At 45.6% G+C, this 144,179-nt stretch overlaps 1 protein-coding gene and 1 pseudogene across 1 annotated transcript; one reads left to right on the top strand and one right to left on the bottom strand.

Annotated features, from left to right (window-relative positions):
• The first annotated feature begins 52,667 nt into the window (after positions 1–52,667).
• On the top strand, positions 52,668–128,454 carry LOC147979716 (uncharacterized; annotated as a pseudogene).
• A 4,273-nt stretch (positions 128,455–132,727) lies between these two features.
• Positions 132,728–136,332, bottom strand: LOC147979715 (uncharacterized). Its single transcript, XM_087547130.1, has 4 exons — positions 136,053–136,332; positions 135,373–135,981; positions 133,323–133,688; positions 132,728–133,231 (listed from the first exon to the last, which is right to left on the bottom strand). The coding sequence occupies exons 1-4, from the start codon at positions 136,164–136,166 to the stop codon at positions 133,136–133,138; spliced, it is 1,185 nt and encodes a 394-aa protein (XP_087403256.1). The 5' UTR covers positions 136,167–136,332; the 3' UTR covers positions 132,728–133,135.
• Between the last annotated feature and the right edge of the window lie 7,847 nt (positions 136,333–144,179).

The raw sequence follows: 144,179 nt of genomic DNA, 5'->3' as shown, positions 1-144,179 counted from the left end.
TCCGATAACCCATTAACAGCCCCGACCAATTGGGATTTTCCACGTGTAAAATCATCATTGGCTGGAGGAAACACGTGCAGGCTCACCGTCGGGACAGATGTCATCCGCTCATTGGACCGAAGGCGTCTATGATACGGCGACACGTGGCATGGCCCAACAGAGGCCCATTCCCGTGAAAAGGCCGGCCCGTTTGACTTGGTCAAAAGGTGGCGGGCCGGCCCACGGAAAGCCTGTTAACGGCCTGTTCGCATATAGCCCATTTACAGCCCGCTAACCCAGGGCCCATTACGCCCTATCCGAATTAGGCCCAGTAGCGTCATCTAGGCCGTCCAATATGATTCAACCCATTTTAACTTCCGACCCATGTGTGGCTCGTGACTTCTTTCAGCCCATATGAGGACCTTTGTAACTCTTGGCCCATTAACGGCCCGTGGTGAAACTGGCCCGTAATGAACAGCATATCACTTTATACCCATTAATGGCCCGTTATTCCATTGGGTCGTTTCCAGCCCAAGTTATCTTTCGGCCTTCTCAGGGCCCATTGATTCTTGGGCTCATTTGCAGCATTCAGTTACATACGGCCCGTTACTGTCATTTTCTACTTGTGGGCCAAATTCAGCCCGTCGTTACAGTCGGCCCGTTTGTGGACCGTTAATACGTTGGGCCGTTTTCATGTCAAAAAAACCCGTTGGGCTATTTTCATAGAGTTATCAAATATGGCCTATTAATGGCCCGTTATGGTCCATGAATAGTACGGCCCATGATTGGCGAAATGATGATATGCCCCGTAGAAGGCCCATGGATCCTACGGCCCGTATGAGGCCCATGGATAGTACGTGTTGTAGAAGGCCCATGGATTGTACGGCTCGTAGAAGGCCCATGGACCCTACGGCCCGTAGAAGGCCCATGGACCCTAAGGCCCGTATAGAAGGCCGATGGATCCTACGGCCGGACGAAGGCCCATGGATCATACGGCCTGCAGGAGGCCCATGGTTACAATAGTCCGTGTGTTGCCATGATTATTTTGGCCTAGTTACCAAAAATAGGCTATTGTGGCCACTAGAAAAAAACAGAAAAAGAACTGCAGTGACTACAAGCAAACAACTAAACAAGACAATAAGGAAATAAATAAGCAAGCAATTAACACTAGCCTATTACCGCTATTACACATATTACATCCACTGGGCATCAAAGTTCACCACCAGTGCAAATATAGGGAACAAAACAGCACATTACATACACTGGCCGTCAAAATTGGCCACCAGTGCAAATAAACGTGGCAACAAAACAAGAGCATAACTGAAACAACTTCAGAAGAGCTCAAGAAACGTTATCCTGGGTATCCACCATGCTGGCAATAAGCTTAGCAAGCTGATTAGCTTTGTCCTGTTTGGCGCTAAAATCCTCCAATGCTTGCTGTTGCACCAGAAAGTATGCATCTGAATGCTCCAGGGGCTTCCGCAGTCCTTCCGCTTCTTGTCGAAGCACAACTGATCGATGTCTTTCAGCTTGTAGTTGAGACTCAAGAAACCGAACTGATTCAGACAGTGAGTTTGAATACCTTGTGCAAGCGGTAGTGGCCAGTAACTCGAACACTAAACCAAGACAGGACTTTGGGGTTGTCTCACTGTCTTCAAGATAGTCTTCCTTAGCTGTTTTATCAGCTTTGTTGGGGACCAACAAGGATGTGTCACTATCCTGAACCTTATCTGCATTACTTCCTTTACCATTGCTTAATAAGGCACTCTTCCCCAATATTCTGTCAGCATTCTAAAAGAAGAAACAAGCAGACACATAACAAGTTTAGCATGTACTAGTATATGGAACTCATTTCGGTGAACCAGTTCATTAGTAAGGTGGACAGGATTAAACTACCAAGTCTTCTATTGCCAAGTACTAGTACATAATAAAAGCATCAAACAAACATATATTTATGTCCTATGGTCACTGCATTGTCTTGCCAAATCAAAATAGAGACACGGTTCAAATCATATCAGTTCAAGACAAAGCAGCAGTGAAAGAATACAAAGCGTGGGAAACTACACGACACAACAAGATTTCAGATGGGTACCACGGGTCTACACGTACAACAACACTATTGGCTCTATTGTGATGCTAGTAATGTGCATGATATGAAAGTTAACTGTATACACAATTGAAATTGAAATCGACAGAGCTACTGATAAGAGCAAACCTGTTAAAGAAACATGCGTGAACATACCTGCTGTGCCATTGGAGTTTCAGTTGGATCCTTCAATTTAAAAATAAGTTTGTATGAGTAAATACAATGATACAAGAGCAAAGCAATCATAGTTAGAAAGGCACGCCTAAGCGAGCGCTTAAGCGCGCCTAGGCTCTAGGCGTTGGCAAAACGCATTGCGCATAACTACGCATAATCTATGCATAACTGCGCATAAGCATGCGCTTTGGTCAGTAAAGCGCAAGACGGTGGCAAAACACACAATTAACGCCTAGAGCTTTTTAGAACTATGATAGCAATGGAATCTTAAATTAGAACAGTTGTTCTTTAGGTTTAGGCACTTGTTCTACATGAACAGAGTACAGTAAGATGCAAGAATACAATACTTAAAATAGAAAATGAGCTCATAGACCTTACCACATTCTTGGTTCGGGACCAGTACAGAACAAGATGTTCCCAGTCATCGTCCAGTAAATGTGTCTCAGGAGAATGTAAGGGAATTTGATGAGTTTCTTTGCCGGTGAAGTACGTTTTCTTCAGGTAATTCCGATACTGCCACCAAGCATTCTTGAAGATAGCAGAGGTATTAGCACAGGTTACCTCATCCCGAGTTTCCAAATCGGTCTTTCTCTATAGAGAAAAATGGGAAAATTTGCTGTATTATAACCATCATGGAGGTAGGATGTATGGGACGAAGCAAAGTAATTGCCATGAATAACATTACTTACACATAACTCCTGGACAAACACCTGCAACTGGCATTTTCCTTCATCTTCAGTATAATATTTCCAAGATGGGAAGATACGCACATACGATTTAACAACATCAAATGCGATAGATGCTAAACTACGACTAGCTGGTTGTGCTTCCTCCACGGGAATAGGCGTACTAACTGGTGGAGTTGGGGTTCGCCGTGATAGTACAGGCCCTTTGGGCACTGGAGCTGCCTTACTAACTGCTCTTGTTTGGGAGCTCTGTGGTGGAGATGGTGCCGTATCAACAGGAACTGGGTTACTGTCGGCTGGGGTTGGGGTTAGATTGGGTGAAGCTGGTTCTCTGTCCATCGCAGTAGGGGTACAATCTGCGAGAGTTTGGGTTATGTGTGGTAGGGTTGGTTCTTGTGCATGTACAACCGGGGTGCTATTCCACCAAGAGGTAGCACTGTTTTATTTGAAGATCGTGTTTTTAGTCCGCTAGATACTGGCATCACCCGCTCCAATTCAAATGGCTGATAAACAGGAAACATAGTTGAATGTACATACATTGTATGAGAGACAGATGCAATAGATAGTGTGGAAAAAAGAGGGCATGAAATAGTTGACATGTATATTGTTTAACTAAAACGGATAACATGACATAATTTCACATATATGATGTCTATCTAAACTGGATAACATAGCATAACATAATTCAAAGATATGATGAATAACTAAACAAGATCGCATGACATAATTCACCTACATGTTATCTAAGTAATCAGGATCACATCATTTAATTCACGTATGTGATTTATATGCTAAACAGAGGGCATTCGATATGATGTCTGAACTAAAAACATGGTGTTGAATATTGTGTATATGATGTCTAAACTATGCAATGCAAGACACCGTATGCATGATATGAGCATTATAACCGTGCCAAGTTAGAGCATACACCTCAGTGGGGGAATAGGAGTGGCCATCTGTCTCTGAATCCATCTCTAAGGAGCTATCAGGACCCAACAAGAGATCTGCTTTGACAGGTAGCACTGTCTGCTCTGAAGGCCTTGTTTTCACTCCAGATTTTTCCATCTCCCACCCAAATGGCTGATTCACAGGAAGAGTAGTTTAATGTACAAACATTGTCGACAAATGGAAATGTAATGAAGAAAAGGATGGGCAATATATCATTCAAATATATGATGCCTGGTTAAACAGGATGGCATTCCACATTTCACATATATTATGGCTGGCTAAAAGACATGAGACTGCATAATTCCCATATATGATATAGAAACTAAACAGGTGGCATTACAGAACATGTCTAAACTAAGCAGATGACATATATGATGTCAAAAGTAGGCACTGCAAGGAAACATATGCATGATATGACTAACATCATCATGCCAAGGTAGAGAAAACACCTTGGGGGGTAAATAGGAGTGGTCAGCGGCGTCTGAATCCGCCTCAGAACAGATATCTTCCTCTGGATTACAATCTGGAGAGGGGTGGGGAGGGTTTGCCATTGAACCTGCCATGGAGCAATGTCTGCATGACATTGTATTGCCGCGCAAAACTCTTCTCTTTTTCTCTACATGTTCAACATGACTGTGTACAATATCTGACATGCATACGAAAAAATATGGTAGGATTATGTAAGGAGAGCATGCAGAAATTTAGAGTGATGGTAACAACCAGTGGATCGACATTTTTCCGTTGAACCAAAATAGCCCTAATGGATCGACGTGAATGTATAGTAATAAGTGATGCAACAAGTGTACAACCTCTTTGCCATAGCCGTGTCGACCTCATCATCATTGGGTTGGTCGCTGAAGCAGTTGAGGTAGAGGTGCCTGTCGGAGGTGTGGAGGAAGATCTGAGGAATCTGTAGACGGCGTCCAGGGCACTACTTTGTTGTGATGGATTGTTTTGTCGTTGGAGCAACTCCGGTGAGCCGTAAGACGTCAAGGCTGAAGCAGCACAAGACAGACATCGTCAATCTCAAGTGGGATTCTAATAGCATCTCCAATAGATGATGTAAAATGGATGTAAAATGAACATCACCAAAAACCACCTGACTACAACAGATGAGGTAAAAACCGTTGACTCTAAACTTAACTGTCGAAACTGAAATTTACCGTGGAATCTGAACGCTACTGTCGAAACTGAACGCAATGGTAGCAGAGAGACACTTGACATGTAGTTTAGGGAGGGCCTGCAATTCATCTTCAACCTGCACTCCCCTGAGCCGCCGGCCACCACCGGCCGAACCGCCGGCCCCAGCGCCGCCTCACCGCCCCGAAACAACTCGCCACCACCGCCCCGGCCAGCCCTCTAGGCCCCCCGCCCCCACCCTGAACCCTGAAATAGATAGTGGGGTACCTCTTCGGCAAGCCCCCGTCCCTGCTGCGGGTGGTTCTTCCTTAACTCCAGCGAGCCCCCCAACCCCTGAAAATCGACTGACCCAAAAGTCGATTCAGTCGACTGAAGTGTGGCTTAATCGGAGCAGAGCAGCAGCACGAGCGAGGGGGAGAGCAGCAGCAGCAGCTGGGCGAGCGAGCGATCGACCAAGAGCCGGAGCAGCAACAGCAGCAGCAGTGCGAGCGAGCGAGAGCTGAAGCAGCAGCAGCAGATCCGGCTGGTATGGATGCCGCCGCCAAAAGGGCCTCGCACTGGGGGAGAGCCGCCGTGGAGATGTCGCCCGTGGCGCCGGCTTCAAGGTAGCCGCTCCATGTTGGTGCGGGATGGAGCACCGTCGGCGCCGGGAGGTCGAGTTAAGGAGAAGGTGCGATGCGATGGGCGTACAACCTCTTTGGTGTAGCCGAGTAGGCCTCGGCTTCGTCCGAGGAGTCGGTGAGGATGTTGCGGTTCCGGTGGAGCAGGTTAAGGTGGCGCTGTGGGGATGGAGCAGCCGCGATAGACGAGGCGATCGTCAGAGCAGCTCCTTGGAGGTGGAGGACGGGGCGGCTGAACCGGCGGGACGGCGAGATGGACGACGGATCCTCATCCGGGGAGGTGGACGAGGGACGTTGAGCTGTTGCGGTGGACGACATCGTCGGGGAAGAGGCTCCGGCTGGGCAGTGGTGACATGGTGGACGGAGGAGGGTGGGGTTTCGCGCCTGGAGCGGAGAGGTTATGGTGGCCTGGGATTTCGAATGGCGAAAAGGGGGCGATGGGAGGGGGTGAAGCATGACTTAGGGACGCGCTTGTCCAAAATGTAGGGTGTGTTACAAAAGTACCCCCTCCCCCACCGATTTGAACTAGCAGCCCTTTCGGCTCAGGGCTAGAAGGGGGATTTCGCATGTAGGGATTTGGCAGCTGGAGGGAGTTTTCACGCGCGTTGTAATTTCGGGATAGCAAGGCGCGGGTTGTGAAGGCGCCAGTTTTGGGAGCAGGATATCTGAATTTTCGGGATATAACAAGACACGGGTTGAATTTTAGGGACAAGCCTAACGTGTAGTAATATTGTACTTGTACGTACCAAATCAATTTGCACTTCCCTCAACCAAAAAGAAAACAAAAAAATAAAACTATTCACACCACACAAAGAGAGAGTCTTGCCCCGTTTTACTACAAATGCTATTCAAAGCTACTCCCTCCTTCCATTTATATAGGTCCTAATGCGTTTTTCGATGCTAACTTTGACCAAATATTAGAGCAATGATATATGACATGCAACTTACACAAAGCACACTGTTAAATTCGTCTGTGAAAGGTTCTTTCAATGATATAATTTTCACATTGTGCATGTCATGTACTATTAATCTTGTCAATAGTCAAAGGCGGTCTTAAAAATCTCATTACGCCCTATATAGATGGAAGGAGGGAGTATGAATCCATGTTATGTCTGATTAAATTTTTTCGCTTGCTATATAATGCATGTAGCCTACTCATACCAACATTTTAGTGCATTCCAAATGTCTATACTGCCGTTGCAATTCGAACTAAATTTGAATTCGTTTCTCTATTTCAATAAGAATCTACAATCACGATTGTTGCCAACTTCAACCATCGTAGTTTCCTTGCTATCCGCCAGATATAAATCGGACGGCCTATAATGCAGGATGGCAGGCACACCATCATCAACAACTCTGTTTTTTATAAGAGTAGAGATAAAATATATTAAATGTAGTATAACATGTTCATAACCACACCATGTGTATCACCGTTATATATATTCACACATGCGTCAGTTTGAAACACTATGATAAATTCTTCAAATATCCGAATTCGTTTTTATAATGAAGTATATATGATCTCTATTCGTCTTTTACACCCACACAACCCTCTTATCTTTGTAGCTAGCTCTAACTTTCTCTTGTGCATGCACACGCCCGCATCCCTCTCACCCTCCCTCAGCATTCTCTAGCTCCATCGCGCAAATTCGTCTTTTCACTTTAGGTCGTTCACCCACGGTGTGTGTAGACCCCCCAGCTCCTTCTTTACGGAACACATCGATCAATATGCCTCTCTAGCCAGGTGTTCCTAGCACAAACACAAGCTTCCCCTCTTCTCTTGTTGCCGTCCATGCCTCACTCCCACCACTCTTTTCATCGTTCTCGTACTCGCACACTCCTCCCTCCTCGATATAGTATGCCTCTCGTACCACCTCCTACATGCATCCCTCTCTCTCTATCCTTCTCCTCGTGCCTCATTTGCTTCTAACACACACATGCATCTATACCGATTGATCTCCCAACATATACCTAGATCGACTTTAACTAACCCCCCCCATCGATCGACGTACCTCACAAGTTATGTCTCTCCTTTCTCTAACAAAGGGCGATTGATCTTCCTATGTAGTTACATCTGCTTACCACAGCCACATCGTCCCCCCTCATCATTCGTGCATGCCTGCCGACCCATCTCTCACACGCACGTGCATAGACAACAAGCAGCCATCTCCTCTCTTATTGATATTGCGGGCGTGCCCTCCGTTTGTCTAGCAAGCCTATCCCACCATTTGTTAGAAGCAACTCCACTACCACCCCCTCCAACACTCTAGCTCTGTCTCTCCCCCAACCTTATTCCTCTCCTGCACATATGCATGGATGCCGATCGATCTCCCTTAATACATGAGGCAGATCGATCTCCTTAATACATGAGGTAGGCCTCTCTCCTCCTCCACACATATACCAGCCATTGTACCTCTATAGTTAATTGGGCCTCCCTCTTCCCCCACCACACACCGATAGTCGAGCGTTGCAGGTAGGTATCCATGCCACAGAGACAAACTGCACATGTCCCATCTCACGTTCCAATAGGCCAGCTACTCTATATCTTTGACGTGGGCACACACAAATTCGATGGCACTCTTTATTGATCGCGCGCGCGCACACACACATCATCCCTCTCTTCAATTCTATGGACACCTCAAGCTGATGATACCTCCACTCTCTTCTCATGGATCGCCCCCTCTATATATATGTTATATCCAGGACTCTATTTCACACACATTGCATATGTTACATTTTTTTGATTGACCCCCCCCCCCCCAAAAAAAACTCTCAAGAACCCACACACTATATCTCTCTAGGTTTGTATCTCTCTCACACAACCCCGCGTAGGTGGTGTACATATACAAGAAGAGAATAGGTGCACCATGCACGTACTCACGCTTCGTGCCCAGCCACACCCGCGCGGGTACACGGTGGAGCTCATTTCTTTACGGAATGGCATCCCACGTGCTAATTTGAACGCCTGTAGTGGTTGTTTACCTAGGGAGGTCGTGTACCACGCGTGCACGAAACAAAGTTCGACTTGACGCGTTGCCGCGTTATTTTTAAATAAAGTTATAGCGCTCAATGGCACGTACACAGAATATAAAATGATTTTTATGGAGAAAAAGGTAGTCCGCTCACTATATACAATGGAGCCTACCTTCCTGGTTTGTTGCTCTTCAGAGTATCTCACACAAGGCTGTGGTTGCCTCTCTGTCTCTCTCTCACCGTTGGTCACTGATCCGGCCGCATCCCGTCCGCCGGGGGAAAGGGAGTGCGGTGGCCTCTCTCTCTCTCTCTCACCGTTGGACACTGATCCAGCCGCATCCCGTCCGCCGGGGGAAAGGGAGGAAGTGCATCATTTCTCCGTTCGACGGTGCCGAGGCAACACGTCCCGATCTGAGGTACACGCTATTCTCTCTGACCAAGCTCTGGCGCGGCAGGGCCTACTCCACCTGCTCGCAGATTCCGCCCGCCGCCGCTCACCTAGTTACATCCTGACGACCTCCAGGTATCCCCTCGGGCCTTGCTCCATTGCCCGTCTTCCCACGTCGCTGCATGTGGATCTTCCATAGTTCTTTACCCAAAACATAGCTCGTCCGACGTACTTTCCTTATTGCATTCTCGTCCTCACACCGTTTTAGACAAACACAACCGTGTTGTTATCTTCCCTTAGGACAAGGAATATGCTTCTTTTTTGTCGTCGCATGTGTCATCAACTATTATTGGCCAGTAATTGTTTCCTTTCTACCTCTTTTTTTGCAAATAGGGCTATCCATTTCACCTCGTTGCTATTGCGACCTTTTTGTGAACTGCACAAATCACTTTTTTCTTAAGAGTGTTTTGTCCAGTTGTACTAAAATGTCACACGGGCAACGTCTCTACATTTCAGTGCGACTGCACAAAGGGAGATTGGTTTTGCTCTATCCTCCTCATCCAACTGCGAGCCTAATCTTCTCCAACTAGTTAGTCTTAAGAGAGACTGCAAAGGTGACCAGCTTCTATTTGTGTGTTTATTGTTTCATCAGCAGTCCTCTATTATCGTAATCACACTGAATATCTTTGGAACAGGGACGCTCAGCTCTATTTTAGTGGAACTGCACAAAATGATCGGAATGTTGCATGCTCCAGACAGCTACTTTTTTCCCAACATGCCTTGTTGATTTAGACAGAGCTGGGGGGACGTTGCTGCCAATGAAAGCATGGATCAATTTTAAATTAACACCTTCTCACAACTCTGTCTTCAGTTGTGATGTAATTATTAGCTCTGATCTGCTAATAATTGACATGCATTAGCAAGGAAGTTAGTTTTTTATTGTTTCTGAAAGAGCATCGATGGCAAGACATGCGAAACAAAAGCTGAAAGCTCACACCATTGTACAATTTCATGTCGCTGGAAAATTATATGTATAGTACGTCAATAATGTAAACAAATGATGGAAGCTTGATAGCATTGCCAGAAGCCTCTTCATCATCCGGGTCCATGTGCCATGCACAAAATTATACTCCTTTGTTCCTAAATATTTGTCTTTTTACAAATTTCAAACGGGCATATTTTAGAGTGTAGATTCACTCATTTTGCTTCGTATGTGTACTTCCTCCATTCCTAAATATTCTATTCGTCTTTCTAGAGATTTCAACAAGTGACTACATACGGAGCAAAATGAGTGAATCTACACTCTAAAATATGTCTATATACATTCGTATGTGCCAGTCCATTTGAAATCTCTAAAAAGACAAATATTTGAGTAGTCACTCGTTGAAATCTCTAGAAAGACAAATACTCTGGAGTATATTTAAGAACCGAGGGGGTAGTGCACAACCGCATGGGAGACTCATCCCGGTCGTTGCGCCGCATTAATAGTGAGTAATGAGCAGTCAAATCATAAGCCCCACCTTTCCCACTGTAAGTTGCTCTGAAGAAGCAACCATCAATACGCTCTTCTTTGAATCCGCTCATACTACTCCATCCGTCACTATTTATACAGCGCGCTTCAGAAAAAAGAAAAAAATCTGTGGGACCAAGGCGACTAGCGATCAGCCTGAAAAATAGCATTGGTAGTTATAGCACGGCGTCTATTACTAGAGGGAATAATGCGTACACACATGCATGCAGTGCTTTCACCCCGGGTACACACATGCATGCACTTACTCCACTCCGTAGTAGTATAGTACATGGAGAGAAAATTATGGACTTGATTCCGGTTACCACACCCTAATTAATTGAGCATTAAACCAAACGCGTCTAAAGTCTCTGTGATGGTGGAAATGCATTGAGAGAAATGCATCATAATGAAGCGCGCCCTGTAAACTGTGACGGAGGGAGGAGTAGTATGAAGGTGCAAAACCAAGTACGCGTATGGCCAATCGGTCAACACACCTCCTCTTGGCATATCACTGACATGTGGGACAGGAGTGTGAGCATACCGATCTCAATTGACGGCAAAGAGCCAACCAGCCGTTCCTTGAGAGAGATGAGGAGCGAGAACACAAAGACGGGCTCGCACGGAGGCCAAGATATATTCGAGCATGGTTGGTTGATCGATATCATTCATTACATGTTGGGCTGCCATTTTCCGCCCTTCTCTGGAATAAATGTGTACTTTATCAGAGATAAAAAAATAAGAGTACAGACGCTCCACCATGCGGTTCTAGTAGTAGTACTACTCGTACTACTGTGCTTGGCTCTTCGCCTCTTCGTGAAGTCGAACAATGATGGTACTCCGCATGTTGGGTACTACAGTGTATGCCTCTAACAATCTGACACCGAATGGACTGATGCATGTCCACCGAGGGTAGGTTGCATTAGTCAAAAGGCGTAAGCGAGCTTCACCTTGTCCTGCAAGCTTCTCCTCGTTCTGCGAGTTGACGTGACACACCAAAAAGTAGTGCTAGTCCATACTCCCTCCTTTCCGGTTAATATGGCTTAATCTTTTTTGCGGGGAAATGAGAGAGCTTTATTCATATATAAGCATTCTTAGGACGATCAGCCAAGACACTGGTCACTAGGAAGCGAGGTACCCCACAAAAAAAGAAGTAGGAAGCGAGGTGTTTCATCAAGCCAGCTCTCGGCCACATTCAAAGTGCAGCAAGCACGGTTCGCACGAAGATGTGCCGCAAGGTTTGCTGACCTATTTACATGCTGAATAACAAAAAAAGAGGAAATATTACCAAGTGCTACTAGTTTTAACAGGATATGAGCCAGAATTAAGCGAGAATTGTGGCGAGTGTTCCATGCAATCAACTTCCATTATCACATGCGAGAACCCTCGAAGAGCACCAAATGTGTTGAAGATTGCTTTATCACATTTTAAAATTATAATAAGAGTGCAGACGCTCCTCCATCCGGTTCCTAGTACCTTTATAGACTATAGTAGTAGTACTAGTAAACTTTGCGCTTGGCTGTTCGCCTATTTGGGAAGTCGAACAATAATAGCACTAGTAGTATAGCGTATGTTTCCGGCAATCTGACACCGAATTAACTGTTGCACGTCCACCGCCTGAGCGAGGGAGAGCTTGCATTAGTCAAAAGTTTCTCCTTGTCCTGCGAGCCACCGCGCGCAAGCTTCTCCCGTCCTGCAACTTTCTCCTTGTTCGGCAAGTTGACGGGACACAACAAAGTAATGCTAGTCCATACTGCCTCCTCTCCGGTTAATATGGCTTAATTTCAAACGAGATAAATACACTGTCTGTCACTGTATATTTGTAAAAATACGGTCAGTGGACTTCATAATACGCTCATTGCGCTCAATATATATATTTTCCGGTGTTTATATGGTCACTAGCTCACCCTGACTGAGTATGTCTGTGCATGCACGTGTAGGTTGAGCACTTGAGCGTGACCGTGTGTGTTCCGTTGTGTGCTCGGACATGCATGCATTAGGGCGTCGCGCGCGTTTTTGCGTCCATGTGTACGTGTGAATGTTGCATACACGTAGGGGGAGTACGTGTAGGGGCCACTAAGGAGCAGTCAAATCACACAGTAAGTTAATCGGAAGAAGCAACCATCATTTCACTCTTGAATGACACATACGCAATATAAAATGGTTGATATGGAGAGAAAAAGAAAACCACTATATATACACTAGCAAGAGCCTAAGCTACAAGCCTGCTTGCTTAGGTTGCTCTCTTCACAAGCATAAAACGATGGGCCTGATCCCGCAGCTGGGGGAAGGGAACAATGTTCTGCGTAGACGCGGTCGATATCGGCGAGGGAGAAAACCCACAGTCGGTGCGTCCCAATCGGGGGTCACCGCGGTATGGGCCGATGTCGCGTCCCAACCGCCCTTCTAGCTACAGCCCGACGTTCCACGTAGTCCATCTTCCTTTTGGAGCCGGCTTGCTCCACTGCCGTAGCTCCATCTCCATGTCGATCTTTCTCTACTTCTACCGGCTTCTACTTGTGATGAGTTTATGTCTCATGAACTAGTGCCAGTACTATTATTCTAATCACACTTCTTCAATATCTTTGCCATCAGGGATGCTCAGGTCGATTTTAGTGGAACTGCACAAAAGCACCGTATGATCCGAGGGTGCCAACCGTCTTTCCTTCGACAGGTTCTACCTGGCCAGGAAATTAAATCATGTTTAGGTCGTAGTGACCCCATCAGTAGTTTTTCTTTCGTACACGCTCTCACAACTTTTTTCTTTAGTTGTGAAGTAAATATTGGCTATGATCTGTGAATCATTGAGATGCATCAACATGCTTGTTAGTTTTCCTTTGTATTTGATGGAATGTTGTAACGGGGCAACCTTGGAATAGGAATGAAAATGGAGTGGAAAGTTTCCATTTTTCCAGAGAAAAAATGGAAACGGAGAGAAAGCAACGTTTCATTTCGCTGGATCGCGCCATTGAGCAAAACCAACGTTTAAATCACGTATGGCGTGTTCGTGTCTCACCCTCCTCCACGGCTCGACCCCACACGCTCGCTCGGCATGCCACTCACCACAAACCGAGTATACGATAACTTTCCCACCTGCTTGTCGATGGATCGCGCCATGGAGTACTAGCACTACTGGAAGAGATTGACGAGTTGGTGGAGGACAGCTAGCTGTAGCACGGACTCTCAAGAACTTTTTACATGCATGTTGTAGCCGGCTATTGCGACCTTTGAACGCGGAGCAGCCGCGTGCACCCGGAAGCGACGTGGGCAACGCTCTCTCGGTCGGCGCGCCGCTTCAATGCCGACGCCAGTGAGAGGTCGCGTCCGCTCTGGCCGGGCATGAATGCGGCACTGACCGTTTCGGGCAGGAAGCACGCGCGGGTGATGAAGGGGGTTCGGGTTGGTCAGGACCGACCATGGCAGCGGTCCGGACATGCGCAAACAAGAGATGATGTACGTTAATATTGCTGCGTATATAATTAACAACGTAAATAATGTGCCAGTTGGACAAATATGATTGGAGATGGAGATGGAAATGGAATTTTACGTAAACACGGATATGCATGTCTATGTCTATGTGTGTATGCGCGACGACTCTCGCGACCTGGAAGCCGGGGCGTGTTTTTGATCGAGTTTTCTTTCTTGGTACGTTAGAAAATCAGTTTGTACATTAAATAAAGAGTTTCGTTTCATACTTAAACAATTTAAAACGATTGTTATGGAGAGAATAAGAAAACCACTCCACTATATATTAGTCGTATACAGGAGAGTACTATATGGGCGCAACTTCATTGACTTAGTGCACCTGCCTTTGGATTCATGATAGGTGGGCCCAAAATGTGGCTGGCTCACCTATCATACAGCCAAAAGCAGGTGCAGTGAAGGCACTGGAGCTCAGTCCATACTACAGCTGGGGTTTGCACTCTCCACACGCTCGCCGCACTACATATATGTTACACGCTAGAGGCTCAGCGTTCATTTGCTAGGGTTTGCTATATTCATAGTCTCTCACCCTCTCTTCACCAGATCTAAATAAGACTGCGTTGGCCTCTTGTCTCTCTCTCCCCCCTCACAGCCGGTGAAGGAGGCGTTTGTATCCCATCGCACTGGGAAGGGGAGGAGGTGCAGCGTTCACTCTATCGCCTTCGGCGAGGGAGGCAATCCACTGCCGGCTATGCTGTTCTCTTTCACCCAGCGCCTGTGTGGGAGGGCCACTGACCCCTTCTTCCTCGCTGCCGTACGTAGTGTGGGCAGATCCGGCCTCCCGCCGCACGCCTTGCCACATCCTGACGACCCTAAGGTATAAGTTTATTTGAAACCATCGTTGCTCTAGTTGCATGTGGATCTTTTTCAATCTATAGTCGAATCTAGGTCTTGGTTCAAAGAGGAAAGAAGGGTGTGGTGGGCTGGAGCAAGAATCTAGGACGTGGTTCAATGAGGAAAGGAGGGGCGGAAAGTAGTATAGACTGGATATCCAACCGCTTTGTAGGTCGAAAAGGGAAAAAGGGGGTAACCCAGTACACACATCTGTAAGGAACTGATCTCTTTGTTGAAAAGGGAAAGAAACTGGGGGTCGGGTAGTTTGTGCAGGACTAGATTTGCTGCCCTCACGTAGGAAGAAGGTTCAAAGAGAACAAATATGGGACCAGCGCATATATGTTGCTTGGCTACATGCTCTGCATCACCCATTTATACGTGTGGACGCACATGGTGCTGGCATGTCCCATACAACTATTTTGCTGTTGTTAATCTAAGAATGCCGCCGGAAAATTGAAGCAATGCCACTGTTAAAAGTAAATTACATTTTTTAACGAATGTTGTTTCAAGAGAATGTCTTTGTTAATATGAATCAATGCAACCGTTTTAGAAATGCTACTGTCCTACTTTATTTTCCATCCAAGATAAGTTAGATGCTTCTTTCTATCACCGTTTGTTTCATCCTCCTTTATCGGCAAGTAATTGTTTCTTTTTTGCCTCTGTTAAAATAGGGGTATCGATTCAACTTGTTGCTATTGCGACATGTTGCTTCGCTACTCGAAACACTTATGTTTTAAGAGTGTTTTGTGCGGTTCAACTTGAATGTCACACCGGTGACTTTGCTTAATTTTGGTGGAACTACACAAAAGGAGATCGCGATTTGTTTCCTGTCTTCGTGGCGAGTTGTTTCAAATCTTGGTCTCAACCACATGATGTGCAGTGTGCTTTGAGATGTTGTGCTACTTGTTTTGGTACTGTTTTAAATAAATGTTGAATTGAAGCTATTGTATTGTTGTCTTTTCCCATTAAGTAGTGAACAAAAATGGGATCAACCCAGACATGATGCTTGTTGCTTTGTTACAACAAATTCAGCATCACCCCCTTTATAAGCCAGTAATTGATGCCACTCTCAGAATTAACTACTGAATCTTATTTCAAAACTGCAACACTTGTTAGGGATTGGCGGGATTACCATTTTTGTGCCTGCATGTTTCATCCTCCTTTATTAGCCAGTAATTGATTCCTTTTTTGCCTCTGTTTAAACAGGGATATCTATTCAACTTGTTGCTATTGCGACATTTTGCTTCGCTACATGAAACACTTTGCTTGATTTCAGTGCAATTGCACAAAACGAGATTGGATTTCCTATTCATGTTGGCAGATTCATATTTTATCTTGTCCGTCTCATGAAAGGTCAGTACAGGTCTTCATCCACATGATTGTGCAGTGTGCTTTGAGATGTTGTGCTACTTGTATTGGTACTGTTTTAAATAAATGTTGAATTGAAGCTATTGTATTGCTGTCTTTTCCCATTAAGTAGTGAACAAAAATGGGACCAACCCAGACATGATGATTGTTGCTTTGTTACAACAAACTCTGCATCACCCCCTTTATAAGTAGATGGAAGCACATACTGTTGTTGTGCCCACTCTCCCTGGAAATGTTTATGCTTTTCGTTAATCTAATGCCACTGGTAAAATTAAGCAATGCCACTCTCAGAATTAATTAACTATTGAATCTTAGTTCAAAACTGCAACACTTGTTAGGAATGGTACTATCCTGCTTTGTAGTTCTTTCTACATGTTTAACCAAGGTATTGTTAAGATAATGTCTCTGTTAAAATGAATCAGTTGCATTGTTTTAGGAATGGTACTTTTCTGCTTTGTCGTTCTTTATACATGTTGAAACAAGGCATTGTTAAGATAATGTCTCAGTCAATATGAATGAATCACACTGATGGAGAATTGCTACTCTCCTGCTTTGTTTCCCATTAAGATAAAGTAGATCCGTAGATGCTTTTCTTCTGGGAGTACAAGTCATCAACCGTTATTTCTCAGTAATTGTTTCCCTTATACCTATTGTTGCTTACAGGGATATCAAAATTAAAGCTCGGTTTTATTCCGACTTCGATTTTAGTTGAACCGCACAAAAGGAGCCAATGTGTAAGGCAAACTGCTGCATTACTGGGTCCAGTTGGTCGTTCCACTTTGCAGAAAGGAGCAGTCACTGTTTGCGCTACATTATAGAAGGAATGACTGAGAAGCTTTACAGAGTATTATTAGATACCCGGTGACATGACTAGTCTGCAGAGACCATTGGCAATTTAACAACACATGGAGTGCCCTGGGCAAAAAGTGCCCAAACAAGTGCAAGAAGCTACGACAGGACTCCACGATCATAGGCATTACATATTTTGAATGGGAAAAGCTTGTCAAAGTTTAATCATTGATGTTAGCAAGAAGACGTTAGTTTAATATATTGGGATTGGAAAACCTTGTCAAAATTTGCTCATTGATGTTAGCCAGAAGACATGCATTTGATATTTTTGAGTGGGACGCCCTTGCTGTGAGCAGCGTCGAGTGTTTTTTCCTATTCCCGTGTTCAGTTCAGAAGTAAATAGTTACTCTGCTGAGATATTCCTGTGTTAAGAGTTTGTTCTGAATATTGTCTATGTAATGCCAGGCCTTGTGTTTGATTGCAAAGTTGAGCTTGGAATGTTGTGGCATGCGGCATCACAAGCTGTTCACCGTGCCTCCTGAGAATAATGCTTCGTATTGTTTTGCATGTCGATCTAATGCCAGTGATTTGCTTGTTAAGAAGATCATCCTCTTTTGTTGTTTCCGTGCTTAAGAAGTTCATCGTCTGATGTTTCATTCATAGCCTATACGACAAGTCGGGTAGGTTAGACGTGAAACCATATGATCTTCCAACCAACTCATGATATTAGGCCGTGATTGGATCGTCGTTTTCCAACCAAAACCACTTGTATAACTGACGCTTGTAAATTAAAGCAGACGGTCTCGGGCGAAGGCGCTTGGTTGGTCGATTTCGACTAGTAAAATATCGGAAGTACTTCACACACGATAAAAACACTGAACGACACTCGGACGATTGCTAATCCAGCCTTTAGCTATTGTTTCAGCCTTGCCCATTGATGGCATGATACGCATGTCGTGCATGTATCATCTGGTAATGTCGTCCATATAGCAGTGCTTGTAAAATATACACTGGTCTCTCAAATTACACGCGTAAACCGCTGGTTTTACTTACAGACCTCGGGCCCTCGGTTTCATTACGCCTGTATTTTACGCGTTGTTTTTGATTACGAGTAAATTACACTTGTATGTTAATACAGGTTTGAAATAAACCAGAGGTCCCAAGTGCGGCCTTACCGTTTCATGTCGTCTTAGTTTCTCGAAGGTGCTCATAGGTGTCTGATGAACCTGGCTTCCTGAATGAGCAGCGGCCGCTGTATCAGACCATCTGTAGGGCCCGCGAGGCCCTCTCCGTTGTCCTTCGAGTTGTTGCGCTCGCCGTGGCGCTGAGCATTGTTAACATCGTCAACGAACATGAGGATTCAGGAGATGACTTTATTTTGACTGGATAACACTAGGGACCCACTAGGGCCAAGCCGTACGTACGCAAGTGCCTCCTTATTATGTACAACTATTTTTTTTCTTTCTCGTGGTTTCCTGACATCACGGTCCCACACCATTGTCAACCTATGTACTCAATATAAACGAGAGAATTGCACAAGGTGCGGCTCATAGCTGGGACCAAGCAGCTCGAGCAGTATTTGTGTTTTTGAGGCGTGAGCACTGCAGAGTTTTTCTTGGCGATGATTTCATTGTTGTTCAGAGGAGAGCAGGGTATTAACTGGGCGGGCTGTGGCCCGTCTAGCCCAGGCCAGATATCCAGCCCAGATACTAATTTTTTTCAAGATGAAAATGGCTAGCCCAGCTATACGTATTTTTGAGGAATACCCAGGCAAGGTCAACTTGTTATTCTCCGCCCCGCTGGGCTGCAAATCTTTCCTAGGAGGGATGTAGTAGGCTTAACAGGAAAATGGGCTTTAAAAATAATAAATGGGATGTAATTATAAAAACTAGGCAGTAACTATTAAAAAATGCACCAAACACGAAATTAGTTTATAAAATATTATTTATGGATTTTGAAAATCTTAAATTTTCATTGTTGCGCGCGCAATGTTTCGTTGGATTTTTACGTAATATGAATTTATATTTAATCTGACTAGAAATTTCGGGATAAAAATATTTCGGATCCCATCAAAATGTGGGAAATTTTATTGAATTCTGTCTTCAACAGTTGGTTGAAATTATTAATCATTGTCCTAGCTAGAAAATGGGCTGTACTTTTAACAAACTGTAAATGGGCTGTTGTAAATTCCATTAGAATTCAAAAATGGGTTGTACATTCTTACAAAACGCAAATGAGCTACAAGTTCTCTGCCACACACTTGTGGGCCTACTAAGTGTCGCGTCCCCTAAAAAAAATAAGTTGACGCGTATGCAAGGCTTTGTCAACTTATTATAGTCAACACACGGTTCTAGCAGCAGTGTCCGTTGGATGTCTATCCAACGGATGCCATGCTTCTTCTTCAATCTCGGATATTCTTAGCTTCAGCCTCCCAAAAAATTATTCCTCCCCCTGACATCTGGGGCGCACCGTTTCGGAGGTTGACCTGTGGGCCTACTAAGTTGGAGCGTACCAAGGGCTTTGTCAACTTAATCAATATAAATGATTCTAGCTTCAGTGACCGTACGATGTCCATCCAACGGCCGTAGTGCTTCTTCAACCTTTGGTCTTCTTGGTCCAGCCGCCCAAAGTAGCGCCGGTCGTGCCACCTGCTCCTGCCTCCTGTTGCCGGCTGTGCTACCGCGGAGGCCTCACCGCCCCCATACTACTCCCACCACTGGCCAGGCCATCCCTCCACTCACCCACACCCCATGTTATTCTGCGGCGACTACAGCCTCACACCGCAGCCGAACCAGTGAACCCTCGTACTCCTCTCCGCGCGGGCTTCCGCTGCCGCGTCTTCCCCGGCTCCGCGGCATCCCCTTCCTAGGCCTCGCCGTCGTCCACCACCCTGGTGCTCTCGGCGCAGCGTGGTCAATGTGGTCAACGACCAACTTCCATCGGAAGAGTATTGTACGTGGAGAGGCTGACAGCTGGGTCCACGGCGGCCGCAAGGAAGTGCCTCCTTATTGCGCGCAAAATAATTATTCCTCCACCTGACAGCGGGGACCCACCGGACGGGCCACCTTATTTCCCGAAAAAACGTTTCCCCCCTGACTGCTGGGACCCACTGGACGGGCCACCGTATTTCGTGAAAAAACGTTCCCCCCGCTGTCAGCTCGGACCCACCGGAAGTGCCTCCTTATTACGCACAAAAAAATGAATACTCCTCCTGCTAGCTGGGACCCTCCTTGGTGGGAGGCTGACTTGTGGGCCTACTAAGTTGAGGGGATGGAGGGCTTTGTCAACTTAGTCAATATGAACGATTCTAGCTCCAGTGACCGTACAATGTCCATCCAACGGCCGTAGTGCTTCTTCAACCTGTGGTCTTCTTGCTCCAGCCGCCCAAAGCAGCATCGGTCGTGTCGCCTGCTCCTGCCTCCCGTGGTCGGCTATGCTGCCGCAGAGGCCTCACCGCCCCCTACTATTCCCACCGCTGGCCAGGCCCTGCGGCGACGGCAGCCTCACATCGCAGCCGAACGAGTGAACCCTCATACTCCTCTCCGCGTGGGCATCCACTGCCACGTCTTCACCGGCTCCGCGTCGTCCCCTTCCTAGGCCTCGCCGTCGTCCATCGCCCTAGTGCTCTCGGCGCGGTGTGGTCAACGTGGTCAAGGAACGACTTCCATCGGACATGGACTTTACGTGGAGAGGCTGACAGCTGGGTCCACAGCGGCAGCAAGGAAGTGCCTCCTTATTACACGGAAAATAATGATTCCTACACCTGGCAGCAGGGACCCACCGGACGGGCCATCGTATTTCGCGAAAAAAACGTTTCCCCCCTAACTGCTGGGACCCACCAGCTACACCTTCGCACGCAAGGAAGTGTGTCCGGGCAAAAAAAACGATTCGCCCCCCTGACTGCTGGGACCCACCAGCTACATCTTCGCACGCAAGGAAGTGCGTCCGGCCAAAAAAACCAAAACGATTCGCCCCCCTGACTGCTGGGACCCACCAGCTACATCTTCGCAGGCAAGGAAATGCCTGACAGTCGGGACCCACCTGGTCGAAGCATACATAGCGTTGTCATTCTAGTCGCGAACGTGTACGTACATATATACTGGTCGATGTAGAGGCGTGCACGTGTCGTAGTAGAGGTGCGCACGTAGCATGTACACGATGTACAGTGGCCAGGGTGCAAGAAAGAAAATACGGCCACGTACGTACATATGGGCAGGGTCTCGAACGCCTACTCGTGCATACGTACGGTGAGGGCTCGTGTACATGGCTGGGTCGGAACGGAGAAACAGCGTCGTCGTCGTGTTCATGGGGAGGCAACGGAATGCGTCGTGTTCATGGGGAGGCAACGGAATGCGTCGTGTTCATGGGGAGGGGTGTGGCGTACCGCAAAACGGAGGAAACGGAACTCCTACGGTCGAAATGGGGGCCCTGTTGATCGGGAGGAGTGTGGAATACCACAAAACGGAGGAAACAGACCTCCTACGATCGAAACGGGGGTCCTGTTGATTGGGAGGGGTGTGGCATACCGCAAAACGGAGGAAACAGACTTCCTACGGTCGAAACAGGGGTCCTGTTGATCGGGAGGGGTGTGGCGTACCGCAAAACGGAGGAAACGGACCTCCTACGGTCGAAACAGGGGTCCTGTTGATCGGGAGGGGTGTGGCATACCACAAAACGGATGAAACGGACCTCCTACGGTTGAAACGGGGGTCCTGTTGATCGGGAGGGGTGTAGCGTACCGCAAAACGGACGAAACGGACCTCCTACGGTCGAAACGGGGGTCCTCTTCATCGGGAGGGGTGTGGCGTACCGCAAAACGGGACTCCACGGGATACTGTTCATCTCCACCGTCGACCTCCTCCAGCCTCCACGGGCTCCTGTTCATCCAGCCTCCACCGCGCGCTACTCCACCGGCTACTGTTCAACCACCCCTCCACTGTCTACTATTCATCCAGCCCTCCACACCACGGGGTCCTGTTCAACCACCCCTCCACGGGCACCCCTCCACCGTCTACTGTTCATCCAGCCCTCCACACCATGGGGTCATGTTCATCCAGAGGCAACGCCACCGCTCACTGTTCATCCAACCCCCCCCCCCGTAATGCTCACTGTTCATCCAATCGATCAGCTTCAGTTAGCAGCAGTAGCGAAGGAATCGCTCGATCGGGTTCAGTTAACAGCCATCGATCGATCGCTCGGGTTCAGTAACGCGTAGCCTGCAGTGCAATCGCTCGGGTTCAGTTAGAGCCCAACGCCTTGCTCGGGTTCAGTTAGAGCCAACGCCTCGCACCCACGCGCGTACGTGTACGAGAGAAACGCGCATCGCTCGGCCCCCGACCTCCCACCGTAACCGGGAACTCCCCGAAATTTTCCTCGCCCTCGCTTCTACCACGGATTTTTCCGTCATGGACGGCCCAAAGAATGTCATGCAGCTCCGTCTCCGGCCCGCCCAGGACAAAAAGCCCATTTCCTGTCATGATTTTTTGTCATAGAAGTAGGAGCCCACCACATCTATGATGATAGCGGGTTTTGTCACAATTATCGTGATAGAAGTGTCATATGTATGATAGAAAAAAATTTCGTTCGGCCCAAAATGTCATGGATGTGTCTTTTTTTTGTAGTGCAGGGATACTCACCACATCGTCTCCCAGCCAGCTGGGTCGGGCCGAGGACCCCCATGATGGTTCACTAATGGGCTTCTTCGGGCAGCCCATTATGTATACAAGGAAGACTCCATAAAACTTGGTGCACAAGACTATGACTTCCATTATCATAGGCCTCCGGTACATTATATAAGCCAAGGCTAGGCTAGTCGATAGATCATATTCGAGATCATTAGAATCATAAAATCGCACGATAGATGCCTGTACTATGTACTATCACCCATATCAATACGATCAAAAGCAGGATGTACGGTATTATCTCTTCGAGAGAGCCCGAACCTGGGTAAAATCATATGTCCATGTTATCATCTCTCCAATATGCCTAACTTATGACCCCTACCTCAAGATATGCAGGATTTAGCACTGACATTGGTGGTCCATGTAGGTCCCCACTGACAGTCGCCGTGATGTGATCTATGCGTTGAAACTGAGTTGCATCGTTGACATCGTCATCTTAATCTTTAGCTTGACTAGTCACCTCGGCTGGATCGAGGACTATGCTCCACGTTGGATTGTCAAGATCAGACGGGTGCTTTAACCAACTTCAACTCTGATCCCTACCAAGACCATGGAGGAATTCGTCCATGGAGCTTGGGGGCTCAACGTCAACTTTGCCCTCACGTGATCATATAGTTTTTTTGGACAGCAGATTCGTCCTTGCCGTTCCCGCCTCCTCTAGTATCTCTTTGATGATTGCTTCGGTGAAATTGTGCAGAACTGAGTCTAGAACAACCTTGTAAAATTTTATCATGTTCCGATGGAGGAATCTCCGTCAATCTACAATATACCAGAGCCCTGTCGAATCTGGACTAGAGTCTGGACGAGTTTGGGGCGAGCAGACCAACATCCATCTCGGACATCATTTGGAAAATCCAACCTTCATTGGCTACAGAATTCATATATCGACCACCACTCGAAATTTCATCTTGACCCGACCGTTCAAACTTCGAAAAACATTTGATGAGTGCATTAATTTTTGGATCTGTTTTCAACGCGAAAAGGAATCCGATCCGAGTTCATATTTTTCATGAACGGGTTATGGGATGTACTTTTTCAAGAATTGTTTTCTAGAGTATTGTGTTATGTTCTCAAGTCTACAAATTTTAACCCATTTCCGATGTAACTTCACCATCACGCCGGTGTCAAACCGGCCCGATCATGTTGCTCCACGGCTGCTAACCTGCGACAACATCGGTTGCACCGTCACTTTATCGAGCTAACGAAAACCATCTCGGATCATCACCTCGGCGAGTCGACCAAGAGTTTGGCATCATGAAGGCCAAATAATCATCAAGATAACACCGTTGCCCCATGGATTGTACAGGTCGAGCGCTCTAGCATCGCCGCACAGTCACTTCATCAAGTCGGTGTCCACCACGCCGACCTATCTCGCCACCTTCGCTGGCATGGGGGCTACAACTTCACCTTACCAACCTGCTCTGTCACCTCGGCTGGACCGGGGTTTTGCCTTCTCTTCATCAACATACTCCGGGACTTCGGTGTCACCAGCCGACCAACTTCGTCACGAAAGATGTGAAGGAAATATGCCCTAGAGGCAATAATAAAGTTATTATTTATTTCCTTATTTCATGATAAATGTTTATTATTCATGCTATAATTGTATTAACCGGAAACATAATACATGTGTGAATACATAGACAAACAGAGTGTCACTAGTATGCCTCTACTTGACTAGATCGTTAATCAAGGATGGTTATGTTTCCTAACCATAGACAAAGAGTTGTTATTTGATTAACGGGATCACATCATTAGGTGAATGATCTGATTGACATGACCCATTCCATTAGCTTAGCACCCGATCGTTTAGTATGTTGCTATTGCTTTCTTCATGACTTATACATGTTCCTATGACTATGAGATTATGCAACTCCCATTTGCCGGAGGAACACTTTGTGTGCTACCAAACGTCACAACGTAAATGGGTGATTATAAAGGAGCTCTACAGGTGTCTCCAAAGGTAAGTGTTGGGTTGGCGTATTTCGAGATTAGGATTTGTCACTCCGATTGTCGGAGAGGTATCTCTGGGCCCTCTCGGTAATGCACATCACTTAAGCCTTGCAAGCATTGCAACTAATGAGTTAGTTGCGAGATGATGTATTACAGAACGAGTAAAGAGACTTGCCGCCAACGAGATTGAACTAGGTATTGGAATACCGACGATCGAATCTCGGGCAAGTAACATACCGATGACAAAGGGAACGACGTATGTTGTTATGCGGTCTGACCGATAAAGATCTTCGTAGAATATGTAGGAGCCAATATGGGCATCCAAGTCCCGCTATTGGTTATTGACCAGAGACGTGTCTCAGTCATGTCTACATTGTTCTCGAACCCGTAGGGTCCGCACGCTTAAGGTTACGATGACTGTTATATTATGAGTTTATGCATTTTGATGTACCGAAGGTTGTTCGGAGTCCCGGATGTGATCACGGACATGACGAGGAGTCTCGAAATGGTCGAGACAGAAAGATTGATATATTGGAAGCCTATGTTTGGATATCGGAAGTGTTCCGGGTGAAATCGGGATTTTACCGGAGTACCGGGAGGTTACCGGAACCCCCCGGGAGCTAAATGGGCCATGATGGGCCTTAGTGGAAAAGAGAAGAGGCAGCCCTACATGGGCCGCGCGCCCCTCCCCTCCCTTGGTCCGAATTGGACAAGGAGAGGGGGCCGGCCCCTCTCTCTCTTTTCCCCCCTCCACAAGTCCTATTCCAACTAGGATTGGGGGGGGGGAATCCTACTCCCAGAGGGAGTAGGACTCTCCTGGCGCGCCCTATGTGGCCGGCCAGCCTCCCCCCTTTTGGTCCTTTATATACTGAGGCAGAGGTACCCTAGAAACACACAAGTTGATCCACGTGATCTATTCCTTAGCCGTGTGCGGCGCCCCCAGCCACCATAGTCCTCGATAATATTGTAGCGGTGCTTAGGCGAAGCCCTGCAGCAGTAGTACGTCAAGATCGTCACCACGCCGTCGTGCTGACGGAACTCTTCCCCGACACTTTGCTGGATCGGAGTCCAGGGATCGTCATCGAGCTGAACGTGTGCTAGAACTCGGAGGTGCCGTAGTTTCGGTGCTTGATCGGTCGGATCGTGAAGACGTACGACTACATCAACCAAACGCTTCCGTTGTCGATCTACTAGGTATGTAGATCATACTCCCCCTCTCGTTGCTATGCATCACCATGATCTTGCGTGTGCGTAGGAAATTTTGTGAAATTACTATGAAACCCAACAAGATGGACTAAGGGTTCGCCCCATCACAAGCCTGGACCGTGTCATCAATGTTGAGCACATTAGCCAGCTAAGTCCACTACTACAGGATGGTGCTAACACAACACTATGATCAAAGACCCTTCGAGAAACTGTGTGCGATGCAATAATCGCAAACGGTGGTGTATCAAAACCGTCAAAAATGTATAAAACGTTTGCGATGACGGAAGCATCAAACATGGTTCAGATTTTAGTTGCGTGTGCGATGAAGGGCATACGGTTCGGTTCAATTAACTGTTTGCGATGAGGAGGAACAAAAGAAACGGGCACCTAGATGAAGGCGTGTGTGATACACAACATACGGTTCACTCGGATGAACTGTTTGTGATTAGGCAACACAAAAGAAACTGGCAGCCAGATGAAGGTGTGTGTGATATACAGCATACGGTTCACTCGGATGAACTGTTTGTGATTAGGCAACACAAAAGAAACAGTCAGCCAGATCAAGGTGTGTGCGATATACACAAGCGTTCACTCGGCCCTTGACGTCAGTGTGTGCTACCTCTTGAGCACAACGTTCGTTTTCCCTTGAAGAGGAAAGGGTGATGCAGCAAAGTAGCGTAAGTATTTCCCTCAGTTTTTGAGAACCAAGGTATCAATCGAGTAGGAGGCTACACGCTAGTCCCTCGCACCTGCACAAAACAAATAAATCCTCGCAACAAACGCGATAAGGGGTTGTCAATCCCTACACGGTCACTTACAAGAGTGAGATATGATAAGATAATATTTTTGGTATTTTTATGATAAAGATGCAAAGTAAAATAAGAGGCAATGAAAATAACTAAGTATTGGAAGATTAATATGATGAAGATAGACCCGGGGGCCATAGGTTTCACTAGTGGATTCTCTCAAGAGCATAAGTATTTTACGATGGGTGAACAAATTACTATTGAGCAGTTGACAGAATTGAGCATAGTTATGAGAATATCTAGGTATGATCATGTATATAGGCATCACATCCGAGACAAGTAGACCAACTCCTGCCTGCATCTACTACTATTACTCCACACATCGACCGCTATCCAGCATGCATCTAGAGTATTAAGTTCATAAGAATAGAGTAACGCCTTAAGCAAGATGACATGATGTAGAGGGATAAACTCATGCAATATGATGAAAACCCCATCTTGTTATCCTCGATGGCAACAATACAATACATGCCTTGCTGCCCCTACTGTCACTGGGAAAGGACACCGCAAGATTGAACCCAAAGCTAAGCACTTCTCCCATTGCAAGAAAGATCAATCTAGTAGGCCAAACCAAACTGATAATTCGAAGAGACTTGCAAAGATAACCAATCATACATAAAAGAATTCAGAGAAGATTCAAATATTGTTCATAGATAAACTTGATCATAAACCCACAATTCATTGGTCTCAACAAACACACCGCAAAAAGAAGATTACATCGAATAGATCTCCACAAGAGAGGGGGAGAATTTCGTATTGAGATCCAAAAAGAGAGAAGAAGACATCTAGCTAATAACTACGGACCCGAAGGTCTGAGGTAAACTACTCACACTTCATCGGAGAGGCTATGGTGTTGATGTAGAAGCCCTCCATGATCGATACCCCCTCCGGCGGAGCTCCGAAACAGGCCCCAAGATGGGATCTCGTGGATACAGAAAGTTACGGCGGTGGAATTAGGGTTTTGGCTCCGTATCTGATCGTTTGGGGGTACGTAGGTATATATAGGAGGAAGAAGTACGTCGGTGGAGCAACAGGGGGCCCACGAGAGTGGAGGGCGCGCCTGGGGGGGTAGGCGCGCCCCCCTACCTCGTGGCCTCCCTGTTGGTTGCTTGACGTAGGGTCCAAGTCTCTTGGATCTTGTTCGTTCCAAAAATCACGTTCCCGAAGTTTTCATTCCGTTTGGACTGCGTTTGATATTCCTTTTCTTCGAAACCCTAAAATAGGCAAAAAAACAGCAATTCTAGGCTGGGCCTCCGTTTAGTAGGTTAGTCCCAAAAATAATATAAAAGTGGATAATAAAGCCCAATAATGTCCAAAACAGAAGATAATATAGCATGGAGCAATCAAAAATTATAGATACGTTGGAGACGTATCAAGCATCCACTACTAGGGAAAAGCCTAGCAGCAGCGCGGGTTTTAGGCCTATCAGTAGCGTGGGGCGATGCGCTACTGATAAGGCGCTACAGCTAACGTATAGCAGTAGCGTGCCTTTGCCCACGCTACTACTAAATCGACTTAGTAGTAGCGACTTCCCGGAGGAGCGCTACTGATAATTAGTAGTAGCGCTTCTCCCTGCCCGCGCTGCTACTATTATTTCGTATTTTATTTCTTTTTTATTTCATGTTGTATTCGTACACCTTTACACAAGTTTTCATACAACAGGAATTTAGAAATTGTTTTTACATCGTAATGAGTTATTACATCACGGGGTGAAAGAACCGTGGACTAGTTTCAAGTGGATGGACATCCACTTGAAACTAATCCGCGGCTCTTTCACCCAATGATATAATAAATATCATCATCATATCATTAACAACTTATCATCATAATACATCATTGTCATATAACACCTCCTCAAGATCATTGTTTTCATCAATGAGACATCACATAGCAAATTGGTCACTAGTCGTAATCACAAGTACTCCTCATCATCAACTCTAACACATTGTATCACATAATAAACATATTGTACCTCATAGGACCTACTACGTTCTCTTAGGACCTACTATATTCTCTAAGGTAAAATAGCAAAAAACAAGATAGCCCCTGACTCTCCATTATGGAGAATGGACATTATCCTATCTCCAATTCTTGCCTTTCGCTTAATGTTACTTCCAAGAACCTCCTTGCGAATGTCCAAACATTTTTTCCATTCTTTGATTAGCATGTGTTCACCGGTTTTAGAAATCTGATATGCACAGGTGAGCTCCTTAGATTGACCTGGCTGTATGTTCAGAACTACAAGGCGACCATCGGGATTTTCTATTGAAAAACATAGTAATAACTTCGTAGTTAGCAATGATGTACTAGTTTTAGAAGTATGCAAAAGATGCACTGATGTCGTAATAGTGAAAAATCTTACCAGGGTATCTCCATAGAAGTTACCGTGGTTCAACACGTGCACTAGTGGCACATATTCACCATAATTTGGAGGAGTTCGATAATAGGTATTGTAATTCTCAAGATAAGTATAATAAGCAATCAGATGACTTTTCTCCTTATAAGTTAATTCGGAGCCATCAGTGTAGTGGGTTTTGTCTACCATCTTCTGCACATTCTTTGAAGATTCAAAATAAGCTGTCAATGGAAATAAGCTGTCAACTATTTTGAAATAAACAATATAAATTAGTTAATAACTATGTTTGAGAAACTCACATTGCGGTAGAATCGGAAGTGTATCAACAAGGACCCAAATGTCCATATTGTCTTGCTCGATGTCAGGATCACCAAGATCCATGGTGACAATCATACCCTCATAAAAACCATACATTTTGCAAAGTGCTTCCCAATTCTGGCAACCAAAATGGGTTACGCTCTGAGAATTGTACAGATTTACTTCAAAATCGATATCATGATGGGTCCTTAGGTGTATTTTCTTTGTTTGAAAATTTTCATGGTCTTCAAAACCCATCCTCTCCAAGACATAGCGTCTTGCATGGCATGGGATAAGCTAGTCGAATTGTAAAAGATGAAAATTAGACGTTGAAATAGTTGAAGTCATGCTTAATTACGAAAAAAACACTTGTCGTTGTTGCGTACCGTTTCAACATCGAAGGTCTCCTCGAGCTTAATGCTGAAGCGCCGATCTTCGTCCAGCTCAACGAACCTGTCGCACATACCTCGATCGTCGTGGCACCAGCTGCACTCCCCCGGGAGACTGTCGTTGTCCAAGTACGACATTTCCTACGTTCATAATTCAAAGATTAAACTTTTACAATTTAATATATGTACTAAAAAACCTAAATTAGATCATTATTTTTCGAGAAAGTCCAGGCCACTCGATATTTCCTACATATTCTAGCACAAGTCATGCCAGAATTCACGGAAAAATCTGGCATGACCTGAAATTTGCCGGAACGGAAATTAATCAACACTCCGGCAAAACATAGGCCACTCGGAGGTGTAAACTGAACATGAACGGCCACTTGGGCAACCACATATCCTATTTGAGCAACACAAGATATACATGGATATTTGGCTGGTCTCACCTCGATGTCGGAGGGGGTCGGTGACGGGGACGACGGCGGGGATGATGGAGGGGCTCCTTGATTTCTGCAAAAGCAAAAACTGTATAATTTATCACTAATACATCCCGAATAATTGCTTAAACTAAAAAATAACAACAAATATGACATGTTCAACTAGTTTTATTAATTCAACTAGTTCTTACTAAATATAAACTTACTATAAATAGAAAAAAACTAGTTCTTTCTAAAAGTAAAGTAGTTCAACTAGTTATATTAATTATCTTACTAAAAATACATTAGTTCTATTAATTCAACTAGTTCAACTAGTTTATTAATTTACTTACTAAGCTAGATCAACTACAACTAAAGTAGTTCAACTAGTTCATTAATTTACTTACTAATTATTTTTAAACACTTACTAAAAACAGTAAAAATAAACTACATTATACAATAGTTAACTAGTACCATCACTACTACTAATTAACATCTACTACTGCTAAAAATCATTATCTATGAACCCTAAATTAACATCTACTACTACTACTAAAAAACATCTAGTACTAACTAAGCAGAGAGAACGAAGGTGGGGGAGGCGTGGGGGGCTTATAGAGAGGGGAGAGACGGTGGCGGGGAGGTGCTCGGCGACAGAGAGGTAGGGGCGGCGAGGGCGGGCTTGGGATCGGGAGGCGGCGGCGGGGTTGGGGGAGGCGGCGACGATGGTGAGGTCGAGAGCGGCGGTGAGGTCGAGAGCGGAGGGGGTGGGGGAGGCAGCAGCGACGGTGAGGTCGAGAGCGGTGGCGGTGAGGTTGACGGCGGCCTCGGGCGGCGGCGGTGAGGGCAGGCTCGGGCGGCAGCGACAGAGGAGTAGGGGAACAATGGGGGGAAGGAGGACTTAGCGAAATTTTGAGCGGGCGGGTGGTTAAGTCGAACTAGCAGTAGCGCACTTCAGGAAACGCGCTATAGCTAAAGTAGCTATAGCGCGTTTTCAGGAAAAATGCTACTGCTAAGTCTAAGCACGCATCAAAAATATACGTTGGTCATCATTGATCTTTTTGTGTAGAATCTAAATAGTCAACATATTTAAGGTGGTAAACACCTTGTTCGCTTAGCAGTATGGGACTAAACTTAATTAGGTGCAACACTTAGCAGCAGCGAGTTTTGCAGAAACACGCTGCTACTAAGTACTTTAGCAGCAGCGCGTCCAGGGAAGGGCGCTACTACTATATCTAGCCTGGGGGCAAATCCGTGGCAATTATAGTAGTAGCGCTTGTTTCACCTAGAGCGCTACTGCTATCTAGTTATTAGTAGCGCAGTTCCTTTAAGCTCGCTACTGCTAGTTAGCAGTAGCGCCTGTTTTTAAACCGCGTAGCTGCTAAGATGCTGTGTATAACGTTTTCCCTAGTAGTGATCCCCAAGCTTAATTCCTGCTCGTCCTCGAGTAGGTAAATGATAAAAACAGAATTTTTGATGTGGAATGCTACTTGGCATAATTTCAATGTAATTCTTCTTAATTGTGGCATGAATATTAAGATCTGAAAGATTCAAGACAAAAGTTTAATATTGACATAGAAATAATAATACTTCAAGCATACTAACTAAGCAATTATGTCTTCTCAAAATAACATGGCCAAAGAAAGTTCATCCATACAAAATCATATAGTTTAGTCATGCTCCATTTTCATCACACAAGAATGCCCTCATCATGCACAACCCCGATGACAAGCCAAGCAATTGTTTCATACTTTAGTAATCTCAAACTTTATAAACCTTCACGCAATACATGAGCGTGAGCCATGGATATAGCACTATGGGTGGAATAGAGTATAATGATGGGGGTTATGTGGAGAAGACAAAAAAGGAGAAAGTCTCACATCAATGAGGCTAATCAATGGGCTATGGAGATGCCCATTGATTGATGTTAATGCAAGGAGTAGGGATTGCCATGCAACGAATGCACTAGAGCTATAAATGTATGAAAGCTCAACAAAAGAAACTAGTGGGTGTGCATCCAACTTGCTTGCTCACGAAGACCTAGGGCACTTGAGGAGGCCCATTGTTGGAATATACAAGCCAAGTTCTATAATGAAAAATTCCCACTAGTATATGAAAGTGACAAAACAAGAGACTCTCTATCATGAAGATCATGGTGCTACTTTGAAGCACAAGTGTGGAAAAAAAGATAGTAGCATTGTCCCTTTTCATTTTTTTTGGGCCTTCCTTTTTTTATTTGGCCTTTTTTTATATTGGGACAACGCTCTATTAAATGATGATCATCACACTTCTATTTATTTACAACTCAATGATTACAACTCGATACTAGAACAAGGTATGACTCTATATGAATGCCTTTGGCAGTGTACCGGGATATGCAATCAATCAAGTGAGACATGTATGAAAGAATTATGAACGGTGGCTTTGCCACAAATACGATGTCAACTACATGATCATGCAAAGCAATATGACAATGATGAATGTGTCATGATAAACAGGATGGTGGAAAGTTGCATGGCAATATATCTCGGAATGGCTATGGAAATGCCATAATTGGTAGGTATGGTGGCTGTTTTGAGGAAGATATAAGGAGGTTTATGTGTGAAAGAGCGTATCATATCACGGGGTTTGGATGCACCGGCGAAGTTTGCACCAACTCTCAATGTGAGAAAGGGCAATGCACGTGAAAGCACAAGTGCTCCCTAGGTGGTTTTGATAATTGATGACAACATATGTCTTGTTGGACTAACATTTCTATCTAGCATGTTTCAGATAAGTTCAACAATGGAGTGGCATGGACTAAAGGTTGTGGGAACTCCTTCAAGATGCTAAGGACAAAGGATTGGCTAAAGCTTAAAGCGCAAGACTCTTCATTTTACATTTTAGTGATCCAAGATCACATTGAGTCCATAGGAAAAGCCAATACTATCAAGGAGGGATGAGGTGTTGCTTAATGAGCCTCTTGCTTCATGTGCTTAATGATATGCTCCAAAATCCTCAGCTACTTTCCCACTTCCACATATGACCTAAACCTTAAGCCAAACTCGGTCCTACCGATTCTTCCTATCCGGCGCCACCGAGTTTCACTTGTCATAAGCCACTGCCAAACCCTAATCAGTTCGGTCTCACCGATGGGATCTCGGTCTCACCGAGATGGGCTTGCAAACTCTCTGTTACCCATTGCAATATTCTCGGTCCCACCGAGATATGCAATCGGTCCCACCGGGTTTGCTTGGCCAAATCTCAGTTTCACTTATTACCCAAATCGGTCCCACCGAGTTTGAGTAATCGGTCAAACCGAGTTTTGGATTTACCCTAACCCTAGCACATCGGTCCCACCGAGTTGATCCAGTCGGTCCCACCGAAATCTCTAACGGTCACTAGGTTTACCTTTTCGGTCCGACCGAGTTTGTTGATTCGGTCCCACCGAGATTGGAAAACTGTGTGTAACAGTTGGATTTTGTGTGGAGGCTATATATACCCCTCCACCTCCTCTTCATTCGTGAAGAGAGCCATCAGAACACATACACAATTCCAACACATATGTTCTGAGAGAGAACCACCTACTCATGTGTTGAGGCCAAGATATTCCATTCCTACCATATGAATCTTGATCTCTAGCCTTCCCCAAGTTGCTTTCCACTCAAATCTTCTTTCCACCAAATCCAAATCCTATGAGAGAGAGTTGAGTGTTGGGGAGACTATCATTTGAAGCACAAGAGCAAGGAGTTCATTACCTACACACCATTTGTTACTTCTTGGAGAGTGGTGTCTCCTAGATTGGCTAGGTGTCACTTGGGAACCTCCGACAAGATTGTGGAGTTGAACCAAGGAGTTTTTAAGGGCAAGGAGATCGCCTACTTCGTGAAGATCTACCGCTAGTGAGGCAAGTCCTGTGTGGGCGATGGCCATGGTGTGATAGACAAGGTTGCTTCTTCGTGGACCCTTTGTGGGTGGTTGCTTCTTCGTGGACCCTTCGTGGGTGGAGCCCTTTGTGGACTCACGCAACCGTTACCCTTTGTGGGTGGAGCCCTCCGTGGACTCGCGCAACCGTTACCCTTTGTGGGTTGAAGTCTCCATCAACGTGGATGTAGGATAGCACCACCTATCCGAACCACGGGAAAAACCTCCGTGTCTCCAATTGCGTTTGAATTCTCCAAACCCTTCCCTTTACATTCTTGCAAGTTGCATGCTTTACATTCCGCTGCTCATATACTCTTTGCATGCTTGCTTGATATGTATTGTGTATGTTGAAATTGTGCCTAAACTCCACATAAACCGAAAAAGCTTAAAAATTGCAACTTTAGCATTAAGTGTCTAATCACCCCCCTCTAGACACATCTACTTCTAGATCCTACAGCACGATACCGAAGAGGCTAGCAATGATGGAAGGGTTAGAGTGCGTATAATCCATGGACTCAACATTAGTCATAAAGAACTCACATACTTATTGCAAAAGTCTACAAGTTATCAAAAACCAAGCACTACGTGCATGCTCCTAGGGGGATAGATTGGTAGGAAAAGACCATCGCTCGTCCCCGACCGCCACTCATAAGGAAGACAATCAAAGAACACCTCATGTTTCAAATTTGTTACATAACGTTTTCCATACGTGCATGCTACGGGACTTGCAAACTTCAACACAAGTATTTCACAATTTCACAGCTACTCAACTAGCACAACTTTAATATTACTACCTCCATATCTCAAAACAATCATCAAGCATCAAACTTCTCTTAGTATTCAAAACACTCATAAGAAAGTTTTGTATAATCTTGAATACCTAGCATATTAGGATTATTTAAGCAAATTACCATGCTATTTAAGACTCTCAAAATAATCTAAGTGAAGCATGATAGATCAATAGTTTCTATAAAACAAATCCACCACCGTGCTCTAAAGATATAACTGAAGTACTAGAGCAAAACTATATAACTCAAAAGATATAAGTGAAGCACATAGAGTATTCTATTAATTTCCGAATCATGTGTGTCTCTCTCAAAAGGTGTGTACAGCAAAGATGATTGTGGTAAACTAAAAGGCAAAGGCTCAAATCATACAAGACACTCCAAGAAAAACACATATCATGTGGTGAATAAAAATATAGTTCCAAGTCAAGTTACCGATGGAAGTAGACGAAAGAGGGGATGCCTTCCGGGGCATCCCCATGCTTTGGCTTTTTGGTGTCCTTAGATTATCTTGGGAGTGCCATGGGCATCCCCAAGCTTAGGCTCTTGCCACTACTTGTTCCATAATCCATCAAATCCTTACCCAAAACTTGAAAACTTCACAACACAAAACTTAAAATAGAAAATCGCGTGAGCTCCGTTAGCGAAAGAAAACAAAAGACCACTTCAAGGTACTGTAATGAACTCATTATTTATTTATATTGGTGTTAAACCTACTGTATTCCAACTTATCTATGGTTTATAAACTATTTTACTAGCCATAGTTTCATCAAAATAAGCAAACAACACACGAAAAACAGAATCTGTCAAAAACAGAACAGTCTGTAGTAATCTGTAGCTAGCGCAAGATCTGGAACCCCAAAAATTCTAAAATAAATTTCTGGATGTGAGGAATTCTAAAATAAAATTCTAAAGTTTCTGTTTTTCACAGCAAGATTAACAAGACTTTCCCCAAGTCTTCCCAACGGTTCTACTTGGCACAAACACTAATTAAACACAAAAAAACACAACCAAAACAGAGGATAGATAAATTATTTATTACTAAATAGGAGCAAAAAGCAAGGAATAAAAACAAAATTGGGTTGCCTGCCAACCAGCGCTATCGTTTAACGCCCCTAGCTAGGCATAAAAAGTAAGGATAGATCTAGGTATTGCCATCTTTGGTAGGTAATCCATAAGTGGCTCTCATAATAGATTCATAAGCTAATTTAATTTTCATTCTAGGAAAGTGTTCCATGCCTTTCCTTAACGGAAATTGGAATCTAATATTTCCTTCCTTCATATCAATAATTGCACCAATCGTTCTAAGGAAAGGTCTACCAAGAATAAAAGGACATGAAGGATTGCAATCTATGTCAAGAACAATAAAATCTACGGGCACATAGTTCCTATTTGCAACAATAAGAACATCATTAATTCTTCCCATAGGTTTCTTAATAGTGGAATCCGCAAGGTGCAAGTTTAAAGAGGAATCATCAAAATCACATAAACCTAACAAATCACACAAAGTCTTTCGAATCGTGGAAACACTAGCACCCAAATCACACAAAGCATAGCATTCATGATGTTTAATTTTAATTTTAATAGTAGGTTCCCACTCATCATAAAGTTTTCTAGGGATAGAAACTTCCAACTCAAGTTTTTCTTCATAAGATTGCATCAAAGCATCAACGATATGTTTGGTAAAAGCTTTATTTTGACTTTAAGCATGAGGAGAATTTAGCACGGATTGCAACAAGGAAATACAATCTATCAAAGAGCAATTATCATAATTAAATTCCTTGAAATCCAAAATAGTAGGTTCATTAACATCTAGAGTTTTGATCTCTTCAATCCCACTTTTATCAAATTTAGCATCAAGATCTAAAAACTCCGAATTTTTGGAACGCCTTCTAGGTAAAGGTGGATCATATTCAGTCCCATCATTATCAAGATTCATATTGAAAAACAAAGATTTAATAGGGGACACATCAATAACTTTTAGATCTTCATCTTTATTATCATGGAAACTAGAAGAACACGCTCTTATAAGGGAATCTTTCTTAGCACGCATCCTAGCGGTTCTTTCTTTGCACTCATCAATGGAAATTCTCATGGCTTTGAGAGACTCATTGATATCATGCTTAGGTGGAATAGATCTAAGTTTCAAAGAATCACTATCAAGAGAAATTCTATCAACGTTCCTAGCCAACTCATCAATCTAAAGCAATTTTTCTTCAATCAAAGCATTGAAATTCTTTTGCGATGTAATAAATTATTTAATATTAGATTCAAAATCAGAGGGCATCTTATTATAATTTCCATAAGAATTGTTGTATGAATTACCATAATTATTAGAGGAATTGCTAGGATAAGGCCTAGGATTAAAGTTTCCTCTATACGCGTTGCTACCAAAATTGTTCCTACCAACAAAATTCACATCCATAGATTGATTATTATTCTCAATCAAAGTAGACAAAGGCATATCATTAGGATCAGAAGAAACACTTTTGTTAACAAATAATTTCATAAGTTCATCCATCTTTCCACTCAAAACATTAATTTCTTCTATCGCATGCACTTTCTTATTAGTAGATCTTTCAGTGTGCCATTGAGAATAATTAACCATAATATTATCTAGGAGTTTAGTAGCTTCTCCTAAAGTGATTTCCATAAAAGTGCCTCCCGCGGCTGAATCTAAAAGATTTCTAGAAGCAAAATTCGATCCAACATAAATTTTTTGTATAATCATCCATAAATTCAAACCATGTGTTGGGCAATTACGTGTCATTAATTTCATCCTCTCCAAAGCTTGTGCAACATGTTCATGATCAAGTTGCTTAACATTCATAATATCGTTTCTAAGAGAGATGATCTTAGTGGGAGGAAAATACTTAGAGATAAAAGCATCTTTGCACTTATTCCACGAATCAATACTATTTTTAGGCAAAGACGAAAACCAAGCTTTAGCACGATCTCTAAGCGAAAAAGGAAATAGCTTCAATTTAACAATATCATTGTCCACATCTTTCTTCTTTTTCATATCACACAAATCAAAGAAGCTATTTAGATGGGTAGCGGCATCTTCACTAGGAAGGCCGGAAAACGGATCTTTCATGACAAGATTCAGCAAGGCAACATTAATTTCACAAGATTCAGCATCGGTAAGAGGAGCAATCTGAGTGCTAATAAAATCATTGTTGTTGGTATTGGTAAAGTCACACAATTTAGTGTTATCTTGAGCCATCGTGACAAGCAAGCAATCCAACGCACAAGCAAACGAGGAACGGGCAAAAAGAGGCAAATAGGGAAAGAGAGGGAGGATAGAGAGAGATGGCGAATAAAACGGCAAGGGTGAAGTGGGGGAGAGGAAAACGAGAGGCAAATGCCAAATAATGTAATGCGGGAGATAAGGGTTTGTGATGGGTACTTGGTATGTTGACTTTTGCGTAGACCTCCCCGGCAACGGCGCCAGAAATCCTTCTTGCTACCTCTTGAGCACTGCGTTGGTTTTCCCTTGAAGAGGAAAGGGTGATGCAACAAAGTAGCGTAAGTATTTCCCTCAGTTTGTGAGAACCAAGGTATCAATCCAGTAGGAGGCTACGCGCTAGTCCCTCGCACCTGCACAAAACAAATAAATCCTCGCAAGCAACGTGATAAGGGGATGTCAATCCTTACACGGTCACTTACGAGAGTGAGATCTGATAGATATGATTAGATAATATTTTTGGTATTTTTATGATAAAGATGCAAACTAAAATAAAAGGCAATGAAAATAACTAAGTATTGTCAGATTAATATGATGAAGATAGACCCGGGGGCCATAGGTTTCACTAGTGGCTTCTCTCAAGAGCATAAGTATTTTACGATGGGTGAACAAATTACTGTTGAGCAGTTGACAGAATTGAGCATAGTTATGAGAATATCTAGGTATGATCATGTATATAGGCATCACGTCCGAGACAAGTAGACCGACTCCTGCCTGCATCTACTACTATTACTCCACACATCGACCGCTATCCAGCATGCATCTAGAGTATTAAGTTCATAAGAACAGAGTAACACCTTAAGCAAGATGACATGATGTAGAGGGATAAACTCATGCAATATGATGAAAACCCCATCCTGTTATCCTCGATGGCAACAATACAATACGTGCCTTGCTGCCCATACTATCACTGGGAAAGGACACCGCAAGATTGAACCCAAAGCTAAGCACTTCTCCCATTGCAAGAAAGATCAATCTAGTAGGCCAAACCAAACTGATAATTCGAAGAGACTTGCAAAGATAACCAATCATACATAAAAGAATTCAGAGAAGATTCAAATATTGTTCATAGATAAACTTGATCATAAACCCACAATTCATCGATCTCAACAAACACACCGCAAAAAGAAGATTACATCGAATAGATCTCCACAAGAGAGGGGGAGAACTTTGTATTGAGATCCAAAAAGAGAGAAGAAGCCATCTATCTAATAACTATGGACCCGAAGGTCTGAGGTAAACTACTCATACTTCATCGGAGAGGCTATGGTGTTGATGTAGAAGCCCTCCGTGATCGATGCCCCCTCCGGCGGAGCTCCGGAACAGGCCCCAAGATGGGATCTCATGGATAGAGAAAGTTACGGCGATGGAATTAGGGTTTTGGCTCCGTATCTGATCGTTTGGGGGTACGTAGGTATATATAGGAGGAAGAAGTACGTCGGTGGAGCAAGAGGGGGCCCACGAGGGTGGAGGGCGCGCCGGGGGGGGGGGGGTAGGCGCGCCCCCCTACCTTGTGGCCTCCCTGTTGGTTGCTTGACGTAGGGTCCAAGTCTCCTAGATCTTGTTCGTTCCAAAAATCATGTTCCCGAATGTTTCATTCCGTTTGGACTCGTTTGATATTCCTTTTCTTTGAAACCCTAAAATAGGCACAAAAAACAACAATTCTGGGCTGGGCCTCCGGTTAGTAGGTTAGTCCCAAAATAATATAAAAGTGGATAATGAAGCCCAATAATGTCCAAAACAGAAGATAATATAGCATGGAGCAATCAAAAATTATAGATACGTTGGAGACGTATCGGTGTGTGACCTCTGTGGCAGTCGTTCGCTCCCAGGCGCCTCTTGGTGTATCGTGGCAACCGTCCATCGCATCTTCGCCTTTCCCTCTCGATTTGGAACTACTGTCGCATGCTCTTCCTCCCCCCATTTGCCTTCACCCTTCCTTCTGCCATTGTTCGATCATCTTCTCCATGGAGGGAACAGGCCGGAAACGACCCTGTTATTCTTGCCCCGATCTGAAAGATGATGTGGTGGAGGAACTCATTGATCGGTGCAACGTCATCACCTCAGCTAGCATGGCAGGTTCGTTCAAGACCATTCTCGACTCATCTAATAACATCAATACAAAGAACCCAAGGGTCCAGGAGCGGTTTGATCTCCCCTATCTTATTTGCCGTGACCCAGCTGACTGGCGTGGGGATGAGGGAAGCCTCGCCTTGTGCAAGTTGATACCGCTTTATAATGATACATATGATGTTAATATGCCATCGCTTGAGGGCAAGGCTTGGGCAGGCGCAAATGGAGATTGGGTTGTTTATATTGGGTACAACTGCGAGTGGGAACTTGTGAATGTGTACACTCGTCACCGGGTTCCACTTCCAAAAATCTCAGACGACTGCTCAGAGGTTGAGTACACCCGTATTCTACGTGAGTTCAAATACGATCTTGGTGACCATCGTCTACAGAAGATAGCAATTTGTCGAGTTCCCAACCGCTCTTGGGATTACACGAACTATGAAGTTGTTGCTATCTTCGACAAGCTTGTTGCCGTCCTTACTTCCACACCTCGATGGATATTGCCCAAAAATCAATTTCTGTACATGGATGAGTACTGTGATGCAATTCAATACGAGGGTCTTGTGTTTCCTGCCACCACTTGTGGCACTGTTTTTGCATGAAATCCTGATGCTTTAGATACGTTTGTCTTCCACCATAATTATAATTGTTTCATCCACATGCATGTGGGTTAGCTAGTTTCCCTTTACTAATTAACCTTCTTGTGTTTCCAAGGTCCTGCGAACATTCCACCACCTATACTTGAAAATTTTTATAACCAAGGGGGAGATGATGATGCTGATGATCACGAGCATGAGGACAAGCAGGATCCATATACTCAGTGGTGCCTGGCAACTTATTTCGATGGATCACCTCTTCTTGTCTGTATACAGGGCACTACAGATGTTACTAAGGACACAGGTGTTGTCTCGCATGGTCACACTCTTCGGATCTATTCCAACATCCATTGCAGGGTATTCGGGATGGATACTAGTGTACTAGCGCCAACACCTTTTCCCCGGTTCAGTATTGAAAGTCTTGGAGGAAACTCGCTCTTCCTTGGACAAAACTATCCAATGATGGTGGAAGGCGATCCAGTTGTTGTTGACACAATGTTACTAGCATTTATGAGAAGCAACTGTATCTATAGCTCGGACATTGCTATACTTCCCTAACGTCCCAATATGGGTCCTAACATAGGCCACTTCAGCCTGGATGAGCAGTCCTGCGTTGGTCTCGAGATTTACAGTAGCTGGCCCTTCCAAGAGAATCACTTCTGGTTCAAAGCAAGTGTTTCCAACGCCGACGAGTTGTTGAGCTGAAGTTCATTTCATCGCTTTGTTATTTTTTGTGTGAGAAAAAATTTACTAGAATGTTTTGTTGGAAATGATCTATAATCCAACGTGTATCCTCGTTGTCATTGTGGGTTGATGACTTATTGTATGTAATCAATGGTACATTTGCATATGCGTCCATCAACTCACGCCTGCTAGTGGTGTCCATATGAACAGTGCTAGTGATTTTAGTTGCAAAAATTAGATAGTGCTAGTGATTTTTAGCTGCATATTTTGACAAATCACAGTGTTACAAGGTTGACAAATGGCAATGTTACTAGATAAACAAATGTCAATCTTTCCAGTTTGACAAATGGCAACATACCCAAAATGATAGATATGCAAATCTTACCCAATTGTTTGTACATGGTTGCGCACGGGTCATGCAAAACAACTGTTTGCGTTGAAGGGATGCAAAAATCCTGCTCGTCACATTTTCCCTTGACTTCCTGGGGAAGTTGTCGGTTTGCATACGGGTGTTCTAACTAAAACGTTTGTGATGAGTGTTTTATATTTAAAAAACATTGACGTTTTTTTCAAAATAAAATCGTTTGATAAGTTTGTGCATTAAGAGAGAAAAATGCAAGTTCATTCAAACCATATCTTTCATTCAGTCACACTCCAAATTTATATTCATATGATCGAGAATTCGAGATACAGTATTAAACCCCAAAAAAATTGTTTCCTGCGGCGCCGTGCCACGCCGTCGTTGTCGTCCTCCGGGACGCCATTGTTGAAGTCTTCAAGGCAGCACACAATGTTCTTCACTTCTAAATCAAACATCATGTCGTCGCGCGATCGATGGGCGGGGCGCGGGAGGACGGCAACTGGCGCCGCTGAGAGGTTGCGATCGACGACATTTCCCATGCCGCTGAGGGGGGCGCATGGGCACGGGCACGGGTGCGGCGGGTGCAGCCAAATGCACGGGGCCGGCACCACGGTGGGTGGAGGGGGGCGCACGGGCACTGGCACTGGCGCTGGCATGTACACGAGCTCGCACGGGTGCGCGGAGACCTCGCTGACGCCCGCGGCATCCAGCTCTGCGATAGTGCTCGGCGACCAGCCCGTCAATGCTACGGGGATGGTCGCTGGCGCGGGCGCGGGGACGGGAGCGGGGGCAGCAACCGCCGCGGCCAGCTCATTCTGGGCCATGTCCATGAGGCCCCATTCCTCCTTATTTTCTATCTCCTCTGGCTCGGAGTCAACTTCACCAAACTTGAAGACTAGTGGCAAATGATCATTCTGCGCCATGGCGTTGGTAGAGGTCTGCCAGGGGGAGGGGAATGGGAGGCGAATAGTAAGGCCGTCCGTACTAAACAGTGGCTTGGGCGCCATTAATGGGGAGGAAGGAGGGCGGCCATGGAAGTCAAAGGGCTTGCTTCCCAATGAGCCTGCGCAGTGTACAATTCGCACGCTTCCCAGTGAGCCTGCGCATTAGAGGACAGCTTGCACGCCTCTCGGTCAGCCTGCGCACTGGACTGCGCTCGCACGCCTCCCGTCCAGTCAGGGTCAAGCAGCTGTTCGCACGACACCTCCTACAGCCATTGAAACCAAGACATGTGGCGTCACATGAATGGTTAACAGAACGCACACAGTTTGAATTATACAAACGTTTGAGATATTAAAGTGGCAGCTGTTTTTTTTAAATGCATTTGTTGGTTGTCATTATTCGAGTGTGCCATCTCTCAAAATGGACATGAAAAATGCCACAGCATGTTGGGTGTCATTCCATGATAGCATGCCAAGTTTCATGAATTTCAGATGAGTTTTGGATTTACTAGAATTTAAAAACCACACATCTCAATGTTTTGTCGGCAATCAACGGTGCCCTGGTGTTTGAAATTCATTCTCATTTCTTACATGGGACCTAAGCATGCACCCAAGGACACAGATTTGATTTTTCAACCAATCTATATGCACTGGAGCATGTGCATGTAGTCCAAATTTGAATTATGCACATAAATGCATTGAAAACTCAGTTAATGCATAAAAATGTCCAAACCAACCCCGAAAAATCCCAAAAATTTACACAACACTCCTGCTGTTCTATGTTGAAACAAGAAAAAATTTAAAACAAATAGGAGGCAATCGATATCGTTTCGTCCCCAAAGGTGGGACGTTCCCTACCGAAACCATCATGCTTGTTGTGAGAAGCTCTGGTTTGTGAGAAGCATATACCCGAACCTGCCCCAAATGGGACAAATTTTTTACCACGGCATGTTGATGCCGCTCCATGATAGCATGCCAAGTTTCATGAATTTCAGACGAGTTTTTGATTACAAGAATTTAAAAACCAGGCATCTCAATGTTTTGCCAGAAATCAACAGTGCCCTGGTGCTTGAATTTCATTCCCATCTCTTGCATGGGACCTAGAAATTCACCCAAGGACACAGATTAGATTTTTCAACCAACTTTAGTGCATTGCAGCATGTGCTTGTAGTTCAAATTTGAATTATGCACATAAAATGCCTAGAAAACCCAGTTAATGCATAAAAATTACCAAACGAACCCCAAAAAATCACAAAAGTTGACACAACACTCCTGCTGCTCTATGTTGACACTAGAAATTTTTTGAAAGCAATAGGAGGCAATGGATATCATTTCGTCCCCAAAGGTGAGACGTTCCCTATCGAAACCATCATGCTTGTTGTGAGAAGCTTATAGCCGAATCTTCCGCAAATGGGACAAAAAATTTACCACGACATGTTGATACCGCTCCATGATAGCATGCCAAGTTTCATGAATTTCAGACGAGTTTTGGATTTACTAATATTTAAAAACAAGGCATCTCAATGTTTTGCCGGCAATCAACAGTGCCCTGGTGTTTGACTTTCATTCCCATCTCTTTCATGGGACCTAGAAATTCACCCAAGGACTTAGATTAGATTTTCAACCAACTTTAGTGCATTGGAGCATGCGCTTGTAGTTCAAATTTGAATTATGCTCATAAAATGCCTAGAAAACCCAGTTAATGCATAAAAATGTCCAAACGAACCCTAAAAAATCACAAAAATTGACACAACACTCCTATTGTTCTATGTTGACCCTAGAAAAAAATTGAAAGAAATAAGAGGCAATGGATATTGTTTCGTCCCCAAAGGTGGGACGTTCCCTATCGAAACCATCATGCTTGTTGTGAGAAACTCTGGTTTGTGAGAATCTTATACCCGAACCTTCCCCAAATGGGACAAATTTTTTACCACAACATGTTGATGTCGCTCAATGATAGCATGCCAAGTTTCATGAATTTCAGATGAGTTTTGGATTTACTAGAATTTAAAAACCAGGCATCTCAAAGTTTTGCCGGCAATCAAAAGTGCCCTGGTGTTTGAATTTCATTCCCATCTCTTGCATGGGACCTAGAAATTCACCCGAGGACACACATGTGATTTTTCAACCAACTTTAGTGCATTGCAGCATGTGCTTCTAGTTCAAATTTGAATTATGCACATAAAATGCCTAGAAAACCCTGTTAATGTATAAAAAAGGCCAAACGAACCCCGAAAAATTCCAAGATTAAACACAACACTCATGTTGTTCTATGTTGACACTAGAAAATTTTTGAAAGCAAAAAGAGGCAACAGATATCGTCCCGTCCCAAAAGGTGGTACGTTCCCTATCGAAACCAGCATGCTTGTTGTGAGAAGCTCCAGTTTGTGAGAAGCTTATACCCAAACCTGCCCCAAATGGGACAAAATTTTCACCACAGTGTGTTGATGACGCTCCATGATAGCATGCCAAGTTTCATGAATTTCAGACAAGTTTTGGATTTACTAGAATTTAAAAACCAGGTATCTCAACATTTTGTCGGCAATCAATAGTGCCCTGGTGTTTGAAATTCATTCACGTCACTTGCATGGAACCTAAGCATGCACCCAAGGACACACATGTGATTTTTCAATCAACTTTGGTGCATTGGAGCATGTGCTTGTAGTTCAAATTTCAATTATGCACATAAAATGCCTAGAAAACCCAGTTAATGTATAAAAAGGCCAAACGAACCCCGAAAAATTCGTTCTCATTTCTCGCATGGGACCTAAGCATGCACCCAAGGACACAGATTTGATTTTTCAACCAATTTATATGCATTTGAGCATGTGCATGTACGTAGTTCAAATTTGAATTATGCACATAGATGCATTGAAAACCCAGTTAATGCATAAAAATGTCCAAACAACCCCCGAAAAATCCCAAAAATTTTCACAACACTCCTGTTGTTCAATGTTGACACGAGAAATTTTTTGAAAGCAATAAGAGGCAATGGATATCATTTTGTCCCCAAAGGTGGGACGTACGTTCCATACCGAAACCGTCATGCTTGTTGTGAGAAGCTCTAGTTTGTGTGAAGCATAAACTAGAACCTGCCCCAAATGTGACAAAAATTTTACCGCGGCATGTTGATGCCGCTCCATGATAGCATGCCAAGTTTCATGAATTTCAGATGAGTTTTGGATTTACTAGAATTTAAAAACCAGGCATCTCAATATTTTGCCGGCAATCAACGGTGCCCTGGTGTTTGAAATTCATTCCCATTTCTTGCATGGGACCTAAGCATGCACCCAAGGACACAGATTAGTTTTTTCAACCAACTTGAGTGCATTGGAGCATGTGCTGTTAGTTCAAATTTGAATTATGCACATAAAATGCCTAGAAAACCCAATTAATGCATAAAAATGTCCAAACGTACCTCGAAAAATGGCAAAAATTGACACAACACTCCTGTTGTTCTATGTTGACACTAGAAAATTTTTGAAAGCAATAAGAGGCAATGGATATCATTTCGTCCCCAAAGGTGGGACGTTCCCTATTGAAACCATCATGCTTGTTGTGAGAAGTTATGGTTTGTGATAAACTTATACTTGAACCTTCCCCAAATGGGATAATTTTTTTACCACGGCATCTTGATGCCGCTCCATGATAGCATGCCAAGTTTCATGAATTTCAGATGAGTTTTGGATTTACTGGAACTTAAAAACCAGGCATCTCAACGGTTTGCCGGCAATCAACAATGCACTGGTGTTTGAATTTCATTCCCATCTCTTGCATGGGACTTAGAAATTCACCCAAGGACACATGTGATTTTTTGAACCAACTTTAGTGCATTGGAGCATGTGCTTGTATTTCAAATTTGAATTATGCACATAAAATGCCTAGAAAACCCAGTCAATGTATAAAAAAGGCCGAACGAACCCCGAAAAATTCCAAGATTAAACAGAACACTCCTGTTGTTCTATGTAGACACTAGAATTTTTTTGAAAGCAATTAGCGGCAACGAATATTGTCCCGTCCCCAAAGGTGGTACGTTCCCTATCGAAACCATCATGCTTCTTGTGAGAAGCTCTGGTTTGTGAGAAACTTATACCCAAACCTGCCCCAAATGGGAAAAAATTTCACCACGGCATGTTGATGCCGCTCCATGATAGCATGCGAAGTTTCATGACAACATTTTGCCAGCAATCAACAGTGCTTTGGTGTTTGAAATTCAATCATGTCTCTTGCATGGGACCTAAGCATGCACCCAAGGACACACATGTGATTTTTCAAACATCTTTGGTGCATTGGAGCATGTGCTTGTAGTTCAAATTTGAATTATGACATAAAATGCCTAGAAAACCCAGTTAATGTATAAAAAGGCCAAACGAACCCCGAAAAATTCCAAGATTAAACACAACACTCCTGTTGTTCTATGTTGACACTAGAAATTTTTTGAAAGCAATTAGAGGCAACGGATATCGTCCAGTCCCCAAAGGTGGTACGTTCCCTCTCGAAACCATCATGCTTGTTGTGAGAAGCTCTGGTTTGTGAGAAGCTTATACCCAAACCTGCCCCAAATGGGACAAAATTTTCACCACAGCTTGTTGATGCCGCTCCATGATAGCATGCCAAGTTTCATGAATTTCAGATGAGTTTTGGATTTACTAGAATTTAAAAACCAAGTATCTCAATGTTTCACCGGCAATCAACAATGCCCTGGTATTTGAAATTCATTCCCGTCTCTTGCATGGGACCTAAGCATGCACCCAAGGACACACATGTGGTTTTTCAACCAACTTTGGTGCATTGGAGCATGTGCTTGTAGTTAAAATTTTAATCATGCACATAAAATGCCTAGAAAACCCAGTTAATCTACAAAAAAGGCCAAATGAACCCCGAAAAATACATTCCCATTTCTTGCATGGGACCTAAGCATGCACCCAAGGACACATATTTGATTTTTGAACCAATTTATATGCAGTGGAGCATGTGCATGTACGTAGTTCAAATTTGAATTATGCACATAAATGCATTGAAAACTCAGTTAATGCATAAAAATGTCCAAATGAACCCCGAAAAAATCCCAAAAATTGACACAACACTCATGTTGTTCTATGTTGACACGAGAAATTTTATGAAAGTAATAAGAGGCAATGGATATCGTTTCGTCCCCAAAGGTGGGACGTACTTTCCGTACCAAAACCATTAGGCTTGTTGTGAGAAGTTCTGGTTTGTGAGAACCATATACCCAAACCTGCCCCAAATGCTACAATTTTTTTTACCATGGCATGTTGACGCCGCTCCATGATAGAATGCCAAGTTTCATGAATTTCGGACGAGTTTTGGATGTACTGGAATTTAAAAACCAGGTATCTCAATGTTTTGTCGGCACTCATCGGTGCCCTGGTGTTTGAAATTCATTCCCATTTCTTGCATGGCACCTAAGCATGCACCCAAGGACACAGATTTGATTTTTCAACCAATTTATATGCACTAGAGCATGTGCATGTAGTTCAAATTTCAATTATGCACATAAATGCATTGAAAACTCAGTTAATGCGTAAAAATGTCCAAACGAACACCGAAAAATCACAAAAATTGACATAGCACTCCTGTTGTTCTATGTTGACACGAGAAAAAATTTGAAAGCAATAAAAGGCAATGGATATCGTTTCGTCCCCAAAGGTAGGACGTTCCCTATCGAAACCATTATGCTTTTGTGAGAAGCTCTGGTTTGTGAGAAGCTTATACCCGAACCTGCCCCAAAAGGGACAAATTTTTTACCACGGCATGTTGACGCCGCTCCATGATAGAATGCCAAGTTTCATGAATTTTGGACGAGTTTTGGATGTAGTGGAATTTAAAAACCAGGCATCTCAATGTTTTGTCGGCACTCATCGGTGCCTTGGTGTTTGAAATTCATTCCCATTTCTTGCATGGCACCTAAGCATGCACCCAAGGACACAGATTTGATTTTTCAACCAATTTATATGCACTAGAGCATGTGCATGTAGTTCAAATTTGAATTATGCACATAAATGCATTGAAAACTCAGTTAATGCGTAAAAATGTCCAAATGAACACCGAAAAATCACAAAAATTGACAAAGCACTCCTGTTGTTCTATGTTGACACGAGACAAAATTTGAAAGCAATAAAAGGCAATGGATATCGTTTCGCCCCCAAAGGTAGGACGTTCCCTATCGAAACCATTATGCTTTTGTGAGAAGCTCTGGTTTGTGAGAAGCTTATGCCCGAACCTGCCCCAAATGGGACAATTTTTTTACCACGACATGTTGACACCGCTCCATGATAGCATGCCAAGTTTCATGACTTTCAGACGAGTTTTTGATTACAAGAATTTAAAAACCAGGCATCTCAATGTTTTGCCAGAAATCAACAGTGCCCTGGTGCTTGAATTTCATTCCCATCTCTTGCATGGGACCTAGAAATTCACCCAAGGACACAGATTAGATTTTTCAACCAACTTTAGTGCATTGCAGCATGTGCTTGTAGTTCAAATTTGAAGTATGCACATAAAATGCCTAGAAAACCCAGTTAATGCATAAAAATTACCAAACGAACCCCAAAAAATCACAAAAGTTGACACAACACTCCTGCTGCTCTATGTTGACACTAGAAATTTTTTGAAAGCAATAGGAGGCAATGGATATCATTTCATCCCCAAAGGTGAGACGTTCCCTATCGAAACCATCATGCTTGTTGTGAGAAGCTTATAGCCGAACCTTCCGCAAATGGGACAAAAAATTTACCATGACATGTTGATACCGCTCCATGATAGCATGCCAAGTTTCATGAATTTCAGATGAGTTTTGGATTTACTGGAACTTAAAAACCAGGCATCTCAACGGTTTGCCGGCAATCAACAATGCCCTGGTGTTTGAATTTCATTCCCATCTCTTGCATGGGACTTAGAAATTCACCCAAGGACACATGTGATTTTTTGAACCAACTTTAGTGCATTGGAGCATGTGCTTGTAGTTCAAATTTGAATTATGCACATAAAATGCCTAGAAAACCAAGTTAATGAAGGAAATATGCCCTAGAGGCAATAATAAAGTTATTATTTACTTCCTTATATCATGATAAATGTTTATTATTCATGCTAGAATTGTATTAACCGGAAACATAATACATGTGTGAATACATAGACAAACAGATTGTCACTAGTATGCCTCTACTTGACTAGCTCGTTGATCGAAGATGGTTATGTTTCATAACCATAGACATGAGTTGTCATTTGATTAACGGGATCACATCATTAGGAGAATGATGTGATTGACATGACCCAGTCTGTTAGCTTAGCACCCGATCGTTTAGTATTCTGCTATTGCTTTCTTCATGACTTATACATGTTCCTGTGACTATGAGATTATGCAACTCCCGTTTACCGGAGGAACACTTTGTGTGCTACCACATGTCACAACGTAACTGGGTGATTATAAAGGTGCTCTACAGGTGTCTCCAAAGGTACTTGTTGGGTTGGCGTATTTCGAGATTACGATTTGTCACTCCGATTGTTGGAGAGGTATCTCTGGGCCCTCTCGGTAATGCACATCACTTAAGCCTTGCAAGCATTGGAACTAGTGAGTTAGTTGCAGGATGATGTATTACGGAATGAGTAAAGAAACTTGCTGGTAACGAGATTGAACTACGTATTGCGATACCGACGATCGAATCTCGGGCAAGTAACATACCGATGACAAAGGGAACAACGTATGTTGTTGTGCGGTTTGACCGATAAAGATCTTCATAGAATATGTGGGAGCCAATATGAGCATCCAGGTTCCGTTGTTGGTTATTGATCGGAGACATGTCTCGGTCATGTCTACATAGTTCTTGAACCCGTAGGGTCCGCACGCTTAACATTTCGATGATAGTTATATTATGAGTTTATATGTTTTGATCTACCGAAGGTTTTTCAGAGTCCCGGATGTGATCACGGACATGACGAGGAGTCTCGAAATAGTCGAGACATGAAGATTGATATATTGGAAGCCTATGTTTGGATATTGGAAGTGTTCCGAGTGAAATCGGGATTTTACCGGAGTACCGGGAGGTTACCGGACCCCCCGGGGACTTAATGGGCTTTAGTGGGCCTAGGTGGAAGAGACGAGAGGCGGCTAGGGCTGGGCAGCGCGCCCCTCCCCCCCCCAGTCCGAATAGGACAAGGAGAGGGGGGCGGCGCCCCCCTTCCTTCTTCTCCTCCACTCTTTCCCCCTCCCAAGTCCTAATCCAACTAGGAAAGGGCGGGAGTCCTACTCCCGGTGGGAGTAGGACTCCTCCTAGCGCGTCCCCTCCCTGGCCGGCTGCACCCCCCTTGTTCCTTTATATACGGGGGCAGGGGGCACCCATAGACACAATAATTGATCGTTTGATCTTTTAGCCGTGTGCGGTGCCCCCCTCCACCATAGTCCACCTTGATATTACTGTAGCGATGCTTAGGCGAAACCCTGCGTCGGTAGATCATCAACATCGTCACCATGCCGTCGTGCTAAAGAAACTCTCCCTCAACACTCGGCTGGATCGGAGTTCGAGGGACGTCATCGGGCTGAATGTGTGCTGAACTCGGAGGTGCCGTACGTTTGGTACTTGATCGGTCGGATCGTGAAGACGTACGACTACATCAACCGCGTTGTGCTAACACTTCCGCTTTCGGTCTACGAGGGTACATGGACAACACTCTCCCCTCTCGTTGTTATGCATCACCATGATCTTGCGTGTGCGTAGGAATTTTTTTGAAATTACTACGTTCCCCAATAGTGGCATCCGAGCCTGGTTTTATGCGTAGATGTCACATGCACGAGTAGAACACAAGTGAGTTGTGGGAGATATAAGTCATACTGCTTACCAGCATGTCATACTTTGGTTCGGCGGTATTGTTGGATGAAGCGGCCCGGACCGACATTACGCGTACGCTTACGCGAGACTGGTTCTACCAACGTGCTTTGCACACAAGTGGCTGGCGGGTGTCAGTTTCTCCAACTTTAGTTGAACCGAGTGTGGCTACGCCTGGTCCTTGAGAAAGTTAAAACAGCACCAACTTGACAAACTATCGTTGTGGTTTTGATGCGTAGGTAAGAACGGTTTTTGCTAAGCCCGTAGCAGCCACGTAAAATTTGCAACGACAAAGTAGAGGACGTCTAACTTGTTTTTGAAGGGCATGTTGTGATGTGATACGGTCAAGACATGATGCTAAATTTTATTGTATGAGATGATCATGTTTTGTAACCGAGTTATCGGCAACTGGCAGGAGCCATATGGTTGTCGCTTTATTGTATGCAATGCAATCACCCTGTAATGCTTTACTTTATCACTAAGCGGTAGTGATAGTCATGGAAGCATAAGATTGGCGAGACGACAACGATGCTACGATGGAGATCAAGGTGTCGCGCCAGTGACAATGGTGATTATGACGGTGCTTTGGAGATGGAGATCACAAGCACAAGATGATGATGGCCATATCATATCACTTATTGATTTCATGTGATGTTTATCGTTTATGCATCTTATCTTGCTTTGATTGACGGTAGCATTATAAGATGATCTCTCACTAAATTTCAAGATAAAAAGTGTTCTCCTGAGTATGCACCGTTGCCAAAGTTCGCCGTGCCCAGACACCACGTGATGATCGGGTGTGATAAGCTCTACGTCCATCTACAATGGGTGCAAGCCAGTTTTGCACTCGCAGAATACTCAGGTTAAACTTGACGAGCCTAGCATATGCAGATATGGCCTCGGAACACTGAGACCGAAAGGTCGAGCGTGAATCATATAGTAGATATGATCAACATAGTGATGTTCACCATTGAAAACTACTCCATTTCACGTGATGATCGGTTATGGTTTAGTTGATTTGGATCATGTGATCACTTAGAAGATTAGAGGGATGTCTTTCTAAGTGGGAGTTCTTAAGTAATATGATTAATTGAACTTAAATTATCATGAACTTAGTACCTGATAGTATCTTGCTTGTCTATGTTTGATTGTAGATAGATGGCCCGTGCTATTGTTCCGTTCAATTTTAATGTGTTCCTTGAGAAAGCAAAGTTGAAAGATGACGGTAGCAATTACACAGACTGGGTCCGTAACTTGAGGATTATCCTCATTGCTGCATAGAAGAGTTACATCCTGGAAGCACCGCTGGGTGTACCACCTGCGCCAGCAACTGCAGATATTGTGAATGTCTGGCAGTCGCGTGTTGATGACTACTCGATAGTTCGGTGTGCCATGCTTTACGGCTTAGAACCGGGACTTCAATGACGTTTTGAACATCATGGAGCATATGAGATGTTCCAGGAGTTGAAATTAATATTTCAAAAGAATGCCTGGATTGAGAGATATGAAGTCTCCAATAAGTTTTATAGCTGCAAGATGGAGGAGAATAGTTCTGTCAGTGAGCATATACTCAAGATGTCTGGGTACTGCAATCACTTGATTCAACTCGGAGTTAATCTTCCGAATGATAGCGTCATTGAAAGAATTCTCCAATCACTTCCACCAAGCTACAAGAGCTTCGTGATGAACTATAATATGCAAGGGATGGATAATACAATTCTCGAGCTCTTCGCAATGCTAAAGGCAGCGGAGTTAGAAATCAAGAAGGAGCATCAAGTGTTGATGGTCAGTAAGACCACCAGTTTCAAGAAGGGCAAAGGGAAGAAGAAGGGGAACTTCAAGAAGAACAGCAAGCACGTTGCTGCTCAGGAGAAGAAACCCAAGTCTGGACCTAAGCCTGAAACTGAGTGCTTCTACTGCAAGCAGACTGGTCACTGGAAGCGGAACTGCCCCAAGTATTTGGCGGATAAGAAGGATGGCAAGGTGAACAAAGGTATATGTGATATACATGTTATTGATGTGTACCTTACTAGAGCTCGCAGTAGCACCTGGGTATTTGATACTGGTTCTGTTGCTAATATTTCCAACTCGAAACAGGGACTACAGATTAAGCGAACATTGGCAAAGGACGAGGTGACGATGCGCGTGGGAAATGGTTCCAAAGTCGATGTGATTGCGGTCGGCACGCTACCTCTACATCTACCTTCGGGATTAGTATTAGACCTAAATAATTGTTATTTGGTGCCAGTGTTGAGCATGAACATTATATCTGGATCATGTTTGATGCGAGACGGTTATTCATTTAAATCAGAGAATAATGGTTGTTCTATTTATATGAGTAATATCTTTTATGGTCATTGAGGGACTCCTGGATTAGGGGGTGTCCGGATGGCCGGACTATACCTTCGGCCGGACTCCTGGACTATGAAGATATAAGATTAAAGACTTCGTCCCGTGTCCGGAAGGGACTTTCCTTGGCGTGGAAGGCAAGCTTGGCGATACGTATATGTAGATCTCCTACCATTGTAACCGACTCTGTGTAACCCTAGCCCTCTCCGGTGTCTATATAAACCGGAGAGTTTTAGTCCGTAGGACAAAGAACAATCATACCATAGGCTAGCTTCTAGGGTTTAGCCTCTCTGATCTCGTGGTAGATCTACTCTTGTACTACCCATATCATCAATATTAATCTAGCAGGACGTAGGGTTTTACCTCCATCAAGAGGGCCCGAACCTGGGTAAAACATCGTGTCCCCTGCCTCCTATTACCATCCGACCTAGACGCACAGTTCGGGACCCCCTACCCAAGATCCGCCGGTTTTGACACCGACGTTGGTGCTTTCATTGAGAGTTCCTCTGTGCCGTCGCCATCAGGAAGGATGCCTCATCCCGTCTTTAAAGACGGCACCGTTGCTAAGGGAGCTTTGGCTGTCGGCCAAACTCTCTGGCTAGGCGGTTTCCTTATGACCGCATGTTCGGCTGTTGCGCTGACGATGACCTCTCGGGTCATCGAAAGCAATCTACACTTCATCTCGGAATTCGCCGAGCAGCTAGATCTAATGGAGCTCTCTTCCCTAAACGAGCTCTTGGATCGCATCGCCGCCCTGGGAGTCGCTATGGATTACGACCAGATTGGGCCTAAACCCGATTTGAGAGAGATTAACTCTCCCCAGGTCACCCATCACGTTGCCGTGGTAGAGGGACAGTGCGGCGACCCTTCATCTATCTTAAGGACTAGCTATGTCCGGATTCCCGATCCCTCCAATCCGGATACCCGCGGAGGGGAGGATATCACTCAAGACCTGAACTTAAAGTCAGGCGACAGACTAGATTCATTGGGCCGCATCCAAGAATCCCAACGTCCGAGTTCAGAAACTCCTTGGCCCCTGGGTCTCAGATTGGGTGAGGTTTCGGACTTGATTCCACCCACCCACCCGTACATAAGCGATCTATCCCAAATTAGGCAAGAGCCCGCAGAAACAGTACATCATTACTGGGCCAGATTCCTCCTGGTTATGAATAGGATAAAGGACTGCTGCGAGGAAGATGCAATTTCATTCTTCTACAATAATTGCACGGACAAGGGAATCCTCAACGCCATAAGTCGCCGTGATATTACACGCTTTGCTGACTTGGCGTCCATAGTACGAAAGTACTGTGTGATGGAAAGCGCCTGGAAAAACGAAACAAAATTTTGGGACAATCCGGCCTTGAATACAAACCCGGTCTGAAATAAAAGGGTGCATCATCGTCAGACACCCGGGTTCAATACCAAAAAGCAAAAGCCCTCTACAGGGCACGGAACCGTACTGGAAGGATGGCTTGATGGACCCTGTAAAATTCACAGTGCAGAGGGCGCCACACCAACTCACAGCCTTAGAGCATGTTGGATACTCCGGCAAGTGGCAAAAATTGGCGAAGATCTTCTAATTCCAGAAGCCACAGAAAGCCACCCCAGAGAAACCAGTACGGTATTAACAGTCTTCGAGACTTTCACATCAAATAATATGCGAAAAAGAACACCCCGCGGCCTTGCCGAAGTCTACCAAGTAGCAACGATAAACCCATGGAGTGACATGGCTATTACTTTTAACGCCAGTGACGAACCTAAATTCCGAATAGTCCGAGCACCAGCCGCATTGGTCCTCAGTCCAATAGTGGACGGCTTTTGTCTTACCAAGGTACTCATGGCGCACCGAACACTTCGAGTGGACGGATGCAGCCACGGCCGGACTCGACGAAATAAAAGCCATCTTGGCAACAAACCCAGTCCTGGCCGCGCCAAACATTGGCGAACCAATGCTATTATACATTGCAGCAACCCATCAGGTCGTAAGCGCAGTGCTCGTCATCGAACGAGAAACGGACGGACACAAATTCCCCCTTCAAAAGCCGGTCTATTATGTGTCCACTATCCTTACTCTGTGCAAGTCACGGTACCCGCATTATCAAAAGATTGCGTACGCGGTATTTATGGCATCCCGGAAGCTGCGACACTACTTTCAAGAGTGTTCAATAACAGTAGCCTCGGAAGTGCCACTTAACGATATTATAAACAACCGCGACGCGACGGGACGGATTGCAAAATGGGCCATTGAGCTCCTCCCGTTTGACATAACTTACAAGCCACGGCGAGCTATCAAGTCACAAGTTTTGGCCGACTTCGTCGCAGAATGGACGGAGGCCGAACTCCCTAAAGAGTACGGCACATGTTCAAACTGGGTAATGCACTTCGATGGCTCCAAAATGTTGGCCGGTCTAGGGGCTGGCGTCGTTTTGACGTCCCCCACAGGAGACACGGTTCAATATGTACTCTAGATAATGTACACAGACTCCAACAACGCAGCCGAATATGAGGCCCTTTCACATGGTCTCCGGATGGCAGTATCCATGGGCATTCAACGCCTAGAGGTGCGCGGGGACTCGAACCTCGCAATATCACAAATAAATGGAGACTTTGATGCCAAGGATCCAAAAATGGCAGCTTATCACAACGCCATCCTAAAAATGTCAGCTCGGTTCGAAGGGCTCGAATTTCACCATATAGCCCGGGAAAATAATCAGGCGGCAGATGTCCTGGCACGCATCGGTGCAAAACGTGATGTAGTCCCCCCCCCAACATCTTCTTGGAAAGACTGTTCAAGCCGTCCGTAGTGTGGGAAGGGGAACCTGGCAATAGCAGCCCGGACCCAACCGCACTGCCCGACACCGAACACTCTGACACAATTGGAGGCTCTGCCAATGAAATAACACCTTCAGCCCACGTAATAATGGCCATCATCGCCCTGTGGACAGAACCATTCCTCGCCTACCTTACCAGACAGGAACTCCCTGAGGACCAAAATGAGGCACGCTGCATACTGCGGCGATCTAAAGCCTATAAAATCCATGAGGGAGAGCTTTATAAGAAAAGCTCTACCGGAGTCCTTCAAAGGTGCATCTCCGAAGAGGAAGGGCGGAACCTCCTGGCTGAAATTCATGCCGGACTCGGCGGACATCACAATGCAGCTCGGTCCCTTGTAAGCAAGGCCTTCCGTACAGGCTTTTATTGGCCGACGGCCCGGGCAGACGCCCAGGACTTAGTCCAACGATGCGTCGGTTGCCAGCTTTTTGCAAACCAAAGCCATATGCCACCCACCGCCCTCCAAACTATCCCCATCACTTAGCCCTTCGCGGTCTGGGGGCTTGACATGGTTGGACCCCTTAAAGGTGGAACCCACAAGAAAAAATACTTACTGGTCATGGTGGATAAGTTCACCAAATGGATAGAGGCCAAGCCTGTCAAGACAGCCGAATCCGGACCGGTGATAGACTTTATATCCGGGGTTGTACACCGTTATGGCGTCCCCCACAACACCATCACTGATAATGGCACGAACTTTACGGCCGATGAGGTAAAACTCTGGTGCAAAAACATGGGCATCAAGCTCGATTATGCTTCCGTCTATTACCCACAAACCAACGGCCAGGTCGAACGTGCAAATGGTCTTATCATGAGCGGCATCAAACCCAGATTAGTGCGGTCCCTTCAGGAATCTAATACACACTGGGTAGAGGAGCTCGACTCCGTACTCTGGGGGCTACGGACCACGCCGAATCGCACCACCGGATACACACCATTCTTCATGGTGTACGGCGCAGAGGCAGTTTTGCTCTGCGACATAATTCATGACTCACCTCGAGTGCGCATGTACGAAGAAAGAGAAACCGAGCTCGATCGGCAAGACAGTTTGGACGCCTTGGAGGAAGAGCGAGACGTGGCAAAAGCCCGCTCGCATTCTATCAACAGCAGGCTCGAAGATACCAAAGCAGAGAAGTACGGGCCAAAAATTACAACGTTGGCGAATTAGTTCTACGCCTGCCGAACAAGAAAAAGGACAAACTCAAGCCCAAGTGGGAAGGTCCCTTCATAATTGACCAAGTCCTGACTGGTGGAGCGTACCACCTGCGAGATGCATCGGATAACCGACTCGAGCCGAACCCATGGAACGCAGCCCGTCTATGAAGATTCTATGCCTAGCGCCGGACTCTGTGTTCGTCTCCTTCCTCTGTCCATTTTTTACATACTTTCTGTCTTCAGTTCTCTCCTTCTCCTCTCTCTTTCTCTTATAGCCTTTAAAGGCTCATAAAATGACGCGCTATCCGCGCTCATTAAACCTGGGGGCTTCTTTAAATAGAAGCTTATTTATACGGGCTTCATGCCCAACACATGTGTCACACTTCCGCATTTACCTTTTATTCGCCATTATATGCATCGATATGACTTAAGTTTTGGCCAAGCTGGGTTGCCTGGCTCCTGTGCTTACCCCTACGTTCCCGATTGTTCAGCTAGGTGGTAAAGGGAGCACCTCTGTGATTGTTACTGCCGGGTCAGCCGGATGTGTACCTCAGACCGGGTGAAGCCGAAAGCTTGCATTCTTAAGGGAATATTCGGTCGATGAACTTAAGATGATGAACTTAAGATGATCTTTTTTATTATTATCTACGCCCCCAGATGTTTTTCCTGCGCCTCTTTTCGCAGAATGGACATGCACTTTAGGGCATGCCTCCCAGGGAAAGGAACTCCTAACGGAACTATTCTCCCTGGAAGATGTTTCTTACTAACCATGTAATATAACATAACTAGTTGGGCACTTGTCTGTTCAAGCACTAATGACCCCTACGCCTGGTCTCCATGCATACCCCGGTTCTTATATAACCGCGAGGGTATTCGGACACACTCCGGACCGTCAGGTCCCGAGGTTGAAGCGAAAAGGTCGGCCATGACAAACGATCTACAATCCGGCTAGAAGGCATTACACATGTCAATTAAAATTACATAGTCAATCTGACTGATTGTGTTCCTCTTCAATACCATCTAATAGGCTGTCTAGTTTACAGTCCTGTTGTGAATACTTTGCGGCCAACTCTACTTGGCCGTATACTAAGCTCACAGGGATCTCCTTCCCATCGGGCCCTACGGGTTTGACCTCGGCCATGTGGTTTGGATCAGCCTTCGTGTACCGCATCTACACCATGGCCCAGGCCTCCCTGGTGCCTTGATGGCAGGACGACATCTTCCACAATCGGAAGCGCCGCCGCGCTCCCTTCAGCTTCTCTACAAGCTCTCCAAGGCCTTCGGGCATGGAGACGGATGACCACAAGGCCGGGGCGACGCCTTGCATCACCTGCCGAACTCGCTCATGCAGTTGTGAGAGCTCGGGAAGAAGGTCACCTGTAGAAGCGGGCATTTCCTCTGCAGGACGACCTGTTAGCATACCTACCGACATTACTCTGTTAGTCGACTTCCTCGCCGAACTCTTTTTTCAAAGTTCGTTTAAGCACTTACTATATATGCCGCGTCGAAGCCTCTGATTCTCCTTCATGGAGTCCAACAGCTGGGCACGAACGTCCTTCAGTTCAATGCCCAGCTTGGTGTTGGCATCTTGGAGATTGTTCTTCTCCCGCCTCACGTTTGTCAGCACGCTCTCACCAGCCTTCAACTGGCGTCGGAGTTGTTGCACTTTCGGATTTAATCTGGCGCCATCTGCAATTTCGTTTGTCAGATTTGCACCCACGCCGCACCTCGCAAAGTACTTATCTTTCGAAGCGTATATTACCAGAGGGGGTCTCCTTGGGCTCCCCTACCGCGGCTAGTGTGTCCTCAAGTTGGGCTTTGCACTCTTCCAGCTCCTGGGACAGCAGGGTATTCTTTTCTGCAAGAACCTGCATACAAGATGATCCTTAAATCAGTTATTCTAACTGTTTCAAGTCTCGGGGGCTACTGGTACATATATATAATTACCAAAATTTTCTTACCCCTATGTCTTTCACATACTGCTTCGTGGCTCTGGCTAGACCATTTTGAGTGGCACGGAGGTACGCGTCTCCCGAATTGAAGGCATCCAATGCCTCTTGGGAGAAACAAGCGTTGCGAAGAACTGTCCGGCGACGCCTGTGGTTCATGGCACTCTCCACCTCGGAATTGGTGGCAGACAGCCTGTCCGCATCCTCTGTTGGAGGAGCGTCTAGTGCGCTCCTCGTGTTCGCCTCCACTTCCGGACCAGGCTTTGGAGCCTGGCTGGTGGAGGCGCGATTGGCAGCCTCTCCGGATATAGTCCGGCGAGGTCTCTTCGTCCTGAAGAGAGCACGAGTGTTAATATGCCTCGTAGGAAAAACACCTGGGAATAAGGCGGCGTGCTATACCTTTGCGCCGGTGCCTCAGTCCGGACCGCACTTCTTTTCAGCTCGCGGGGCCTTGCCGCCCCTCGTTGGCTAGTCGCCGCAGGCTCAGCCTCCCGTCTTAAGGACCTCCCCTGCAAAACACGGTTGTCATACGACAAACGAAAACACGTGAGGACAGATCCCTTTTCAAAGTGCTGGGACTCCGGTCTCAGTTACCTGCGAGGCTGGGAGTAGCCCTGGATAATCGGCCGTAATGGCCACCAAGGCGTTGTCCTTGCTCAATTGATGAAACACTCTATCAATCAGCTCCACAGATAAGTCCGGATCCTCTTGAGAGGCCGGGTCGAGGGACCGTCCCGGATCCTCGGGTTGTGGAGGAGGGTTGTTTATTTGTTTAACAGCCTGGCGCAGTTCCTGCGTTTAAGTCGTTAGACTGAAAATTTGACAATGGGAATATAAAACGAATGGGCAAGTAAAAGTGTCCACTTACCCAAGTTGGGGGATTGTACATAGAAAATCCACCCCGTGGGTTGACTCGGAGAAATTCCTCCTCTTCTCCCTTGTACAAAGCGGACAAGGTCTTTATTAGAGCGGCAGCTGAATCCGGCTCCTTATGGCCGTAGCGGGTGGCGTTATCCTCCCCGTTGAAGTCCCACATGGGGCGGCCTCTATACTGAAGCGGCTGCACCCCTCGCATGATGCATGCGGCCATGACCCCGATCATGGTCAGTCCGGAATGAGCTAACAATCTTATCCGGCCCATCAGGTAAATACGTCCCTATCACTTTCCCTCTGAGGGCTCCATGGACGCTAGCTTAGGCGCTTCTTTAGGGGAGCACTGTCGAACTCAGGGAGGCCGATCCGGACAAGATCCAGCAGCGGGACGTCCTCTATATAAAACCATTCCGAAGGCCAGTCCTCGGACGCCTTCTTTGGGGTTCTGGATAGATATCCGGTCCCGGCGATGCGCCACACTTCGGCTCCGCCCTCTTGATATATCGACCCCTCCTTAGAGCGGGGCACAAGGCAGAATAGCCTTTTCCACAGCGCGAAATGAGCCTCGCTGCCCAAAAACAGCTTGCAAAGGGCTACGAAGCCCGCGATATGCAATATGGAGGCAGGCATGAGGTTGTGCAGCTGGAGGCCATAGAACTCCAGAAGCCCCCGGAGAAACGGATGAATTGGAAATCCGAGCCCTCTTATTAAGTAAGGGGCAAGGCATACCCGCTCTCCTTTGGAGGGATTGGGGGCGCTCTCCGCTTGCTCTCCGCCATTATAGGTGGCAAGTCCGGCTCGAACCAGGACCATATAGGCCGGGGGGAAATCCCTTGGTCTGGAGCTTTACTAGCTCGCTATGCGGGATGGAGCACCTCTTCCAATCTCCAGGCTGAGGGCTGGAAGGGCGAGAGGAGGAGCTGTGGCGGCCGGCCATGATAGAATGGACCTCTGTCGGATACGCTCTGATGAATACTCGCGGAAGGGAGAAGGTGTGGTTTGGATCTAAATCCTCGTCCCCTTAAATAGGCGGCTCATTCACGCGGCTAGGGGTGTAAATATAAAAAACACCCTGACTTTTCGTATTCGTTTAACACGTGGAAAACGGCCATTATTGGGCGTAGAAGCTAAGGAGCACTACATTTACAAGAAACCGGACACTATTCAACAGGTACACGGAATTTGGAGGAGAACCCGCCTTGCAATGCCGAAGACAATCTGCGCGTCGGACTCGTCGTCATTGAAGCCTGGTTCAGGGGCTACTGAGGGAGTCCTGGATTAGGGGGTGTCCGGATGGACGGACTATACCTTCGGCCGGACTCCTAGACTATGAAGATACAAGATTGAAGACTTCGTCCCATGTCCGGAAGGGACTTTCCTTGGCGTCGAAGGCAAGCTTGTAGATACGGATATGTAGATCTCCTACCATTGTAACCGACTCTATGTAACCCTAGCCCTCTCCGGTGTCTATATAAATCGGAGAGTTTTAGTCCGTAGGACGAAGAACAATCATACCATAGGCTAGCTTCTAGGGTTTAGCCTCTCTGATCTCGTGGTAGATCTACTCTTGTACTACCCATATCATCAATATTAATCAAGCAGGACATAGGGTTTTACCTCCATCAAGAGGGCCCGAACCTGGGTAAAACATCGTGTCCCCTGCCTCCTGTTACCATCCGACCTAGACGCACAGTTCGGGACCCCCTACCCGAGATCCGCCGGTTTTGACACCGACAGTCATGCACCCTTGAAGAGTGTTCTATTTTTGATGAATCTCGATAGTAGTGATACACATATTCATAATGTTGAAGCCAAAAGATGCAGAGTTGATAATGATAGTGCAACTTATTTGTGGCACTGCCGTTTAGGTCATATCGGTGTAAAGCGCATGAAGAAACTCCATACTGATGGACTTTTGGAACCACTTGATTATGAATCACTTGGTATTTGCGAACCGTGCCTCATGGGCAAGATGACTAAAACGCCGTTCTCCGGAACTATGGAGGGAGCAATAGATTAGTAGGAAATCATACATACACATGTATGTGGTCTGATGAATGTTGAGGCTCGTGGCGGAAATCGTTATTTTCTCACCTTCACAGATGATTTGCGCAGATATGGGTATATCTACTTAATGAAGCATAAGTCTGAAACATTTGAAAAGTTCAAAGAATTTCAGAGTGAAGTTGAAAATCATCGTAACAAGAAAATAAAGTTTCTACGATCTGATCGTGGAGGGGAATATTTGAGTTACGAGTTTGGTCTACATTTGAAACAATGCGGAATAGTTTCGCAACTCACGCCACCTGGAACACCACAGCATAATGGTGTGTCCGAACGTCGTAATTGTACTTTACTAGATATGGTGCGATCTATGATGTCTCTTACAGATTTACCGCTATCATTTTGGGGTTATGCTTTAGAGACGGCCGCATTCACGTTAAATAGGGAACCATCGAAATCCGTTGAGACGACGCCTTATGAACTGTGTTTTGGCAAGAAAACAAAGTTGTTGTTTCTGAAAGTTTGGGGCTGCGATGCTTATGTGAAAAAGCTTCAACCTGATAAGCTCGAACCCAAATCGGAGAAATGTGTCTTCATGGGATACCCAAAGGAGACAGTTGGGGAAACCTTCTATCACAGATCCGAAGGCAAGACATTCGTTGCTAAGAATGGATCCTTTCTAGAGAAGAAGTTTCTCTCAGAAGAAGTGAGTGGGAGGAAAGTGGAACTTGATGAGGTAACTATACCTGCTCCTCTATTGGAAAGTAGTTCATCACAGAAACCGGCTTCTGTGATGCCTACACCAATTAGTGAGGAAGTTAATGATGATGATCATGGAACTTCAGATCAAGTTACTACTGAACCTCGTAGATCAACTAGAGTAAGATCCACACCAGAGTGGTACGGTAATCCTGTTCTGGAAGTCATGCTACTAGATCATGATGAACCTACAAACTATGAAGAAGCGATGGTGAGCCCAGATTCCGCAAAATGGCTTGAGGCCATGAAATCTGAGATGGGATCCATGTATGAGAGAAAAGTGTGGACTTTGGTTGACTTGCCCGATGATCGGCAAGCAATTGAGAATAAATGGATCTCCAAGAAGAAGACTGACACTGACAGTAATGTTACTCTCTATAAAGCTCGACTTGTTGCGAAAGTGTGACGCCCCGAGACCGATGCTCGAGAACACTTCCATATGTTCCGGGTTTCGCCGTGTGTTTCATTTGTGCCTGCCCTTTTATTTTTTCTTTGCATCATGTCATCATGCCATCATCTCATAAATCTTTTGCAACTCAACTAAATAAATGGCATGGATCTTTGATCCATTTAAACCGAGGGAATTCACATGGTGATTCTCTTTACAACATATCCTCCCAATATTAGGGAGCTATTTTAAATATTTCTTTAATTGCGATATCACCATAACACACTTGCAAATTATCTCAATGCCTTTGTTATCTTAATTCTTGGTCTCCAACCTTGCCATATATTCTTTCATCATATTCCGGAGCTCCACCAAAAATCCAAACATTTTTTGGACCTTCCCAACCCTCACTTCCTATTCAAATCATTTGAATTTAAATCAAATGAGTTTGAATTTAAATCTTTCAGTCATAGCCTTTTTCTATTTTCTCGGAAAAAGCACATTTTGTGAGTCCAGGAAAATTATCCGCGCATCCAACTTCGTCCCCTAACCTCTCTTTCTTTTCTTCCTTATCTCTGTTTTTTTCTCTTTAGAGTGAGAGAGAGAGGGTGCCCCACAGGCCATTTAGGCCCAGCTGCACCTCAGGCCAGCCGCAGCCCACTTGGGACTCCCTAGGCCCACTCTCGCACCGACCTACCTAGGCTACCCGCACCGAGGCCAGCCCGCACGGCCTGTAACCCTAGGCCTCGATCCCACTTCTCCCTCTCCCTCGTTTCCTTCCTCTCGCGCCACCAGGGAGAGAGCGCTCGCTCTCGATCCCCTCCTCTTTCCACGTCGTCTCTCTCCTCAAACCCCCCTTGTCCTCGTCCCGAGCCACCACCAACCACCACGAGCAGCCAAGACCCGCCATGGTCGCGCCCCCTGCTGCTGAGGCCCTGCGCCCGCAGACGTCGACCTCGGGCGCCCCAAGTCCCGCGCGACGTGCCCAGTCTCCAGGGTCGCGCCTCCTCGCCGCCCGAACCTGTCATCCTCAACCCCGCCTCTCTTGCTCGTCGACCGCGCCGCCGGAGCCCAGCATCGCGCCAAGCATCGCCGGCGCCCCCAAGTCCACGTCGCCGATATCCTGTCGTGGCCTCCTCCTCGCTTCAAGTCCACGCCGTCAAGCTCCAGCACCAGGACCCTCCGTGCTCTTTCCCGTTCCACCCCGCACCTGCTTGCCAGCAGATGCTCCGCCGCCGTCCAGGATCCATAGCAACGCCTTGCTGCTCCCTGCCTCACCCCACGTTCGCTGGCGTCTTCAACCACCCGAGGCCCTCCTCCGTTCCATTGCTGGCCCCTGTTGTCATTGTCAAGACCCTCCAAATCAGGGAGTACCATGGCCGCCACCGAGACACTTGGATTCACCAAGTCCGGCAAGTACCACGACTTACTGAACACGAACGACCACCACTCCGAATGCCAAGTACTACTACAAACCCGAAGAATTCGGATGCATCAAGTCCCCGAGGAGACCCGTTTTTCCTCAAGTTCGACTACCCGTATCATCAAGTACCACTACGGCCGAAGACCTCGGACACGACAAGTACTCCTTCGAGCTATCAATACCGCAAACGCCAAGTTCCACGATGACCCAAGTACCGCGAGAACGTTTGTACCTCTATCGTCGCCGTGGATCCGACAAGTACCCCTACAACAAGTGTACCTCTACCGTCGTCTTCGGAATCGCTAAGAACGTCAAGCACCCCTTCGAGATGACGAGACCGATAAGTTCAAATGACCCCAAGTACCTCTCCGAAAACGAGACGTATACCGCTACCGTCGCAAGAATCGAGACCGACAAGTCCGAAGATGCTAGTACCACTACTACCCACTGCGCCCGTGTATGACTTCTTCCACTACGAACGTCCCGAGAACGTCTACTTCCCCTACACCGCATCGAACTCGAACCGCTCCGATAATGCACGCTACAAAGGTATAACCCCAAGACGACGCCCGTGAACGAATGTTGTGTGATGTATGAGATGCTCGTGGTTGCACCATGTCTGAGTTGTTCTTTGCGAGTTCCTCGTTGCCTTGCCGTCGGCTTGTGGGAACCCGGTATCCGGGATCACCCCACCGTCCTTGCATGGCACGCTCCTGTCGCTTTTCCTTTTGCACCGGTATCTCCATGAGCTACCGGAACTGATATGTTGTCATGGCATCCTTTTCAGATTCGTTGCCGTGGCACCCCTTTTCGTTTCTGCCACGATGACAAAATTCTTCATAATGCCCTTGTCAACTTTTAATAAAAATTGCATAAACTTGTTCATGCCATCCGCATCATGATAACAACAATTAAAATTTTTAAATTGTTGTTGCAATAAATTACTAAGGCATATGGGGATTTACCGGAATTGTTGTTTGATGTTTCCGGCCCCATTTAAATTGCTTAGATTGTGTAGTTTACTTTTGCTTCATCTCTTGCCATGTTTAACAACATTTAATATTGTTGGGTACATAAATGGGAGAGAACTAAATAATTGTTGTGGTGTTTCGTCAATATGCAACTCGTTGCATATTGAGCTCCACTTAACTTGTAGAGTTGTTTGTGCACTTTGCCATGCCATGCATATTTAAACCGGACATGCATCATATTTGGTTGTGCATCATGCCATGCTTATGTGGTGGTTGTTTTACTATGTTGTTTGCTTCTTTCCGGGTTGCTTCTCGCCTTAGCTTCGGTTTCGTTCCAGAGTTGTGAGTTTTGGTTCGACTATGTTCGTTTGTCTCCTTCATGGACTCGTTCTTCTTCCTTGCGGGATCTCAGGCAAGATGACCATACCCTCGAAATCACTTCTATCTTTGCTTGCTAGTTGCTCGCTCTATTGCTATGCCTATGCTGCGATACCTACCACATGCTTATCATGCCTCCCATATTGCCATGTCAAACCTCTAACCCACCTTGTCCTAGCAAACCGTTGTTTGGCTATGTTACCGCTTTGCTCAGCCCCTCTTATAGCGTTGCTAGTTGCAGGTGAAGATTGGAGTTTGTTCCTTGTTGGAACATGGATATTTTGTTGGGATATCACAATATCTCTTATTTAATTAACACATCTATATACTTGGTAAAGGGTGGAAGGCTCGGCCTTATGCCTGGTGTTTTGTTCCACTCTTGCCGCCCTAGTTTCCGTCATACCGGTGTTATGTTCCTTGATTTTGCGTTCCTTACACGGTTGGGTTATAATGGGAACCCCTTGACAGTTCGCCTTGAATAAAACTCCTCCATCAAGGCCCAACATTGGTTTTACCATTCGCCACCTAGCCTTTTCTTTTCCCTTGGGTTTCCGAAGCCCAAGGGTCATCTTTATTAAACCCCCGGGCTAGTGCTCCTCTGAGTGTTGGTCCAACCTGTCAGCTGCCAGTGGCCACCAGGGGCAACTCTGGGCTGGCCTACCGGAACCTTGGACAATCCGGTGTGCCCTGAGAAGGAGATATGTGCAGCTCCTATCGGTATTTGTCGGCACATTCGGGTGGCTTTGCTGGTCTTGTTTTACCATTGTCGAAATGTCTTGTAACCGGGATTCCGAGTTTGATCGGGTCTTCCTGGGAGAAGGAATATCCTTTGTTGACCATGAGATCTTGTGATGGGCTAAGTTGGGACACCCCTGCAGGGATTTGAACTTTCGAAAGCCGTGCCCATGGTTATGGGCAGATGGGAATTTGTTAATGTCCGGTTGTAGAAAACCTGAAGTTTAACTTAATTAAAATGGATCAACCGCGTGTGTAGCCGTGATGGTCTCTTTCCGGCGGAGTCCGGGAAGTGAACACGGTGTTGGAGTTATGCTTGATGTAGGTTGTTCTAGGATCACTTTTTGATCATAGTTTCTCGACCGTGCTTTGCCTTTCTCTTCTCGCTCTCTTTTGCGTAAGTTAGCCACCATATATGCTAGTGCTTGCCGCAGCTCCATCTCATACCTTTTACCTTACCCATAAGCTTAAATAGTCTTGATCGCGAGGGTGTGAGATTGCTGAGTCCCCGTGACTCACATATACTTCCAAAACCAGTTTGCAGGTGCCGATGATATCGTGCAGGTGACGCAACCGAGCTCAAGGAGGAGCTCGATGAAGATTCGTGTTCGTTATGTTGTTTTCGTTTCTAGTTGATCAGTAGTGGAGCCCAGTTGGGACGATCGTGGATCTGTATAGCATTTGGGGTAGTCTTCTTTTATTTTGGTTCCGTGGTCGGACCTTGATTGTATCTAGATGATGTAATGCTTTATTCATGTATTGTGTGAAGTGGCGATTGTAAGCCAACTATGTATCTCTTTCCTTATTCAGTACATGGGATGTGTAAAGATTACCCCTCTTGCGACATGTCTACAATGCGGTTATGCCTCTAAGTCGTGCTCCGACACGTGGGAGATATAGCCGCATCGTGGGCGTTACAAGTTGGTATCAGAGCCTTCCCCGACTTAGGAGCCCCCTGCTTGATTGAATCGCTGGCGTTGTTGAGTCTAGAAAAATGTTTTGAGTCTTTAGGATTATATATATCGGAGAGTAGGATTCTTTTACTCCTCAGTCCCTTCGTCGCTTTGGTGAGGCATCCTGATGTAGAGTTTTGACTCTTCTCTTTGCAAATTTCACTAAAAAATTTAGGATCATGCGGGTATCTTGGAATCGTTCCGATGGATTTGTGACGAGAACATTGTTCTTGGTGCCTCCTGACATTTAAGGGTTGTGGCAGTGTCCCGGGGAGTTGAGCTCTGAGGTGTTGTTGTCACAATTTTATCATTGCAATTTTGGAATACCTGAGTTTCGCCGACATCGAAAATCTCTTTTATGCAGTTGTTGGTGAGATAACCTCGACGCCACCTAGTACTGGGGTGGGAGTTCGGGCGTATTACCATAACTTGTATAACGGATGCTTTTCGAAGGTTGAGGTAAATGATTTCCGAAGGTTTCTTGGTTATGTGTTGAAGGATGGATACAGCTGGATGTAGGATTTGTGTAGTTTTGGGTGAGATATTATGCTTCCCCTGTATCCCCAACACCTGATTGCATAACCGGAAATTTTCGGGAGTTTATAAGTGGGAATTCAAGTAGCTCTTAGGATATCTTTCCGACAGATGTATGATATGAAATTGGGGTTCGACGTCTAGTGGTCCACCTATCCACGGTTGGTTTTACAGTGGTCTCGTTGTGTCTTAAAGAGTCCTTGGCTATGCTGAATCGGGGACGCTTCATATGTCATGTGCACTGCCTTGTACATGATGGTGCTGTACGATCGAGCCTGTGTGGGCCCCACCACGAAAACTTCGGATGAAATTTCTATCATATGTTTGTTCCGGCTTATTTTGCAAGACAATCCTTTGTTTTTTTTTCATTGTGGTATTCGAGTTGCTTCGAAGTCAAATGTTGATTCCATACCTTTCCTAAATGGTGTTCTCATATTTCTATGTGAATACTAATCCTTTGTGATAATTGAGATTCTCATGTCAATCCTTTTCAACCAGCGTGTTTCTCTTCAAGCGGGTCCGATCATTTCAACATCTGCAAGATCAATTTATCAGTTCTTCTCAACGGTGCTCATTTCTTCCGTCTCAAGTTGCCTTTGTTTTTCCCACCCTCCCAACCCTTTTTTCTTCGAGGACTAAGATTTCTTAATCAAGTATCCATCTTATTGATGTGAAGTCTTTCCATTCCTTTCCGTCAATGTTCTTATCCGGTGATTCTCAGGAAGATTGTAACGAAGCTTCAAGTTCAATATTCTTCATTTTTTTTCCTTCTCCGGTGGATTCAATGCAAGCTTTCGGTGTTGATCATATATTTTCATTGTTTCACATGCTTTCCATGTTCGAAGTCCTTACCGAAGACTCTCTTAACTGTTCACCTCTCTTTATTCATTTGTTCTGGAGTGCTGAAGATATCTCAGAAGATGTTATCTCATTCAATCCGTTCAAGCTATTTCGAGGTTGTTATCTTATTCAAGCCATTTAATTCTACCGGCGCAATCTTCCTTTAAATCGTTCAAACGGTGTATCTTTTGAGTGGGCCCTAACACTACAAAAAAAGACACATCCGTGACATTTTGGGCTGAACGAAAAATTTTCTATCATACATATGACACTTCTATGACGATAATTATGACAAAACCCGGTATCATCATAGATGTGGTGGGCTCCTACTTCTATGACAAAAAATCATCACAGAAAATGGGCTTTTCGTCCTGGGCGGGCCGGAGACACAGCTGCATGACATTCTTTTGGCCGTCCATGACAGAAAAAACCATGGTAGAAGCGAGGGGGAGGAAATTTTCGGGGAGTTCCCGGTTACGGTGGGAGGTCGGGGGCCGAGCGATGCACGTTTCTCTCGTACACGTACGCGCGTGTGTGCGAGGCGTTGGCTCTAACTGAACCCGAGCGAGGCGTTGGGCTCTAACTGAACCCGAGCGATTGCACTGCAGGCTACGCGTTACTAAACCCGAGCGATCGATCGATGGCTGTTAACTGAACCCGATCAAGCGATTCCTTCGCTACTGCTGCTAACTGAAGCCGATCGATGGGATGAACAGTGAGCGTTGCGGGCGGTTTGGATGAGCAGTGAGCGGTGGCGTTGCCTCTGGATGAACAGGACCATGTGGTGTGGTGGAGGGCTGGATGAACAGTATACGGTGGAGGGGTGCCCGTGGAGGGGTGGATGAACAGGACCCCGTGGTGTGGAGGGCTGGATGAACAGTAGACGGTGGAGGGGTGGTTGAACAGGACCCCATGGTGTGGAGGGCTGGATGAACAGTAGACGGTGGAGGGGTGCCCGTGGAGGGGTGGTTGAACAGGAACCCGTGGTGTGGAGGGCTGGATGAACAGTAGATGGTGGAGGGGTGGTTGAACAGTAGCCGGTGGAGTAGCGCGCGGTGGAGGCTGGATGAACAGGAGCCCGTGGATGAACAGTCACAGGTGGAGGCTGGAGGAGGTCGATGGTGGATGAACAGTAGCTCGTGGAGGCTGGAGGGGGTCGACGGTGGAGATGAACAGTATCCCGTGGAGTCCCGTTTTGCAGTACGCCACACCCCTCCTGATGAACAGGACCCCTGTTTCGATCGTAGCGCTCCAACACAAGTCTGTTTCCTCCGTTTTGTGGTACGCCACACCCCTCCCGATCAACATGACCCCCGTTTCGACCGTAGGAGGTCCGTTTCCTCCGTTTTGTGGTACGCCAGACCCCTCCCGATGAACAGGATCCCGTTTCGAACGTGGCCGGTCGAACACAAGGCCGTTTCCTCCGTTCTGCGGTACGCCAGGCCTTGTTTCCATCACCTGTTCCGTCCAAGCCCTCCCGATGAACATGACGCATTTCGTTGCCTCCCCATGAACACGACTCATTCCGTTGCCTCCCCATGAACACGACGTCGACGCTGTTTCTCCGTTCCGACCCAGCCATGTACACGAGCCCTCGCCGTACGTATGCGTGAGTAGGCATTCGAGACCCCGCCCGTATGTACACATACGTGGCCGTATTTTCTTTCTTGCACCCTGGCCGTTGTACGTACGTATACATGCTACGTGCGCGCCTCTACTACGACACGTGCGCGCCTCTACATCGACCAGTATGTACGTACACGTTCGCGACCAGAATGACAACGCTACGTACGCTTCGACCAGGTGGGTCCCGATTGTCAAGCACTTCCTTGCCTGCGAAGATGTAGCTGGTCGGTCCCAGCAGTCAGGGGGCGAATCATTTTGTTTTTTGCCCAGACGCACATCCTTGCATGCGAAGATGTAGCTGGTGGGTCCTAGTAGTTGGGGCCTGGTGGGTCCCAGCAGTCAGGGGGGCGAATCGTTTCTTTTTCGGACGCACTTCCTTGCGTGCGAAGATGTAGCTCGTGGGTCCCAGCAGTCAGGGGGCGAATCATTTTTTCGCGAAATACGGTGGCCCGTCCGGTGGGTCCCCGCTATCAGGTGGAGGAATAATTATTTTGCGTGTAATAAGGAGGCACTTCCTTGCGGCTGCCGTGGACCCAGCTGTCAGCCTCTCCACGTACAGTACTCTTCTGATTGAACTCGGTCGTTGACCACGTTGACCACGCCGTACCGAGAGCAGCAGGGCGGTGGTCTGGACGACGGCGAGGCCTAGGAAGGGGACAACGCGGAGCCGGGGAAGACATAGCAGTGGAAGCCCGCGCGGAAAGGAGTACGAGGGTTCATTGGTTCGGCTGCAGTGTGAGGCTGCCGTCGCCGCAGAATAACAGGGGGTGTGGGTGAGTAGAGGGATGGCCTGGCCAACGGTGGGAGTAGTACGGGGCGGTGAGGCCTTCGCGGCATCACAGCCGACCACGGGAGGCAAGAGCACGCGACACGACCGGCGCTGCTTTGGGCGGCTGGAGTAAGAAGACCAGAGGTTGAAGGAGCACTACGGCCGTTGGATGGACATTGTACGATCACTGCAGCTAGAATCATTTATATTGACTAAGTTGACAAAGCCCTTGGTACGCGTTAACTTAGTAGGCCCACAACTCGGATTTGGTAGAGAACATATAGCCCATTTGCGATTTGTAAGAATGTACATCCCATTTTCTAATTCTAATGGAATTTACTACAGCCCATTTACAGTTTGTTAAAAGTACATCCCAACTTCTAGCTAGGACAACGATTAATAATTTCAAACAACCGCTCAAAACAGAATTCAAAAAAAATTCCCACATTTTGATGGGATCCGAAATATTTGTATCTGAAATTTCTAGTCAGGTTAAATATAATTTCAAAATAAAGTTGTATTACGTTAAAATCCAACAAAATATTGCGCGTGCAACAAGTAATGAAATTAAAAGTTTCAAACTCCAAAAATAATATATTTTCAAACTAATTACATGTTTGGTGCATAGTAACTGTCCAGTTATTATAATTACATCCCATTTATTATTTCTTAAAGTCCATTTTCTTGTTAAGCCTAATGCATACCTCCTAGGAAAGTTTGCAGCCCAGCGGAGCGGAGAATAACAAGTTGACCCGGATATTGTGTACAACTGTCGGCCCAGTTGCATTGCTGATGTTGAAAAAAAAGCTATTTTTTATACACACATTAAAAAAATTGTATAGATAAGGAACATTTTTTATACACACATTTAACAATTTTTAAATACATGATTAACACTTTTTAAAACATATTTTTTAGTCAACAGTGGGCCCACAACGAGCGGAGGAGGTCACAATACACATATTTTTTAAATACATGATTAACACTTTTGCAAAAACAATTAGCCCACAGCGAGCCAATTAGCTCCAATCGGCCCATAGTGGGCCGACAGGGGCCAGTCGGCCAGCTGTAGGCTAACTGGAATCCAATCGGCCTGCTGTGGGCCGACTAGGCCCAGTTGGCCTGCAGCGGGCAGACGGTGTATTATTTTTGAAAAAAATATTACCCAGCGTAAAATTTATGAATGTAGCGTCCAGACCTCAAACGATCTGATCTCTGTGCCCAGGTGTCATCCCTGGATTAGTAATGCTGACACCACACAGTACTCGGAGGATTTATAACAGAGTAGCAATCACACACTTATTACATCGAGTGTCTCAAGAGAGAACTTATTACAATAAATATGGCTTAAGGCCATCTAATAACTATAACAGCGGAAGGCTTGGAAGATAAGTGAGTCCATCAACTCCAACGGCATCACTGATTATAGAACCACGACCTAAAACTCCTTAATCGTTGTCTGAAAACTCTGCAACATTAACGTTTCAGCCCGAAATGGGTCAGCACATGGAATATGCTGGCAATGTAACACATAGAGAGTAATGGAATGAAACAGCTATACTATATGCATATTTGGCTGGTGGAAATCTCTATGGCTACAGTTTTGCGTAAAGCCAATTTTTCCCAACTGCAAAGGAATAAATTTATTTAACTATCATGGTGGTTGTTAAACATTGAGAATGGTTGACAGCATCCTCAATTTAATTAGATCCTATTCATGCAATGTTTGAGGATTGATCTAATGCAATAAAACTGGGTAGTAGGAGGTATGATCAAAGTGTTACTTGCCTTGCTGATGATCCGCGAAACCTAGAGATTCGAAGCAACAGGCGGCGCACTCCGGGTATTCTATCGCACACAAACAAACAGGCATACGATAAGTATTCATCTAATGCACGGGTAAAACTCAAATAAGAGATCTAACCAGAAGTTTCAACTTAAGAACTCCGGTTTGCAAAAAGAATCAAATCAAACGAAGCAACGAAAGTCAAACGGCAAAAGAAACAGGCTTCGTTTACTATTCTGGATCTAGGGCAATTTTATAGTGGCAAAAACTTGTTCAAGTTGGTTAAACGGATAGAGGGTTTCGAGATGAAACTCCAGGCGCTTGAATCGCCTGATTCCGATAAATGAGCGAAAACTTATACTAAAACGAAAATCGGATCATGAATCGCGATCAAAAAAATCACGGATTTAATCCGAGAAAAAGAAAAACAACGAACGTTCGCTAGAACGAATGAATGGACGAACGCTCGCTAAATAAATAAACCGGAAAAACTGATCTATTTAAAAAAACCGAAACTAAAAAAAACCGCGACCCTTTTTTTTCTCTCTTTTTTTTACCTCGGGAGGCGGGTCGGCGGCGGCTTCGGCGGCGGCGGCGGGCGCACGGATCGAGGCGCGGCTAGGGTTAGGGTTGGCGGCGGCTCTGGTGGGCTGGGGCGGCTCGGGCAGCGGCTATTTAAAGGCTGCCCCCGGGCGGAGTCCCGCTCGGGTATGGCCCAAAGTCGGTTCGCGTTTTTTTTTCTTTTTAATTATTCCGCACAGAAATACAAATAAAACAAATACTAAACGGACTCCAAAAATCCCGAAATAAATTTTCCCGGGCTTCTAAAATCAAGCCGCACAAGGTGAACATTTATTTGGGGCCTAGATGCAATTTTGAAAAACACACATTTTTCCTAAATTCAAATAAAATACTGAAAAACTCCGAAATAAAATCTTATTTGATTTTATTATTAAATCCTCAATATTTCTTTATTTTTGGGAAAGCCATTTTATTCCCTCTCTCATATTTTTGTAATAGAAATAATTGATGATAAAATAATTAAAATCAAATGATCCTATTCGCAAAATTTGAGAAAACTCAAATATGAAAATAACGAAATCCCCAACTCTCTTCGTGGGTCCTTGAGTTGCGTGGAATTTCTAGGATCAAAACCAAAAGCAAATAAATTATGATATGCAATGATGGTGTAATGTATAACATTCCAAATTAAAAATTTGGGATGTTACAAACCTACCCCCCTTAAGATGAATCTCGCCCTCGAGATTCGGGTTGGCTAGAAAATAGGTGAGGGTGGTCCTTGAGCAAATCTTCCTCTCGCTCCCAGGTGGCTTCATCCTCCGTGTGGTGGCTCCATTGAACCTTGCAAAACTTGATAATCTTGCTGCGGGTGACTCGACTGGCATACTCTAGAGTCTTAACTGGTTTCTCCTCATAGGTCAAATCATTATCCAACTGAATTGCTTCCAATGGCACTGTGTCTCTCAAGGGTATGTCAGCCATCTCCGCGTGGCACTTCTTCAACTGAGAAACGTGGAACACATCATGAACTCCTGACAATCCTTCAGGCAATTCCAACTTGTAGGCCACTTCTCCCATACGTTCCAATACTCGGTATGGTCCTACAAATCGTGGCGCTAACTTTCCTTTAACACCAAAGCGCTTTGTTCCCCGAAGTGGAGATACTCGAAAATAAGCTCTATCTCCAACTTCGTAAACTGTCTCCTTGCATTTAGAATCTGCATAACTCTTCTGTCTGGACTGGGCTATCTTGAGCCTATCACGAATCAATTTCACCTTCTGTTCAGACTCCTTAATCAAGTCAGGTCCAAACAACTGGCGGTCTCCAACTTCATCCCACGACAATGGTGTCCTGCACCTCCTTCCGTACAAGGCTTCAAAAGGGCCATCTTTAAACTGGATTGATAGTTGTTGTTGTAAGAGAACTCTGCATACGGCAAATTCTCGTCCCAACTAGATCCATAATCTAGCGCACAAGCTCTCAGCATGTCCTCCAAAATCTGATTGACTCTCTCGGGCTGTCCATCTGTCTGTGGATGAAAAGTTGTGCTGAACTCTAGCCTGGTACCCAAAGTTTCATGCAACCGATTCCAGAACTTTGAGGTAAATTGGGTTCCTCTATCTGATACTATACTCCTCGGAACTCCATGTAAGCATACAATCCTGGTCATGTATATCTTTGCCAACTTAGCACTGGTGTAAGTGGTCTTTACCGGGATGAAATGAGCTACTTTCGTCAACCGATCAACTACAACCCAAATCGAGTCATAGCCTGAACGAGTCCTGGGTAATCCCGTGATAAAATCCATGCCTAACTTATCCCACTTCCATTCGGGTATCGGCAATGGCTGTAGCAATCCTGCTGGCTTCTGATACTCTGCCTTTACTCTCTGACATACATCACAAACTGCTACATACTCCGCAATATCCTTCTTCATTCCGGTCCACCAGAAAATATCCTTCAAATCCAAATACATCTTGGTATTTCCTGGGTGAATCGAATATGGTGAATCATGTGCCTCTTGCAGAATCAACTTCCTGATCTCCGGGTCATTGGGCACATAAACACGGTATTCAAACCATAGGGTGTCGTGCTCATCCTCACGAAATCCTTTAGCCTTTCCTTCGCTCATTTTCTCCTTTATAGAGGCAATCTCCATGTCAGTCTTCTGAGCTTCTCTGATTCTATCCATCAAAGTTGACTGAATCTCCAATGCTGCTACATAGCCTCTTGGAACTATTTCCAAATATAACTCTCGCAGATTTTCGGCTAACTCCCTTGGTATTTCTCCCGTCATTAGTGTATTGACATGGCTTTTGCGGCTCAATGCGTCAGCTACTACATTAGCCTTTCCGAGATGGTAATGCAATCTCATATCATAATCCTTGATGAGCTCCAACCATCTCCTTTGTCTGAGGTTCAACTCCTTCTGCGTGAAAATGTACTTCAAACTCTTGTGATCCGTGTACACCTCACAATGATTTCCAATGAGGAAATGTCTCCAAGTCTTCAGTGCATGCACTACGGCTGCTAACTCCAAATCATGCGTAGCATAATTCAACTCGTGAGGTTTCAGTTGTCTTGAGGCATATGAAACAACTCTCCCTTCCTGCATAAGCACTGCTCCAAGTCCTCGACGTGAAGCGTCGCAGTACACCTCATAATCCTTGGTATGGTCTGGAAAAATCAACACTGGTGAAGTAACCAAGCATTTCTTCAACTCCTGGAAACTAGCCTCACACTCCTCAGTCCATATGAACTTGGTATCCTTCTTTAATAACTCCGTCATAGGCTTCGCAATCTTTGAGAAATTCTCAATGAATCTCCGGTAGTATCCTGCGAGTCCAAGGAAACTCCAGATCTCTCCAACTGTTGTTGGTGCCTCCCACTTGGTCACGGTATCAACTTTATTGGGATCTACTGATATACCTTCTCCGGATATAACGTGTCCGAGGAATCCTACTTCCTTCAACCAAAACTCACATTTGCTGAACTTGGCATACAACTGATGTTCTCTGAGCTTCTCAAGTACCAATCGCAAATGCTCCTTATGCTCCTCTTCACTTTTCGAGTAAACCAGAATATCATCAATGAACACCACGATGAACTTATCCAAGAACTCCATAAACACTTTGTTCATCATGTTCATAAAATAGGAAGGTGCGTTAGTCAGACCAAATGACATAACGGTATACTCGTACACCCCATACCTGGTGGTAAAAGCTGTCTTAGGTATATCTTGTTCTCGAATCTTCAACTGGTGGTATCCTGATCGCAGATCGATCTTGGAAAATACCTTAGCTCCTTGCAATCGATCAAACAGATCATTGATCATTGGTAGTGGTTACTTGTTCTTGATGGTTACTTCATTCAATCCTCGATAATCAACAACCATCCTTAACGATCTATCCTTTTCTCCACTAGAAGTACTGGCGATCCCCAAGGCGACGAACTTGGGCGAATGTAACCTTTATCCTGTAACTCCTTAATCTGCTTCTTAATTTCCACCAAATCCTTTGCAGGCATCCTGTATGGTCTCTTTGATATTGGCCCTGTGCCTGGCAATAGCTCAATCAAAAACTCAATATCTCTATCTGGTGGCATGCCTGGCAACTCTTCTGGAAATACTTCAGGGAAATCCCTTACCACTGGTACCTCCTCCTGCACAACTCCTGTTAAGCAATTTACTTGAGTCCCTTTTGGCACATGTCGGGATACATACTTGATCCTTCTCCCTTCTGGGGTAGTAAGTAAAATTGTCTTACTGGCGCAATCAATGTTTCCTCCGTACATCGACAGCCAATCCATACCCAGAATTACAAGCCAATCCTTGTGATTCCAAAATGATTAAATCCGAGGGAAACACATGCCTACCTATACTCAATGGCACTTGAAAACATCCTTGACTGGCCATATACTCCGCTCCTGGTGAGCTTACTAGCATAGGTGTTCTAAGAACCTTAGTGGGCAAGTTATACTTATCCACAAATCCCCTTGATATGTATGAATGTGATGCACCAGTATCAAAAAGAACGAGTGCAGTAATTGACTTAACCAAAAACTTACCGATTACGGCATCCGGCTGCTCTTCAACCTCCTCCACGTTAACGTGGTTCACCTGTCCCCTGTTGAAAGGGTTCGGCTTCTTCCCAGAGCTTCCATTGCCATTCTGGCCTTCAGGACATTCATTGGCATAATGTCCGGTCTTCTGGCACTTAAAGCAAGTGACTTGGCTCAGGTCCTTCTTGGCTGGGGTTGATGGGTTGGTACGGTTCTGGCCGTTGCTTCCTCCATTGCCATTACCATTCTTGGTGCCCTTGTGATTGTGCGAGCTACCTCCTCCATGGGTATGCTGAAAATGTCCTCCCGATCTAGGGGTAAAACGTGGCTTCTGCTGAGCTCCAGAATTGTACTTCCCTTGTCCATACTTCCTCTTGCGGTTTTCAATTTGCTGCTGCTTGCCTTCAATCATAAGAGCACGGTCTACCAACTCCTGGTAGTTGTTGAAAGTTGCTATCATCAACTGCATGCTCAACTCATCATTCAGTCCTTCCAGAAACTTCTCCTTCTTAGCTGCATCTATAGCAACGTCATCTCGGGCATAACGTGCTAATTTACTAAAGTCCTCCACATACTGGCCAACTGTCCGTCCTCCTTGGCGCAAGTTGCGAAACTCACGCTTGTTCATGGCCATAGCTCCTGCTGAAACATGGGCAGTTCGAAAAGCCTGCTGAAACTGGTCCCATGTGACAGTGTCGACAGGGAAAGTGGCTGTGAAATTCTCCCACCATGATGCTACGGGTCCTTCAAGATGATGTGCGGCAAACTTCACCTTCTCCGCATCTGTGCATTCTGCTGTGGTCAACTCTCTAGCTGTCTTGCGGAGCCAATCATCTGCTACTATCGGCTCGGTGCTACTGGAAAACACCGGCGGATTCAGCCTAAGAAAATGGGCTAAGTGATCAACAGGTGGTGGTGGTGGGTTGTTGTTGTTGTTCCCTTGATTCTGATTCTGGACTAGCAACTGCATCAATGTGTCCTGCTGCTGGATCAACTGGGTGAGCTCCGGTGGAAAGGTAAATCCAGGGTCACGTCTCGGAGGCATCTGAGGGTTTAGAAAAGATGAGATTTAAGAATAGAGGGGGTCTAAAGAGAAAACACTACCCGTATGCACATGAGGCAAAAGCAAACAATTCACTTCATTCAATCAAACAAGGGCATACAATCGATCTAACTATCGCAAAAGTGCTCGGACTGCTGTATTTACATAGTGGACTACTACTACTGATGAGGTGGTCTACTAGAAATATTCTTCGGTTGCAGACTCCATGATATCTGCTCCAGCTTCATCAACATAGTCATCATCGCTATCATCTGGATCCGAGTCGGTGTCATCGATGATGATGTAGTCTTCCGGGCGAATCTCCTTGGGTTCTTCGTCTTCATCTACTAGTGTAGGGCCTCCCATAAATATCCCGATCTTCTTGATCAGATCGTCATTCTTCTCCACCAATACTTCAATTTCCTCTTCATAATCTTCACGTGTAGCCTTGAGTTCTTCCTCCAGTTCCTTGATTCTTGTCCTTGCCTTCTTTAGGTCTATCATGTCGGCGCACATCTGGTTCTCCTGTCGTCGAATGTGCTGGTTTAATTCTTGGATAAAAGCTGCAATTGATCTATCCTTCCTGGTGCTGATCATCTCCCAGTGTTCATCTCGGCGCCCACAAATCTGGTAGATAGTATCCTTGAGATCATTGTGGTAGACTTCTCCAATGCGTCCCATGGCGATGTGAGCTGCCATGCTCTTTCCTAGACTCCAAGTTGGTGCATCAAAAGAAAACTCTATGGGCTCAGTGACGGGCATGAACGTCCTTCCTGGAACTTGAACTTGAATCATCCAGCGCTCTTCTTCAGGTAAAGTGGCATTGTAGGTTCCGGTGAAGCTTGGTACTCCTATGTTCAGGTATCTAGTGACTTCCTTCAAGTGGCGTCCAAAGGGTGTATCGTCATCCGGTTTCTTGAACTTGTTCCTTGCATCCGCCATCCTAAAAGAGTAGAAAAGATGAGAGGTCAGAAGAGAAGAGAGTGAATAGTGATCTAGGTCTTTAGCTTAGTGGTCGTGTCCTACAGTCAGCGTGTGCTCTGATACCATCTCTATAGCGTCCAGACCTCAAACGATCTGATCTCTGTGCTCAGGTGTCATCCCTGGATCAGTAATGCTGACACCACATAGTACTCGGAGGATTTATAACAGAGTAGCAATCACACACTTATTACATCGAGTGTCTCAATAGAGAACTTATGACAATAAATATGGCTTAAGGCCATCTAATAACTATAACAGCGGAAGGCTTGGAAGATAAGTGAGTCCATCAACTCCAACGGCATCACTGAGTATAGAACCACGACCTAAAACTCCTTAATCATCGTCTGAAAAGTCTGCAACATTAACGTTGCAGCCCGAAATGGGTCAGCACATGGAATATGCTGGCAATGTAACACATAGAGAGTAATGGAATGAAACAGCTATACTATATGCATATTTGGCTGGTGGAAAGCTCTATGGTTACAGTTTTGCGTAAAGCCAATTTTTCCCAACTGCAAAGGAATAAATTTATTTAACTATCATGGTGGTTGTTAAACATTGAGAATGGTTGACAGCATCCTCAATCCCAATTAAGCATCATCATTAAACAAAACCCAACGAAATTATTTTTTAGAGTAACATGTTGAGATTCACATGATAATCCAGGTACTAGATACTCAGGATGTCCACAACCGGGGACACGGCTAACCATGATTAGTTTATACACTCTGCAGAGGTTTGCGCACTTTTCCCCACAAGACTCGATCGCCTCCGTTTGGTTTCTCACACTACATGGTGTTTGAGAAACGGATGACCGAGACATAGTCTTTCAGAAGCGCTAGCACCTTACGATGGATAGACCGTTACACCTACTTTCCCCTACATCTGCTAGTCTACCCTGTAAGAGTTCGCACGACTTAATCAACTATGCTAGAGCACATAATAGCTCGTGGCTGCACACGGAAGTTTCTAGTATGAAAAATCTCATGATCCCTTTGGGCCTGGGTGGCGGTCCATAAAGAAAAACAGGCAATCCTGGAATACCCACGTATCTCAATCCACCCAGATGTGTGTTTAAGTTTCCACCTTAGATAAACCATTAATTAAGAAACTCACATCTGTCATGGATATCACTCACCCAATCCACGTCTACTAGCATAGCATGGCATAATAGGCAAACGTAGAAGTAACTCCCAAAGGATTGATAATATAACAGGTAATAGGTGCTACCTCAACTACTTCCCATCCCACAATTTAATTAGATCCTATTCATGCAATGTTTGAGGATTGATCTAATGCAATAAAACTGGCTAGTAGGAGGTATGATCAAAGTGTTACTTGCCTTGCTGATGATCCGCGAAACCTAGAGATTCGAAATAACAGGCGGCGCACTCCGGGTATTCTATCGCAGACAAACAAACAAGCATACGATAAGTATTCATCTAATGCACAGGTAAAACTCAAATAAGAGATCTAACCAGAAGGTTCAACTTAAGAACTCCGGTTTGCAAAAAGAATCAAATCAAACGAAGCAACGAAAGTCAAACGGCAAAAGAAACAGGCTTCGTTTACTATTCTGGATCTAGGGCAATTTTTACAGTGGCAAAAACTTGTTCAAGTTAGTTAAACGGGTAGAGGGTTTCGAGACGAAACTCCAGGCGCTTGAATCGCCTGATTCCGATAAACGAGCGAAAAGTTATACTAAAACGAAAATCGGATCAGGAATCGCGATCAGAAAAATCGCGGATTTAATCCGAGAAAAAGAAAAACAACGAACGTTCGCTGGAACGAACGAACGGACGAATGCTTGGCAAATAAATAAACCGGAAAAACCGATCTATTTAAAAAAACCGAAACTAAAAAAAACCGCGACCCTTTTTTTCTCTCTTTTTTTACCTCGGGAGGCGGGTCGTCGGCGGCTCCGGCGGCGGCGGCGGGCGCGCGGATCGAGGCGTGGCTAGGGTTAGGGTTGGCGGCGGCTCTGGTGGGATGGGGCGGCTCGGGCGGCGGCTATTTAAAGGCTGCCCCCGGGCGGAGTCCCGCTCGGGTACGGCCCAAAGTCGGTTCGCGTTTTTTTCTTTTTAATTATTCCGCGCAGAAAAACAATAAAAGAAATACTAAACGGACTCCAAAAATCCCGAAATAAATTTTCCCGGGCTTCTAAAATCAAGCCGCACAAGGTGAACATTTATTTGGGGCCTAATTGCAATTTTGAAAAACGCACATTTTTCCTAAATTCAAATAAAATACCGAAAAACTCCGAAATAAAATCTTATTTGATTTTATTATTAAATCCTCAATATTTCTTTATTTTGGGAAAGTCATTTTATTCACTCTCTCATATTTTTGTAATAGAAATAATTGATGATAAAATAATTAAAATCAAATGATCCTATTCGCAAAATTTGAGAAAACTCAAATATGAAAATAACGAAATCCCCAACTCTCTCCGTGGGTTCTTGAGTTGCGTGGAATTTCTAGGATCAAAACCAAAAGCAAATAAATTATGATATGCAATGATGGTGTAATGTATAACATTCCAAATTAAAAATTTGGGATGTTACAATAAAAAGTAAAAAAATGTATTATTTAAAAAAATAGCGAAAAAGGCCTGTGTAGTACAGTACAACCTAACATGGTTACTCAGCCCACATTCAGCGATGCCGGAAAGGCCCAAACAACGCTTCTGTACAACTTTTTGAAGTCACTGAGCTGAATTAATAACTTAAGAAAAAAGTTATATTAGAGTGGGACCTAATTAAAAGCTATCACGAGCAAATAAATAATTCAACGGGTCCCACTTATGCGTGTGTGTGCGCGCGCGCGCGCGCGTGTGTGTGTGTTAGAGAGAGAGAGACCCATCGGCTGATGCTCGTAAATACATCTTTCGGCCATATGCATTGCTGATGCTCAGTAAAAACTTGTATAGTTGACACAATCATATAGAACATCATAGCACACTGAACTTGCATACAAAATTTTCACGCAGGCGGCACAATCAGGATAGAAGCAGTGGATCGCTACGGGAAGGGCTATGTTGAAACCAACGAAGTCTTACATAACGGTTCATCGTCTTTATCAATGACGGGGAAATATCTTGAATGTTATGCAAAGAAAACAGACAGACACACAATAAGTTCTCCTAGCACATTAAGTTGACGTACAGCCCTTTCTAAAAAAAGTTCAGGTACAAAATTAGAACAGGTCGCAATCAAATGTACTGGCATATCAGTGCTTCACACCCATAGCTCGGATTTAACTAGTATCTGACAAGATTCACTTGTTACCTCAAATTAGAGCATATCCAGGCAGCCAGCCCTGCCTCTTCTCCCAAAGAAGCAGTGGCCTCCGCCGTGCGATGGAGTAGGCCCTGTGCCATCCATCGTTCCGAGCAACATGGGGAAAGTCTGACGTTGACTCCTGTAATGGACGTCGTCGACGGACCCTGGCACCAGCGGCGGTGGCAGGACTTCGATTGATGGATTGACCACTTCTTCGACATGCACAAACACTCGATACAGGTACATCCCTAACGTGGTCCGCGGCGGCCTTGGTGGCGACGAATAGTACAACCTCGGTTCCTGCACCAGTATCTCAACACCAATCACCTTCAGTATGGTGGACGGCTTCTTCATCCATGCCATAACCGTCAGAGCCCAGCTGTCTGGAGGAACAAACATACTTACGAGCTCACCTCCAAGGTCGTTGATAAGCTCGTTCATGGACTCGCTGTTCCAAGCACGTCGAGGCATGTCGTGGAAGGTAAGCTTTGTTAAAAACTCAAGCTCAGAGGGCACCGAGCCCCATCCTGGGTGCCACCGATCAAAGCTCACCAGCGCGCCAGCGCAGAACAAACGCCGGGAAGATTCGAACACACGACTGCAGTCGAAAGTTGTCCAGAACCTGACGAAGAAATCAGCCGGTGGCGGACAGACTTCGACGAGCAAGTCACTTATTTGGATGCTGTGCGCAATGCCAAGAGCTTTGACAAGTTCATCCGCCGAGACGGGAGGCCGGTCGCCATTGATGGTTACCAGCAGCACTTTGCCAGCAAACTGGTCGTCAAGCACCGCCATGCCACTGTTGAGCGACAGCACGCAGCGACCGAAGGGAAGACGGACCTTAGGATCTCCGGCTCGGAGATCCGCGTTGACTGGCGACATGATAGTGCGCTTGAGTACAGGGAGTACAGGAGGGGGATTTGGGGGAACTGGAGTAGGAATCGAGATCCCAGAGGTGGGGGAGGGGCGGGAGACTGCGGATGAAAGGTAGCATGAATTTCGAGCACGTGCCAATATGCTCCCGGCGCGCAAGCGCACGAAAACACCGGTGGCGCACACATGTCGGCCTAAGAGTCCTTATTCATTCTTTTTTGGAGAGCCTGGCCTTTTTTCAGGATCTTTTGAGAGCCCGGCCTGAGAGTCATAATTGACATGTTTGGCATTGCGTTACTACTCGGCCCATATTCAACGACACCTCACTGGCCCAAACAAGTGTACATCATCGAAAAGACACTGAGCTCAAATTATATAACTTGAAAAAAGGAGATATACTCTGAACACTGGAGAATGGTGATGCCCTCATTTATCCCACCAGTAGTTCGAGACAATAAACAGTTCAAAACAACGATATATACAACATTCAAACACTGACTAGTGACTACTACTGACATAAACAGCAAGACATGATAGTTCATAAGAAGTCTTGCTACACCACCAAAATGCACCCATCTGCAGCGCTCAGACTCTCGTGATCCAGACGAGAATGACATTCTAAACAGAAGCAACTATTACATAGTAAGAGTGACATAGACGAGGATGACCAAATGACAAGGAATATGCATAACAAAAGAAAGAACTACCCATCCAAAACCAGCAGCAAAGACAACAAAGTCATTCGAAGAGATGATCCAACACCATCATAATTTGCAGCCCCGCTTCAGCGGCCAGTGATCCGGAGACACCAGTACGCCACCCTTTCGATGCAACAGCCCAATTACCTATCAACCTGAAGGCTCGAACCACATCACTGCCTATCGTAATTGAGACATCCAAGGATCAAAGTTAATCCGGATGCCTTTGTCATTCTCACCTTCTTTTGGCTGCAGGCTGTATCGTTGACAATCAGGGGAGTTTGCTCCCGAACTCCAAGGGCTCGCCGTGTAGACACAGTTTTGAAGGAAATATGCCCTATAGGCAATAATAAAGTTATTATTTATTTCCTTATATCATGATAAATGTTTATTATTCATGCTAGAATTGTATTAACCGGAAACATAATACATGTGTGAATACATAAACAAACAGAGTGTCACTAGTATGCCTCTACTTGACTAGCTCGTTAATCAAAGATGGTTATGTTTCCTAACCATGAACAAAGAGTTGTTATTTGATTAACGAGGTCACATCATTAGTTGAATGATCTGATTGACATAACCCATTCCATTAGCTTAGCATCCGATCGTTTAGTATGTTGCTATTGCTTTCTTCATGACTTATACATGTTCCTATGACTATGAGATTATGCAACTCCCGTTTGCCGGAGGAACACTTTGGGTGCTACCAAACGTCACAACGTAACTGGGTGATTATAAAGGTGCATTACAGGTGTCTCCAAAGGTACATGTTGGGTTGGCGTATTTCGAGATTAGGATTTGTCACTCCGATTGTCAGAAAGGTATCTCTGGGCCCTCTTGGTAATGCACATCACATAAGCCTTGCAAGCATTACAACTAATATGTTAGTTGTGAGATGATGTATTACGGAACGAGTAAAGAGACTTGCCGGTAATGAGATTGAACTAGGTATTGGATACCGACGATTGAATCTCGGGCAAGTAACATACCGATGACAAAAGGAACAACGTATGTTGTTATGCGGTCTGACCGATAAAGATCTTCATAGAATATGTAGGAGCAAATATGGGCATCCAGGTCCCGCTATTGGTTATTGACCGGAGACGTGTCTCGGTCATGTCTACATTGTTCTCGAACCGTAGGGTCCGCACGCTTAAAGTTACGGTGACAGTTATTATGAGTTTATGCATTTTGATGTACCGAAGTTAGTTCGGAGTCCCGAATATGATCACGGACATGACGAGGAGTCTCGGAATGGTCGAGACATAAAGATTGATATATTGGATGACTATATTCGGACACCGGAAGGGTTCCGGAGAAGTTTCGGATAAAACCAGAGTGCCGGAGGGGTTACCCGTACCCCCCCCCCCCCGGGGGGGTTAATGGGCCTTATGGGCCTAATGTGGAGAAGAGGAAGGGGATGCCAGGGCAGGCCGCGCGCCCCCTCTCCCCCTAGTCCGAATTGTACAAGGAGGGAGGGGCGGCGCCCCCCCTTTCCTATTCTCCCTCCACCTCTCCTAGTTGGACAAGGAACGGGGAGGGGAGTCCTACTCCCGGTAGGAGTAGGACTCCTCCTGCGCCCACCTCCTAGCCGGCCGCACCCCTCCCCCTTGCTCCTTTATATAAGGGGGCAGGGGGGCACCCTAGGACACACAAGTTGATCTTCGTGATCGTTCCTTAGCCGTGTGCGGTGCCCCCAGCCACCATATTCCACCTCGGTCATACCGTTGTAGTGCTTAGGCGAAGCCCTGCATCGGTAGAACATCATCATCGTCACCACGCCGTCGTGCTGACGGAACTCTTCCCCGAAGCTTTGCTGCAATGGAGCCCGGGGAGCGTCATCGAGCTGTACGTGTGCTAAGAACTCGGAGGTGCCGGAGTAACGGTGCTTGGATCGGTCAGATCGGGAAGACGTACGACTACTTCCTCTATGTTGTGTCAACGCTTCCGCAGTCGGTCTGCGTGGGTACGTAGACAACACTCTCCCCTCTCGTTGCTATGCATCACCATGATCTTGCGTGTGCGTAGGAAATATTTTGAAATTACTGCGTTCCCCAACAGTGGCATCCAAGCCTAGGTTTTATGGTTTGATGTTATATGCACGAGTAGAACACAAGTGAGTTGTGGGCGATATAAGTCATAATGCCTACCAGCATGTCATACTTTGGTTCGGCGGTATTGTTGGACGAGACGACCCGGACCAACATTACGCGTACGCTTACGCGAGACCGGTTCTCCCGACGTGCTTTGCACATAGGTGGCTTGCGGGCGACTGTCTCTCCAACTTTAGTTGAACCAAGTGTGGCTACGCCCGGTCCTTGCGAAGTTTAAAACGGAGTCAAATTGACAAACTATCGTTGTGGTTTTGATGCGTAGGTGAGATTGGTTCTTGCTTAAGCCCGTAGCAGCCACGTAAAACTTGCAACAACAAAGCAGAGGACGTCTAACTTGTTTTTGCAGGGCATGTTGTGATGTGATATGGCCGAGACATGATGCTAAATTTTGTTGTATGAGATGATCATGTTTTGTAACCGAGTTATCGGCAACTGGCAGGAGCCATATGGTTGTCGCTTTATTGTATGCAATGAAATCGCGATGTAATGCTTTACTTTATTACTAAGCGGTAGTGATAGTCGTGGAAGCATAAGATTGGCGAGACGACAACGATGCTACGATGGAGATCAAGGTGTCGCGCCGATGACGATGGTGATCATGACAGTGCTTCGGAGATGAAGATCACAGGCACAAGATGATGATGGCCATATCATATCACTTATATTGATTGCATGTGATGTTTATCCTTTATGCATCTTATCTTGCTTTGATTGACGGTAGCATTATAAGATGATCTCTCACTAAATTATCAAGAAGTGTTCTCCCTGAGTTTGCACCGTTGCCAAAGTTCGTCGTGCCCAGACACCACGTGATGATCGGGTGTGATAAGCTCTACGTCCATCTACAACGGGTGCAAGCCAGTTTTGCACACGCAGAATACTCAGGTTAAACTTGACGAGCCTAGCATATGCAGATATGCCCTCGGAACACGGAGACCGAAAGGTCGAGCGTGAATCATATAGTAGATATGATCAACATAGTGATGTTCACCAATGAAACTGCTCCATCTCACGTGATGATCGGACATGGTTTAGTTGATTTGGATCACGTGATCACTTAGAGGATTAGAGGGATGTCTATCTAAGTGGGAGTTCTTAAGTAATATGATTAATTGAACTTAAATTTATCATGAACTTAGTCCTGGTAGTATTTTGCAAATTATGTTGTAGATCAATAGCTCGCGTTGTTGCTTCCCTGTGTTTATTTTGATATGTTCCTAGAGAAAATTGTGTTGAAAGATGTTAGTAGCAATGATGCGGATTGGATCCGTGATCTGAGGTTTATCCTCATTACTGCACAGAGGAATTATGTCCTTGGTGCACCGCTAGGTGACAGACCTATTGCAGGAGCAGATGCTGACGTTATGAACGTTTGGCTAGCTAAATATGATGACTACTTGATAGTTTAGTGCACCATTCTTAACGGCTTAGAATCGGGACTTCAAAGACGTTTTGAACGTCATGGACCATATGAGATGTTCCAAGAGTTGAAGTTAATATTTCAAGCAAATACCCGAGTTGAGAGATATGAAGTCTCCAACAAGTTCTATAGCTAAAAGATGGAGGAGAATCGCTCAACTAGTGAGCATGTGCTCAGATTGTCTAGGTACTACAATCGCTTGAATCAAGTGGGAGTTAATCTTCCAGATAAGATAGTGATTGACAGAATTCTCTAGTCACCATCACCAAGTTAGTAGAACTTCGTGATGAACTATAGTATGCAAGGGATGACGAAAACGACTCCCGAGCTTTTCATGATGATGAAATCGATGAAGGTAGAAATCAAGAAAGAGCATCAAGTGTTGATGGTTGACAAGATCACTAGTTTCAAGAAAAGGGCAAAAGGAAAAAGGGGAACTTCAAGAAGAACAGCAAGAAAGTTGCTGCTCAAGTGAAGAAGCCCAAGTCTGGTCCTAAGCCTGAGACTAAGTGCTTCTACTGCAAAGGGACTGGTCACTGGAAGCGGAACTACCCCAAGTGATTGGCGGATAAGAAGGATGGCAAAGTGAACATAAGTATATTTGATATACATGTTATTTATGTGTACTTTACTAGTGTTTATAGCAACCCCTCAGTATTTGGTACTAGTTCAGTTGCTGATTAGTAACTCGAAACGGGAATTGCAGAATAAACAGAGACTAGTTAAGGGTGAAGTGACGATGTGTGTTGGAAGTAGTTCCAAGATTGATATGATCATCATCGCACACTCCCTATAATTTCGGGATTAGTGTTGAACCTAAATAAGTGTTATTTGGTGTTTGCGTTGAGCATGAATATGATTTGATCATGTTTATTGTAATACGGTTATTCATTTAAGTAAGAGAATAAATTGTTGTTCTGCTTACATGAATAAAACCTTATATGGTTACACACCCAATGAAAATAGTTCGTTGGATCTCGATCGTAGTGATACACATAATCATAATATTGAAACCGAAAGATGCAAAGTTAATAATGATAGTGCAACTTATTTGTGGCACTGCCGTTTAGGTCATATTGGTGTAAAGCGCATGAAGAAACTCCATGCTGATGGGTTTTGGAATCACTTGATTATGAATCAGTTGATGCTTGCGAACCATGCCTCATGGGCAAGATGACTAAGACTCTGTTCTTCGGAACAATGGAGCAAGCAACAGATTTGTTGGAAATCATACATACTGATGTATGTGGTCCGATGAATATTGAGGCTCGCGACAGGTATCATTATTTTCTTATCTTCACAGATGATTTGAGCAGATATGAGTATATCTACTTGATGAAACATAAGTCTGAAACATTTGAAAAGCTCAAAGAATTTCAGAGTGAAGTGAAAAATCATCGTAACAAAAAAAAATTTCTACGATTTGATCGTAGAGAAGAGTATTTGAGTTACGAGTTTGGCCTTCAGTTAAAAACAATGTGAAATAGTTTCACAAATTCATGCCACCTGGAACACTACAGCATAATGGTGTGTCCGAACGTCATAACCGTACTTTATTGGATATAGTGCAATCTATGATGTCTCTTACCGATTTACCACTATCGTTTTGGGGTTATGCATTAAAGACAGCTGCATTCACGTTTAAAAGGGCACCATCTAAGTCCGTTGAGACGACACAATCTGAACTGTGGTTTGGCAAGAAACCAAAGTTGTCGTTTCTTAAAGTTTGGGATTGTGATGCTTATATGAAAAGGTTTCATCCTGATAAGCTCAAAACCAAATCGGAGAAATATGTCTTCATAGGATACCCAAAGGAAACAGTTGGGTACACCTTCTATCACAGATCCGAAGGCAAGACATTCGTTGCTAAGAATGGATCCTTTCTAGAGAAGGAGTTTCTCTCGAAAGAAGTGAGTGGGAGGAAAGTAGAACTTGATAAGGTAATTGTACCTTCTCCCTTATTGTAAAGTAGTTCATCACAGAAATCTGTTCCTGTGACTACTACACCAATTAGTGAGGAAGCTAATGATAATGATCATGTAACTTCAGATCAAGTTACTACCGAATCTCGTAGGTTAACCAGAGTGAGATCCGCACCAGAGTGGTACGGTAATCCTATTCTGGAAGTCATGTTACTAGATCATGACGAACTTGCGAACTATGAGGAAGCGATGATGAGCCCAGATTCCGCGAAATGGTTTGAGGCCATGAAATCTGAGATATGATCCATGTATGAGAACAAAGTGTAGACTTTGGTTGACTTGCCCGATGATCGGCAAGCCATAGATAATAAATGGATCTTCAAGAGGAAGACGGACACGGATAGTAGTGTTACTATCTACAAAGCTAGAATTGTCGCAAAAGGTTTTCGACAAGTTCAAGGGATTGACTACGATGAGACCTTCTCACCCGTAGCGATGCTTAAGTCTATCCGAATCATGTTAGCAATTGCCGCATTTTATGATTATGAAATTTGGCAGATGGATGTCAAAACTGCATTCCTAAATGGATTTCTGGAAGAAGAGTTGTATATGATGCAACCAGAAGGTTTTGTCGATCCAAAGGGAGCTAACAAAGTATGCAAGCTCCAGCGATCCATTTATGGACTGGTGCAATCCTCTCAGAGTTGGAATAAACGCTTTGATAGTGTGATCAAAGCATTTGGTTTTATACATACTTTTGGAGAAGCCTGTATTTACAAGAAAGTGAGTGGGAGCACTACAGCATTTCTGATAAGTATATGTGTATGACATATTGTTGATCGGAAATAATGTAGAATTATTCTGCAAAGCATAAAGGAGTGTTTGAAAGGATTTTTCAAAGAAAGACTTCGGTGAAGCTGCTTACATATTGAGCTTCAAGATCTATAGAGATAGATCAAGACGCTTGATAAGTTTTTTCAATGAGTACATACCTTGACAAGATTTTGAAGTAGTTCAAAATGGAGCAGTCAAAGAAAGAGTTCTTGCCTGTATTACAAGGTGTGAAAATGAGTAAGACTCAAAACACGACCACGACAGAAGATAGAAAGAGAATGAAAGTCATTCCCTATGCCTTGGCCATAGGTTCTATAAAGTATGCCATGCTGTGTACCAGATCTATTGTATACCCTACACTGATTTTGGCAAGGGAGTACAATAGTGATCTAGGAGTAGATCACTGGACAGCGGTCAAAATTATCCTTAGTGGAATAAGGATATGTTTCACAATTATGGACGTGACAAAAAAGGTTCGTCGTAAAGGGTTACATAGATGCAAGTTTTTGACACTGATCCAGATGATTCTAAGTCTCAATCTGGATACATATTGAAAGTGGGAGCAATTAGCTAGAGTAGCAACGTGTAGAGCATTGTAGACATAGAATTTTGCGAAATACATACGGATCTGAACTTGGCAGGCCCGTTGACTAAATTTCCCTCACAAGCAAAACATGATCACTCTTTGGGTGTTAATCACATAGTGATGTGAACTAGATTATTGAATCTAGTAAACCCTTTGGGTGTTAGTCACATGGAGATGTGAACCAATCACATAAAGATGTGAACTATTGGTGTTAATCACATAGCGATGTGAACTAGATTATTGACTCTAGTGCAAGTGGGAGATTGAAGGAAATATGCCCTAGAGGCAATAATAAAGTTATTATTTATTTCCTTATATCATGATAAATGTTTATTATTCATGCTAGAATTGTATTAACCGGAAACATAATACATGTGTGAATACATAGACAAACAGAGTGTCACTAGTATGCCTCTACTTGACTAGCTCGTTAATCAAAGATGGTTATGTTTCCTAACCATGAACAAAGAGTTGTTATTTGATTAACGAGGTCACATCATTCCATTAGCTTAGCATCCGATCGTTTAGTATGTTGCTATTGCTTTCTTCATGACTTATACATGTTCCTATGACTATGAGATTATGCAACTCCCGTTTGCCGGAGGAACACTTTGGGTGCTACCAAACGTCACAACGTAACTGGGTGATTATAAAGGAGCATTACAGGTGTCTCCAAAGGTACATGTTGGGTTGGCGTATTTCGAGATTAGGATTTGTCACTCCAATTGTCGGAAAGGTATCTCTGGGCCCTCTCGGTAATGCACATCACATAAGCCTTGCAAGCATTACAACTAATATGTTAGTTGTGAGATGATGTATTACGGAACGAGTAAAGAGACTTGCCGGTAACGAGATTGAACTAGGTATTGGATACCGACGATCGAATCTCGGGCAAGTAACATACCGATGACAAAAGGAACAATATATGTTGTTATGCGGTCTGACCGATAAAGATCTTCGTAGAATATGTAGGAGCCAATATGGACATCCAGGTCCCGCTATTGGTTATTGACCGGAGACGTGTCTCGGTCATGTCTACATTGTTCTCGAACCGTAGGGTCCGCACGCTTAAAGTTACAATGACAGTTATTATGAGTTTATGCATTTTGATGTACCGAAGTTAGTTCGGAGTCCCGGATATGATCACGGACATGACGAGGAGTTTTGGATGACTATATTCGGACACCAGAAGGGTTCCGGAGAAGTTTCGGATAAAACCGGAGTGCCGGAGGGGTTACCGGAACCCCCCCGGGGGTTAATGGGCCTTATGGGCCTAATGTGGAGAAGAGGAAGGGGCTACCAGGGCAGGCCGCGCGCCCCCTCTCCCCCTAGTCCGAATTGGACAAGGAGGGAGGGGCGGCGCCCCCCCTTTCCTATTCTCCCTCCACCTCTCCTAGTTGGACAAGGAACGGGGAGGGGAGTCCTACTCCCGGTAGGAGTAGGACTCCTCCTGCGCCCACCTCCTGGCCGGCCGCACCCCTCCCCCTTGCTCCTTTATATACGGGGGTAGGGGGGCACCCTAGGACACACAAGTTGATCTTCGTGATCGTTCCTTAGCCGTGTGCGGTGCCCCCTGCCACCATATTCCACCTCGGTCATACCGTTGTAGTGCTTAGGCGAAGCCCTGCGTCGGTAGAACATCATCATCGTCACCACGCCGTCGTGCTGACGGAACTCTTCCCCGAAGCTTTGCTGGATCGGAGCCCGGGGAGCGTCATCGAGCTGTACGTGTGCTAAGAACTCGGAGGTGCCGGAGTAACGGTGCTTGGATCGGTCGGATCGGGAAGACGTACGACTACTTCCTCTACGTTGTGTCAACGCTTCCGTAGTCGGTCTGCGTGGGTACGTAGACAACACTCTCCCCTCTCGTTGCTATGCATCACCATGATCTTGCGTGTGCGTAGGAAATTTTTTGAAATTACTGCGTTCCCCAACAAGTTTTCCATAGCAAACAGAGCCTCTCTGCCATCAAGGTCCTTTCCAACGGTGATCTCCTGGTTAATCGGATAATTGAGTCCGAGAAACAGAGAGTGTGAACCAAGGCTGTTTACCCGCCTCCAACTAACAAATCCTAAAGGCCCCAACAAGCTGGTATCCTGCTCATAGACGTAACAGCCAGTGTCCGGATACTCATGTATTACACGGTGCTTGTATACAGTGGGGTTTTTGCAATATAACTTTTCCGGCTCATGTGTCCGAATGATCATCAGTCTTTTGTCGTCGTCTGATCGAGCGAGGAACTAGTTGTGCTTCCCTGTTTTTGGCAAAGGTGGTGTGATTACAAAGGGCAGTAACTGTAGGGACACTGTATCATATCAAAAAGGACATGCATTGTTAATGTAAGATCAGCATTGTTCAGAGTATGAGTGGGATAATGCAAGAAACAACATTGATATGTCCCTGTTGGAACTGGGAGGAAAATACAGGGAAATGTATACCGGGTTCGAAAATATAGAAGTGCCATGCATGGTTATACTCATGTTATCTCGCAATCGATTCTTCACAGGAAACTACCATGTCATGCATGTTATGTAATCATGTTCTGTCCTTACAAACAAATTCTTCAAGGTAACTAACAGACCATGCATTGTTATATACTCGTGTTCTGTGGGCAAAAATTTTGTGAGGATATTATTCTAGCCATTGATTGCTGAAAGGCGAATATAGGTATGTACACATGGTAAGCATTGCAGGATTTCACTACTTCCAAATATAGAGTTATCCATATGCACATTTACTTCCCTAATGTATTGTTAGATGAAACCAACAGTGTGGTGCATGTTTCTACATCATGAAAATGAGGAAACTAACATGGCCATTGATACACACTCATATTTAGTAGTAGTATATAGATTACTGTAAAATACGGATAATATCCATATATTCCTAACCGTTTGATTATTCAGGGTACAAATTGGCTGTAATGACATGGTCACAATCACATGAATTAACTCATTCAAAATATAGCTGATTTACAGCGTCTCTAATACATTGCCATAGTTCTACTCAAATTCTGCTCAAACAGAGATATGCCAATCATCACAAAAAGTTCAAACAGTGTCATGGCGTCATCATTAACATGAGAGGAAACAACTTACACGCGCCGTCCTAGCAATACGTGGTGCCATCTGCTTTGTCGATCGCGTAGATGATGCCATTGTGTTCAATAACATCACAGAAGTGTGTATCAGCTTTGACGATGATCCACTGCGAGCCGAGTTGTCTCCAGCTAAAGAAGGCACCGGCGTAAAGATAGGCGAGTCCGCGATCGAACAAGGCAATTAGCTTGAAGTCTGCGTAATTCGCATGTCGTGTGGGCACTTGGCAGATTACAGTCTTCTGCAAAACGAGGTCCGTCCAACTGACGTAGTAATCTAGATGACTTGGACCGCGATGGTAATACTCTATATAATCCAACGGGGGAAGGATAATCTCATGGGAGGTCTGGAAGTTCACAAGCACCAACTTTTTACTGTCTTCTCTGAAGGCGGCCATCCAGTGGGAGTTCATGCCGACCCAGTACATACCTGCCAAGAAGTTTCAGGCGATGGTGATCGGATCGATGTCGAGGGAAATGATGTACGGCGACCCACTACATACCTGCAAAGAAGTTTCGGCTAATGGAGATCGGATTGAAGTCGAGGGGCATCATGCACGCCTCCGTATCATGGTGAGCCAATCTCGCAAGACCAGATAGCAGCAAGCAGGGTGTCTTGAAAAGCTTAGGCCTCGCTTCGACGATGGCTGTGTGCATGTCCCTCGAGCATGCAGCCAGCCGCAGGGCGCTCAACATATCCATACACGAACAACAGAGGTCGGGGATGTCACTGGGGAGATTGCTCCAATCGCGGCTCATATGGATGCTGCGCGGTTCGCGTTCGGCCATGGTGGAGTTTGGAAGGGGGCTTGATTTACGAGGGAGAAGGATGTCGGTGCTGGAGCGGCTAGCGAGGGAATAGTGGTACTGGGGGAGGTGAGTGAGGCGACGGTACACGGGGGCACAGTGAGATGTAGACGGAGAAGGAGATGGAGATGGAGTGGTGCTATGGGAGCGGAGAGGGAGACGAGGCGAGGCGCCAATGTGCTGTACAGCGGCGGTGACAGACTGCACTGTGCACAGGTTGAGGCTGACTTTGGTAATCGAACACGCCGCCTGGACTAGTGTCAGGCGCAGGGTGTTGTCACTTCACTGTGAGGACCGGATGAATAGTATTTTGACCATCAAGTGTACCACAGTTGTACTACTACTATTACTACCAGTAGGTACATGAGTACTCCAGTATTGTATAGCGTAAATAGGTCTCCCATGCTAGCATGCATGTTCACTTCATCGTTCAGGTATAATCCATATTGCGAGCAGAACCAAATTCTCGTGCATGCCCAATCAACGCTCTGTCGCGATGCATGCAGTGGTCGTTCTGGTGCATCAAGGACAGCATGCAGATCGTTCCACACTTGAGAAGAGGAAAAATGGAAAGGTAGAACGCGGCAGCAGAGGAAGAGAACGCTGGCTAACGAGGCTGGGAGGGGATCGAGCAGGAAGTTAATGCTCCACGCCTAAAGGTTTTGGGAAAACCTGATTTTCATAAGGTGACTTATACTCACCTAAATGGAGGGAGTATTCCTTAACCAGAGAATGTTGTGTCTCCCACTCACGCGCTCAAAAAAAACTACGGCACATTTTTTATCTGTTTGCATAGGTCCCACCTATCAGGAAGGATGGGCACGTACACGAACAGGTACGACTCATCAGTCTACCCGCATAGCCTTTTCGTTTAGTCTACCCAGTCGTCTAATCAACTGCCTGCACGCCACTTCTCCCATTTACTTCTCCATCGGGAACCGATTCTCCTTGGCTTCTTCACCTCCCCTTCGTCTTCATTTGCATCCAAACCCCACTGCATTCACATTGTTTTAACCTCTTTAAATAATCATCTACTACTTCAGTTAGACTAGCCATCTAATCCTAATTCTCCAAACCATAGCCCTCCGTTCCAGCGGTTCCAAATGGCGATAGAGATCGAGATGCAGGTTTTTAGCGTCCAACATGTCCTCGTCGAAGGCTCAATGTGCATAGTTTCCACCGTCACCGTCCACCCAAGGGTTGTTCGGCAGTGGATCAACAATGTATCCAACTCCCTCGAAAAGGTAGAGACGAGGGTCATCGGTCTCGACACAGAGTACACAGAGCGTGCCCCTGGGAAGATCCAGCGCGCCACCGTCCTTCAGCTGTGCTTCGAAGATGATGTTTTGGTGTACCACATCATACACTCGCCCTCCATACCAGGTGAGCTTCACGATTTCTTGTCTCGGGAGGACATATACTTCTGTGGGGCAGCCATCGAAGGGGACAAATAGAAGCTGGAGCCGTACAAGCTTGATTTGAATAGCATCGCTGACCTACAAACCAGAATCAAAATTCCCGTAGAAGTTTGTGATAAACAGACACCATCCCTATTCGACGTAGAAAATTTTGTGCTCGGTACAAATCTTCAGAAGGGTGACGAGACGGTGGCATTAAGGTCGTCTGGATGGGAGAATTATCCCTTGACGTAAGAGCGGATAAAATATGCTGCCCTCGATGCCCGTGTGAGTTTCGAGATAGCTGCAAGGTCCAAAGAGCTTGTTGCTGTCTCCCACGGAGAATGAGAAGAAGAAGAAGAAGAAGAAGAAGAAGAAGAAGAAGAAGAAGAAGAAGAAGAAGAAGAAGAAGAAGAAGAAGAAGAAGAAGAAGAAGAAGAAGAAGAAGAAGAAGAAGAAGAAGAAGAAGAAGAAGAAGAAGAAGAAGAAGAAGAAGAAGAAGAAGAAGAAGAAGAAGAGCTTGCACCAGCAGGAGGGCATTATGGATGGATGAACTATTTCCTCTCTTGTAAAAAAAATTATTCCCTCTCGGTGTATATTGATATAGATGGACTATTTCGATGGTGTGCATGTCTTTGGAACAGAGTAGTAGTGTGGGTCCGCTTGACTATAAGAAACTATTTATCCGCATATATAGCTTTCTCTGCTACTCCTTCCAGTGAACGGTATGCAGTGCATGTGTCTGTAGACATGGCAGCTTGTCCATGGAAGTTCAACTACGGCGACCATCACGTTTCATCTCGCGATTCCCACGACGCCTCTCCAACCCACAGCACCACACCCCCCGACGTGCGCCTCACCCTCTCGGCCGCACCGCATCTCTGCCTTTGTGTGCATGACATGTGGGCCACCTAAAATGCGGCGAGCATCAAGTTTCTACCACAGCCACCCATGATTCCCACGACGCCGCTCGAACCCATGAAACCACACGTCCCCCGACCTGCGGCTCACCCCTCTTGGCCCCACTGCCCCTCTGCCTACGGGAGCATTACATGTGGACCAGTCACCTATCGGGTCCACATGTTATTGACTCAAAGGTAGGTGTAGTAAGGCGTTGAAGCTCAGTCCCGACGGCCCTGAGAGGGAAATGTAACTCCCGCGCTAGAGCTTGTGGTGCTCCCACAGCACGAACTCGTGCCAAACTTGAGATTTGTTTCTTTACTATACATGCACGCAACGATTTAACGGACATTGTAATCTCAACATGTGATGGGGAGCTCTAAATTTAAATTTGAAACTTATAAAATGAAAATATTCAAAACAAATAAACTGGGAGAGAGGGAGTATATCGTAGGATGTGTCCCATACAAAATAAGTCCCCTGGTTTGTCACCGCGCAGATGCGGTTAGAAAGGAGCACAGCGTCTTCCTACTCGTACGGCAACAAATCGGCCGCAGACAGCATGGTTCGCCTTTGACCGCCATGTGCAAGGTTCGTGCTATCTTATTCAATCTCACCATGGTTCCATCGTACCAATTCATGCGGTGGCCCGTTGCATGGCTGATCCCAATGTTGGACAAAGGTTCTACGGGAACGGTTTCACCGTTGTAAATGTTGTGCAAATTGATGTTGGTACCCTCCCATACATATGCAAGCCAATCTCCACTCGCACCGAGCCTAACCTGTGAAACAGTGGGCAGGGGGAGAATTAGGAAATGGACACAGAAGTAGTCTTTAGAATGCATTTACTACGTGATCAAACTCATCTTACCTGCTCATCAGAGGAAATCCGAGTGCCCCTCAACGTCGGCATCTCAAGGGGCGTCAACTTGCAACTACGGCCATGCCGCGCTGGAGAGACCCCCAAGGAAACATCCTCATGTGTTCCACGGAACATCAAGATGCATTTGTATGAGTAGTTTATCTTGTGAGAGAAAAGGATGAACGAGGGAAGGCCTCTAGAGATAGAGATGGACACTACTACTACCAATGTGCTGGCCCGTGCGTTGCAATGGATCCAAAGTAGTAGAATAATACTTGTTCACGTGCTTGAAATATAAACACTCTAGTTTTGATATACATGTGTCAGCAGACATGACAGCTTGTCCATGGAAGTTGAACCACGGCGACCATCACGTTTCTTGTTTCTACCACTAAGCCATTGAAGTTCGGTCCCGTGGGCCCCGAGAGGGAAATGTAACTCCTGCGGCAGGCCTTATGGTGCTCCCGCAGTACGAGCTCGTGCCAAAACTGGAATTTGTTTCTTACTACTACCAACTAGTACTAGTAAGGTACACGTGCATTGCACGCATGAGATTCTGGTGGTTTGTGCATTATGCTTCTACATGTGGAGCTTTCTGGATTCTAACATGTGGCAAAATCTGGTGGAATGTAAGGTTAGGCAAGTTTGATTAACTTAGGCGAGTGTTTGATTCAAGCCACACCTTAGGCAAGCCACACTAAGGCCCCACATGACATACACACAAAAAATATGGCAAGATTCCCTTAGGCTTGCCAACTTGTTTCTCTCGTTTTGAAGAACTAATAACTTTGCCTAAGCTTAGTTGTGGCAAAGTTAGGGTCTGTTTGATTCAAAGAATTTTCATAGGATCTTTGAAGGATTAGAATCCTTAGGAATTTTTCCTACATTGGTCGTTTGATTCGTAGGATTGAATCATGTAGAATATTTTCCTAAGGATTCATTTGTACTATGTTTCACATGAATTCTAACATGCACTCCAACCTCTTGAAAGAAATCCTTTGTTTTTCATTGACACAATCAAACAAACTCAAATCCTATAGGGATCCAATGAGCATGCCATTCCAATCCTACTTTTTTCCTATTCCTGTGTTTCTGCAATCCTATGAATCAAAGAGACCCTTAGTCATGAATTAAGTTTAACCATGGAGTCTTCTAGATTATACATGTGGCAGAATCTGGTGGATGATATCCAACGGCCAGTAGTGCTCGGATTTGCCATCTTTGTACCGTCGGATTGGCTTCATCCAACGACCAACTTTCAAAGTTTTTCACACACTATATAGGGGGTATAGATATAGATGTGCCGGTCCGTTGCAATGGATCCAAAGTATATATATATATATCTATTCAATGGAGTGCACTCTAAACACATTATCTATTTATTTTTCTCTAACCTTCCGTAGCCATGCCACCAAGCCACATAAGCTTCATGGGTGCCCCCCACATCATATTATTCATACTATGTTGATTGAAAAATAGATAAATCACCCAAAACAAGATCTTCCCATTTTTTGTTCCTACGATGTTGTGTCGTGCACGTACCTACTAGTTGTATAGTGGTAGTACTAGTAATATAGTATTAGGAGTACAAACTTGGTACTAGTAGGAGTAGTACTAGTACGGAATGCTCCTACTCTATCAACGAGCCCCGTCTGACACCAAATTTCTTGGCTTCCGTGCTACAACTAGATCTTCCCCTCATTTCTTTTTTCCAATCCGGTGGCGGGCGGGGTGTCGGTTTGCTCAACGGCGGTCCCACATGAAAGTGAAAATGCTAGGCAACAAGCCATCCCTAAGCCATCTGTCGTGCCGGACGGGCCGTGTTGTACTCCCGATTCCCGGGCATGTGGGGGTGCGACACAAATGCGGAAGGCCTTTTCCTTTTACCAGCAATGTGCTCGTGCATTGCGACGGATCCAAAGTAGTAGAATAGTAGTATTTGTTCACAAATTTGAAAGAAATCACTATTGTTTTGATATACTCCTAATATATTACTCCCTCTGTACCTAAATATTTTTCTTTTTTGAGATTTCAAATGGACTATCACCATACGGATTATATAGACATATTCTAGTGTTTCTAGCAAGATGCCCACGCGTTGCACGAAGTTGATGGAAAAGGTAAGCACAACTTACAAAATGATGGATGGAGTACTAGTTACAGTGATGCATATAATTAAGCAAAGGGATCGCACATGTTGGTATTGACTCGAACGAGAATGCAACAGCACAGAATTAAGGCCACGATGATGCGATCGCAGTGGTGGTTACAGAAGGCAAGAAGAAAGATGGATCCACAAACATACTGAAGGAAATATGCCCTAGAGGCAATAATAAAGTTATTATTTATTTCCTTATTTCATGATAAATGTTTATTATTCATGCTAGAATTGTATTAACCGGAAACATAATACATGTGTGAATACATAGACAAACAGAGTGCCACTGGTATGCCTCTACTTGACTAGCTCGTTGATCAAAGATGGTTGTGTTTCCTAGCCATAGACAAAGAGTTGTCATTTGATTAATGGGATCACGTCATTAGGAGAATGATGTGATTGACTTGACCCATTTCGTTAGCTTAGCACTTGATCGTTTAGTATGTTGCTATTGCTTTCTTCATGACTTATACATGTTCCTATGACTATGAGATTATGTAACTCCCGTTTGCCGGAGGAACACTTTGTGTTCTACCAAACGTCACAACGTAACTGGGTGATTATAAAGGAGCTCTACAGGTGTCTCCAAACGTACATGTTGAGTTGGCGTATTTCGAGATTAGGATTTTTCACTCCGATTGTCGGAGAGGTATCTCTGGGCCCTCTCGGTAATGCACATCACTTAAGCCTTGCAAGCATTGCATGTAATGAGTTAGTTGTGAGATGATGTATTACGGAACGAGTAAAGAGACTTGCCGGTAACGAGATTGAACTAGGTATTAAGATACCGACGATCGAATCTTGGGCAAGTAACATACCGATGACAAAAGGAACAACGTATGTTGTTATGCGGTCTGACCGATAAAGATCTTCGTAGAATATGTAGGAGCCAATATGAGCATCCAGGTTCCGCTATTGGTTATTGACCGGAGACGTGTCTCGGTCATGTCTACATTGTTCTCGAACCCGTACGGTCCGCACGCTTAAGGTTTCGATGACAATTATATTATGAGTTTTGATGTACCGAAGGAGTTCAGAGTCCCGGATGAGATCGGGGACATGACGAGGAGTCTCGAAATGGTCGAGACATAAAGATCGATATATTGGACGACTATATTCGGACATCGGAAAGGTTCCGAGTGGTTCGGGTATTTTTCGGAGTACCGGGGAGTTACAGGAATACGGGAGAAGAAGTATATGGGCCTTATTGGGCTTTAGGGGAGAGGAAGAGGCAGGCCGCGTGCCCCCCCATTGACTAGTCCGAATTGGACTAGGGGGAGGGGCGGCGCCCCCTCCTTCCTTCTCTTCCCTCTTCCCCTTCCTTCTCTCCTACTCCTACTACTTGGAAGGACTCCTAGTTGGACTAGGAAAGGGGGAATCCTACTCCCGGTGGGAGTAGGACTCCCCTAGGGCGCGCCATAGAGAGGGCCGGCCCTCCCCTCCTCCACTCCTTTATATACGGGGGCAGGGGGCACCCCATAGACACACAAGTTGATCTTCGTGATCGTTCTCTTAGCCGTGTGCGGTGCCCCCCTCCACCATAATCCTCGATAATATTGTAGCAGTGCTTAGGCGAAGCCCTGCGACGGTAGAACATCAAGATCGTCACCACGCCGTCGTGCTGACAGAACTCTTCCCCGACACTTTGCTGGATTGGAGTCCGGGGATCGTCATCGAGCTTAATGTGTGCTAGAACTCGGAGGTGCCGTAGTTTCCGTGCTTGATCGGTTGGGTCGCGAAGATGTACGACTACATCAACCGCGTTGTCATAACGCTTCCGCTTTCGGTCTACGAGGGTACGTGGACAACACCCTCCCCTCTCGTTGCTATGCATCACCATGATCTTGCGTGTGCGTAGGAAATTTTGAAATTACTACGTTCCCCAACACATACGACCTCCTCCTCCTCAACTTAGTGCACCGGGCCACCGACCCGCGGCTAAGGAGCGTCGGCTTTTGTGGCGAGGTCGAGGTGCTTCTCAGCAAAGGCATCCAAGGCTTCCATCCGGTTAAGGAAGGCCAACGTCGTAGCGTCCTCACTGGCCTTGTAGATACCTATGTACATGATTTCCTCGTACATGTGGATGTGTAGGTCGACGAATTCTTGCAGGGCGAGGCGCCTCGCGGCGAGCGTGACCTCCAGGTGGACATTCTTCGTGGCATCGGCGGGCAGTCGCAGGGCTACCAGAGCTTGAAAGAGGTTCCGGCCATGGAGGCCGATTAGGGTGGCAGGCAATGAGGAGCCCGGGCGCGCGGGCTGGAGGAGTACGACGATGTCGTCCGCGAGCTTCTTGAGGACGGTGAACTTGTTGCTGGTGGCAACGATCATCTGGTCCAACTGAGAGTCATAGTTGGCGTCGAAGGCGGCCATCCACCAGCCAGTCTCTAACACCGTCTGGAGACGATCCTCGGCGCCATGCCGCAGGCCGGCGTCATGGACCATCTGGCGCAGCCGCTGGCCGCTCACGAGCATCGCCGCCATGGGTCTGGAGTGAGCTCTTTTGCGCTTAGTGTAGGTGCTTAGGCAAATGCTTAGGTGCGTACGATGTGGTAGATGCATTGGAATGGAGGGGCGCCTTTATATGAGGGCAATGAGGGCAAACTGCGTTGCATTCACATCTTGCAGCCTCATTTCCCGGACCTCCTCCCATTACTTCCCTCATGCATTAATTGAAGAAGGATGCATTGGTCGTTCAACATATCAGGAACCGCTACTCCCTCCCTCGTCTGCATTAAAGCCGTATCGGGAACTGCGCCGCCCGCTGTCAAATCGAATACTCCCTCCGTCTAGGTGAGTATTAAGTCATCTTACGAAAACCAAATAGTAAACGCATAGGCGTGGTGCATTAACTCTCATGTTGTTTCTTATTTTTTGACATAAATAGATGAATCAACCAAGAAGAGATGTGGGGCTTGTATTCTTTTAATGACTTGAGACTATCAAACATGACATGCAGTGGTCAGTTCGTTGCACAAGAACAAATACAACCCACGTCAGCACACACGCATCTTATATAGCATCACATCCAATGGCTATAAAAGATGAATGAGACCAAATTATATCTCATCTAGATGAGTTCTAGCAAAACTGTATTAATAATACTTAGTACTCCTGCGCCATGTATCATATATTAATATCATGTAGTACTTTATTTATTTATGAGGTATCCAGATGGCACTGCACCGCCAAGAAAAGAGGGTAACATCAAAATTATGGACTACTTTTTTGAGTATGTTGGTAAGGTCTAGTCATAGTCACTTGTTGAAATCTCTAAAAAGACAAATACTCCCTCCGTCCGGAAATACTTGTCATCAAAATGGATAAAAGGAAATGTATTTAGACGTATTTTAGTTTTAGATACATCTCTTTTTATCCATTTTGATGATAAGTATTTTCGGACGGAGGGAGTAGAAAACAGAGTTGGTGATGATGGTGTGCGTGCCATCCTGCAATATAGGCCGTCGGATTTATATCTAATGGATAGGAAAGAAACTATGGCAATTTTGCAAAAATATACCCACACGTCTCTCCACGTTTGCAAATAAGGCCTTCCCTCGTTCAACCTTTTCTCTCACAAGATAAACTACTCATACAAATGCATCTTGATGTTCCGTGCAATGCACAGGCAGCTAGCTTATTTCTTTTAAAATAGTTGATGCGATAATTGGGTTGAAGTGATATATTTTATGTCTGCCCCGAATGATTTCAGATTCACTAGTAGTAACAAAGAAAAGGTTGCCTTGTTAATTAACAGAAAACAAGGTGAAAACTATCACATGAGGCCGGTAAAAACAAGGCACACTGGGTTCAGCGTCATCGTCACTACAGCTGTGCGCGCGCGAGAAGTCTACATATCGAGGGGGCTACCGAGCGAGGCACTGAGACACAATGTTTGAGAGAGAAACCAATTGACAGATTATGATCAGATCGAGTTGTCACCCTTCTGCTGTCATTGTTGAGGGGGAGAGAGAAAGAAGTATCGGGAGTGTGTGCAGTAGGCACAGAGGCACAACTAGTGAGTGTGTGTGTATGTGTGTGTGTTTGAAAGAGGAGTAGATAGATTATTATCAGATCGATGTGCCACCCTACTAGCTCCTTCGGTGTCGGGTAGTGTGTGTGTGTGTGTGTTTGAGAGAGAATCCAATGGATAGATTAGTATCAAGATCGAGGTGTCACCCTACTCCTTCGGTGTTGGGAAGTGTGGGTGTGTGGGGAGGGGGCAGTGACACTCACATATCTCTACTTTTATAAAAACAGAGTTGGTGATGATGGTGTTCCTGCCATCCTGCAATATAGGCCATCCAGTTTATATTCGACGGACAGGAAGGAAACTATGGCAATTTTGCAAAAAGATACCCACACCCCTCTCTGCATTTACAAATAAGGCATTCCCTCGTTCATCCTTTTCTCCCACGAGATAAACTTCTCATACAAATGCATCTTGATGTTCCGTGCAACGCATGGGCATCTTGCTAGTAGGGAGAAGAAGTTTGTGTGACACATATCTAGCTATATTAAGGGATAGGTAGATAGCATATGTGTGACAGACATTAGTGGCTGTGGGTGGGCGGAATTAAAGGGGTGGGCGTGTTAGACATAGAGAGCGTGTGTGTTTCTGTGTGAGAGACTTGTAGGACGGGGTAGAAAGACGAATTTAACCCTGACGGAGGGAGAAGAAATACATGAAGTGCGCGTGTGTGATTCCGATGCCCACAGGGAAATGAGATATGTATGCGTGTGAGAGAGATTGCACAATTCATTCACGTATCACTATCTAGCGATCGTGGATGTGCATCGCTTGAACATAAGTCAATATCTACTTCGTATCGTGGCCAAAGGTACAATATCGATTCAACGCTATAAAGATTGGACACTCACATATCACATTTTTTTCTATTTAAATAAGCATTTTTAGTTGTGCATGCCAAAGTTACAGTGATGTTTCTTCAAACAACCAATATAGCTATCATGAACATGCACCATTGTTACTCTTGCATTCAAATTAATTAGTCTTGGATGATTTAAGTTTCTATTTTGAAGTAATATATGTAATATTCATATATGAATTCAATGGGTACGCAATTTATGAAATGGAGGCTATGTAATCATATGAGGTAACACTTTTAAGTAGCTGACTACAATATCCATTTCTTTTTGTGCGCCTCTACACTAACACGTCAATGCATTATGTTTAAAGTAAATAACCAATGGCACTAAATTATCTATTTACACGAGAAATACATAGGCTGAGCATTTGATCCCTTTTTTGTGAATGCGCCACTACACCCGTACGATTGGCCACGCCCGTGTGAACGTCCAAGTTATCGGCGCATCATCCCGAGTTATTGTCTTTTTTCTGGGGTGGACTTCACATGAGTTATTAACTGCTGACGCTTGCCCCGTGTACACAGTCTAGCATGACCTTCCCACTAGCACGGTCCAAAATTAGTTGAAACTGGATACGAACGATCCCGCGGGCGGCAAAATCTCCCGCCTCCTTCTAAAATTTCTGCCACCTTAGTCTTTAGCATGTGAAATCCACCTTTTGTCCTTGGTGCACGGAGACCAAAAATTACAATACCGCCCTCATCTACATGATAGGTCGGGGCTACTTTGGTAACTTCCGGTTCCCCCACTACACGGCACCCCCATTTCCTCTCCCCCTCCCGCAAAAACGACTAACTCCACAGCACCAGAGCATCTTACATCACGTTGTCCGTACTTCATCGCCCTTTCTCCCTCCCCTCTCGAAACCATAGACTGCTCATCCACCGGCGTACCATAGCCCATTCACTGCCAGCGGCGTCCACCTCACCGGATCTGCTTCTGCGGCCGCATCTACCCCTCCCACCTCCCCTAGAAACAAGTGGACTGCTCATCCACCACTGTACCACAGCCCATTCAGTGCCGGCCTTGTCCACAGCGCCGGATCTGCTTCGCCGGTACTCTCGTCAACCGCCACGCATCTGCAGCGGCTCATTCGTACTCCCCACTGGAGACGCTTCGTCCACACCCCCCGGAGCGCCCCACCGATGCCCCCGTCGACGTCCTCTGATCCTCTTCACCGACACCTTCCTCAACCCTACCGGAGCCGCTTCGCCGACACCTTCCTCAACCCTACCGGAGTAGCTTCGCCTATATCATTCTCAACCCTACCGGGGCCGCTTTGCCAACTCACAATTCCACGGCCTCAGATCCGCTTCCTTGCACCCTCATCCAACCTACCGGAGCAGCTTCTGACGCCCCATCCACGGCCGCAGATCCGCATCGTCGACACCACCCTTAACCCAACCACCGGAGCAGCTTCTGACGCCCCGTCCACGGCCGCAGATCCGCATCGTTGACACCATCCTTAACCCAACCACCGGAGCAGCGTCACCTACGCCCTCGTCCACGGCCATAGATCCGCTTCGCCCACACCGTAGTCCACCCTATCGGAGCCGCTCCACAAACACCCTACTCGACGGTTCTAGATCTCCTTACCGGACCCCGACAGCTAGCGCAGCGTCATCACCCTCGACGTTTCTAACCTGATTCCCACAGTCTGGAGAGATGCCAAGCACCCGCCACGGCCTAGGTACTTGTCACCTTTAAACCCGTCCAGCATCACCTGCCCGATGTACTTCAAATATACTAACCGGTCGCTGTTACCTATTATGCAGCTGGCAAAAACTACAAGGACGATGTTTCTTCTGGATCTAACAGCTTGGCCAACCAAGATCCTGGACCGAGGCATTGCTATGATCTTGTAAGCGCGTCTCTCTCTCTCTCTTGTATTGTTCTGTGCCTGCCTGCGTGCTTTGCTAGGATTTTTGACCAGTAATCCCTTTGTGCAGACAATGATTTCTACTATTGACTGCTAAATTAGATATGTAGATGTCATACATGATACTACCTCGTACCTCCGTTCCTAAATATAAGTCTTTATAGAGATTCCACTATAGGCTACATACGGAGCAAAATGAGTGAATCTACACTCGAAAATGCATCTATATACATGTGTATGTGGTCCATACTGGAATTTCTACAAAGACATATATTTAGGAACAGGGACAGTACATTACACAAAATCGTAGGTGGCATGTAGGAATTCCAGTGCACTACATTAGGCTCCCTTAGAGTGCCTGCTAGTCCAGCATACAGAGTCATGGCTAGTTTATGGTACGCATACAATCGTTAATTGGTGGTTTAAATATGCGCAAGGGATATGCAATGTAGTATCATGTAGAGATGTCTGAAATTAGCCGTGTCAACTTGCAGATAGGGTTACACAATGAAAAAGTACAAGATGTATGTGGCAATTTCATGGAACATCGCAAAAAAAGGAGAGGCAGCGGTGAGCCTATACAGTGTGCCATGGTACGTCACTCCTCCATTGCAATCATCGTGACATGTTATTTGTATGCCAGTTCTATTAGCCAAGTTTCTTAGGGGCAGCTATTACGAGTTATCCTAAGAAAATAAGCACCTGTAAATATAAGCTCCATGTAATAAGCCAACCAGTTATTTTCATTGCGTTTTCAGCTTATCTTTGGTATGATCAGTGGAAAGTCTAGATTGCATTATATTTTTTCATTTTGCTGCCCATATGGAAATTAATTTGACTTGCAAACATCACAAATTGAACCTAGTGTAGTAATTAATATGATAGGAAAACAGACCATCACTATTTGCTCAAAATGCAAATACAAAGATACCATCTACTTGGCACAATCTACTTTGGTCAATGTTTTCCATAGAGATCCCATTGCCTAATTTAAATGAAGAACGCATGACCCACATTTAAATGAAGAACAATTATTTATTGAAATTCGATGGTCCAAGTGGCTGGTTATTATCGTATAGCAGCACCACCTGAAAGCATCATATAGCAGTAGTAGAAGCTCATAGCAACTCATTATACAGCAGCAGCAGCAGTCTGCAATTCATCATATACCAGCAGCAGCTCATAGCAATTCATCATATAGCAGCAGTAGGAGCAGCTCATAGCAATTCATCATATAGCAGCAGCAGGAGTAGCTTGTAGCAACTCATCATATAGCAGCAGCAGGAGCAGCTTGTAGCAACTCATCATATAGCAGCAGCAGCAGCTCATAGCAATTCATCATATAGCAGCAGCAGCTCATAGCAACTCATCATACAGCAGCAGCAGCTCATAGCAATTCATCATATAGCAGCAGCAGGAGCAGCTCATAGTAATGCATCATATAGCAGCAGCAGAAGCAGCTCATAGCAATTCATCGTATAGTGGAAAGGGGAGAGGAGATGCAAGCGGGCAGGGCAATGAATGCTTGCGTGTTTGTTTTTACTTGAGGGTCAGGTGTGACACGGGCGTCAGCAAGCAGACAACAGAGTCATTTCACTATTCCCTTCCCTTCAATTTTTAGTGAGGTTCTACCCGAAACACCCCCCTCCAAAGCGAAATTAGTTAAGCCCAAGCCCATAACTCAAAAATGACTTCTTTACATCTTTTATGGCTTATTTTGACAATATGCCCTGAAAAGGCGGAATCGAACTGGCCCTTAACCTGCAATTCAATTGTGCATGCAATGATGAATCACTCCTGCCTGCTATCTGTACATTTAGGCATCATCATACATGGCATAACCTAATACATGTGCATTCCATTGTAGAATCTGGAATATGCAATGTTTATGTTAGTTCATATGTTGCACATGATGTTTAAATGCCCCTTAAATCTGGTCAGTCAAGTGATGGTCTTTAAGCCTCCTTCTTTGCTTCTTTTCTTGATATGTAAGATTTGCTCACACATCTGTTCAATTGCTTGTTTGCATCAGCCAGCCATACTAGGATTGTTTGCTTTGATTACTTGCTGTTCTTGACATAACACTCTAACAGAGCTTGTCAACGATTTAAACACTAAGGGCTGCTGTAGTGGGGCCTTGTCTAACTCATAAGTGACATAAAGGTTTGGTTGTACACTACAGTAGGCTCTCCAAGAGTACCTGGAGATCCAGTTCGAAGGTATGCCTAGTTTTTACATGGTGCAGACATAGTAAATGCTCATTTCATTGTGTGCAAGTGCAAGAGATGCGGCATGTTTCATTATGTGGTGTTGTTTTGTTATAATATCATTCTTTTGTGTTCACAGACTGGAAAGTATGCATATTTATCTTCCAAGGAGATGAGTAACTAGTTTGTGTCACCTTGCAGAGGGGGTGCAATGAAGATAAGATTGAGTATTTCCAAGTACAAGATGTTAGGAAGGAGCCTTGCAAGAGAAGTAGGAGCTGCGTTGAGCCTCTTCAACCTGCTAAGGTAAGTCACTGTATGCAACTCAACAGTTCAATTCCTTGTTTGTTTCAGGCATAGTTAATTTTCTCTTTTCAATTGCTTTATTTGTCCTCAGTTAATGAGATGCCCAAATAATCATGTCTGATGTTTGGTACTTGCATCACTATTAGTTGACATAATTAAAGGCCTTACCATTTAATTACTCTGCCGAAGTGTGCCTGAAGCTTTGAAGTCTATTAACCAACTATTATTGCATGAGGCTCACAATCTAGTTTATACTACGCTAATGATTGCATAGTTTTGCCTGCTGTAGTATGTTTGTATGAAACCCTCTGCTGTTCATTATGCTCCCTAAGACTTTAATTGAGGCACAGAATGGCCAACTGCTTGCTTACTTATACGCAATGTGCTGTCTAAATTTGTAACTTGTCTATGTTTTCGATTGGGCCCCAACATCATGCTCCTCTGGTGAGCTAAGAGGGATTTCTGTATGCAGGCTGCACAGAGTATCTTTTTTATAATTTTTAAAATATCACCTGCTTATGCTTCATGATGTGTAACATTTTTTTTGAAAGTGACGTGTAACATTATTGTTAGTCCTGTTTTGCCATGTAGTACAAAATAGTGTCTTGTTCGCTTCACTGTTGTAACTATATTTTTGCCCTAGTCATGTGTACTTACAGAAACATTTCAGGATGAAGTGACATCAACACAAAGATCTGCGAGCAGTGCGGCATGGCCGTTACCGAATGATTATGGATTGGAATTGGAATGTGCTGATGTTCTCGAGCATCAACTAGAGGTGGCAAGACAACGTGTACATGATTGTCAACGTATAATCAACAAGTTGAGACTGGACATGCAGGTATTAGATGCAGGAGTCAAAAAAATGAAACAAGACACTGAGGTAACCATGAAGGAATTGGAGATTTTGTAGACTGAAATTTGTGCTATCTGAATTCGGCCAATCCTATTTTCTGAAGAGATTATAGTTCAATTGGAGTTAAGTTGATGCGCGTCCATGATGTATGAGCTGTATTTGCCCAGTGTATGTAATTTGCTATTTGTGTATGCTTTATTATCACCTGTGCCGAACCATAATGCCCAGTGGGTATAATTGGCTGTAATTTCTTTATTGTATAGTGTAGGATTATTCTACCTTTCTATGCCTTGATCTCTTTGTTGTAATAGTGTAGGCTTTTTAGAGGTGATAGTATTGAGTAGGATAATTCTTTGAATATGCTATATCATTCAAACGGGGGCCAATTCGCCCGACCATGGCCCTTCACGGGTTGTCAGATCCATGGGCCTTCTACGTCTCGTAGGATCCATGGGCCTTCTATGTCTCGTAGGATCCATGGGCCTTGTACGTCTCGTAGGATCCATGGGCCGCTGGCTCATTTATGGGTCTTGTATGGGCCTTTAATGGGCCGTAGATGGGCCTTTAATGGAAATCATACGTTTTATGGGCTGACCATAATGGGCCGTTAATAGACCGTATTTGGTGATGCTATGAAAATGGCCCAACAAATTAACGGTCCGCAAACGGGCCGACTATAACAACGGGCTGAATTTGGCCCACAAACAGAAAATGACAGTAACGGGCCGTAAGTAACCGAATGCTGCAAATGATCCCAAGAATAAATGGGCCCTCAGAAGGCCGAAAGTTAACTTGGGCTGGAAACGGCCCAACGGAATAACGGGTCGTTAATGGGTATAAAGTGATACACTATTCATTACGGGCCAGTTTCACCACGGGCCGTTAATGGGTGTAAAGTAATACATTATTCATTACGGGCCAAGAGTTACAAAGGGCCTCATATGGGCCGAAAGACGTCATGGGCATACATGGGCTAGAAGTGAAAACGGGCTGGAATCATATTGGACGGCCCAGATGACGCTACTGGGCCTAATTCGGATAGGGCGTAACGGGCCTTGGATTAGCGGGCTGTAAATGGGCTATATGCAAACAGGACATTAACAGGCTTTCCATGGGCCGGCCCGCCAGCTTTTGACCAAGTCAAATGGGCTGGCCTTTTCATAGGAATGGGCCACTGTTGGGCCATGCCATGTGTCGACGTATCATAGGCGCCTTCTGTCCAGTGAGTGGATGACATCTGTCCCAACGATGAGCCGACACGTGTTTCCTCTAGCCAATGATGATTTTACACGTGGAAAATCCCCATTGGTCGGGGCTGTTAATGGGTTATCGGATCCAAAACCTGACCCGATAGCTTAACGGCGTTCCGTTATGGTGGATGCCACGTGTCGGTCACCCTTGACGAAAGCACTTCTGTGACGCGTGCTTTATTGTCATGGAAGTGGACACTTCCATGATGATAATTTTGGTAATGTCATGGAACACTTATACGACAGCACAGGTATGACTATCTTGATTCTGTCATAAATTTGTCATGGATGTACATGCATGACAAAAAAGCGACCTATTGTGACAAACACGTATCATCATGGAAGTGTATTTTTTTTGTAGTGTAACCCACAGGTCTTTTCCCAGGATCTTACCTGACTCTTCTTATTCTCTCGGAGTTATTCTCAAATCTTCAAAAGTTTGACGTAAGAATGAGTTATCATCAGTCAAATGCCTTCTCCAAGATCGTTTTCAAATTCTTTTCATTGTTGGCTCTACTTCTAGGCGTTTCATTCTCCCGGAGTATCTCAAAAATTATTGGTGGTGTTTCTCGTCGTCATTCTCCGATTTTGAAGACCAAAGAAGATTTTTCTATAAATCTTATCCGTTCTCTCAAAGATTCGTCATTCTAGCTTGTTGCCATCCTCTCATAATTGTGTTCGATTGTGAGAATTCTTTCCACTTATCTGGAGCAATTCAGGAGTCTTTTCAATTTGATTCTCTGGAGCCCATCATTTCAGAAGACTTTTCCATTCTCAGCTTTCAGCTCTCGCTCTCCAAATATTACCGGTGCTTCATTCAAGTATTATCTAATCAGCTCGTGATCTCTTCATTCTCTTGTATCTAAATTTCCCTAAGTATCTTTGTTCGTTTTCAAATTTTTACCGGTGATTCATCCCTTTACTTCGTTCATTTTTCAATGCTTATGGTGGTTTGCTCAAGATTCTATTCCATGGTTATCATATAAATTTATTCATTGTTTCAATCCTACCGATGGTCCATTGAGTTTATGATCTATCTCTCTTAATCCTTTCCACGAGATTAAGTTGTTTGCAATCCGTTGCTTGCCATCAAGCTAAATTGGTGAAGGATACGCATAACATAAGTCTTATTTCTTGTTTCATCCAAGCATTCTAATTTCTTCTTTCCAGAGTGGTTCATCATATCACATTCTTGGTTCGAGATGCCTTATCTTTCCTTCCGGAGTTCCAAGTTACCACTTTATCTCGTCGCAAAGCTTCATCCAATCAATTGCAAGGATTCACCTTGTGTTTTCAACTTCTCTTTCCTTTCGTTTGATCATTCTTTTATTACCGGAGTTCTTCACGGAGGCTCTACATGATGGTTCATCAAGGATTTAATTCAATCTCGAAGTGTTCATTGAGATTCTTTTCTGAGGACTTCTAGCATTCTTCATCTTGCTATCCGGAGTGCAATTGTTCTCCCTTATCATTTGAGGTGATAATATATCAGTCTTCTTTCACAAGAATGGGATATTTAAACCCATCACCTTCTTCCTTGGATTTATCTTGGGTTATATTTCATCTAAGCCTTCCCTAAGGATTGTTGCTATTTATGGTGCTCATAAGTGACCCAAGTTCTTCTTTTATTCTCCCGGTGAAATAGTTTCTCGTCTCCTTGTTCTTATCAATCCAATCTTTTTCCGTGACTGGCAGGTTGTCACCTCATAATTTTGAGATGTATTCCATAAGACCATATCAAGTTTATGCTTTTCGTTGTTGATAATCCAACAACTCCATTCCAGCATTTGTTGTAAGCATGATCTCTCAAGATCTTGTTACCCTCCGTCCATTCCATTTCATTCCATTCCATTCCATTCTTTCATTTCGTCCGGAGGCTTTGTGATGTTGCTCTTTTCAGTCATCATCTCGAATTGTGAAGATCATGATTTTTTTTCTTGCTTATCCGTTTAACCGGAGTGTGTGCCCGCTGCTCAAGTTCTTCTCATCTTATAAGTTTCTTATCACTTTTCAACCGGAGTGCTGCCAAAAATTTGTTCTTCCTCGTTCCTCTTTTCTAACGGAGTGTTTTCAACTTCGTTCATCTCCATTCTATTCTTTTCTCAAAATGGCTTAACTTTTTAAGGTTCTTTGGTTTCACTCGTTTGTCAAAGAAGCAACTTTGTTTTACCTCTTCCTCTTTCGTATTCTATCCGGTGCCATCCTAGATCTCGGGACGAGATCCTCTCGTAGTAGTGGAGTGTTGTGACGCCCCGAGACCGATGCTCGAGAAGACTTCCATATGTTCCAGGTTTCGCCTTGTGTTTCATTTGTGCCTGCCCTTTTATTTTTGCTTTGCATCATGTCATCATGCCATCATCTCATAAATCTTTTGCAACTCAACTAAATAAATGGCATGGATCTTTGATCCATTTAAACCGAGGGAATTCACATGGTGATTCTCTTTACAACATATCCTCCCAATATTAGGGAGCTATTTTAAATATTTCTTTAATTGGGATATCACCATAACACACTTGAAAATTATCTCAATGCCTTTGTTATCTTAATCCTTGGTCTCCAACCTTGCCATATATTCTTTCATCATATTCCGGAGCTCCACCAAAAATCCGAACATTTTTTGGACCTTCCCAACCCTCACTTCCTATTCAAATCATTTGAATTTAAATCAAATGAGTTTGAATTTAAATCTTTCAATCATGGCCTTTTTCTATTTTCTCGGAAAAAGCACATTTTTGTGAGTCTGGGAAAATTATCCGCGCGTCCAACTTCGTCCCCTAACCTCTCTTTATTTTCTTCCTTATCTCTGTTTTTTTCTTTAGAGTGAGAGAGAGGGTGCCCAACAGGCCATTTAGGCCCAGCTGCACCTCAGGCCAGCCGCAGCCCACTTGGGCCTCCCTAGGCCCACTCTCGCGCCGGCCTACCTAGGCTACCCGCACCGAGGCCAGCCCGCACGCCCCGTAACCCTAGGCCTCGATCCCACTTCTCACTCTCCCTCGTTTCCTTCCTCTCGCGCCACCAGGGAGAGAGCGCTCACTCTCGATCCCCTCCTCTTTCCACGTCGTCTCTCTCCTCAAACCCCCCTTGTCCTCGTCCCGAGACACCACCAACCACCACGAGCAGCCAAGTCCCGCCATGGTCGCGCCCCCTGCTGCTGAGGCCATGCGCCCGCAGACGTCGACCTCCGGCGCCCCAAGTCCCACGCGATGTGCCCAGTCTCCAAGGCCGCGCCTCCTCGCCGCCCGGACCCGTCGTCCTCAACCCCGCCTCTCCTGCTTGTCGACCGCGCCGCTGGAGCCCTGCATCGTGCCAAGCATCACCGGAGCCCCCAAGTCCACGTCGCCGACCTCCTGTCGTGGCCTCCTTCTCGCTTCAAGTCCACGCCGTCAAGCTCCAGCACCAGGACCCTCCGTGCTCTTGCCCGTTCCACCCCGCAGCTGCTTGCCAGCAGATGCTCCGCCGCTGTCCACGATTCATAGCAACGCCTTGCTGCTCCCTGCCTCACCCCACGTTCGCTGGCGTCTTCAACCACCCGAGGCTCTCCTCCGTGCCATCGCTGGCCCCTATTGTCGTTGTCAAGACCCTCCAAATCAGGGAGTACCATGGCCGCCACCGAGACACTTGGATTCACCAAGTCCGGCAAGTACCACGACTTACAGAACACGAACGACCACCGCTCCGAACGCCAAGTACTACTACAAACCCAAAGAATTCGGATGCATCAAGTCCCCGAGGAGACCCATTTTTCCTCAAGTTCGACTACCCGTATCATCAAGTACCACTACGGCCGGAGACCTCGGACACGACAAGTACCCCTTCAAGCTATCAATACCGCAAACGCCAAGTTCCACGATGACCCAAGTACCGCGAGAACGTTTGTACCTCTACCGTCACCGTGGATCCGACAAATACCCCTACAACAAGTGTACCTCTACCGTCGTCTTCGGAATCGCTAAGAACGTCAAGCACCCCTTCGAGATGACGAGACTGACAAGTTCAAATGACCCCAAGTACCTCTCCGAAAACGAGACGTATACCGCTACCGTCACAAGAATCAAGACCGACAAGTCCGAAGATGCTAGTACCACTACTACCCACTGCGCCCATGTATGACTTCTTCCACTACGAACGTCCCGAGAACGTCTACTTCCCCTACACCGCATCGAACTTGAACCGCTCTGATAATGCACGCTACAAAGGTATAACCCCAAGACAACGCCCGTGAACGAATGTTGTGTGATGTATGAGATGCTCGTGGTTGCACCGTGTCCGAGTTGTTCTTTGAGAGTTCCTCGTTGCCTTGCCGTCGTCTTGTGGGAACCCGGTATCCGGGATCACCCCACCGTCCTTGCATGGCACGCTCCCGTCGCTTTTCCTTTTGCACCGATATCTCCATGAGCTACCGGAACCGATATGTTGTCGTGGCATCATTTTCGGATTCGTTGCCGTGGCACCCCTTTTCGTTTCTGCCATGATGAAAAAATGCTTCATAATGCTCTTGTCAACTTTTAATAAAAATTGCATAAACTTGTTCATGTCATTTGCATCATGATAACAACAATTAAAATGTTTAAATTGTTGTTGCAATAAATTACTAAGGCATATGGGGATTTACCGGAATTGTTGTTTGATGTTTTTGGCCCCATTTAAATTGCTTAGATTGTGTAGTTTACTTTTGCTTCACCTCTTGCCACGTTTAAAAACATTTAATATTGTTGGGTACATAAACGGGAGAGAACTAAATAATTGTTGTGGTGTTTCGTCAATATGCAACTCGTTGCATATTGAGCTCCACTTAACTTGTAGAGTTGTTTGTGCACTTTGCCATGCCATGCATATTTAAACCAGACATGCATCATATTTGGTTGTGCATCATGCCATGCTTATGTGGTGGTTGTTTTACTATGTTGTTTGCTTCTTTCCGGCTTGCTTCTCGCGTTAGCTTCGGTTTCGTTCCGGAGTTGTGAGTTTTGGTTCGACTACGTTCGTTTGTCTCCTTCATGGACTCGTTCTTCTTCCTTGCGAGATCTCAGGCAAGATGACCATACCCTCGAAATCACTTCTATCTTTGCTTGCTAGTTGCTCGCTCTATTGCTATGCCTATGCCGCGATACCTACCACATGCTTATCATGCCTCCCATATTGCCATGTCAAACCTCTAACCCACCTTGTCCTAGAAACCGTTGTTTGGCTATGTTACCGCTTTGCTCAGCCCCTCTTATAGCGTTGCTAGTTGCAGGTGAAGATTGGAGTTTGTTCCTTGTTGGAACATGGATATTTTGTTGGGATATCACAATATCTCTTATTTAATTAATGCATCTATATACTTGGTAAAGGGTGGAAGGCTCGGCCTTATGCCTGGTGTTTTGTTCCACTCTTGCCGCCCTAGTTTCCGTCATACCGGTGTTATGTTCCTTGATTTTGCGTTCCTTACACGGTTGGGTTATAATGGGAACCCCTTGACAGTTCGCCTTGAATAAAACTCCTCCAGCAAGGCCCAACATTGGTTTTACCATTCGCCACCTAGCCTTTTCTTTTCCCTTGGGTTTCCGGAACCCAAGGGTCATCTTTATTAAACCCCCGGGCTAGTGCTCCTCTGAGTGTTGGTCCAACCTGTCAGCTGCCGGTGGCCACCAGGGGCAACTCTGGGCTGGCCTACCGGAACCTTGGACAATCCGGTGTGCCCTGAGAACGAGATATGTGCAGCTCCTATCGGGATTTGTCGGCACATTCGGGTGGCTTTGCTGGTCTTGTTTTACCATTGTCGAAATGTCTTGTAACCGGGATTGCGAGTCTGATCGGGTCTTCTTGGGAGAAGGAATATCCTTCATTGACCGTGAGAGCTTGTGATGGGCTAAGTTGGGACACCCCTGCAGGGATTTGAACTTTCGAAAGTCGTGCCCGCGGTTATGGGCAGATGGGAATTTGTTAATGTCCGATTGTAGAAAACCTGAAGTTTAACTTAATTAAAATGGATCAACCGCATGTGTAGCCATGATGGTCTCTTTCCGACGGAGTCTGGGAAGTGAACACGGTGTTGGAGTTATGCTTAACGTAGGTTGTTCTAGGATCACTTTTTGATCATAGTTTCTCGCCCGTGCTTTGCCTTTCTCTTCTTGCTCTCTTTTGCGTAAGTTAGCCACCATATATGCTAGTGCTTGCTGCAGCTCCATCTCATACCTTTTACCTTACCCATAAGCTTAAATAGTCTTGATCGCGAGGGTGTGAGATTGATGAGTCCCCGTGACTCACAGATACTTCCAAAACCAGTTTGTAGGTGCCGATGATATCGTGCAAGTGACGCAACCGAGCTCAAGGAGGAGCTCGATGAAGATTCGTGTTCGTTATGTTGTTTTCGTTTCTAGTTGATCAGTAGTGGAGCCCAGTTGGGACGATCGGGGATCTGTGTAGCATTTGGGGTAGTCTTCTTTTATTTTGGTTCCGTAGTCGGACCTTGATTGTATCTAGATGATGTAATGCTTTATTCATGTATTGTGTGAAGTGGCGATTGTAAGCCAACTATGTATCTCTTTCCTTATTCAGTACATGGGATGTGTAAAGATTACCCCTCTTGCGACATGTCTACAATGCGGTTATGCCTCTAAGTCGTGCTCCGACACGTGGGAGATATAGCCGCATCGTGGGTGTTACAGAAAGGTTTTTGACAAGTTCAAGGGATTGGCTATGATGAGGCCTTCTCACCCGTAGCGATGCTTAAGTCTGTCTGAATCATGTTAGCAATTGCCACATTTTATGATTATGAAATTTGGCAAATGGATGTCAAAACGGCATTCCTGAATTGATTTCTGGAAGAAGAGTTGTATATGATGCAACCAGAAGGTTTTGTCGATCCAAAGGGAGCTAACAAAGTGTGCAAGCTCCAGCGATCCATTTATGGACTTCTGCAAGCCTCTCGGAGTTGGAATAAACGCTTTGATAGTGTGATCAAAGCATTTGGTTTTATACAGACTTTTGGAGAAGCCTGTATTTACAAAAAGGTGAGTGGGAGCTCTGTAGCATTTCTGATATTATATGTGGATGACATATTACTGATTGGAAATGATATAGAATTTCTGGATAGCATAAAGGGATACTTGAATGAGAGTTTTTCAATGAAAGACCTCAGTGAAGCTGCTACCTATTGGGCATCAAGATCTATAGAGATAGATCAAGACGCTTAATTGGACTTTCACAAAGCACATACCTTGACAAAGTTTTGAAGAAGTCCAAAATGGATCAAGCAAAGAAAGGGTTCTTGCCTGTGTTACAAGGTGTGAAGTTGAGTAAGACTCAATGCCCGACCACTGCATAAGATAGAGAGAAAATGAAAGATGTTCCCTATGCTTCAGCCATAGGCTCTATCATGTATGCAATGCTATGTACCAGACCTGATGTGTGCCTTGCTATAAGTCTAGCAGGGAGGTACCAAAGTAATCCAGGAGTGGATCACTGGACAGCGGTCAAAAACATCCTGAAATACCTAAAAAGGACTAAGGATATGTTTCTCGTTAATGGAGGTGACAAAGAGCTCATCGTAAATGGTTACGTTGACGCAAGCTTTGACACTGATCCGGACGATTCTAAATCGCAAACCGGATACGTATTTACATTGAACGGTGGAGCTATCAGTTGGTGCAGTTCTAAACAAAGCATCGTGGCGGGATCTACATGTGAAGCGGAGTACATAGCTGCTTCGGAAGCAGCAAATGAAGGAGTCTGGATGAAAGAGTTCATATCCGATCTAGGTGTCATACCTAGTGCATCGGGTCCAATGAAAAATCTTTTGTGACAATACTGGTGCAATTGCCTTGGCGAAGGAATCCAGATTTCACAAGAGAACCAAGCACATCAAGGGACGCTTCAATTCCATCTGGTATTTAGTCCAGGTGGGAGACATAGAAATTTGCAAGATACATACGGATCTGAATGTTGCAGACCTGTTGACTAAGCCTCTTCCACGAGAAAAACATGATCAGCACCAAGGCTCCATGGGTGTTACAATCATTACTGTGTAATCTAGATTATTGACTCTAGTGCAAGTGGGAGACTGGAGGAAATATGCCCTAGAGGCAATAATAAAGTTATTACTTATTTCCTTATATCATGATAAATGTTTATTAGTCATGCTAGAATTGTGTTAACCGGAAACATAGTACATGTGTGAATACATAGACAAACAGATTGTCACTAGTATGCCTCTACTTGACTAGCTCATTGATCAAAGATGGCTATGTTTCCTAACCATAGACATGAGTTGTCATTTGATTAACGGGTTCACATCATTAGGAGAATGATGTGATTGACATGACCCATTCCGTTAGCTTAGCACCCGATCGTTTAGTATTCTGCTATTGCTTTCTTCATGACTTATACATGTTCCTATGACTATGAGATTATGCAACTCCCGTTTACCGGAGGAACACTTTGTGTGCTACCAAACGTCACAACGTAACTGGGTGATTATAAAGGTGCTCTACAGGTGTCTCCAAAGGTACTTGTTGGGTTGGCGTATTTTGAGATTAGGATTTGTCACTCTGATTGTTGGAGAGGTATCCATGGGCCCTCTCGGTAATGCACATCACTTAAGCCTTGCAAGCATTGCAACTAATGAGTTAGTTGTGGGATGATGTATTATGGAACGAGTAAAGAGACTTGCCGATAATGAGATTGAACTAGGTATTGAGATACCGACGATCGAATCTCGGGCAAGTAACATACCGATGACAAAGGGAACAACGTATGTTGTTATGCGGTTTGACCGATAAAGATCTTCGTAGAATATGTGGGAGCCAATATGAGCATCCAGGTTCCGCTGTTGGTTATTGATCGGAGACATGTCTCGGTCATGTCTACATAGTTCTCGAACCCGTAGGGTCCGCACGCTTAACGTTTCGATAATAGTTATATTGTGAGTTTATATGTTTTGATGTACCGAAGGTTGTTCAGAGTCCCGGATGTGATCACAGACATGACGAGGAGTCTCTAAATAGTCGAGACATGAAGATTGATATATTGGAAGCCTATGTTTGGATATTGGAAGTGTTCCAGGTGAAATCGGGATTTTACCGGAGTATCAGGAGGTTACCGAAACCCCCCGGGGACTTAATGGGCTTTAGTGGGCCTAGGTGGAAGAGAGGAGAGGCGTCTAGGGCTAGGCCGCGCGCCCCTCCCCCCCCCCAGTCCGAATAGGACAAGGAGAGGGGGGCGGCGCCCCCCTTCCTTCTTCTCCTCCACTCTTTCCCCCTCCCAAGTCTTAATCCAACTAGGAAAGCGGGGAGTCCTACTCCCGGTGGGAGTAGGACTCCTCCTGGCGCGCCTCCTCCCTAGCCGACCGCAGCCCCCCTTTCTCCTTTATATACGGGGGCAGGGGGCACCCCATAGACACAACAATTGATCGTTTGATCTTTTAGCCGTGTGCGGTGCCCCCTCCACCATAGTCCACCTCGATATTACTGTAGCGGTGCTTAGGAGAAGCCCTTCGTCGGTAGAACATCAACATCGTCACCATGCCGTCGTGCTGACGAAACTCTCCTTCAACACTCGGCTGGATCATAGTTCGAGGGACGTCATCGGGCTGAACGTGTGCTGAACTCGGAGGTGTCGTACGTTCGGTACTTGATCGGTCGGATCGTGAAGACGTACGACTACATCAACCGCGTTGTGCTAACGCTTCCGCTTTCGGTCTACGAGGGTACGTGGACAACACTCTCCCCTCTCGTTGTTATGCATCACCATGATCTTGCGTGTGCGTAGGAATTTTTTTTGAAATTACTACGTTCCCCAACAGTTAATGTATAAAAAGGCCAAACGAACCCCGAAAAATTCCAAGATTAAACACAACACTCATGTTGTTCTTTGTTGACACTAGAAATTTTTTGAAAGTAATAAGAGGCAACGGATATCGTCCCGTCCCCAAAGTTGGTGCGTTCCCTATCGAAGCCATCATGCTTGTTGTGAGAAGCTGAGGTTTGTGAGAATCTTACACCCACACCTGCCCCAAATGGGACAAAATTTTCACCATGGCATGTTGATGCCGCTCCATGATAGCATGCAAAGTTTCATGAATTTAAAACGAGTTTTGGATCTACTAGAATTTGAAAACCAGGCATCTCAACGTTTTGCCGGCAATCAACAGTGCCCTGGTGTTTGAAATTCATTCCCGTCTCTTGCATGGGACCTAAGCATGCACCCAAGGACACACATGTGATTTTTCAACCAACTTTGGTGCATTGGAGCATGTGCTTGTAGTTCAAATTTGAATTATGCACATAAAATGCCTAGAAAACCCAGTTAATGTATAAAAAAGGCCAAACGAACCCTGAAAAATTCATTCCCATTTCTTGCATGGGACCTAAGCATGCACCCAAGGACACTGATTTGATTTTTAAACCAATTTATATGCATTGGAGCATGTGCATGTACGTAGTTCAAATTTGAATTATGCACACAAATGCATTGAAAACTCAGTTAATGCATAAAAATGTCCAAACGAACCCCGAAAAATCCCAAAAATGGACACAACACTCATGTTGTTCTATGTTGACACGAGAAATTTTTTGAAAGCGATAAGATGCAATGGATATCATTTCTTTCCCAAAGGTGGGACATGCGTTCCCTACCGAAACCATCAGGCTTGTTGTGAGAAGCTCTAGTTTGTGAGAAGCATATACCCAAACCTGCCCCAAATGGGACAAATTTTTACCACGACATGTTTTTTCCGCTCCATGGTAGCACGCCAAGTTTCATGAATTTATGATGAGTTTTGGATTTACTAGAATTTAAAAAATAGGCATCTCAATGTTTTGCTGGCAATCAATGGTGCCCTGGTGTTTGAAATTCATTCCTATTTCTTGCATGGGACCTAAGCATGCACCCGAGGACACAGATTTGATTTTTCAACCAATTTATATGCACTAGAGCATGTGCATGTAGTTCAAATTTGAATTATGCACGTAAATGCATTGAAAATGCAGTTAGTGCATAAAAATGTCCAAACGAACCCCGAAAAATCACAAAAATTGACAGAACACTCTTGTTGTTCTACGTTGACATGAGAAAAAATTTGAAAGCAATAAGAGGCAATGGATACCGTTTCATCCCCAAAGGTGGGACGTTCCCTATCGAAATCATCATGCTTTTGTGAGAAGCTCTGGTTTGTGAGAAGCTTATACCCAAACCTGCCTCAAATGGGACAAATTTTTTACCACGGCATGTTGATGCGGCTCCATGATAGCATGCCAAGTTTCATGAATTTCAGACAAGTTTTGGATTTACTAGAATTTAAAAACCAGGCATCTCAACGTTTTGCCGGCAATAAACAGTGCCCTGGTGTTTGAAATTCATTCCCGTCTCTTGCATGGGACCTAAGCATGCACCCAAGGACACACATGTGACTTTCCAACCAACTTTGGTGCATTGGAGCATGTGCTTGTAGTTCAAATTTGAATTATGCACATAAAATGCCTAGAAAACCCAGTTAATGTATAAAAAGGCCAAACGAACCCCAAAAAATTCATTCCCATTTCTTGCATGGGACCTAAGCATGCACTGAAGGACACAAATTTGATTTTTCAACTAGTTTGTATGCACCGGAGCATGTGCATGTAGTTTAATTTTGAATTGTTCACCTGAAATGGCTAGAAAACCAGTTTAATGTATAAAATGTCCAAACGAACCCTGAATAATTCCAATTCTTTTACGACACACATATAGTTGCATGTTCACTACAGATAAAAGGTCTAGCAATTCAAACAGCGTCCATTGCCGTTGTGACCCCATTTTGTAATTCAAATCAAGTAGATCCCACATAGTTTATTATCACCAACCATGTGAGATGTAGTACAAAATATCTTGGAGCACCGTCGGTGTATAGTACGCCTATGGCTTACGCGACAAGGTGCGTCGTCTACCATCCACAGTCGGCGTGTCAAGCACACTAGCTCGCTCCCCAAATACTCCTGCCTCTGCATCCCTCGCAATCTCAAAAATATTACTGCCTCGTAATCTCGAAAATATCTACCGCCTGGAAGGTTTTAATGTTTTATAGCACACGATTAGTATGTGCGAACCGTGTGCGATGTCTGTTACTCCCGCTCCGCTTCAGTCCCTTGATTCAAATTTTCAGTAGCCCCGGCATTTTACTCCCGCCTCTGCATCCCTCGCAATCTCAAAAATATCTGCTCGCCCTTGATCCAAATTTTCAGTAGCCCCGCCTTGTTACTCCCGCCTAGTAAAATTTTCAGTTGCCGCAGTATTTCCTCAAACACAACCTTGCCCCGCCCCCGTCCACACACACCCCAAAACCTCCGCTCACACAGACACACACAAACCTTGAAACCATTGGTAGGTCGCCGCCATGGCCGGCGCCTTCATCCTCAACCTCTGTCGGTGTGCCAGGGAGCTCGAGGAGACAATGTCCAAAAAGAGGTTTATCACAGCCTTTTCGCCCGACGCCGGCGAGGTGGCCGCTGAGGTGTCCCCGTCGTCCTCCGCGGGCCCAATCCGCCGTCGCTGGTCCCCCGATCCGCCCGTCGCCGCGCCCCTATGCCGGTTCGAGGACTTCCCCGTCCTCCCTCGGACCCGGCAGCCGACGAAGTCCTACCTCGGGGTCTGGCAGCGGTGGTGGAGGACGTGGGTCACCGAGATTACAAATCAAGAGACCCACACCCTTCGGTGGCTCGGTAGCTTCCACACGGCCGAGCTCGCGGCCGTGGAGTACGACCGCTGGCAGGTCCACTACCACGGCCCGGCGGCTAGGCTCAATTTCCCCTTCGGCACACGTCCGGTCGACCTCGTTCCACCGGAGCCAGGGGTGGTGAGCACGGCTATGGCGTGGGAGGACCGCGAAGCGTGGGAGCGTCTCGAGGCCTACATGCAAGAGCTCCGCCGACAGTACCCGGAGCTCATGGAGGCGGAGCGGGCGATCTTTGCCGGCGCGGAGGGCGGCGAGGTTATCGTGCTCTCCTCCGATGACGAGGTCGAAGGCGGCGAGGACGGCAGCGTGGAGGGTGGCGAGGTTATCGCGCTCTCCTCTGATGACGAGGTCGAAGGCGGCGACGACGGCGGCGTGGAGGTCGTCGAGGTGGGCCTCGAGGACGAGGAGATTGACGTCGACGAGTGGAGGAGTGCCTTCCCCAACGACCCCGACGACGGTACTGGCCCAGACCCGGCTCGCGGCACACCGTACATGACGAGGAAGGATTGGCTCGACCTCTACTTCGACTGAAAGTAGTTTAAATTTATGTTTTATGTTCGATTATGCAAAACTATCTATGTTTATGTTTGAATGCATGCTACTTTCGGTTGAACCTGCTTTGAACTTGATCAAATTGAACTTTACAACCTTAAGTTTAGGGGATCGACTAGAAAAGACCAAAAATTGCTGGAGTAAATTGGCTCGACCTCCACTAAGGGTTTTAGGCCTTTAACTTTTTAAGGATCGTCTAGAGATGTCCTTATGACTTGTTTATTTCATTTCTTCACAATGTGATGCTCTATATGTGCAACTATTTGCCGTGCAGTTCAATTTCATCAATAACAGTTTCAACAATACCACTATGAATTACGATATTTGGTTGCTGTTAAGGATATTGCAGTTAACATGCCTTTTCATTTTTCAATTGTTGTTTAGCAACATGCATTGTACTGAATGACTAAATATGCATTCCCAGGCTACATAGCAACAAGGAAGAGTGTTAGCTTAATGTTCTGATGATGTCTAGATATACATGTAATAAAATCTTCTATAATGGGATGGATGGAGTGTTGTACTACATCATTTTTCAATTGTTGTTTAGCTTTCAATATTAACTTGGTGCTTTTAGGTACATATATGATTGCCAAAGATCCACACTTCGACCATTTTTGCGTATGGGGCAACGAGATATTCATGAACCAGCATCAAGTGAGGAAACTGATAAAGATTGCTATTAAAATGGGTCAAAAGATGTCAATCGAACTATTTGTTTACACTTTATGCAAGACAACAGTGAACTGCAGGATGGTAAGTAAGAACCCTGTAGCCTTCTTTTTACTGCGTGTAATGAGTTGTGTTAGATGGCAATATCTGAATATTTTTTCTTTTGCAGTGGATCCTGAAGCAGTTTACTCAAGAATACCTCTCAAACTACATGATTGGCGGCCGGCCATCACAAGGGGTTGGACTAGAGTCCTGCATTCCTTCTGCATCTAGGAGAGCACAATAGGGCCATTCCACTTCATCTTGTTCGGCAACTGGAATGTTGTCACCTCTTTCTTTACCATCTGTAATAGTACAAGTATAGAACCCTGGTAGATCATTCTTTATTTGGTGCTTATGTAATTCTTAAACATATGTACCTGTGAATCGAATAATGCATTGGTTGTTTGAACCTGATGGATATGAATAAAGCTATAGCCTACTTTCAAGTTTAAATTAGGTACAATTTTAAATAGCAGCAATTAAATTAGGGCGAAATTATGTTGTGCAGGTCATTACGGCACACACGGTTGGTAAAACACAAACGTTTGCGATACACACCATAATCTGATAAGGTTCACAGAGAGGAAACATGTGCAAGCATGCACACAGTTGCCGTTTGCAAAGCGTGTGTGATGTCATACACTATCACATACGGTGCGGGAAAACTAAATGTGTGTGATTGTCTACCTATCGTACATGGTTTATAATCATGAACTGTTTGTGATGTGCCGGGCATCGTAAAACTTCCGTGCCTAGAATCTGCCTGGAAAACTCTCATGCCTGGAATCTGCCTGGTTTTAGGTAGAACCATAAAACTCCGACTGCGATGGCAATGCGAGCACAAACGAGTAGCAAGGATGAAGCGTTTGGGATATTCGAGATATCGGAAACGGTTATATAGGGACAACTTTATGCATCAAGGCTCCCTATCCCCGACGGTTTCTGGGTCGTGTGGGAAGGACCCTCCTGTCGCCCACACTCACTTGGCGACAGTTCCAAACGTCGTCGCGGAAAGGGGTTAAAAACTGTTTGTTTAGGACCGACGCGCACCAGTGGTCGCTTTCATGCTCAAATTTTTTTAAAAAAAAATCCGGGTCAACCAAGCATTATATTTGTCTTAAACAAAAATGTTGTTTGTTAAAGACACTTATTTTCCCCAAGTTAACTGGGGGCTCTTGAAATTATATGAGTTGTTTTATAATAATGTTTTCTTCTAAGTTGTTGTCAAGTCTTTTTCTACTACTCCTTTTTCCGATGCGAGTGTGTGGTCAATAGCTGGATAACCTGGTTTCTCTCTAAAGCCGCTCAAGTTTAGTTCGCTAAACTGGCCTAATGAGAAGCACTTGACCTTCGGGAAAGGAGTTGAAGCTTAAGGCTGACCCACATGAAGTCTGGAGATCGGATGTATCATGTTAAAGCACGACGGAAGCACAAACTAGTTTTAAGAAAAAAAATCGGATTGGCACAAAAAACATGATTTAATTCAGACGTAAAGTTTTTACATAAGTTTTTTGGTTTTTTGATCCTATGTCACTTTTAAACTATTTTTTATGTTTTTCAAGGGACGGGACATCCTCTTGACCGAGGTGCCCTGCCTAATCAGTTCGGGAAATCTTTTTCGACCTGCAGCTCGGCATCTTTCCTGCCGACCTGCACCTTGGTATTGGTGAAAAACACACAGCATGTGGAGTAGTTCCCGAGGAGATTCGATCCTAGGGCCGGCCATGTTGCCCAAACCAAGTCTCGGGGGCTACTACATTGACGATTCAATGCAGTAAATTTAAAAGTGCAATATGGTTTCCGAGGAGATTATGATCCTCGGGTCGGTTGGTCACACCCAACCCGACTCTCGGGAGCTATTGCACCGTGTTTCCGTTCCTAAGTATGCTATCGAGCAAGGACTTGATCCTCAGGCCAATTTTGTGAATTGACCTGAGTCTTAGGGACTACTGGGATCAACAGATTTGATTTATCCTTTAGGTGCATCCTGGATTTTAGGCTGACGCACACCTTGAGGGCTACTGGCTATACATCTCGGCAGTAAATAAATTACACCAATCGGAAATAGATTCCGCAAGAAATCGGCCCAAGACCGAGGTGGTGCACCACCTCGAAGTAGTCCGGCATAAAGCTCGGCTACAAGTGAGTAGCTCCTTTGAGAACTTTTTTGGCATTAAGCTCGACTAACCTCCTTCAAAAAAATTCAAGGCTGAGGTGGTCTGCGACTCCTTAGATGTAATTCGGCATTGGAGCTTGGCTACAAAAACACAACGCCGCATGGGAAATACTTCAAACTCGAGGTGTGATGTAAAAATAATAAGGCATTGATAAAGGCCGAGAACTTAAGGGGCCTCCTAGGATGCCCGACGCATGAACTCGTCGCATACCCGACGTGTGAACTCTTTGGATACACCTCAGTGATTCTCGAGATCGGAGATGAGAATATTTGCTGGACTAACTTTCAAAACCAACGACCGAAGACGAAGAACAATTTGGAAGAACCGAGGAGTGTCCCCAACTTGAAGACCAGTTTAGGGGGCTACCGACAGTGTCCTGGACTAGGGGGTACTCACCATGTCGCCTCCCGATCAGGTGGGTCAGGCCGATGACCCCCATGGTGGTTCACTAATGGGCTTGTTCGGACAGCCCATGACGTATACAAGGAAGACTCCATAAAACTTGGCGCACAAGACGAGGACTCCTGTTATCCTAGGTCTCCATTGCATTATATAAGCTGAGGACAGGCTAGTCGATAGATCATATTCGAGATCATTAGAATCATACAATCTCGTGGTAGATACATGTCCTATGTACTATCCCCCACATCATTACAATCAAAAGCAGGACGTATAGTATTATGTCTCCGAGGGAGCCTGAACCTAGGTAAAATCATGTGTCCAAGTTATCATCGCTCCAAGACGCCTAGTTTAGAACCCATACCTTGAGATATGCCGGATTTAGCACCGACGGAGGGGCCAACAGGTGGAGCGGTGTTACATCGGCCGCATTGGAGACGGTGGGCCTCGGCAACGTGGAGCAGGAGTCTCAGAGTTGGATGCAATCTGATGGGTGTGCGCAGGCTGGTGGCGCTATCTGGTATTGGGGTGACATCGACGGCAGATGTGACTGGCAAGTTCTATGCAATGATTCCTCTTGAAGACGGGATGACGAAAGATGGCGGCGGCATATCCTAAAGCGTGCGCATGTTGTGCACGTTATGGGACGCCTAGACCGGTTGGTACTCCAGCTTGCCACGTGGGCGGCTTCTTGAGACCACTGGATTAGACGGTGTCTCTTGATGCGTACAGGATAAATCTTTATACTTTTAGGTGTAGCGATTTTGTTTGCTTAGAATGTGACTTTGTGTTAGTCTTTATATTTAGTTTATCAAACTCCGTTGGATAATTAATAAAAATGGTTACATGCATCATTTTGATGCAGAGGTCGGAATAACCCTTCTTTTCGATAAAAATGTGGTTGCTTAGTCGACCACCAACACCATCTATTATCAATCAACATTAAGTTTTAGTATGCACTAGATGAATACGCGCGCTTTGCCGCCTCGGGGATTGGCCGAATGACAGAGCATTTAACTTAGTAGGCCATTCATGTGCTAGGCAAGAGTGTGTTGTCTCTAGCAAATTTAAAATAAAATGTTTAGAAACTTAAGTCTACCTAGACACGTAAAAGCCCCCGGTAAGATCATGTATACTATACTGTTAAGCACGGACCAGCAAATACACAATGTAATATATAATAAATAATTATGACTTCATAGGTAGCCATTATAGTGTTAAGGCATGTTTACACATATTCAGAAGGATCAGCCAGGGTGCGCCATGATATCGTGAAAGAAACTAAGTTTCCCCAACCAAATAACTAAAGCAACTTGAACACGTATTGTATCTTCTACCCAAATCCAAATTTACAGCAACTTGCACGGTTAAGTAACTTCTACTTCGAAGCAATTTCCTTCCCCGTTTCTCATTAAAAGCTCTGTCAGCTTAGTCAACATCCTACTTCCTGTTCCAGCCACTTCTCATGTTGTTGAGAAAAAAATTCTTGACAAATTGTTGTTCAGGCTGACAGCGAGCTTCCGCATGAGCATCAGATTGAGCTTGCTAAAAAAATCTGCAAAAATTCAACGACAGAGAAAAACACTCTAGAACTTCAGGAAAGGAAATAAAAAATGCAACAAAATTAGATAATCAAATGGGCTTGTTTTACCTAGTGCTTGCTATGAGAAGCAACCATCCGAGGCGACCTAGTCTTTAGAAGATAAGATAATCAAATGGGGATGCTTTCCACTCCTTACATTCTATTTGATAATTTGCCACACCTGACCAGTGACCAAATTGCCATTTTGTACACGTTTGACTGAAGAAACGAGCAAATCACCTGAGATTTTCCAAATTCCCGAGTTGCCTCATGAATCTAGTTTCCTCCCTGCCGGCTAGGCACTCTCTGTTCCCCCCGGCAGGAGGCACTTGCCGCTGCCTGCTGCTGCTTCTTGCTAACGCACACAACCGCTGCACCTTCAACTGAATTTTGTGGTCTGCATCATGAACAATCAATCAAGCATCAGCATCTCTATACACTCAGCAAGCAACAATAATAAAAGCAACAACGGCAAGCACGGCAAGGAGCCAGTAGTAGCTGCCTGGGCCGGCTACTTCGGCTGGGGCAGCGCACAAGCAGCACACAACAGTGACGCCGCAAGGTGGCGCGTGGAGGCAAACAATAGCGACCATCTCTAGCGCGGTGGCCGGCGGTAGCCCTCGATCGCGCAGAGCAGCGGGCTCGCTCGTAACATTAACCCTAGGTAGTCAGGGGAAAGGGAGGTGGCCGACTCCGTCGAGGACCGCCGGGGGCGCCGCCGTCGACCACCGAAGCCCTCACTGGTTCCCCTCAGCCAAGCACCGGTGGACTGACCATCTCCTTTCTCACTCGACATGAGGATTTTGACCAGACGGGAACGTCGGTTGCGTGCACGGAGGGTTGACCAGATGAGAAACGTCTGTTGCGTGCACTGGCGGGAGGGATTCACACCGAGGCTTACATTGATATGCGGGACCCATTACAAGAAAAGAAAAATCACCGGTCGCTCCCAGGCCTTCAATTCCTGGGAGCTTAGTAACTCTATCGATGTCCGTACATGTTGCATACATTCCATGCATGCGTGAGTACGATGTGCTAGTGAATCCATTTCAACGCCAAGTGCTCTTGTGCGCGTATGAAAACGCCATGGTTTCTGGCGTTTGGGTTCCGAAAGCATACACGCACCTCGGTGTTTTTGAGTTTGCCACGTCAAATGGCCAGTTGGGCACGAGCTATGAAAGTAACGCCATTGACCGCGGCGTCTCCCGCGCAAACGAAACGCCAATATTGTTGTTTTGACCAAAAAAGCTCGGATACGTAATTCTTTTTAAAATAGGGTCGATTTGTGATCAAGGTTGCCAAAAAGGTCAACAGTAATTTTCTCCATGAGGGGTATCTGATGTGTAATCTTATCCCTTGTCAGGGTTTCGGTCCCAGCGGCAGTCGCCTAGGTCGAGCTAACGGTGTACCATAAAAATAGGAGACCCCCCTTCATTGGTCGGGTTGACATAGGTGGGTGCACCGCAAGCCTATATTCCCACCTGAGGTCATCTTCATGCAACGTCAAGATGGTCTGGGAAACCCAAGCCGATGCTAGATGGTTTCCGTCCCAGAGTTAGGTTGACAAAGGCCTCCTCGGGATTAAGGTGGCAGTTAGCTCCCAACATTTCCCTTTCGTCGGCAAGTTTGCGCTCCATAAGAATGATTATTAGTGAGGGCGATCCGTTCGGGCCCCACGGTGGGCGCTAAATGTCGACGAATGATGGTTCATCGATCTTACAGTCTGCTGTTTATCGTGGAAGGTGGGGAAAGGGGTGCTACCCGAATGGATTTCGTCAGTGCTGAAGGTGATGCAATGATTTTATCCAGGATCACGCCACCAAACGGGTAATTTGTCTGCATTATGCCTACCTATCCTTATTGATGAGCATTGAGATTTACAATGTCATTTTCCTATCTACCAATATAAGGTATGGGAATGAGCTCCGACATATCTTCTATCCCTTGGCAGAGGTTGGTATTGCCCTTATATAGCTATAGTCCCTCAACAGTAGTTTGGTTCCGATCTTCCAAGGATCTGATACAAACATTTCTAGCTGCTCCCACGGAAGACTTATTTCTCGTCTTGATCTTGTTGGTGCAGAGTGACTCATCAGGGGCGCCCATCCGACTATTGCAAACAGATTACTGCTTCTACTTTACATCCAACCATCTAACCTAACCTTTGGATGGTTATATGACCGTATGGTTACGAATTGCTCCTCGGGATCATGACACATATCCTTCCTCTTCCTGCATACTACGCGGTGAGCACGAGCGAAGGACGAGACGCGGTCGCGTCGTTAACAGCCTTGGTCATGGCCTCGTGAAACAAGGCCTGGTTCCAGTTGTCGTCCTGCATATACGTACATACCACCTGTAAGATGAAATTGCTTTTGTCCGAGACGAGAGGAAACAAGGTACAAATGAAATCCACGCCAACGTACCACGATCCGGAGCTTGATGCTGGCTATGGCCTTGAGCAACACCTGCGGGGAGTAGGTGTCGGCGTCGACGGACATGACGCTGACCTGCTCCATCCACCGGAGGCACTCCAGGATGCGGAGCACCAGCTCCACCACGTCACACTCCACCATCACCATCACCGTCAGGTTCACCACCCCGTCTGATGCCGCCTTGGTTATCTGGACCTTGGCCCTCTGCCGCCTCTGCTGGTGCGGCACGTCCTCCTCGCAATCGTAGGTCGGGATGTGCTTCTCCAACTTGTTGTTCTTCTCCTCCAGCTCAGAGACCTGCGCCTCCAGCGTCTTTAGGTACCCCGCCGCCTTAGTTAGCACCGTTGTCTTGTCCTTCTGCATGATACCATGCATGGGGTTTGGCCAGTTAGTTAATACTACTAGGGGTAAACCGAAAATTAAAGCTCCCTCATGATTAAAGATCTTGATGGCAAGTGGGCCTCTGACTCTAGGTTATGTACATGATTTTGCTGGAAGAATGGTTTTTTGCTTAATACTAATTTACTCGCTTGACAAGGACGGTTTTGCCTGCCTAATTGCGACAACAGGTTGCTCTTTCCTAGCAACCACTCCAATTATAGTCGTATAAAGTAGTGAAATGATGTGCTTTTTTGTTTGGAAAGTATATATTGTCTTTTGCCACTATTCTCTTGCTACATCTTTGGCACCTAATACGGCTGTCGATTATTCTATCTGTGGGCCACTAAAAAAAGCATGGCCCCTCCTTCCGGTGGCTTTCCTATTCTAAACTGCCAACGTCCTTATAGCTTCTAAACAATAACTCTTTTTTAGGGAGTAAACAAGAACTCTTTACCCGACAGTACGCTAGATTTACCCGACAGATTGGCATGGCTTCACTGTAGTGAAATATACAATCATTGTTGAAGTCCTACAAGTTAAGGATAACATATCTTTCTCTTATATTTAAAGTATCCTAGTGATCTTTATCATTACACCATTTCATTCTCGGTGTATTTTTGGTTAAACTTTGATCATAGATTTAACTATCGAAATATAAATTGTACACCACAAAATTTACATCATTGGATTCGTATTCAAAAAAAGTTTTAAATATTTTTAATACATAAAACTTATATTTAATTAGTTAAATTTATGGTCACAGTTGGACACAAAATACTACAGGACCAATAAGCCTTTTGCATGCTACTGTTCCCAGACAAGTGCGTTCAAATCATATTTCTACTATGGAAAAAAAATGAGGAGGGAAGTTAAAGTAGCATCTATTCAGAAAGTCTAGTTTCTTTTGAAGCTTCCATGTTTGTTCCTTTCCAGCTTGACTACGCATATAGCTAGATATATGAGTGGTCCTTCTTTTCTTATTATAATCTAGTGGTCCTTCTGATCACCTTCCTTTGTCAATGTCATTGTCTAGTGATTAAAAGAAGCAAACAATGATCTTGACAGGTCGGGACGGAAGTACCGAGACTTACTTTCCGGAGCAAGTCTTCTTTGAAAATTTCAGCAAACAGAGAGGTTCTGTAATCATCCTTGAAAATAAAATAGAGGAGCATATTTGTACACTGGGCCTTATTAAAAAACCAGTAGTATACCTTTAGTACTCCCTCCGTCTGAAAATAATTGATACGTTTTTAGTTTAAATTTCCGAACGTAATACTTGTACTAGTAGCGAAAGGAAGTAATTAATGTTGTAGCCGGTGGTGTTGGATGCTTGCTTAGGCTGGTCATAGTGGGGAATAACTTAGACTAGTGTCATGCATATGACACTACTCTAAATTACTATCTTCATAATGCAAAGTAACATATTTGTAGTGTCATAGATTGCTTTATTTATTAGCTCATAGACTCAACATTTCTTGAGAAACGCTATGTGATCGTAACATAATATGTTACTCCAAACACCTCTCTCCTCATTAACTAGGTGCCACATAAGCAAATTTGTTTTGGAATGTGTTATATTACTAGCTAAGTTACTCCCACTATGACTAGCCTTGCTTAGATTTGTGAATGAGTGGATGTGATATGATGGTGATGTTTATACCTTTGAGCAGGGGGGAAGGAGCGACCTCAGCGTGTGGAAGCTGTCGTTGAGCTTCTCCCGTCGCTTCCTCTCTGACATCATGTGGTAGAGCTGGCCGGTGTTGCCGCTCGCGGCCCTCGTCGGCTCCTCCTGCTGCTGTCCCCGGCCGCCGCTGCTGCTTCTCTCCGGCGACATGGAGAGGCTGCTCTTCACCATCACGTGGCCACTTCGTCCTCCACGCAGCTGCGGCGCCATGGCTGCTGACTGTTGTTGCATGTTGCTGTCCCGGTCCCGGCAGAAGGGCTGCGGATGGGAGGATGCCGAGGAGGACGGGGAGGCAGAGGACGAAGACATGACCGCCATCATAGCCCGCATGATCGCCTCGTCGTCGTGGTCGACGGCGCCCGCCAAGGGGTTGTGCGGCACGGGCAGCGCCGGCGCCTGGTACCGCGAGGCGTCCGCGAGGTCGAGCGAGAAAGACCCTGAGCCTGAGCCTGAGGAGCCGCCGCTGTCGAGGGAGAGTGATCGCTTGGACGAGAGTGACGACGTCGTCGACGACGGCAGCATGAAGCGGTCATCCCCTCCTCCTACGAAGAAGCCGCTCGCGTCCATGTCCGCCATACCCTCCACCTACACGTACACCAAAACCACCAGTCTTAATTTACAGACGCTTCGATTTGCAAGGAACCAGGGTCGCTCACCTCGTGGGTCGAAACCATGAGGTCAAGGTCGGCGGGCCAGAATGGGTCGGCGAGGGCGCTGTGGAGGCCGGCAATGTCGGCGGCCATGTCGAGGCTGCACCACACATCATCCATCCCTCAGCAACTAGTGTGACTAGTTAATGGAGCCAGCCAATGATTGATCTGGAGCGAAGAGTAAGCTGGTAGAGAGAAGTATAGCAGGGAGGCAAAGCGAGGCAGCCGAGCTGCTATATATGCAAATGCAAGGCAGCGCGGGGCGGGGCATGAGAACGAAGGAAGGAAGGAGTTTTATTTTCTTTTCGTTTTTTCAGAGGAAGGAAGGAAGGAAGGAGTTGGTGGGTCGTTTGGTTTGCACGCAAGCAGCGAACTGGGTTGAATAGAAACCGTCGCGCTCGCGCGGTCAAAGTCGTGGGCTGGATGCACGCGAGCGAGGGCGAAGCTGCTGAGAAGAAGCTCAAATTCTGAGGCAGCAGGCAGACAGATCCATGGCATGGGCATCAACGTTACGTACACGTACGTGCCTCTCTTCGGTCGAGTATGGTGCTTTCTTTTTCTTTTTTTTGCGGGCTAGTGCGGTTGTTTTTGCCGCTGGTTACTGCCGGAAACGGCCAGGTTTCGGTGCGACCGTGACAAGTGGGGCTAAAATCAATGCCCATGCGTCATTGACTCCATGTACCATTGAGCTTTTTGTGCGCGCCTCCTAATGGAGCATCCCTTTGCCAACGGCCATAAGCGGAAGTGCTCGATTTTGAGACTTCAATCTGATCAAGGGCTTTTGGCTAGTCAGGCTAACATTGTGGCTCATATCTATGACTTCTTTCTCAATCTGTTGGAAACAGATGAGGAAAAGCATCTCCAGCTCCGGGCGGACTTTTGGGGGGAAGAGGACCGCGTATCTCAAGCTGAAAATGACCTCTTGGCTTTGACTTTCTCCACGGAGGAGATCGACGAAGCCGTGGGTGCAATGAAGATTGACACGGCGCCTGGCTCGGACGGTTGGCCGGTCGCGTTTTTTCGACACTTCTGGCCGATGTTCAAAGACCTTTTCTACTGGATTATCAATGGTTTTGCGCTAGGTACGGTAGATGTTTCGTGCCTTAACTATGGCGTGATTAGCCTTATTCCCAAAGTCAAAGGGGCCGACACTATCAAGCCGTACAGTCCTATCACTCTCATTAACGTTCCTTTCAAGATATGCTCAAAGGCGTATGCGACCAGACTTGCACTGGTCGCGCATCGCGTTATCAACCGTAGTCAGTCAGGTTTTCTCAAAGGTCGCAACATTCTCGAAGGGCTGATAGTGTTGCAGGAGACTATCCACGAGCTTAAACGCACCGGGCAACAGGCCGTGCTCCTAAAGCTCGACTTTGAGAAAGCATATGATCGCGTGAACTGGGAGTTCATCCGCGAGGTGCTGACTCGGAAGGGATTCGAGTCGGGCTTTGTTCACCGCATCATGCATCTGGTCTCGGGTGGTCAGACCGCAGTGTCGATCAACAGAGAGGTTGGGAACTTCTTCCGCAACAAACGAGGTCTCAGGCAAGGGGACCCCTCCTCGCCCCTGATCTTTAACTTTGTTGCGGACGCCTTATCAGCCATGATCCATAAGGCTAAGGACGCCGGACACATCCGCGGGGTGGTCCCTCACCTTATCCCGGGTGGACTCACCCACCTCCAATATGCGGACGACACCTTGCTGCTCTTTGAGCCTGACGATCATAGCGTAGCCTCGGTCAAACTTATCCTCCTTGCTTTCGAAATCATCTCTGGTCTTAAGATCAATTTCCTTAAGAGTGAGGTAATAGCCATTGGGATGGATCCTCTGCTCGCTTCTCGAGTAGCCAATCTACTTAATTGTAAGCTAGGGAGCTTTCCAATTAAGTATTTGGGCCTGCCTATCTCGGATAAGCACATCTCCATTCTGGAATGGGAGCCCTTGTATGGCAAGGTGGCAAATAGGGTTAGCCCCTGGCGTGGTCGTTTCCTCTCTTCGGCGGCTAGACTAATCCTAACTAACTCCAGCATGTCTTCCCTTCCTCTGTTCACGATGGGCATGTTCTTGCTGGCTGATGGGGTTCATGCCAGGCTTGATACGCCCCGATCCAAGTTCTTTTGGGAAGGAACGGGGATCAAAAAGAAGTACCACCTCATCAAATGGGCCGCGCTCTGTCGCCCTAAGAAATTTGGAGGACTTGGGATTCTTAATTCGAAGCTAATGAACGTCGCTCTCTTAACCAAGTGGATTTGGAAACTCTCCCAAAACGAGGAAGGGCTCTGGGCAGATATTCTCCGCGCCAAATACTTCCCAGATGGGATTTTCCTAACTTCCAAAGCTAAGGGATCAACTTTTTGGAATGGGATCCAGAAAGTTATGCCGGCATTCACCTTAGGAGCCAAGTTTTGTGTCAACAATGGGTCCTCAACACGGTTTTGGTTGGACCACTGGTTTGGCTCGGAACCCTTGTGGAGAAGTCATTCCTTAGCCTATCGGCTGGTTACTAACGTTGATATCCTAGTGGCAGATGCGCTGCGCACCAGCCCGCCTGCGGTCTCCTTCAAAAGACCCCTTCTCGATAACGAACGAGCCTGTTGGGACGGGCTCGTAGTTGATCTGGCGGGAGTGAACCTTCATCCTGAGGCCGACTCGGTTTCCTGGGCTCTCTCGCGCTCGGGGAAGTTTTCCGTCCAATCCTTGTACAACAAACTGACCGAGGGGCCGATCCTGGACATAGCTAGGGGGCTATGGAAAGCTTCCATTCCCTTAAAGATCAAAATTTTCCTATGGAAGATATTTCGCGATTGCCTTCCCTCCTCCAATAATATCGCTCGTAGGAATGGGCCCTCCGACGGCTCTTGCGTGTTATGTGGTCACCATGAAGATGCCAACCACATATTTTTCAACTGTCACCTCGCTCGCTTTGCTTGGAGTGCGGTTAGGGAGGCTTTCGGTCAGAACTGGAATCCCTGCTCAGCCTTGGACCTGCGCGCTTTGCTAGTCGCTCATAGGGGTGGCTTCGGCCGTGTCTTATGGAGTTGCGTGGGAGCTATGCTGTGGTCCATTTGGACCACTCGCAATAAGATGACTATCGAGCACAAATTTTCTTCTCACCCGGCTGACATTATTTTCAAATGCCACTTATTTCTTCAGACATGGACGTCGTTGGGGAAACGGCGTGATGCGGATCGGATGACGGAGGCTATGGAGCGGATTCGGTTGATCCAGATTGATACCCGTCACTAGCCTGCTGTAGGTTCTGACCTTTTGGACCGGCCTAGTGCTTTATGTTGCTTCTCTACCATTTGCAGGCTTCGGCCGGTAGCATGTTTCGTACCTTGGCTGCGGCCGTTTTATCTTTGTTGTTATGTGTTGAACCTTGTTGGATCCTGCCTTATGTGGGATTTATTAATTTAAAGCCGGACGCCTCTGGCGTCTTCGTTCTAAAAAAAACTCGCGAACATTTTTTATTTTTTTTAGAAAAGGAGGATGACCCCCGGCTTCTGTATCTGGGCGATGCATACGGCCACTCTATTAATTATTCTCACAAGACCCTACAACAGTAAAATTAAAGCCGTCATCTAAGCAACAAATTGTCGCTACACCTGTCCAGTTGATGAAGGGGCGTAGATAGCCTGAGCCTAATACCAAACAAACATCGCAGCCAAGCCTAACATCTAAGACATGAGTCCCCAACCTAACCACTTGCCGGGTCTGGGGCACACACTAGTCCGACGTGCTCTCAGAGGCCGCCGCTGCCAACTGCCACCGCTCCATCTTCAGAACTGTACTGATGCATCAACCTTGCTCGGTCCAGCTATCGTCGACGTCACCATGGTGCCCAACGGCACCTCCTCCCTGTGCGCAAACAGTTGTACACATCGCGGTCGCTAGTGATACACCTGAGCGCTATGCTGCCAAGTACCACCACCCGACATAGCTTGAAGCCGTTGGAGGATCTGTCGTGCGTAGCACCTGCCGACCAGGCATGACCAAGCGTAGCACCTGTCGGTCAGACATGACTTGACATCTCCACCGAAGCTCAGTGCAAGACGAAGCCGCTCCACCTCCTGCCTCTGACTTCCAGCGCTGCTCCACAAAACGACGCTCCCAAGAGAGAAACGACACCGCAGTGCTGCCATCGTCTAGTCTGGAACACCAGATTCTAGGGTTTCCCCCGGAGCAATACGAGTGGGTCAACGGTAGTCACATGACGATGCCTTCATCAAGGTAATGACGTGGAACACCGCCATCACCCGCCGTCGACTCGGTTTTCACCGACAACTATGTCTCCCCGACTCGTAGCTGGTGCCAGATGACGGATCCCGAGATCCGAACACCCAGCCTCAGGCCAACCACCTCTGACGGAAGAGATGACCACCTCCGCCGGCTGCACCGGTCAGAACAGATCTGACCGGAGGTGCCGCCAACGAGACCACCAGGCCCTCCACGCCGCCGTCGCCGATCTGAAGGCAGCATGCACGCCACCGCAGCCAAGCCGGCCGCCGCCGACCACAGCCGCCGCTGCCGCCCGAAGGGCCATCCGCAGCGCCCGTAGCCCTGGCCTCCGCCGCGCCAAGTCATCGCCGTCCGAGGACGGGCCGGCCTCCCGCCGCCTGCCGCCATCCGCCGCGCCGCAGATCCCAGATCGGTCGCACCACCACACGCCTTGGGGTCCACCCCACCCCGGAGACGCGCGAGAGAGGAGATCCCCCGCCACTGCCGTCGGCCCCCGGGCTTAGCCCAGCAGCGTCTTCCGGCGGCGGCGGAGGGAGAGTAGGAGGGAGTTTGTGGCGGCGGCTAGGTTTCTGGCCGCCCGAGTCTCCCTAGGGGGAGGACGAGCTCGCGGACATGTCCGAGCGCATCTGCAAGCATTGACCGAACACGTCTCATATTTTTGTTCCCACACTCGTTTCCCTCGTATCTGAAGTTTTAAATCCATGCAACCCATGCAACACTACATAAAGTAAACCGGATCATAGCTTAGCTCATCGCCGGACAAAATGATCCTAGTTCATCGGCGGACAGTGCAAATTCATACTACAAAACATAGCTAAAACGGGCTCACCGGCCCCTTCCCCTTGCTGTCGCCGGTGTCGCTGTGCCCCACCACCATGCACGCGACGACATTTGGCGGTGTGTCCTTGTCGGAGCTGGAGGTGGAGCCGCCTGTCAAGGAGTCGTCGTCGGAGCACGTTTGGCCCATCAGCCTTCGGAGCAGGCAGCCTTGCTCCTTCGCATGGCGGACCGCCTTTTGGCCGCCGCCTCCTTGTTTGCTTCGAGCTTCGATAGCTTGATGGTGAGCCAAAGCGGCTTGGCATTCTTGCGGCGGAGACGGCGCGCATCCGTCTCTGTCGTCATGAGAGAGCGGTGGAGGACCGACACGAGGAGCATGGCCTCGGGATCCATCGGCGTGCTCGTGCGTGCCCAACATGCGGCCAACGTCTCTCCCATCGCCTCCCTCTTCCTCGCCCGCTGACGCTCCTGGCGGGCTGCCCGTGCCTTTTATTCGGGTCCTCATACGCTGCCCCGGCGTGGGCCGAGGATCCAGCTGTGCCCGGGTACCACTTCCGAACAAGATTCAACCTGCATTGCTGGAGGTGGGCGGCGTACTTGCACCGAGGACCAAGATGCAGACGAAGAGGGTGTAGGAGTGTCCGATACAAATCAATCTTGTTGGACCAGGAATAGATTTTACTATTCCCCCAGCTTTTAAGCCGCTTCGTTGTTGTTGATAATTTTGTCATGAACTGAAATATATGCTTATCAGTTTTGCTGATAGTTTTGTTGCAATGCCATCTATTCGATTGTTTTTCTAGCCGGTGCAACCAACTGAAATTAGTGAAATATATGAGCATTGAAAAATCTGAAAAAATAGACTACAGTGTACAGCAACAGGGAAGAACGATACGCTGGGAGTCATCATGTCCAAATTAAGAATATGCTATGTTGATTCGAAGACATGGCTAAGGCCTCGGTTCAAAAAAACGGGTGATTTTTCACACTAAAAATTGAGGCTACTATCTGTTGTTTTTTTGTTTGTTAAAATGAATTCTTTCTGAATCTGATGATGATAATTGTATAGCAACATATATATTTTTGGTAATTACATTCTCGCAATTAATCATGGTTTTTGATGTATAGCACCCAATGATTTGGGGCGCCGTATGTTGGGGAACGCAGTAATTTCAAAAAAATTCTTACGCACACGCAAGATCGTGGTGATGCATAGCAACGAGAGGGGAGAGTGTTGTCTATGTACCCACGCAGACCGACTGCGGAAGCGTTGACACAACGTAGAGGAAGTAGTCGTACGTCTTCCCGATCCGACCGATCCAAACACCGTTACTCCGGCACCTCCAAGTTCTTAGCACACGTACAGCTCGATGATGCTCCCCGGGCTCCGATCCACCAAAGCTTCGGGGAAGAGTTCCGTCAGCACAACGGCGTGGTGACGATGATGATGTTCTACCGACGCAGGGCTTCGCCTAAGCACTACAACGGTATGACCGAGGTGGAATATGGTGGCAGGGGGCACCGCACACGGCTAAGGAACGACCACGAAGATCAACTTGTGTGTCCTAGGGTGCCCCCCTGCCCCCGTATATAAAGGAGCAAGGGGGAGGGGTGCGGCCGGCTAGGAGGTGGGCGCAGGAGGAGTCCTACTCCTACCGGGAGTAGGACTCCCCTCCCCGTTCCTTGTCCAACTAGGAGAGGTGGAGGGAGAATAGGAAAGGGGGGGGGGGGGCGCCGCCCCTCCCTCCTTGTCCAATTCGGACTAGGGGGAGAGGGGGCGCGCGGCCTGCCCTGGCAGCCCCTTCCTCTTCTCCACATTAGGCTCATAAGGCCCATTAACCCCCGGGGGGTTCCGATAACCCCTCCGGCACTCCGGTTTTATCCGTAACTTCTCCGGAACCCTTCCGGTGTCCGAATATAGTCATCCAATATATCAATCTTCATGTCTCGACCATTCCGAGACTCCTCGTCATGTCCGTGATCATATCCGGGACTCCGAACTAACTTCGGTACATCAAAATGCATAAACTCATAATAACTGTCATCATAACTTTAAGCGTGCGGACCCTACGGTTCGAGAACAATGTAGACATGACCGAGACACGTCTCCGGTCAATAACCAATAGCGGGACCTGGATGCCCATATTGGCTCCTACATATTCTACTAAGATCTTTATCGGTCAGACCGCATAACAACATACGTTGTTCCTTTTGTCATCGGTATGTTACTTGCCCGAGATTCGATCGTCGGTATCCAATACCTAGTTCAATCTCATTACCGGCAAGTCTATTTACTCGTTCTGTAATACATCATCTCACAACTAACATATTAGTTGTAATGCTTGCAAGGCTTATGTGATGTGCATTATCGAGAGGGCCCAGAGATACCTCTCCGACAATCGGAGTGACAAATCCTAATCTCAAAATACGCCAACCCAACATGTACCTTTGGAGACACCTGTAATGCTCCTTTATAATCACCCAGTTACGTTGTGACGTTTGGTAGCATCCAAAGTGTTCCTCCGGCAAACAGGAGTTGCATAATCTCATAGTCATAGGAACATGTATAAGTCATGAAGAAAGCAATAGCAACATACTAAACAATCGGATGCTAAGCTAATGGAATGGGTCATGTCAATCAGATCATTCAACTAATGATGTGACCTCGTTAATCAAATAACAACTCTTTGTTCATGGTTAGGAAACATAACCATCTTTGATTAACGAGCTAGTCAAGTAGAGGCATACTAGTGACACTCTGTTTGTCTATGTATTCACACATGTATTATGTTTCCGGTTAATACAATTCTAGCATGAATAATAAACATTTATCATGATATATAAGGAAATAAATAATAACTTTATTATTGCCTCTAGGGCATATTTCCTTCAGTCTCCCACTTGCACTAGAGTCAATAATCTAGTTCACATCGCTATGTGATTAACACCAATAGTTCACATCTTTATGTGATTGGTTCACATCTCCATGTGACCAACACCCAAAGGGTTTACTAGATTCAATAATCTAGTTCACATCACTATGTGATTAACACCCGAAGAGTGATCATGTTTTGCTTGTGAGGGAAATTTAGTCAACGGGCCTGCCAAGTTCAGAT

This window comes from Triticum urartu, chromosome 3A (genome assembly GCF_056163025.1).
Source record: "Triticum urartu cultivar PI428250 chromosome 3A, HENAU_Tu73, whole genome shotgun sequence".
In the NCBI taxonomy this organism is placed as follows: Eukaryota; Viridiplantae; Streptophyta; class Magnoliopsida; order Poales; family Poaceae; genus Triticum; species Triticum urartu.
The sequence above is the reverse complement of the archived record's forward strand: the minus strand, read 5'-3'. Positions and strand labels throughout refer to the sequence as shown.

Bases quoted from the DNA above. Each gene is read 5' to 3' on its own strand.
- LOC147979715 (XM_087547130.1), bottom strand. From the start codon at position 136,166: ATGGATGATGTGTGGTGCAGCCTCGACATGGCCGCCGACATTGCCGGC. The intron at 135,982-136,052 runs GTGAGCGACCCT...GTGTACGTGTAG, and splicing joins TCATGGTTTCGACCCACGAG to GTGGAGGGTATGGCGGACAT. The intron at 133,232-133,322 runs GTACGTTGGCGT...ACGTATATGCAG, and splicing joins GCATCAAGCTCCGGATCGTG to GACGACAACTGGAACCAGGC.